The following is a 125,477-nucleotide window of genomic DNA, read 5'->3' as shown; positions in this document are numbered from 1 at the left end:
TGGTTAGAATTTGGTCGAGACGCCATATAACCAGATCACAACCAGATCAAGACGTATTTTTCATGACACCAATTAATAGACACCAGCCTACATAAAACATGTGCATAGTGTTTGACGGGCCATGCACCAGTGGATGTAAGACACTAGAACCATTATAATGATTAAAATGTGAGTGTTTTTTTTCAGCAGGGTTTGCATGACTCAGTTTAGCACAGTTGGCAAACAACAGCTGGCAGAGTGCACCAAAGTGGGTAAGGGTCTCAAGGCATATGGTACCCAATGAACACGCTGTGCTCAGGCCTATTCCGTTTGAGACTCTGCACTACATTTGAGTCATTTAGCAGACACTCTTATCCAGAGTGACTTACAGTTAGTGCATTCATCTTACGATAGCTAGGTGGGACAACACCATATCACAGTCACATTTTTCCTCAATAAAGTAGCTATCAACAAAGTCAGAGCTAGTAAGGGGGGAAAAGTGTGAGTTAATTCACGAAAGGAAAAACATATATATATGGTTTAAATCAGAAGTTTACATACACTTAGGTTGGCGTCATTAAAACTCGACCTCAGAAAAAAATGTAGACCCCCACAAGCCTGGTTCATCTATGGGAGCAATTTCCAAACACCTGAAGGTACCACATTCATCTGTACAAACAATAGTACGCAAGTATAAACACCATGGGACCACGCAGCCGTCATACCGCTCATTTGGTGCAATATCAGAACAGCAGAAAATGACCTTGTGAAGAAGCTGGAGGAAACAGGTACAAAAGTATCTATATCCACAGTAAAACGAGTCCTATATATCGACATAACCTGAAAGACCGCTCAGCAAGGAAGAAGCCACTGCTCCAAAACCGCCATAAAAAAGCCAGACTACAGTTTGCAACTGCACGTGGGGACAAAGATCGTACATGTTGGAGAAATGTCCTCTGGTCTGATGAAACAAAAATAGAACTGTTTGGCCATAATGACCATTGTTATGTTTGGAGGGAAAGGGTCAGGCTTGCAAGCCAAAGAACATCATCCCAACCGTGAAGCATGGGGGTGGCAGCATCATGTTGTGGGGATGCTTTGCTGCAGGAGGGACTAGTGCACTTCACAGAATAGATGGCATCATGAGGAAGTAAAATTATGTGGATATATTGAAGCAACATCTCAAGACATCAGTCAGAAAGTTAAAGCTTGGTCGCAAATGACCCCAAGCATACTTCCAAAGTTGTGGCAAAGTGACTTAAGGACAACAAAGTCAATGTATTGGAGTGGCCATCACAAAGCCCTGACCTCAATCCTATAGAAAATTTGTGGGCAGAACTGAAAAAGCGTGTGCGAGCAAGGACGCCTAAAACCTGATTCAGTTACACCAGCTCTGTCAGGAGGAATGGGCCAAAATTTACCCAACTTATTGTGGGAAGCTTGTGGAAGGCTACCCGAAACGTTTGACCTGAGTTAAATAATGTAAAGGCAATGCTAACAAATACTAATTGAGCGTATGTAAACTTCTGACCCACTGGGAATGTGATGGTGGAAATAAAAGCTGAAATAAATCACTCTCTCCTATTATTCTGACATTTCACATTTTTAAAAAAAAGTAGTGATCCTAACTAACCTAAGACAGGGAATTTGTACTCTGATTAAATGTCAGCAATTGTGAAAAACTGAGTTAAAATGTTTTTGGCTAAGGTGTATGTAAACTTCCGACTTCAACTGTATATATATTTAGCTGTAGCCATTTGTTGTAGCTAGCTTTTTGATATAGGGTTAGGGTTAGGTGTATGTGTGTGTATTCTATCTGTGTGTGTGTGTGTGTGTGAGGGAGAGGTAGGAAGAAAGAGAGATGATCACAATAACTTCAGAAAACATTGTTATGTCAACATTGTGTGTGTGAGAGAGAGGGATGGTTGGTAAATACACAAATATGAAACATTGATTTTGTGTGTGTATGCGTGTGTATCCCAATTTGGATGTGAAGATTTCTTGATTCCCTCTTCAAGAGGGCTCTTGTATTTTTGTGTATTTTGTATTTGACAATACGATACATTTTCAGATACTATGCCTGCTCCCCCTCAACACTCATTCTAACTTCACACCTCTCAACTGCCTTTTTCCATTCATGATTCTCTTTTGTTGCAGGAATCTTCTATCGTGGATGGAAGGATGAAACAAAGGGAAGAAGTACAGAAGTTATTCAGCCTGCTGACAAAGTAATGTAAATAGACAGCAAAACATAGAAAGAGAGCCTATCTGTCTGCCTGTCTCTGTCTGTCTGCCAGATTGCTGAGGGGCAACATAGTCAATGTACTTGCTAGACTAAGTGAAAACTTTAGGTAATGGCTAATCATGATCCATCTCCATCTTTACAGTTCCTAAAACATGTCAATGATCTGATGCATGGCCTCTACAGCAGTTCTTGGCCACCCTCTCAGTTATTAGTGACCTATTCTATTCCTATTCTAATACACGTTTGTAAAGGAAATAATAATAATATATATTTTTTTTGCCACCCTTCTGTCCTGATTCAACAGACACCTCCGCTGGTGGGTCATGTACATATTCTCCCATATCTCTCTTATTCATTCTCCCTGTCGCTCACTAAAACTCATACACACACGTGCACAGTTACAGAGAACAGAAAGAGATTTGACAATTACACCCCTTTCTAACAATGTTTGTTGCCGCAATGATATGAAAGACAACTTGTGAAAAATATAATATTTTATTTTATCTATATCTTCTCTTTAAACATAAAAATTATCATTATCCAACTAGGCTAATTTTGATATCCACTTTCTTGTTTCAGATTGATGATAAATTCATTACTGTCCCACTTCAATATAAAGGCACAGAGGACAAAACATGCCGTTGCTAACATTCCTCCATTCCTCCATTCCATTGAAGTTGGTAAGTTAATGTGGGGTTGCGACCATTGGGGTAGCCTAGTGGTTAGAGCATTGGACTAGTAAGCAAAAGGTTGCAAGTTCAAATCCCACGAGCTGACAAGGTACAAATCTGTCATTCTGCCCCTGAACAGGCAGTTAACCCACTGTTCTCAGGCTGTCATTGAAAATAAGAATTTGTTCTTAACTGACTTGCCTAGTAAAATAAAAATAAAATAAAAAAAATGGACAGTGAGACATTTTTAGTAGAATCTGTTACAAATATTTGATTGTGCGTTACTGTTCTGTCATGTCCTGCATGCCCACATTATGCCAGTTGTTTATGTATTGCTTACTGTAAGGGTCATTGATTGATTGATTTGTTGGTGGAGGAGAATACAAAGTATGTATATGAGCAAGTTGCTCTTTTTTGAAGACATCTCTATGCTATAACTGCCACAAACTTCTTTAATTAGTACCATGGAAATACTTTTAGCCAGCTAAGTCCAAAGTTGTCAGGAATGTCATTTTCTAGTTATTTTACAATCTCAAATTGATGAAGTTGTAATGCGCTGATTCGCTTCACTGCAGATCTGACCCATCACACCACTCTTCAAGAGGGCCACTATGCTCCAGATCGCCTTCTGTGCTCTGAGGTCCAGGATGAGGATCTACTCAATCACACCATTCTAATTAGTACAGCAAAACAATTGGCTTTTTATAGTCTCCTTATTGTTATTTTATTGTGATATTACTTGACTGTATTTAGTAAATATTTTCTTAAAACTGCATTGTTGGTTAAGGGCTTGTAAGTAAGTAAGCAGTTCGCGGTAAGGTCTACCTACACATGTTGTATTCAGCGCATGTGACAGATACATTTAGATTTTATTTGATATATATTCTGTCCCAGTCTCTCTAGGCATGTAATGTCTTTGGGTGAATTATGAAACAATTACTGTATGCAGAATGGGGATGTAGATTTGTTTTTGCCATTGCTTTATCTATATCTAAATGTACGAATATGTTGCAGATTTAAACTTGAATTGATGCCTATGGTAACAAATAGAAATGTAATTATCAATGTTTTCAATATCAAACTTTGTCCTCTGCAATACTTTTTACAGTACGTAATAAACTGTTACCAGGTCATGATGAGGTCTTAACTATGACCAGTGAATAATATAGCACATAATATAGTGGTAAAAATTATGACCAGCTGGTCATATGTTGGTCAGAAAAAAAAGTCACATTACATTTTTGTATTCATTTTCAACCAGTTTGCGACCAGAACAAGACCTATTAAAACACGTTAAACTAACATATTCTGAACCAGTGTTGCCTACTGGGTATTACCTGCTTGATTGACGGTGAAAAGTACCGTGAAACTCCTCCCTTCGCTCGCAGGCAGTTGGGATTGCTTCCTATGCAAACGTGTCTCAGTAGAGTACAGCACAGCCGATTGCAGTAAATACAGTGCTCCAGAGGCGGGGTTTGACCTCGCAGCTCTGAAAACATCACTAATCCAATATTTCAGGTGCGGAAGCCGACCATTGCTCAAACTGCAACAGAAACACACACGACTCTTAAAACCGGTATACTGCAAGTGAATGGGAGGGCTTGTGACAAAAACTGGAATTCTGATTGAAGAAAGAGTCCGTAACCGTAAAGACGATTCTAGCTAAATTATTACACGTGCTATTCTCTTAGTTATTTGGTTTAATTTATAACACGACATCTAATAATTTTAACCACGCGCAACGACTGCTGGAATTGGGACACAAGGCTACGTCAATTTCCACTCTGGTTTCACTGAAACTCCAGCCGTTCCCAGTTCAAGAACTAACAAAAAATACATTTGGAAGATCCTGCCGATTTCCTACCTTGGATTTACCTACTGCTGGAGATATTGGTCATTCTTTAAAAAGGTGAGTGTTAGTGTTATTTTGGTTTATGTTGTTCTTCAAACTTTTCCCTGGTAATTTTTCTGTATCAATTGTGTTTTCAAAACAACTGGGAACCCGGAAAAAACGATGTCAAATCATGACGTCAATGGTCTTGAGGTCGGATCTCCGAGTTCCTAGTTGTTTTGACTGTTGCACAACGCGCATGAGGCGGAAATGTACCTGAATTACAGGTAAACTCATATGAAACGTATGATATCGCCAATTAACTTCCGACGTTATTCAAAACAAAAACGTCAACAATATGGATTAGTGCGGTATCAGTAGTGCTTCTATAACTGCGTGAAATAAAAGCCTACATCTTATTTCTATAGGAACCTATCCTAAATATTGTGAAAGTACCCGGCTTGGCAACAATATTTCATTATTACGCTTGGGACATTGTAGCAACATAACATATGAAAGACTAGTCTAGCTTGTCCCTTACCGGTTTACACTGACAACAATTCCGCAAAGTTTACTTAGGTTATTGAAATTGAGCCTCAAACGTAAGTCCCTCAGGCTATGCGATATTTTGTGAGCCTAGTCAATCGTGTAAAGTTTTAAAATCCGCTACAAGTAGGCCAAAATACTGTTGTAATTGAAACTAATACATGTGACAGGTTATTAAAAATAATCATGCAGATCTACGCTCAAGCATTGCCATTAATTTGCACAAGTTGCATCAGACTGTCAGTTCAACTAGGCCCGCAGCGTTTCCCAACTCCAGTCCGATTACCCACCAACAGCACACATGTTTTGTTGTAGCCTAGATAAACTCACCTGATTCAACTGAGGGCTTGATAATTAGTTGACAAGTTGAATCAGGTGTGCTGGTGATGGGTACTGGAGGACTGGATTTGGGTTAACACTGCACGCCTACTTGGATTGACATAGCCTGATGCAGCCTGTGCAAATGAATGGAAATTCTTGAGCGTAGATCTGCATGATTATTTTAATGCATGATCCAGCAACATTGACTAAGTAACCTGTCAAATCCAAAAGTTTAATTTTGTATAAACTATTGCATTTGTTGGGGGCGCTCAAGGACTGGATTTGCGAAACACTTTTAGGTATCAACCATTTAATTATAGATTTGTGCCATTATCTGATAGAGAAATGTGCTTGTAATAATCCGGAATGAATTGGATAAGAATTTCCTACTTTCAAACTGATTTGACTGTACTAAATTAAAGTAACTGTCCAGTGAAAATCTCACTCTTTAAAGTTCATATTATGATAACTCATACCTAAAAATGTTGTTGACTCGTCCTATACTCGTATGTGGCCAAAGCATAAATTGGAGAAAAAAACACTCATCTCAAACAGACTTTCAAAAATGGTTGCTATTTCCTCATAGAGTATGATGTCATACTCCTGAGAAGGAGTACTTACATTCATATTTTTAATGACCGGTATACTCCCATACCATTCTGTAGTTGGGTAAACGCTCACACTATTCCAACCCAGAAACAACATAGGCCTTCTTAATGACCATTTTTTTGGAAGGATAACTATTTCACTCATATAATTAATGAATTATAGGTCATGTAGAAATCTGGAAACACAAGACAGTTACTTTAGCATACCTTTTTATATTTGTCATGTGGACCAGCACTAGTTTCTCAACACTGCCAATAACAAAGTTGTTTTAACATGATTATAGCATGATTCACTTTTACAGAACATTCAGCAAACTTCTGAGTGATAAGCAGACAGTCAATTAGTCATTTTACCACATAGCGCTGTGCTTTTGAAATACTGTGTCTTTTGTATGACCAGTGAGTACAATTTGTACTCAACTCCCGAGTCCCCAGTGAGTTTCAGTGATATGCATTGTTCTACGACACCTTCTTTTCCCCCGGAAGCCTTGCTAGCAAATGAACACCTCATCCTGTCATCAAACATCAGACACCTCAAGAATATTCCCTTGATTGTGTGATTTTGGCCATTATTAGATAGCTGTCTTTTTATATTCCTCACAGGCATTAAGCTCATTCACACCTTGAGTTGCGTGTAAGGTATTACAAACCGAATGAAAATAATCTTATCAGAAACTAATGGTTTAGAATTGAGTATATTAAATTGTACTTAATATGCATTGTGGGTTTGTCTGATTGTTTGAATTATTTAGATGTGAGAAAGGGTGGTGTTCACGTTAAGAATAAACTCAATTGGAAGGTGTTACGATTAGCCTACTTATCTATTGTGGGACAAAAATAAGCCTAGAGGGTGGCAGGGCAGGAGTGGATCTTCACATTTTACGATGCTCCAATTTCAGTTTAATTGATAGGAAATATACTTTGATTCAGGACAAGGTAGCAGATGTCTTTTCCTCACAATGAATATATTGGAAAGAAGACTTCATTCAGAAATGATGGATTACTCATTCTCTATTTTACATCACATATACACACACTCCTCAAGATAACACATCAACATTTGTATTATCCTGCTGTGACATAATTACCTGTATTGTACACCGCTAGATAATGCTGTGCTGTTTTTAGCCCACAATGTATTTTCATCATACCAAACTTTACTGTGGGATATTTTCATTGGAACCAGTAGATTAGAAGATAATGGCATGCTGAAAAAAACAGCTAATGTTTGTAGCAGCATGGCCCATGTTACATAATTCATTTCCCAGAGTTGTTTCAGAGGACTATGTCAGTTCACTGTTGTTGTCTATGGAAGTTTGCTGGTGTGATATTTATTTACGTACTATCACTGGGATAGTCAAATCGAGTACCAATCGGACGAGAGAAAGTGCTAACTCTCAATGGAGTGCAGTTCACTAGCGAGTTTCCATAGATAATCAGCGCTATTGGAGGTTTGATTGAAGGGTACCTGGCATGGATGATAACTTGTGTCCCATTTGTTGGCCTATGTCAGCAGCTGCATCATCCATTCATTAAAGCCTCACTCTGTAGGATGTAGGACCACCAAGTAAACTGAAAATCCATTCACTTTTTCACTGTAGTGCTAAAACATGCCATTCCATGAGAGCAACATTACTTTTTAAAACATGTTTTGAAGCTATACATATTATGCTTATAAATTACTGAAATCTTAGACTGTGGCATTTAAACAAGGGCTGTGCCAGAGTGCACTTAAACCACCTGACCTCCGCATGCAGCATTTCATTTAGCTGCTGGAACAGAATAAACTCATTCATCTGTTTTAAAAAGGGAGAGAAAGTTTTTGGCCAGCGCTGTCGCGCTGACATTTATTGGCAAGTCATGGGAAGCAGTGAGACATTTAGGAAGTAGTCTGAACAGTCCAAGGGAGGATGTTATATTTCAATCAGAGCCGTAAAAAAAATGCAGGGTCCGGTTTTGGGAACATGTACTTTTGTTCTCTCCCTTTTCCATTGTCGCTGTGACAGAAGGGGGTCGTTCATTGAGTGACTCAGCGAGGTGTGGGTGACCTGTTCAGTTTCACAGGGTTCAAAGTGGCGACCGTGTGCTGGAATGCAGCGAGCTTTTGGCAGGAAGGCCACTCGAGAAACGTCCGCTTGCATTGTTTCCCCCGTCTCCAGTCCCCAGGGAATTTACCAATGTTTTGTATCGTTCTGTTATTTCATGATTTTCAACAGAAAATTGTTTTATTTCCCCATGGCTGAGCAAGGTTTCCTAGTAGTCAGCTTTCATTATTACATGGTCTAAAATGTTTTTGAGGATTTTATTTGTTTCATCCGCAACATCTAGGGATTGTGATATACAAGCGTTTTCGACTGAAACCAATGGAAACCAACATTTGTGTATGAAGCAAAATGAGGCAGATGCTGACTGAGTGTGAGGGACAATGTCAATAAATGTCGGTTTTCTCTTCACTTTCTGACCTCGCTGCTTTTTAGCACCACAGTTACGCCTGGTGGCAGCTTTAAATGAATTATTTAGTGAAGTATTGAGTGCACGTTGGAAATGGTCAGCACAGAGAAGGTCAGCTTGACTGACCGGTGTCAAGTTGCTGAGACAAGTCTCCTATTAAGTGTTTTCATGCTAAATGTAGACCTATGTCACTCCATTTGGGAGTATCAATCCATTTTTCCATTGACGAAGACGACACAAACAAACCGTGATGACAATGTGCAACTGTCAGCCACACGTGGGAGAAATCTCTCCTGTCAACCTTTAAGAAAATGACGCTATTGTCTGTAGGCTTGGGTGGCTTACCGCATACTGGGGTATATGGAGAACACCACGCAAAGATTTCTTTTTCAATACCGTTAAAACTATTTTATTTGAAGATTTAAAAAAAAATACTTTTAACATTTGTAGCTATTTAAAAAATGTTTTTTGTATTTTACTCCCTTTTTCTCCCCAATTTACGGGCTCAGGAGGCGACGGTTGAGTCACGCGTCCTCCGAAACATGACCCTTCAAAATGCTCTTCTTTACACCCGTCTGCTTAATCTGGAAGCCAGCCACACCAATCAATCAATCCAATTTATTTATAAAGCCCTTATTATTTTCAGCTGATGTCAAAGTGCTATACAGAAATCCAGCCTAAAACCCCAAATGGCAAGCAATGCAGTTGTAGAAGCACGGTGGCTAAACTTTTTCAAGAGAGGCTTTATTACTGCACATTTTGTGAGTTTCGTACACATCTGGTGGATGCGGAGCTGTTTATTATGTTCAATATAGGAGGGCCAAGCACAGGAAGCAGCTCTTTCAGTAGTTTAGTTGGAATAGGGTCCCGTATGCAGCTTGAAGGTTTAGAGGCCATGACTATTTTCATTAATGTGTCTAGAGATATAGTATTCAAAAACTTGTCTCCCTTGATCCTAGGTTCTGGCAGTGTTGTGCAGACTCAGGACAACTGAGCTTTGGAGGAATACGCAGATTTAAAGAGGAGTCTGTAATTTGTTTTCTAATGATCATGATCTTTTCATCAAAGAAGTTCATGAATTTATCACTGCTGAAGTGAAAGCCATCCTCTCTTAAGGAATGCTGCTTTTTAGTTAGCTTTGCCATAGTATCAAAAATACATTTAGGATTGTTCTTATTTTCCTCAAGTTGGAAAAGTAGGATGATCGAGCAGCAGTGTGGGCTCTTTGATATGGCACGATACTGTCCTTCCAAGCTAGTCGGAAAACTTCCAGTTTTGGTGTAGCGTCATTTCAGTTCCCATTTTCTGGAAGCTTGCTTCAGGGCTCAGGTACTTTCTGTACACCAGGGAGCTAGTTTCTTATGGCAAATGTTTTTAGGGGTGCAACTGCATCTAGGGTATTACGCAAGGTTGAATTGAGTTCCTCAGTTTGGTGGTTAACTGATTATTGGATTCTGACGTCGTTGGGTAGGTGGAGGGAGTCTGGAAGGGCATCTATGAATCATTGGGTTGTCCGAGAATTTATAGCTTGGTTGGGGTCTGAGCAGATTATTTGTTGTGTTTGCAAATTTAATAAAATGGTGGTCCGATAGTCCAGGATTATGAGGAAAAACATTAAGATCCACAACATTTACTCCACCGTAAAAAACTAGGTCCAGAGTATGACTGTGGCATTGAGTAGGTCCGGAGACATGTTGGACAAAACCCACTGAGTCGATCGATGGCTCCGAAAGCCTTTTGGAGTGGGTCTGTGGACTCTTCCATGTGAATATTAAAGTCACCAAAAATTTGACTATTATCTGCCATGACTACAAGATCCGATAGGAATTCAAGGAACTCCGTGAGGAACGCTGTATGTGGCCCAGGAGGCCTGTAAACAGTAGCTATAAAAAGTGATTGATTGGCTGCATAGATTTCATGACTCGAAGCTCAAAAGATGTACATTTAAATTTGCTATCGTAAATGTTAGCAACACCTCCGCATTTGGGGGATGCGTGGGGGATATGGTCACTAGTGTAACCAGGTGAGGCCTCATTTAACACAGTAAATTCATCAGGCTTAAGCTATGTTTCAGTGAGGTCAATCATATCAATATTGTGATCAGTGATTAGTTAATTGACTATAACTGCCTTGGAAGTGAGGGATCTAACATTAAGTAGCCCTATTTTGAGATGGGAGATATCACAATCTCTTTCAATAATGACAGGAATGGAGGAGGTCTTTATTCCAGTGAGATTGCAATGGCGAACACCACCATGTTTAGTTTTGCCCAACCTAGATCGAGGCACATACTGTAAATGCAACATGTAAAGTGTTGGTCCTAGAGGTCGGCCGATTATGATTTTAACACCGAAACCGATTATTGGAGGACCAAAAAAAGCCGATACCAATTAATCGGACGATTATAATTTTTTTATTACATTTATTTATTTGTAATAATGACAATTACAACAATACTGAATGAACACTTATTTTAACTTGATATAATACATCAATAAAAATCAATTTAGCCTCAAATAAATAATGAAACGTTCAATTTCTTTTAAATAATGCAGAAACAAAGTGTTGGAGAAGTAAAAGTGCAAAAAAAGTGTTGTAGGTAATATAGTATTTTATATGACTATTTCTCTCTAAACCATTTGTATTTCATATACCTTTGACTATTGGATGTTCTTATAGGCACTATATTATTGCCAGTGTAACAATATAGCTCCCGTCCCTCTCTTCACCCCTACCTGGGCTCGAACCAGGAACACATCGACAACAGCCACCCTCGAAGCAGCGTTACCCATCGCTCCACAAATGCCGCGGCCCTTGCGGAGCAAGGGGAATAACTACTCCAAGTCTCAGAGCGAGTGATGTTTGAAACGCTATTAGCGTGCACCCCACTAACTAGCTAGCCATTTCACATCGGTTACACCAGCCATTAGGCTGATAGGCTTGAAGTCATAAACAGCGCTGTGCTTGCGAAGAGCTGCTTGCAAAACGCACAAAAAGTGCAGTTTGAATGAAAGCTTACGAGCCTGCTGCTGCCTACCACAGCTCAGTCAGACTGCTCTATCAAATCAAAATCGTAGACTTAATTATAACATAACACACAGAAATACGAGCCTTTGGTCATTAATATGGTAGAATCCGGAAACTATCATTTAGAAAACAAAACCTTTATTTCAGTGAAATACGGAACTGTTCAGTATTTTATCTAACGGGTGGCATCCCTAAGTCTAAATGTTCTTGTTACATTGCACAACCTTCAATGTTATGTCATAATTACGTAAAATTCTGGCAAATTAGTTTGCAGTAAGCCAGGCGGCCCAAACGGTTGCATGTACCCTGACTCGCCGTTCATTGCACGCAAGAGAAGTGACACAATTTCACCTGGTTAACATTGCCTGCTAACCTGGATTTATTTTAGCTAAATATGCAGGATTAAAAATATATACTTCTGTGTATTGATTTTAATAAAGGCATTGGTGTTTATGGTTAGGTACAGTCGTCCAACGATTGTGCTTTTTTTGCAAATGCGCTTTTGTTAAATCATCCCCCAGCGTTGCATCGATTATAATCAACCATGTGTAGTTATAACTAGTGATTATGGTTGATTGATTGTTTTTTATAAGATAAGTTTAATGCTAGCTAGCAACTTAGCTTGGCTTCTACTGCATTCGCGTATCAGGCAGTCTGCAATGAGAGGCAGGTGGTTATAGCGTTGGACTAGTTAACTGTGAGGTTGTAAGATTGGATCCCCCGATCTGACAAGGTGAAAATCTGTCCTTCTGCCCCTGAACAAGGCAGTTAACCCACCGTTCCTAGGCCGTCATTTCTTGGATAAAATATCTCAGAAATTCGCACAAATTTGTAAACATTAGTGAGCATTTCTCCTTTGCCAAGATATTCCATCCACCTGACAGGTGTGGCATATTATGAAGCTGATTAAACAGCATGATCATTACACAGGTGCACCTTGTGCTGGGAAAAATAAAAGGCCACTCTAAAATGTGCAGTTTTGTCACAACACAATGCAACAGATGTTTCATGTTTTTAGGGAGTATTGCAATTGGCATGCTGACTGCAGGAATGTCCACCAGAGCTGTTGCCAGATAATTGAATGTCAATTTCTCTAACAAAAGCCGCCTTCAACATCTTTTTAAAGAAGTTGGCAGTACGACCAACTGGTCTCACAACCACAGACCACGTGTAACCACGCCAGCCCAGGACCTCCACATCTAGCTTCTTCACCTGCGGGATCATATGAGACCGGACAGCTGATGAAACTGAGGGTTTGCACAACCAAATAATTTCTGTACAAACTGTCAGAAACCATCTCCGAACCTGACTGCAGTTCAGCGTCATAACCGACTTCAGTGGCCAATTGCTCATCTTCGATGGCTGCTGGCGAAGTGCTGGCACGCTGGAGAAGTATGCTTTTCAAGGATGAAATGTGGTTTCAACCATATACCGGGCGAGCAGTTTGCTGATGTCAACATTGTGCCCCATGGTGGGATTATGGTATGGGCAGGCATAAGCTAAGGACAACTAATAAAATCACAGTATCGAATCACAAGACACATCGTGTCGACACCAAGGTCACTTGCAATTCCCAGCCTTATTCCACACTGAATGTTGTCTCCTTTTGGGAAAGTCATCCATCAAGGTTGAGTCAGAGTCGGCGGGTTGCGGGGAGGGACATACTTCAGCCGTCACACAGGTGTGTAATGCGGCAGCTAGATGGGATGATGTATGGATCTGCATTGAGCAAAGGCACACTGCACCACTGTCCAACATCAAGCATTCAGTAGAGAAAGTAGGCCAACCAAGGTTTAAGTTTTGCCTTTGCTTGTCTGTAAAATTAGTTAAATGACAACACGTTTTCTTCCAGCGGCCGCTTCTTTAACGGCAGTGTTTTGTTGTGATCATTCGCCTGACACATGTTAAATGACGACAGATCGACTAGTAAGTTTCAAGTTCATCGGCATACACATCACGGCATACACATCATGGACAAATGGAATTGGTCCACCCACACAGACAGCGTTGTGAAGAAGGCGCAGCAGCGCCTCTTCAACCTCAGGAGGCTGAAGAAATTCGGCTTGTCACCAAAAGCATTTACAAACTTCTACAGATGCACAATCGGGAGCATCCTGTCGGGCTGTATCATCGCCTGGTACGGCAACTGCTCCGCCCACAACCATAAGGCTCTCCAGAGGGTAGTGAGGTCTGCACAAGGCATCACCGGGGGCAAACTACCTGCCCTCCAGGAAGGCCATAAAGACCATCAAGGACAACAACCACCCGAGCCACTGCCTGTTCACCCCGCTATCATCCAGAAGGCAATGTCAGTACAGGTGCATCAAAGCAGGGACCGAAAGACTGAAAAACAGCTTCTGTCTCAAGGCCATCAGACTGTTAAACAGCCACCACTAACATTGAGTGGCTGCTGCCAAAATACTGACTCAACCCCAACTCACTTTAATAATGGAAATTGATGTAAAAAATATATCACTAGCCACTTAAAACAATGCCACTTAATATAATGTTTACATACCCTACATTACTCATCGTATATGTATATACTGTACTCTATCATCTACTGCATCCTGCCATCTTTATGTAATACATGTATCACTAGCCACTTTAAACTATGTCACGTTTATGTTTACATACCTTACATTACTCATCTCATATGTATATACTGTACTCGATACCATCTACTGCATCTTGCCTATGCCGTTCTGTACCATCACTCATTCATATATCTTTATGTACATATTCTTTATCCCTTTACACTTGTGTGTGTATAAGGTAGTAGTTGTGGAATTGTTAGATTACTCGTTTGGTTATTACTGCATTGTCGGAACTAGAAGCACAAGCATTTCGCTACACTCGCATTAACATCTGCTAACCATGTGTATGTGTGAAATAAAATTTGATTTAATTTATTCGAAGGTTCTTGCCATTACCATATAAAAGTTAAACTCCTCTTAATGAGGCCATCCATTACTTCTATCCCACACTGTATCCCAGGTCACGTTTTGCTGTGTTCAAGTCTAACGGACAGCCTTGTCCTGTCAAAGATGCTGATTTACAACAGACACTCTAGCTGATTACTCAAAGGTGCTAGCCTTAGCATTTTCGCTATGTCAAGAAAACATGAGTTTGTGCTTGGAATTTGCAAGACACCATCTAAGCAAGCCTCTCTCTTTACAAAGAGAGTCCCATAACTCCTTCCTGTGCTTTGGTCTATTCTCAAAATCCAGACCAGTGAAATGCCTTTGCTTGGCTACTCCTCAAAAGTGTAGTTCATCCTTACCAGATTTACAAACACACCTGGAAACGGTGGCTTGTCATTTTTGTTTTGTTTTTCTCATTAATAATTGGCATGGCTACATTTTCAGAAAGGCCTATTTTTGTTGAGTGGCTGGGATACAAATGACAGATGTTGTTGAACAAAGATATGGAAAAGGAACTCAATAAATAGACATGAAAAGTGATTCATAAGCCCCTTGAAAGGCCTGCCCACTCAGGTGAATGTACTTTTGAACTGAGATCAGGTGATGTCTATGTTTGTGATAAGTTGTTGGATTTTACATCTGTATATTGATACACTTTCTGTTAGACACAAGGACATGGGCTTCACAAACGATCATTAATACCATCATTAACACTTGACCATAACGAGTCTCTTTTAAATGAGCTAATTTCTGTTCGTCTGTGCAAGCCTGTGACTTTGCGACATGGAATTCCATCCTCTAGTCTAAACCGATCAAATTTCATAATAAACACGGCTTGAGGAAATGTCACCCATGCCTCAGAACTCTAAAGGAAGGGTGTGTCTCGGGTTACGCAAGGACCCATGCCATGACATCACTCGGCTCGGTTGCAGAAGAGTGGCAAATTGGAGAGCATGCTTTCTCCAGACAGGACTGAAAGCAGGAAGCCGAGATATTTCAACACAACTGAACTCTACTCACACTCAAATCACAGGGTATTTAAAGCACCAACATCCATTTGTCTGATTAACATCATATTTGACCTTAAAAGCACAGTGGCTATTGACATGTCCTGTGGTTTTACCTTTGCTACCTGTAACCCTGACCCTGCACAGTCACTCTGTATTATTCCACCCTTGCATCTCTGTCCCAGTTCTCACCTAGCAGGTTAGGTTTGGAATGAAAGACCATGCCTCTCTCCCTGGTGTGATAGTATTCAGCCAATCCAGGTCACAACAATGTCTGTCACTCACGCGTTGCATTGTCACGTCTTTACGGAATGCTGTCACCTGCCCTGATCACATGTGCCATATAGTAAGCACATTGACCGTAGGTCACACAGAAATGTTAATTGGTTTCTTTTCGAAACCAGTGAGAATGTAGTGACTGTAATGACTAATAAAATTAGATGACACTGGTAATAACGTGATGATTGTTAATGGTGATAAATCAGCAGTTAGGTTTTAGAAACCAGAGATGGCTACACGTGATAGCATTGTTTGAAGGCACCGCTGAGCACAGGATTGTCTTCAATGTTGAACAAGGGTAGCATAGAGAGAGACCATTGTCATTCTATAAGGTTGTTGAGACACACGTACATTGGTTCTATATTGTGCTCCAGTTGCAGTCTGTCACACCATTGCCAATTTACCTCAGACTTTGAGATACTAGAAGATAAGAGAGGTTGGCAGATTGAGTACAGTAATGTATTATCTGTGCTGTGATAAGGTAAGCATACATTAGTCATCTTTACTGTTGTTGCTGTGGATGAACTTCTTATGGAAGGGGAGTATGTCTTATGCACTGAACTGAAACCTTAATTATTTTTTTATTTTTTTTTCAGAGTTGGTAGTTGACCTCTAAATATGTGGTCATGATGACATGGACTTATTTTACTGTGGGCCATTTTCTTCATAGGGATTATTTTGTTCATGGTCATCGTCTATGGATGCATACTGGCTGGGCTTGAAGGGCCAACAATATGGAAGAGATTCAGTTAATTTATGTTGAAGTTTATGCTATATGTAAGATTCCAGGCAATCACTTTCTCTAATGGTGGAAATCGAGGATTTATCTTGGTCTTGAGTATCGTTTCAGGGCCGAATGTGTGATTGAATTGTGATGCCGGCCTCCTTGATTTGACCTGGAGGGATGGATACATCAGGGTAATGTTTGTGAGAAGGCGGTATTAGAAATGAAGGAAATTAATCGCCCCTTACAGATGACTTGATCAATCGTTCTCAATCATTCTCCTGGCGTATTGGACATGGTGAGTAATAATTTAGTTTTTGCAACTCACTTCCTTAAATGGATGGGCACATTTGGTCAAATGTGCATTGAGAAAATAGGCTCTAAATGGATGGATGATGTGATATATTGGTGTCTGCAGGAAGCTTTTGTCCCGGTATAGACAGACATGACAAACATGCATGGTTGAATGGAGTCACTCTAGAAGGTTAAGTAGAGTACAGTTTTCCACTTGCCCCTACAGCGTTGCATCTAATCACAAAGACACGAGCTCTTTAGCAACGCCAGGCTTAAGTGATTCCTTTGGAATGCTGTTGCTATGGAGGGTAGTTGCAAATGAGAGCCACAGGGCCTGAGCCTGTTGTTTTCTGTAGAGAAACTTTTTTAAAGAATTTAGTCAATCAGAAACTATTGTGAATGAATGGTCAAATTCTGGTTCCAGCATAAACATACTCTATTGTAGCTGTGTGGTCACATTTCAGGACATGTTGAAAATAGTTTGAATACCAGAGAAGAAATATTGCTCGACTGGTTTTGGCTGACACTTTGTGCCGTCCCACAGTCTGCTCTGCTGTATTCTCAAGAGTTTAAGCTCGAGCTGAAAAAGCTGTGAAAACATCCAAATGATAAAAACAGAATCTATAAACCTTTGCTATCTCCTAGTCAAGAAAATAGCATGGTTCCCAACTTCCTAGCCATAACAATTTCAGTTCTGCATACAAGCACCATCTTCTCGTTTATTTATTTTTTAACCTTTTATTTAACTAGGCAAGTCAGTTAAGAACAAATTCTTATTTTCAATGACGGCCTAGGAACAGTGGGTTAACTTCCTGTTCAGGGGCAGAACGACAGATTTGTACCTTGTCAGCTCGGGGATATGAACTTGCAACCTTTTGGTTACAAGTCCAATGCTCTAACCACTAGGCTACCCTGCCACCCCTTATAGAGAGGTCTCCAGTCTTACAACTTTATCCCTTTATTAAAGCTAATGCTATTGGAGCAGATGCCCATTCATCATACTGTATGTGGAAAGGTTCACCACCAGAGGGAACCAAGTCTCAGTGTACCTTCCACTCTATTGATTATTGATAGTAAATAGACACTGTGTACAAAACATGAACAGCTTGAAAAACTCAGTACTTCAATATTTTGTCTTGCCCATCCACCCTTGGAATGGCACACATACACATACACAATCCATGTCTCACTTTTCTCAAGGCTTAAAAATCATTCTGTAACCCGTCTTCTCCCCTTCATCTACTCTGATTTGAGGTGGATTTAACGGGTGGTATCCAATAAGGTTTCAGAGCTTTCACCTGGTTAATATATGTCCTGGAAAAAGCAGCTGTTCCTAATGTTTTGTACACTCCCGAACTCTGTACTGCCACCTCCTTTCTTTTCAATGAAGACCTAGACAACCAGGTGAGGGGAGATAAGACCTAGACAGTCGGCCCTCCGTGGAACGAGTTTGACATGTGCTCTAGAGAGATTGTAAAAACAGGATATATTCAATACCTGAGATGCATACATCATGCAGGGATGGACTGGGACCAGAAATTGGCCTGGGCTTTTCTATCACAATGGCCAATCCCCCCCCCTCAAGGCACCAACTAGCCCAAACTTTTTTTTTCTTTAAGGTCCTCAGTATTGGACAAATAATTACAATTCTGGCAAAAAATATATACAATTTAAATAGGCCCACCGGGCAACAAATGGACCAGCCCATCTGGTATTTGCCAGGACTGCCCTGTAGCCAGTCAGTATCTGACTGCATGACTTGATATGTCAACCAGGCACAGTACATTACTCATGGAGTGGATCTATTTGTTGATTTGTCAAGTTATGGGTTGCACTCCAAAGCTTTTGAGCTATGGAATAAAATATTTGCGTCATCATGTACTTGGAGGTGCCAAACTTAAAGCAGAAGTCTGAATTGGATGTGAGCTGACAGTGGAAACTGCTGCTCAGTGTCTCATTCTAACATGTATAGCTTCTAGATAAGTGGGATGCTCACAGGAAATGATCTGATAACTTCCCTTAACCACATTCTTTGCAATATGGTAGCACTAATATGAATAGTAATACAGAGGGGTTCCGCCATTTTTATTATGTGCAAAAGACTAGGTATAGAGTCCTTTGTCCCTCAGCCAACATTTTTAGAAGATACAAACAGACTGACATGAACAGCAAAGAAACACTTGGTTTATGAAGCTCATTACTCTTTACCATCAGTATGCACATTCAATTTACTAAAACAACCCTACACCAGCATGTCCAAGGGAACAGATGACACATTGCAGACAACACTGGCAGCATTCTGGGAAAAATCTCTTCTCTGTCGTGGATCGATTGTTGCATTTAAAGTTCAGTGTGTCGATATGACCTGGAGCATTAGGGCTGCACTGGTTCCAGGAATCTCACATATTTAACAACGCACTGGTGTCCTGGTTATGTTTTCGAGAGGCTATTGCAAGCAGCAGGTCAGGCCGGGCCGGGTCATGCATTGTCTGCCATGTTAGCCTAATGCTAAGTCCGCTCCAGGCTAACACTCATAAGTTGAAAGGCTATGAGAACTACTACATGACTGAAAGACTGGTCATTGGCAAGCCGTTGGACCTGAAGGAAGGCGTGCTGCAAGTAGATAATTTGCACTACATTGTTCACTGGGCTGATGATATTACTGTGTAACTTGGCATAGCTCCCTTTCTTATTTAGCCTACAACTCGGTAGCTGGGGCACGACTATTATAAGTGACACGATGACGAACAGCTTAGACTTTAAATAACTTAATATGCACAGTCGACTGTAATGTTTTAGTTTGCTGGACTTTTGGATTTGTGACCTGATTTTTCTAAGACCTAAACAATGTGATATTTGGCAATCTGTAAATGATCAATAATTACTTTGTTTCCCATTCTCCATTAAATGTGTTTAGAAAGAGGGGATAGATTAAATGTATATAATCTTTCAAATGTTTTATTTAGAAACATTGGGTACAGAGGACAGTCATAAAAGTTAATGGATATACTTTGTTGATATATATATATATATATATATATTGTAAAGAGGGTGGGGTCAACTACTGACTTTGAACTAGGTGAAGCCTGCCGTTTACTATTGCCCGAAAAAGATTATTTCCTAAGTGGGAAGATCAAGCATCAATCCTTTTTCTGACTAAATGGTTTTCCATTTACGATACGTAGAATGTTAATCCTGGATGTTCATTTGTATTCATTGAAATTTATTATTTTATGGTGTCAAGTCTTTTTACCTCTTTCTTTTACAGATCAGACCCCATTGACATACAATGGCAAGCGCTGCCTGGATAGATCTTCGCTATGGATGAAGCTTGGAAAGACCGATCAATTCCATTTGACTGCCCTATAACATCCTGGCAATGTGGAGAGCCCCCAGAGGCACTGAATCCCCAGTGCAGAATGATCCAGGCTGGAGAATGCCTAACACCCCTACTTCAGGAGTTAAACAGCTACGCATAAGAACAATCGGACTAGCGATCGGTGACAAAATAATTTTGTCTGGATTCCAGATTTCCTAGCTTGGGACTTTCTGAAACATTTCTCCCGGTTTCTGTGACATTTAAGACCTTTCCAAGTTGTGGACAAGGTAAAATCACCTTTCTCTCAAGCTGCGGAGAGGTGGGAGTAGTCGCCCATGTTTAGCAGGACAGTAACTGCTGCTAGCGGAATAACGTAGCCTCAGACTGTCTGGGGTTCCTCTCAACGGGACGAGGGATCCCACCGCTACCACCAAGCCTCAGTCTGCCTCACCGAGTGACTCCACTCACGTCAAAAGGCAGACCCTCTATCCAATGGCATGGGTCAAGTTCTTCAGGAAGCCGGGGGGCAATCTCGCCAAGTCCTACCAGCCGGGGAGCATGCTGTCTCTAGCCCCCACCAAAGGCCTGCTGAACGAGCCGGGGCAGAACAGCTGCTTTCTCAACAGTGCGGTGCAGGTGAGTCATATCTAAACAATGAATAGTAAATGATTACTGCATGCTTTCAGATAATTGCAATAAATGCTTTGTTTTTCAATGACTATATATCCAGAACAATAGGATGGAAGTAGAGACACTGTTAATATCTGATAAGGGACATGTGCATTAATGCAAATTGTAACAATGCCCAATCCCTTGATTTGAAATACCTGGTAAACCAATACAAAACATGATCTCATTTCCAGGATGCTACATTCCTCATGTTCGCTTTGCTTATTCATAGTAAAGGACGAGACAGCATCTCCCTCCAGACAAAAAAAATATTTACCACCACCAACATTACTTTATAACCTCAAAGGCCAATAGCTTAGTCACTCTCTAAATGCTTCAGTACTTCCCGGCAAGTTACTGGAAGGTTGTTTTTGCCTCGTGGGAAGGCATTTGGCGGACCCTTCCAGGCCGTGACTCAGAGGGCGATACATGGCTGAGCTGGATGAAGACGTCCGCCACCCAGGGCTTTGTTTCCAAGGAACAGAACCCCCCCCCCCCTCTTTCTTTCCTCTCCCTCTTTTTATTTCCCCCCCCCTTTAATTTAACTAGGCAAGTCAGTTAAGAACAAATTCTTATTTTCAATGACGGCCTAGGAACAGTGGGTTAACTGCCTTGTTCAGGGGCAGAACAAAAGAATTTTACCTTGTCAGCTCGGGGATTCGATCTTGAAACTGTTCGGTTACTAGTCCAACCACTAGGCTACCTGCCGCCCCAGGTCATGTTGTCCTCATGGCCTGACACAGCATGACAATACTTTCACAATAATATGTTTTCTTCAATCCCCTGTTCAGGTACTGTGGCATCTGGACATCTTCAGACGCAGTCTGAGGCAGCTTCCTGGACACTTCTGTCTCGGAGACTCATGTATCTTCTGTGCGTTGAAGGTATGCACCCTTCATCAAGTCTTTGTTGTTGCAAGCAATCCCAGATGTAAAAAAAGACATTTGTGGGGCTTTATCGGTGCTTTGATAGCATTACCAATAATTTGATTTGACATTTTGTTGATAACACACATTCAGACTGGGGATATTGAGCTTTGAGGGAGTAGTTAGTTGTCCCTTGAGAACTGCTATAAATAATTATTTGTAAATGTTTTCATTTGCAGAATTTATTGAATGATGAATGAACTCCTTTCGATAACGGCAGCCCCCCGCACCTTGGGTTAAATGCGGAAGACACATTTCAGTTGAAGGCATTCAGTTGTACAACTGACTAGGTATCCCCCTTTCCTGTTCCGCAGGGCATCTTCTCCCAGTTCCAGCACAGTCGGGAGCGCGCCCTGCCCTCAGACAACCTGCGTCACGCCCTGGCCGAGACTTTTAAGGATGAGCACCGCTTTCAGCTGGGCTTCATGGACGATGCTGCCGAGTGCTTCGTAAGTTCCTTTGGTGACTGACCAGACTTTCTGGCAGGTCCCTGGTATCCAGGGGGCCTTTGAGCAGAGGCGAATAGAGTGGAATGTGTGTGTATGTTTGTTTGTGTGAGTGTTTTTGGGGGGGCCTGTAACAAACATTTAAGCGAGGTCATCGTCTGAAAGAGGTATGTCCCTTCTCCCATCAATCCCCTCGACACAGCCTCTAATATATCATGGTGGTGGGTTATGTAAGACAAAACACGATCTTTGGGCCTTCACTGTTTCCTCACTGTATTATGCAACACCACTGAGTGGTTTAAAGTGGTCTTTGAGCTCTCTGACTGAGTCATTTTGACCATAGCTATTCAGTACACTTGTGTTTAGTTTGCTAACTTCCAAACATTTATCCTACTAAAATAACAGTGGTGGACAAAGTACCCAATTGTCATACTTGAGTATAAGTAAAGATACCTTAATAGAAAATGACTCAAGTAAATGTAAAAGTCACCCAGTAAAATACTACTTGAGTAAAAGTATAAAAGTATTTGGTTTTAAATATACTTAAGTATCAAAAGTAAATGTAATTGTTAAAATATAACTAAATATCTAAAGTATAACTCTTTTCAAATTCCTTTATATATTAAGCAAACCAGACAGCATCAAAACATTTTTTTTAGGATAACCGGGGCACACAACAAAACTCAGACCCCATTTACAAATGAAGCCCGTGTGTTTAGTGAGTCCGGCAGATCAGAGGCTGTAGGGATGACCAGGGATGTTCTCTAGATAAGTGTGTAAATTGGACCATTTTCCTGTCCTGATAAGCATTCAAAATGGAATAAGTACTTTTGGGTGTCAGGGAAAATGTATGGAGTAAAAAGTACATCATTTTCTTCAGGATTGTAGTGAAGTGAAAGTTGTCAAAAATATAAATAGTACAGATACCCAAAAAAATGACTTAAGTAGTACTTTTAAAGTATTTTAACTTAAATACTTTACACCACTATGTAATAGTAATGCTTTGTTACCCTGTTCTTTTTAACACGTATTCTAGACCCAACAGAGAAAAGGTCATTACCATCTGAGAGCACAATGTTCAGACGCTTCAACACCAACTAAGAAACATCCAGGATTTTAGGAATTCTACTGTACATTACGTCTAGTTTTAGACTTCATCTTGGCTAATGAATTAGTTAATCTTTAGTCCTTTAGCTATAGGGCTTAGGTGAGGCTACACCACAGTACATTATGTTCTCTGTCTGCATCAGGTTTGTCACTGTAGCGTAATTGCTCTAAACCGAGTCAGCACAGACATATAATCATTTCCTGTTTAGCGCAGCAGGTCTTGAGTGGGGAGGGCATTCACTCAGGAGAGCTCATTATACAGTGGTGGATAAACAGCAGAGAAAACGAAGTCTCTTTCTCTCAAGAACAGAAGGTGATGAGAAAACGAGCGGTCAGCCAAACCGATAAACCAATATGCCCACTCTACGAGCTTTCCGGCTACACAGGGAACCAGTCACACGAGCCGTTTACCTCAGATTCCCTACCCAAGTCTGTTATGAATAAGCAATGATTTTCAAAGAACCACGATCCAATGAAATCCAAAGTGGTGGTTGAAAGGTCAGGTGCCAAACAAAGCAAAAAACTTGCTGTTTGAATTCTTGTTCTGTAAACAATGCCCCTTTTTCAGAGTGGCAACAATGCTGTTTCAGTTACATAGCTAGAATAAAAATGTTCGAACACCTGAGGTGACGTGATATCGGGTAGAATGGTTAAAAGAGCTTCTGCATACTGTGTACAACTTTCTTCCCCCCTCCCTTTTATTTGTATGTGCAGTTTGATCAGATAGTCCTTTGTCAGGCATGTCACCTTAACCATTCTAACATTGTAACAACTGACTTCATTCAGTGTTTATTTCTCCGCGGGCGTGAAGTTGCATGAACGTTCTGCTGTGTGTATGTTAGGATTTGGCAAGGTTATACGGCGACTCTCTCTTCATCTAGATTTTCCCATGGGAATCTTGGGTTGACATGTGTAAAGTAAAGACCGACGCTCTGTAATGAAATGCTTTAGCAGTACGACCTGGATTTATTTATGAGCAGAATTAGCCAGTGTCAGAACAAATGGGCTGTGTGGTTATGGAGGTCTAAAAGCAGCCTGAATGTTTCATAAACCTAGGGGGATTCCATAGCAACAGGAGCGAGTTTCAAGTGCTTGCACACAGACTGGTTCCTTAACTACAGTAGTGAGGCACAGCATAACTCCCTAGCTGTTAAATGTCACAAAACAATACAGGCTCATACCGATGTATCAGGGGGGGGAGTATTTCTTCTTTGTTCTGGTACATTGGGGAGAGAAGCTGATAGCTGAGGGTAAGTTGAGGGTAATACATGCTGGGGATAAAGAATAAGCTGGTGATTCGTAATATTGTAATCGAGGGGGATGATTACTAGTTTCAATTTGGAAATTAGAATGTTCCCATTGATAAGATCGAGCAAACTTTGCTAATGGAATATATTGTGATTTGTTGACGACTATTGTCTCAATCTCTCATGGAAAGACCTACGTAAACCTAACTGGTACTGTCACCATCCTATGGCACTGGTTCTGCCATTTTTGTTTTTGCCTTAGCATTACACAGCTGATTCAAATGATCAACTCATCATCAAGCTTTGATTATTTGAATCAGGTGTGTAGTGCTCAGTCAAAAAAACTAAATTAGCACCCACTTGGGCCCACTGGGCCAGAATTGAGAACCACTGTCCTATGGAATACGTAAGATAACAAGCAGCATTAGTTCCGGATCTTGGGTTTTTGTTTTTATTTAGATGTATAAGTATTGGGTGAGGGCAGTGCTAAAACTGGTGTGCCCACACGAATGATAAACACAAGTGAAATTATCATAAGGTTGGCTTCAGCTAAGATTTTCCTTTTGCGAGGGTGGGGGACTTCGCAAACCAGAAATCTTAATTTCTAACATTCTTAATGTTTTGTATACTCCTTGTATAGGGAATAGTAATCTCGGTTAACCCAGAACTAAAATATTGCGTAATTTGGTCAGATGATTGATTAGGTTATGGGGTTAGGGTTAACCCATAACCTAATCAAGCATCTGACCAAATTACGCAATATTTTAGTTCTGGGTTAACCGAGATTACTATTCCCTATACACGGAGTATACAAAACATTAAGAACATAGCTTCAACCTGGTCAGTCTATGATCCCTTATTAATGCACTTGTTAGTGTAGATGAAGGGCAAGAGACAGGTTAAGAAGGATTTTTAAGCCTTGAGATAATTGAGACATGGATTGTGTATGTGTGCCATTCAGAGGATGATTAAGCAAGATAAATTATTTAAGTGCCTTTGAACAAGGTATGGTTCTACCAACCAAGCGTACCGGTTTGTTTCAAGAACTACAACGCTGATGGGTTTTTCGCACTCAACAATTTCCTGTGTGTATCAACGATGGTCCACCACCAAAAGGACATCCAGCCAACTTGACACAACTGTGGGAAGCATTGAAGTTAACTTGGACGAGCATCCCTGTTGTACGCTTTTGACTTAGAATCCATGCCCCGACTAATTGAGGCTGTTCTGAGGGGAGGGGGTGCAACTCAATACAAGGTAGGTGTTCCTAATGTTTGGTATGCTCAGTGTGTGTATTCTCATTTCTTATCGGCATACTATATTCCCACAGGAGAACATTCTGGAGAGGATCCACCTGCATATTGTGCCTGAGGAGACAGATGCCTGCACCTCCAAGTCCTGCATCACACACCAGAAGTTTGCCATGACACTCTATGAACAGGTTAGAGAAAACCACATCTGGCAGCTCTCTAGCTGGAAGGTTGTTTTGATGGGTAAAAAACAACATGGTCTGCAATACATGATAGATCAGAGGACCTCATATCTGACCCTTGAGGTCACATGTACTGCAGGTTTTGTTTTCTTCTTGGTAGTTTATTAATTGATTTGTAACTAGTGGAAACTTCTCCCCGAAGCTGAAAACCAGCAATGCTTTGGACCTCAAGGCCCGACGTTAAGGGGGCAATAGATTAAGTCTGAAGACCGGACACAAACCACAACCCACCCGCCACTTTTCCTCTCAACTCTGACAAACACTCCACTCTCTCCCATCACAGTTTTCACAAACAGCCCACAGTAGTAATTTCCCCATAACCATCCCCAAACTACTACCCCTCGCGAATTGACACGCTGACTTGATAATTAGTGCTTAGCAGTGGCTAAGCGGCGCCTAGCTAACGGCCATGTGTCTGTATTATGTTCCTGTTCCCTTCTCCTCTGCAGTCTGTCTGCCGTAGCTGTGGGGCATCCTCTGACCCCCTGCCCTTCACTGAGCTAGTGCATTATGTCTCCACCACTGCACTCTGGTAAGCCATGCTTATTGTTTTCAAACTGACGTCACACAGAACACATTTCTCTATGTTCCTCGTAGGGTTACTGAGTGACTTTTGTGCTTTCTAGCTTTGTCTCTCTCTACCTTTCTTTCCTTGTCTCACACTCTCTTTCATTCTCAGTCAACAGGTGTATCAGAGGCGGGATGAGTCATTTGGAGAGCTGCTGCAAGCGGCCAGTACCATCGGGGATTCCCGTAACTGTCCGGTAAGTGGCTGCCCCATCAAGCATTAAGAAGGTGATTCGGAAAATCACTAGCAAGACAACAGAAGATCAACTGTGAAATTGTGTTTATGGTTCTTGTTACGTTGCTTAGTTTAGTTTGTTAAGCTGGTTAGTTAGCTCTGCTCCCCTAGTTAAGTCTCTTCCCTCTCTCTGTCATCAGAGTAATTGTGGCCAGAGGATCAAGATCCGCCGCGTCCTCATGAACTCTCCAGAGATCGTCACCATCGGTTTCGTGTGGGACTCGGACCAGTCGGACCTCACAGAGGACGTCATTCGCTCGCTGGGGCCACACCTCAACCTTTCCGGGGTAAGGACAGCAAGCCAGCAGGGACAAAAAGCACATTACTACGAAGCTCAGTTCAGTAGGGTAGCGCTATGTCAGTCGGTCTACTCTTGTGTTTACATTTTACATTTACATTTAAGTCATTTAGCAGACGCTCTTATCCAGAGTGACTTACAAATTGGTGAATTCACCTTCTTACATCCAGTGGAACAGCCACTTTACAATAGTGCATCTAAATCATTTAAGGGGGGGGGGTGAGAAGGATTACTTATCCTATCCTAGGTATTCCTTGAAGAGGTGGGGTTTCAGGTGTCTCCGGAAGGTGGTGATTGACTCCGCTGTCCTGGTGTCGTGAGGGAGTTTGTTCCACCATTGGGGGGCCAGAGCAGCGAACAGTTTTGACTGGGCTGAGCGGGAACTGTACTTCCTCAGTGGTAGGGAGGCGAGCAGGCCAGAGGTGGATGAACGCAGTGCCCTTGTTTGGGTGTAGGGCCTGATCAGAGCCTGGAGGTACTGCGGTGCCGTTCCCCTCACAGCTCCGTAGGCTCCGTAGGTTTGTTCAATGAAAGTACACCTACAACCATACCCCGTTCAAAGGCTCTTCAATTGTCCCAAGGCATAAATATCCTTCTTTAACCTGTCTCCTCCCCTTCATCTACGCTGATTGAAGTGGATTTAATAAGTGACATCAATAAATGAGTATAGCTTTCACCTGGATTCACCTTGTCAGTCTAGGTCATGGAAAGAGCAGGTGTCCTTTAATGTTTTGGACTCTCAGTGTATGTAAAGTTGGGTAGCGCTTTATAAAAATTCCATGTAACAAAGCATGTATAATGGATTAGTAAATAGTTTATTCATGTATGATTCATTACTCCATTCATTGCTCCATTTAACACTCAGAGCACTGGAATTCCATAACTACTAGAATCGCCCTGATGGCCTTTCTGACGATGATATTTCAATTGTAGAAATAATCCATAATAATTTGCCAAATGAATGCATTATGTTCAAATATAATCAGTCAAATGTATTGATTGATCCAGAAGCGATAGTCTTGCCTACCAAGCTGGCCCTTCCACTCTACATCTAACTACATTTCAAATAATTTTGGATACAAAATAACACATTTTGCCTAAAGACAAGATTAAATTGACAATAGTCTGATGGGTGACAATATTATCAATTGTCAAATCGAGAATAAAGGGACTGATGACCTGCATTTGAGAGTACCAAATAGCACTTGTTCCATATCACCCTATAGAGTCCATGCAGGCCAGACATTATGATGCTATACCCTATCAGAAAGAGCAGATTCCAAGGTTTCTAATGAACTGATTCATGCCAAACAACTCTACAATTTCTGCGGATGGTCTCCGTTTCAAAATGTAACTTTTTCCAAGAATAACCGGGGCGCCGTGCATTCCTCATGTGAGGTTACTGGTCACAATCAGCAATAGCCATTTGGAAAAAAATCCTTTATTTTCTTCTGTTATATTCCATTATTATATATATTCCATATTTTTACTGTAAAATGTTTGTTGACTATGGCAGGGCCTGGGATGTCTGCTAAATGAACAAGTTGATATCATTGGCATGGCACGGGCCATAGATTGGCATGGTGCAGCCATAGCCTTGGCTTCTAAGCACGGATAATAAAACTCAAAGCATGCTATTCTGTTATTTTTAAATAAATTGCTTTGTATCATATTTTCATGACCTTCCTAAATGGAATATGAATGGATTTCTTTGTGATTGTGAAAACACTGAGTATACAAAACATTAACAACACCAGCTCATTCCATGACAGACTAACCAGATGAATCCAGGTTAAAGCTATGATCCCTTATTGATGTCACTTGTTAAATCCACTTCAATCAGGGTAGTTGAAGGGGAGGAGACAGGATAAAGAAGGATTTTTAAGCCTTGAGACAGTTGAGACATGGATTGTGGATGTGTGCCATTCCAATGGTGAAAGTACCTTTGAACAGGGTTTGGTAGTAGGTGCCAGGCGCATCGGTTTGTGTCAAGAACTGCAACGCTGCTGGGTTTTTCACGCTCAACAGTATCAAGAATGGTCCACCACTCAAAGGACATCCAGCTAACTTGACACAACTGTGGAAAGCATTGGCGTCAACATGGGCCAGCATTCCTGTGGAACGCTTTTGACACCTTGTCCATGCCCCGACGAATTGAGGCTGTTCTGAGGGAAAAGGGGGGCAGTGCAACTCAATATTAGGAAGGTGTTCCTAATGTTTGATATACTCAGTGTACATTTAAAACTAGCAAGGCAGAGAGCATCAGAATGACTCAAAATAAATGTAAATGTTTATATACTCTTCCATTTTTAAAGTCATGTCCCCATTGTCCTTGTCTTTTCCTAAATAAGTCTATATAACACACTGTATTTGTATTTATTATTGATCTCTATTAAAAAATGCAGCATTGGTCCAGGTAAATTAAGGCAGTTATATACAATTAAAAACATTTACATTACATTTCATAACAGATTTCACAACACATTAAGTGCGTGCCCTTAGGCCACTACTCTAATACCACATATCTACAACACAGTCCATGTGTGTATAGTGCGTATGTTATTGTGTGTATGCGTGCCTGTGTGTGTGTGTCTTCACAGTCCCTGTTATTCCATAAGGTGTAGTTATAACCCGTTTTAGGAAGGAATGTAATTGTTGGATTGGTTTTCCATCAGCTCCTTCTCTGATAGCTGAAAGTGCCGTGCTCAGTTAATAATAATCCCGATAATTGCCTCAACTGAACCTAGCCTATACCGAAACTAGTTTCACACATATATAACAGCAGATTAAATAAATGAAGGATAGTATGATTTGAAAAATGGGTGAGTTGATGAGCGAGGAGAAACAACTATGCATAATTGTGTTGGCCTAATCACCAATTGTGAATGAAGAATGAGGCGGGCCATTCTATTGATGTATTGTAATTATAATCTGAAAACGGTGTACCCTATATCAATGCACTGGTATTCAAGCGGTTTTATCAATTTACTCTACTCCTACTTGGAGTAGGCTACACAGTGAGAGTGTGCCTCAATTACAATGGTAAGACCAAGATGAATGGAGGCACATGCTGCGTTAGCGTTGCTACAAGATCTGAATGAAAACGACTCTGATGGCTGTGATGAAATGGTTCATGACATTCTGATGATTATTATTCTGATTCATGCTGAATAGCTTTCCATATCTGAGAAAGGATCCATATCGGGCAGCAGGTGAGCGAGTTCCGGATAATGTTTCGGGTTAGATGGCACAGCTGTGCTAGGTGAAAGGAGGAACTCGCCGCTGGCCTGTTGCGGTGTTCTACAACATGCTTGACTTAGCTGCTATCATCACACGTGTTGTTCAAGCTGTGCATGAACACCATGAGCAGGAAAGACTGGCACACACAGTCTGGCACACGGGCTACATGAGCGACATTTCGGGCCAAGGTAGCAGCAAAGATTCAACGGGAGCCATTGCCCGAGACAAATTGCGCACAGCTCCCGGGGAGGAGAAATTGCATGGTGGGCAGATGCACTCGGAACAGAACCCATCACCCGTTTCAACTGCAGCTCCAGCAAGCAACTTATTTGTGGGAAGTGTTGCAATCAAGTGAAAATGAGGAAGATTTGCGCTGACTGTTACAATGGCTTGTGAAAATGTTCCCCCCCCTTGTCATTTTTCCTATTTTGTTGCCAAGTGGATATTTGGAGGGGTAGTATCATTTTGATTTGCACAACATGCCTGCCACTTTGAAGATGTAAAATATTTTTTATTGTGAAACAAACAAGAAATAAGACCAAAAACAACATGAGCGTGCATAACTATTCACCCACCCAAAGTCAACACTTTGTAGAGCCACCTTTTGCAGCAATTACAGCTGGAAGTCTCTTTATAAACTTGGCACATCTAGCCACTGGGATTCTTCAAGACAAATCTGCTCTAGCTCCTTCAAGTTGGATGGGTTCCGCTGGTGTACATAAATCTTTAAGTCGTACCACAGATTCTCAATTGGATTGAGGTCTGGGCTTTGACAAGGCCATTAGAAGACATTTTAAATATTTCCCCTTAAACCACTCGGGTGTTGCTTCAGCAGTATGCTTGGTGTCATTGTCCTGCTGGAAGGTGAACCTCCGTCCCAGTCTCAAATCTCTGGAAGGCTGAAACTGGTTTCCCTTAAGAATTTCCCTGTATTTAGCGCCATCCATCATTCCTTCAATTCTGATCAGTTTCTCAGTCCCTGCCGTTGGGAAAACATCCCCACAGCATGATGCTGCCACCACCATGCTTTACTGTGTGGATAGTGTTCTTGGGGTGATGAGAGGTGTTGGGTTTGTGGCAGAATTAGCATTTCCCTTGATGGCCAAAAAGCCCAATTTTAGTCTCATCTGACCCGTGTACCACTCTTCCGTAAAGCCCAGCTCTGTGGAGTGTGCGGCTTAGTGGTCCCATGAACAGATACTCCAATCTCCGCTGTGGAGCTTTGCAGCTCCTTCAGGGTTATCTTTGGCCTCTTTGTTGCCTCTGATTTAATACCCTCCTTGCCTGGTCTGTTAGTTTAGGTGGGCAGCCCTCTGTTGGCAGGTTTGTTGTGGTGCCATATTTTTTCAATTTAGTTAATGGTTTTAATGGTACATCGTGGGATGTTCAAAGTTTCTGATCTTTTTTTATGGCCCAACCCTGAACTGTACTTCTCAACATCATTGTCCTTGGCCTGTTTGGAGAGCTCCTTGATCTTCATGGTGCCCTTTGCTTGGTTGTGCCCCTTGCTTGGTGGTGCCCCTTGCTTAGTGGTGTTGCAGACTCTGGCATTTCAGAACAGATGTATGTATGTATGTCTGTATGTGTGTATATATACATATCTATCTATCTATCTATCTATCTAAAAAAAATAAAGGGAACACTAAAATAACACATCCTAGATCTGAATGAATTAAACATTCTTATTAAATATTTTTTGTTTACGTAGTTGAATGTGCTGATAACAAAATCACACAAAAATGATCAATGGAAATGTATCAAATGTATCGACCCATGGAGGTCTGGATTTGGAGTCACACTCAAAATTAAAGTGGAAAACCACACTACAGGCTGATCCAACTTTGATTTAATGTCCTTAAAACAAGTCAAAATGAGGTTCAGTAGTGTGTGTGGCCTCCACGTGCCTGTATGACCTCCCTACAATGCCTGGGCATGCTCCTGATGAGGTGGCGGATGGTCTCCTGAGGGATCTCCTTCCAGACATGGACTAAAGCAGCCGCCAACTCCTGGACAGTCTGTGGTGCAACGTGGCGTTGGTGAATGGAGCGAGACATGATGTCCCAGATGTGCTCAATTGGATTCAGGTCTGGGGAACGGGCGGGCCAGTCCATAGCATCAATGCCTTCCTCTTGCAGGAACTGCTGACACACTCCAGCCACATGAAGTCTAGCATTGTCTTGCATTCGGAGGAACCCAGGGCCAACCGCACCAGCATATGGTCTCACAAGGGGTCTGAGGATCTCATCTCGTTACCTAATGGCAGTCAGGCTACCTCTGGCGGGCACATGGAGGGCTGTGCGGCCCCCCCAAAGAAATGCCACCCCACACCATGACTGACCCACCGCCAAACCAGTCATGCTGGAGGATATTGCTGGCAGCAGAAGGTTCTCCACGTCTGTCACGTGTGCTCAGTGTGAACCTGCTTTTATCTGTGTAGAGCACAGGTGGCCAGTGGCGAATTTGCCAATCTTGGTGTTCTCTGGCAAATGCCAAACGTCCTGCACGGTGTTGGGCTGTAAGCACAACCCCCACCTGTGGACGTCGGGCCCTCATACCACCCTGATGGAGTCTGTTTCTGACCGTTTGAGCATACACATGCACATTTGTGGCCTGCTGGAGGTCATTTTGCAGGGCTCTGGCAGTGCTCCTCCTGCTCCTCCTTGCACAAAGGCGGAGGTAGCGGTCCTGCTGCTGGGTTGTTGCCCTCCTACGGCCTCCTCCACGTCTCCTGATGTACTTGCCTGTCTCCTTGTCGCGCCTCCATGCTCTGGACACTACACTGACAGACACAGCAAACCTTCTTGCCACAGCTCGCATTGATGTTCCATCGTGGATGAGCTGCACTACCTGAGCGTGGGTTGTAGACTCCGTCTCATGCTACCACTAGAGTGAAAGCACCGCCAGCATGCAAAAGTGACCAAAACATCAGCCAGGAAGCATAGGAACTGAGAAGTGGTCTGTGGTCCCCACCTGCAGAACCACTCCTTTTTTGTGGGTGTGTTGCTAATTGCCTATAATTTCCACCTGTTGTCTATTGCATTTGCACAACAGCATGTGACATTTATTTTATCAGTGTTGCTTCCTAAGTGGACAGTTTGATTTCACAGAAGTGTGATTGACTTGGATTTACATTGTGTTGTTTAAGTGTTCCCTTTATTTTTTTGAGCAGTGTGTGTATTTATATATACTGAGATCATGTGACACTTAGATTGCACAAAGGTGGACTTTATTTAACTAATTATGTGACTTTTGAAGGTAATTGTTTGCACCCGATCTTATTTAGGGACTTCATAGCAAAGGACATGAATACAAAAGCACAACTTTTACACTTTTATTTTTTTAGACATTTTTGAAACAATTTATTTTTTTGATTTCACTTCACCAATTTGGACTATTTTGTGTATGTCCATTACATGAAATCCAAAATAAAAATCTATTTAAATTACAGGTTGTAATGCAACAAAATAGGAAACACGCTAAGGGGGATGAATACTTTTGCAAGGCACTGTAGGACAAGGGATAACAGCTAAATGAGATCCAATGGTTGCATGAAGACCATACTGTAAGCATGAGCGAGGCCACAAATAATTTGTCCCAATAACTGACAATAGACTATTTTTGACCCCTGTCATATCAACACTTACAGTTGAAGTTTACATACACCGTAGCCAAATACATTTAAACTCAGTTTTTCACAATTCCTGACATTTAATCCTAGCAGAAATTCCCTGTCTTAGGTCAGTTAGGATCACCACTTTATTTTATGAATGTGAAATGTCAGAATAATAGTAGAGAGAATAATTTATTTCAGCTTTTATTTCTTCCCAGTGGGTCAGAAGGTTACATGCACTCAATTAGCATTCGGTAGCATTGCCTTTAAATTGTTTAACTTGGGTCAAATGTTTCGGGTAGCCTTCCACAAGCTTCCCACAATAAGTTGGGTGAAGTTTGGCCCATTCCTCCTGACAGAGCTGGTGTAACTGAGTCAGGTTTGTAGGTCTCCTTGCTCGCACACGCTTTTTCAGTTCTGCCAACAAATGTTCTATAGGATTGAGGTCAGGGCTTTATGATGGCCACTCCAATACCTTTTATTTTGTTCTCCTTAAGCCATTTTGCCACACCTTTGGAAGTATGCTTGGGGTCATTGTCCATTTGGAAGACCCATTTGTGACCAAGCTTTAACTTCCTGACTGATGTCTTGAGATGTTGCTTCAATATATCCAAATAATTTTTCTCCTCATGATGCCATCTACTTTGTGAAGTGCACCAGTCCCTCCTGCAGCAAAGCACCCCCACAACATGATGATGCCACCCCCGTGCTTCATGGTTGGGTTGGTGTTCTTCGGCTTGCAAGCCTTCCCCTTTTTCCTCCAAACATAACGATGGTCATTATGGCCAAAGAGTTTTATTTTTGTTTCATCAGACCAGAGGACATTTCTCCAAAAAGTATGGTCTTTGTCCCCATATGCTGTTGCAAACCATAGTCTGACTTTTTAATGGCGGTTTTGGAGCAGTGGCTTCTTCCTTGCTGAGCGGCCTTTCAGGTTATGTCAATATAGGAATCATTTTACTGTGCATATAGATACTTTTGTACCTGTTTCCTCCAGCATCTTCACAAGGTCCTTTACTGTTGTTCTGGGATTGATTTGCACTTTTCGCATCAAAGTACGTTCATCTCTAGGAGACAGAACGCGTCTCCTTCCTGAGCGGTATGATGGCTGTGTGGTCCCATGGTGTTGATACGTACCTTCAGGCATTTGGAAATTGCTCCCAAGGATGAACCAGACTTGTGGAGGTCTACATTTTTTTTGGGGGGTCTTGGCTGATTTCTTTAGATTTTCCCATGATGTCAAGCAAAGAGGCACGGAATTTGAAGGTAGGCCTTGAAATAGATCCACATGTACCCCTCCAATTGACTCAAATGAAGAAGCTTCTAAAGCCATGACATAATTTTCTGGAATTTTCCAAGCTGTTTAAAGGCACAGCCAACTTAGTGTATGTAAACTTCTGACCCACTAGAATTGTGATAGTGAAATAATCTGTCTTTAAACAATTGTTGGAAAAATTACTTGTGTCATGCAAAGTAATGTCTTAACCGAATTGCCAAAACTATAGTTTGTTAACAAGAAATGTATGGAGTGGTTGAAAAACAAGTTTTAATGACTCCAACCTATGTGAATGTCATCTTCCGACTTCAACTGTATATTCATTATAATTCCATTATTTGTGCAGAATTTCTCCATTCACAACCACGCTTGGCGCATTTACCGATGTTTAGGCTACTGATATTGTCACACATTTTCTTCATAGACTGAGTGATTTATTAGACTGGTGGCTATTGGTACTCCTCGAGGTCCGGCTATTGTACTGTGAAATATTCATAGGGTCATTTTGACCTTCTATGATATCTTTCTGAAAGTACTGCTAGAGTGTAAAGCACACATTTAGGAAAAGTCAGGGACAGGTTGGTTCAAGGTTTTTATTGAAATTAAGTTTTTGAAATTACGTGTTGGTTGTTCTGGTGTAAATATAAATATAGTCATTAGTCTTTTTATATGGCCTCATCTAAAGTGTGGGCTATTTATACTTTATAAATACTTTTTAAAATGTTTTGAGTGACCCAGCGCAATTTCTCACAAAAAGATGGAGATCCAAAGTTGGATCTCTGATGGAGGACAAGCCAAATACCTGTGAAGAAAGTTCGAGGTGGCCAAAAACCTTCACACGAGATTAAAAAATGTCTTATTCCAAGAATCACAATTATCTTCGACTGTCAGCCCGTACTAAAAAAGATTAGTCAAGTAGTCTGATTAAATTGGCCAAGGCACTGATTGCATCAAAACAAAATGTCTGCCTCCGTGCCAAAATTATGTGAATAGGAAAAGCAACAAAAACAATACACTGTTGTGAATTTGTTTTGTAATATGTATGGAATCACTTCATTCTGGTTTTACTCAATTTGTTTTCTGTCTTGTGTTTTTGTGTGTATGTTTGTTTTTTGGAGCCTCCACAGCTACCATTCTTTGCCCTGATTTTGTTGGTCTGTTTATTTTGGTGCCGTGGAGCATATGTGGGAAATAAAGTGGGTCTTTATCCCTCTGTAAGTCTGAGAGTTGCGTAAGCAGTGTGCGGTGTGATGCCCAGTTGGCCCACGTCGCAGATCAAAAAGCCTCTGCTGCACAGGCCAGCTCGTGTCAACGCTTCCTCCGTGCCACGATGGAACGGCACAGTGTTTGTGTGTGAGAGCGAGTCAGAGAAAGGTGTGTGTGTGTGTGTGTGTGTGTGTGTGTGTGTGGTATGTGTAAGAGAACATAGCATGTGTGGAAGATGTGGCGTGTGTTTTCTGTACATGTGTGAGTTTGGGACTGTGTTGGAGTACAGAGTGTCCTTGGCGTGGGCATGCAGTTGGTTTAATTTGTAACACTCTACTCTGGCTGACACTTCCTGTTCCTTCAAGATGTTTGTTTTTTCAGAAACAGAATGAGCTTCGGTTAAACCTACTACAAATTTAGAACAAACTCTTATAGGCCAGGCCCAACATACTGCGCAACTCCATCTCCCTTGAAGACTACAGGCACAGAATGAGCTTCTGTGAGCCCTGTGTCAAACCTAGGCCAAACTCTCCCAAAACAGGCCCAACGTATTACACAACAGCCCCCTTAGACTACAGGCACAGATTCCTCTTTGCCCCTCTCCTTGTTTTGAGTGCATTCCAGAACTGGATTAGTCTAGCAGAAGCCCCACCAAGTACCACAAAGGTCTTGATTCATACTGTTCATGTGACTGTGCTGGGTGTCGGAGAAAACCTCCCCTTTCCTAGGAATCCATTGTCTCCCATAGCCAAAGAGAACTGGCAATTCAGGAAATACGGGTTATTTCACAAACTCTTAATCCAGTGGTCTTTTCAAACGGGTGGGAGGCTGTGGTTACACTGATAATTGCCTGAACTAGGTTGATGGAAACTGTTCGATTTGTGGAAATGTACAATGCAAATGAGTCCAACAGTCCAAGTTGAAGGGCAATTATGCTGTCCAAATGCCAACATGATAGTTTTGGCCAAAGGGCTGTATATGTGACTAAGAATGTTCGAACACGGGTCTACTGCATAATGCAAGACTGTGTTGGTCCATTGAACTAAAGCCTAGGCATTAGTTCGGGCAGCTAACGTAAGTCATCAGGCAAGGTTACTCATGGACAGCATGGGATTGTTTTTGTGTATTTTGGTCATTTCTATCTCATTTGATCCAAATAACGTAATTGAGATGTGTGTATGTGTCCGCAGCTCTTCTACCGGGTGACAGACGAGCACGCTAAAAAGGGAGAGTTGCTCTTGGTGGGGATGATTTGTTACTCCAGCCGCCACTACTGTGCCTTTGCCTTCCACACCAAATCCGCCAAATGGGTCTTCTTCGACGACGCCACCGTCAAAGAGGTGAGAGCTCGCTGCTGCGTCTTGAACACCAAAATACACACTCACCAAGCAAGTAAGCAAACACACACACATACCTCACCCAATGCCCTCATAACCTCTTGAGTCTTTTGCTGTGGTGCAATATGAAGCTCGGACCACACACACACATGCACTAGCGTGCACATACGTTTTATGACAAGACTAACTAAAGTAATCTTACGTTGGTAACTGGCTTGAATAGTTCTTTGACTATTTAAATAATATAGAAACACAATCTGATATCAATGGAACGGTTTCCATGAACTGATTTAGATACTATAGGCTACCTGCAGTCAACAGGGAGCTAAACTGTCCCCAGGCAGCAACTCAATGCGCAGTGCATAAATGTACTTGTCTGAACCGATAAAAGCAGGCAGTTTTAAGAGAGAGCAAGGAGCGCCCCGCTCCACCTCTTATCTCCATCACCACCGTCTTTATCGTCTAAGGGCCCCATCGACCGCCCTTCACCACCCCCGGGGTTGAAAAGTCTGCTATAATCACTACCACCACTACCACCCACACAGACACGCACACACACATACACGCATGAACGCAAGGAGGCTCGCTCACACACACACACTCACTGGGCAAAATCTGGTTGAATCAAGGCGGTAACGTTGAATCAACATGGAAAACTAATTGGTGTTGGAAAAAGTAATCAACGTAAGGGTATTTCTTCTTTGCTTTCATCAAACTCAACCAAATGTATACTGAACAAAAATATAAACCCAACATGCACCAATTTCATTGATTTTACTGTGTACAGTTCGTTTGAGGAAATCAGTCAATTTAAATAAATTGGTTAGGCCCTAATCTATGGATTTCACATGACTGGGAATACAGATTTTTGTATTTTTTATTTATTAGTATCCCATTAGTCGACGCCAATATACATCTGTTGGTCACAGATACCTTAAAAAATGGGCCTCACAATGGGCCTTAGGATCTCATTACGGTATTTTTGTGCATTCAAATTGCCATTGTTCGTTGTCCGTAGCTTATGCCTGCCCATACCATAACCCCATCACCACCATGGGGCACTCATACCACACCTGTCAGGTGGATGGATTATCTTGGCAAAGAAGAAATGCTCACCATCAGGGATGTAAACAAATTTGTGCACAAAATTTTAGAAAAATAATATTTTTGTGCATATGGAACATTTCTGGGTTCTTTTTATTTCAGTTCATGAAACATGGGACCAACACTTAACATACGTTTATATTTTTGTGTTTATGTTTTTGTTCAGTGTAAATTTGCGGTTATATTTTTGTTCAGTGTAAATCAAAACTAGACTGAACTGACGTCTGTGCCCAGTGGGACACCTTTTTTCCCCCATCATTTTAGTCGTTTAGCAGACACTTTTGTCCAGAGTGACTTACAAATAGTGCATTCATGTTAAGATCGCTAGGTGAGACAACCATGCATCACAGTCGTAGTTAGTACATTTTTCCTCAAAGTAGCTATGAACAAAGTCAGAGCTAGTAAGAATTGAAAAGTGTTATTTCAAGAAAGGCAAGGGTGTTATTTTTAATAACAATTTTTTTGTGCAGGGGAGAGACGTACACACTCGTACACACACAAAAGTGTACGCACACACACAGCAGCAGCACCTGTACAGTAGTAGTGTACTAGGGTTTCCCAATGGAAACTATTAAAGCAGTTAATTGCGTCATCAGTCATCCACAGTTGAGATATACTGTTTAGTGGACTTTTTGGATATATTGAAATGACTCGTGGTTGAAATTGGACTTTTGCGTGCGCATGACTGTGTGTGTGCGCATGCATAAGTGAGTGTGCTAATGAACGGCATGGTGTGTGTGTGTGTCCAGTGCATTTGACTGGACTGCGGTGCAGGGGCTGGCTGGCTCCGAGTCAATCCATCAGCAGCTTATGCAGTGTGTGCACTTCGGCCCTACTGGGACGGACGGCTACAGTACAGCACTCTTAGCCAGCTAAATAACATTCCATATACCTGCTGTATTGCTCCTCATTCTCTCACTGCCTCACACCAAGTAATGAGCAGACATGCCCTACAGTTTATGGATAGCTTTTAAAACTTCCACTATATTTATATTTTACAGGTTGTGTTTTGTTCACTATCATTCTTGTCATTCATTCTTTTTTTGTTGTATTGTTGCAGTAGTGGTTCAGTGTTTCTCCTATATATATATGTTTTGTGTTTTGTCCCGGGCAAAGATAAGTGTTCACCATCAAAATGCCAACTCAAAGCAACCTCTTCCAACCTTTGTTTCTCCATCCTTTTTTCTTTTCCCTCATTTTGCTTTCCTTGTTCTTTCTCTTCCCTCTTTGTTCTCTCTCCTCCTCTTTCACTGTGTCTTACCTTCTGCTTCTCTTTCCCCCTTCGTTCATTTGGTTAATTAGGGAGCACACTAGCATCTGTTAGCCTCCAGTCTGCCTCTGTGGCATTTGCTAGCGAGGCACACACCTAGCCCAGCTCAGCTAATGTGATTGTGAGACTCCGCTTCAGTGCATATTTTTCACTTAAGATCCAGGACAAAGGGAAAATGAGCATTTGCAGTGTACAACAATGCCTCCTTGGCCAATCAGAGTTTTGTGTGGAATTAGAAAAGTAAAATTAATCTCTGAACAGTTTGCAATAAGCTTGGATCCAATTGCGCTTCTTCTGGTTTATGGTCAGCGCATGTTTTGGGGTAGCGGTACAAAGAACAGGAAGCATTGTGTCAAAATCATCCCTCCAAGGTTTTTGTTTGTGCACTATCCATGCGTCTCAACAATGCATTTAACAATGCATTCGACATTACTTGCAGCGGAGTATTGTGTCAACCATTTTGAACGGGTCAGTGTTTTCTGAAAGGTGTACACAGATCAGAGCTAGGGTTTGGGGACCTTCTTTAAATGTAGATTTTGGCAACTGGTGCTCATCAAATACAGGGGCTTCAAAAGTAGTAATGTATATTGTCACTAAAGAACAAATCTTCTGAAAAGACCTCTCAGGGTAATGAGATGAGGAAACTGGTTGCTGCCAGTAAGACAAAGGTGACTTCTTGTCACATTGGGAAAATGCCAGTTCGTGTGTGTGTGTGTGGTAGACAGACAAACAGCCTTCCAGACGTGTGCCCACACACCCCACACACACACACACAATATTGACCTCTATATCTCTTCTCCTCTATCCTAGATTGGGACCCGGTGGAAAGACGTGGCCACCAAATGCATCAAAGGCCACTTCCAGCCCCTCCTCCTATTCTACTCCAATCCAGACGGCAGTGCCATCTCCGTAGACGACGCCTCGCGCCAGAACTGCGAACATTCCCGCTACAAGACCCCCGTCAACGGAGACGTCCAAGGTATACAAGACATCGGACAAAGAGACATTCTCTTTTCGTTCCTTTTATGGGAAGAACTACAAAACTAACCCTAGAGTCATGGGAACATTCCAGCACGTTGAGGGGAATAACTGCTTTCAATTTACAATTCAAAATCATGTAGAAAATGTTTTTTTTCTCCAGAATGTCAAGTCAAAACCAAGATGTGCTTTTGCGATGCAGATGCAGTCTATCTAATGATCTTTGACTTGAGACAACTTGAGACCAAAATTTGTTCTTGGTCTAGGTCTTTTGGAGACCAGATTAAAATGGTCCCCCTTTCCAAATTGGTTAAACCACCGTTCCTCAGCTTCTTCTGTACCAATTCCAAGGAACCACATACCACGTTTATAAAACATAGTTTCTTTTAATTCATGCTTAACAAGGGGGTGCTATATTTAAGTCATGCAGTAAATTCGCAGCCAATACGTTCTTCTAAGAGTAGAGTTCTGCATCACCAGCCATTTGGAAGTAATGTCAGCAAGAGTTGCCAATGGTGTGACTGTGGTTAACTTTTTTTTTTCGATGGCGTGTGTTGAAATGCACACTTAACCAAATGACTGCCACTGCCACAGAGCAGTGGTTCTTAAAAGTTTTGACAAGAACATCCTTGAAATATTTTGGTCAAACCGTGAGCCCCCTGCCAGATGCACATGAATAGCTTTTTATTAAGTGTCAGCCCCACCACATTCAGTCTGAGCGAGAATCGTAAAAACAAAAGTTGCGCTACAGTACACGTTGCAGTGTGGACATAAAAGTGATGGGGTCAATTGGGGATACAATTTTGGTGTCTTTTGAAGACATTCATGTCAAGTGTCTAGACTGTGGATGACCAGAAAAGACGTGCTATTTATTTTATTTTACCTTTATTTAACTAGGCAAGTCAGTTAAGAACAAATTCTTATTTTCAATGACGGCCTAGGAACAGTGGGTTAACTGCCTGTTCAGGGGCTAATGGCATTGCATTACCTTGTCAGTTCGGGGGTTTGAACTTGCAACCTTCCGGTTACTAGTTACTAGTCCAACGCTCTAACCACGAGGCTATTAACCGAAGTGACTATAACTCTACAAATACGTGCTGCACTTTAAAACAAGTTTGTGTGCCATCTTTGTGTGCCATCACTTGCAAAATGTCCTGCTTATTGCCTCCTGTTTACAGGAATATTCCACTGGGATTTCTGGAAAAGCTGTGAATCTTGGGATAGCTGTCGGAATTCAGCAATTCAAGTTGGATGTTTAAGTGTATTAGCTAACGGTGTTCCAACCAATCAATACTTGATTTGAAACCGAACGACGAAAGTTCCTGAGCCGAAGGCCTTTTTTTATTTAGTATTGTTAACCTTTTATTTAACTAGGCAAGTCAGTTGAGAACAAATTCTTATTTACAATTACGGCCTCCATCCGCAAAACCCGGGCCAATTGTGCGCCGTTCTATGGGACTCCCAATCACGGCCGGTTGTGTTACAGCCTGGATTCGAACCAGGGTGAATGTAGCGACGCCTCTAGCACTGAGATGCAGTGCCTTAGATCGTGGCGCCACTCGGGTGCCCACTTCTTTTTTCGTATGATTTATTTATTTATTTCTGACGTCAACCTCAACCATAATACTCATTGCTGTTGGCAATGGCAGGAAGTTGTTGATGACAACAGCTGAACATTTCTTTGTGGGGATTAAAAACATTTGGATATGTTTGGGGTGGGATTTATCCCCCTTAATGATCCTCCCTCTAACTCGCTGAGCTGGCCTCGCCTCAGGTCGTCACGTTGCCATGTTGCCTTCAGAGGCAACAGACAAGCTTAAGAAGAAAGAGCGACCATTTAAATTTTTTATTGTCATCAATTTCAATTATCACACATTTTGTTAACTGGGTAGCGCTCCACTTTTTTGTATTTATTTTTAATTATTGGGGATATTTGGGGAATTTACTGAAAAGCTAATGGCATTGCATTTCAAAATACCTAAGAATTGCTTTTTGGGATTGATAAAATTTATCCCAACCCTGATTTTTCTCATTCTCTTCTCCTTTCCGACCACCCAGCACCTGAGTCTACAGTTCCAGGCCCCAAGAAGCTGGACCTGACCAGGGAGAACCTGAATGCCCTGCTGGGCCTTGGCGGCTTGAAACAGAAGAGCCAGAACCCCTCTATCCATAGTTCCACCTTTACCAGGGGCAGCGGCCAGACTAGCGGGGGCCGAGGACCAGGTACGACGGTTGGGGGGTGGGAGAGAGAGAGGTATTTTTACATACAGGCTCTGGTCGAAAGTAGAGCACAATATAGGAAATAGGGTGCCATTTGCGATTCAGCCTTAGTTATTATTGCACATTCCTTTGTTATTGTGGAGCATGGCGTAATGTCTGCCCTTGTTTTGGTCCCCCTTTGTTGTTACTCCCTGCTTAAAGCCAGCAGCTCAACTGTACAATGTGTTTTGACTGTTTTCTATCCCCCAGCAATGGAAAATGTTACTAGTAGTTCAGGGCTTTTGAGAACAGCAAATCCACTCTGAATGACTGACAACAATAGCAGTCAAGTACCTTGTGGGAAAAGTGATGAATTGTCCTCACAACACTTAATTCAGGCATTTGAGTGACTGCAATGTGCATGCCGTAAGACCAAATTCTCTTATCATGAATTGAATTGTAGGCCTATATCTTGGAGAGCTGGGAGTGATCATAGCTCATATTCACGGAGAACCTGATCTAGCACATTCTTTGTGCTCCAGAGGGTGGGTCTGAAATGACCGCAGTGCATAGTTCTAGTTCTCTCTGTTGTCTCTGACTTTCTCCTACATGGCGAGAGATAACACTCGGAAGGAGAAGGAAATGGTTTCCGCAGCTCCACGGGTTCCACCTCGGTGCATTTCCCCTCACCCAGCAGACAAGCCCACCGTATACATTAGCACATTGGTCGGCCCTAAAGTTCCCCCCACTCTCCCTCCTTTACACACTCCGCACTGTTCAATGCGTCCAGGGGTCTAGTCGGTATAGATGGGAGTGGGGAAGAGGAGGGATTGAGGGTGTGGAAGATGGAGAGGGAGTTGGGGTGGCCTAAGTTACTGTAGTTTTGTCTCTCTTCTTGTATTTGGCTTTAGAAGGAGAAAGTTCCCACTTGCTACACATTCTTTTTGCTGTGTTTCTGCCCCTTGTATTGTCTATTGGAATTTAAGTCACTCTGTATCAGTTTCTCAAAATGACTGAAATGGAATGTGTTACATAATGTTTCTTTCTCCCCGTCTTGCAGTGACACTGGGCACCAGTGATCCTAAGAGCCGTCTGAAGGACATATCCAGAGAAGTGGCCCAGAAGGCAGTGGAAGTCCGGGGGATGCACCCCTCCAGGAGAGACCAGGACAAGATGGAGAGGAGGAGACAGGATGCCCACTACAGAGGTGTGGAACTACACACAGGCACACACTCTCTCACACACATACACACACACACACATAAAGAGAGAAATAAAATTAAGATATGATAACCCTTGACACAACGGTGTACACAATGCACATGCAACCCACCATTATCAGCATACATACCATCAAATCACCTGACCAACACAGACGACTAGCATTTGACTGTACTGGCCCTTACATAATCAACCAGACAGGGTGGTTTGGGAGCATTGTGTCAGGATAAGGATTAGAATTCTGACATCTGTTCAAGCCTGCCCTCATCACCCCCCCCCAAATTTGAAACTCTAACCCGCTGTCATGTTTCTCTCACCTATCCTGTCATTTAATTTCTCTGAACACCAAAGGGGTAGAAACTAGGCGCAAGGTGCTAGGAACTGAAAATGAACTAGCCCCCAAATCCACCATGCAACCACAAGAGTCCCTGTTAGCACCAGGCTCACGTCCCTTTGTGATTGAATGCACCAAGCTAACAGACGCTAGCGTCTTGCCCGTGATGAATGGCGAGACTGGAAGTGACACTATAGTTGATGTAAGTGAAATAAATCCATCTCTAGTGCTGCTCGTGAACAGGCTAGCGCTCCACTAAAAAGCTGACCTCAAAGCTACTGGACATACTTGGAAAAAGAGAAGCATAAGAAAGTTAGCATTCGGGTCAGATAGGAAGTGTTGACGTCAATGGCTTCATCATAAATGGCATTGGCTTCATCATAAATGGCACCCTGTTCTCGATATAGTGCAATATATATACACAGGTTTTTGGTCAAATGTAGTGCACTATGTAGGAAATATAGGAGTTAGTGTTACCAGAACACATTGCCCAGTGTTCCTCTAGCATAGTGTAACTGTGTTGATTTTTAGCTTCCAACCCTAAAAGACAAATGTGCTGTGTTTTCATCACAGCCATAGTTAAACCATCTGTCGACACACACACACACAGCTAACAGAAACGCTTACACAAATCCACTCACAGGCGCACACACACACACACACAAGTCTCACACACACGCCATGTGAACAGTTATGTTCGAGGTGATTTAACTCTCGCACGCCCCGTCAGCAGAATCCATCTCTGTAGCGACTCTCTCTCTCTCAGGAGAGGTTACATCTAAGGCGCTGTGGAATATAACCTCTCATAACTTTCTCTGTACACCTGAGACTCAGTGCAGGCCTCAATCCAAGATCACACACCCTGTCATGTTATTAATGAATATTAATATGGTGTTTTAGGAGACACTTTTACCCAAAGGGATTTCCAGTTATAAAACATACACCCAGACGTGTACGTGTGTGTGCACGTGTGTGTGTGTGTGGGGGGGGGGCTCAAACCCACAACCATGATGTTGAAAGAACAATGCTCCATCCAACAGAGCCATTGGAATCATGAGAAGGCCAGTTGTTAGTCAAAATCACACAAATGTTAAATACTGGTCCCTTAGTGCATCTCCTGTTACTCTTTGTTCAAGTGCTCCATCAGTTAATAGAGTTGGACGGTAATTAGAAGAGCATATTTTTGACAAGTAAAGCTTTAACAGTGTCTCTTTTTCTCATTTGACATATGTGGCCCAAAATGTGTTACATGGACCCAGCTGGTCCACGATTACACCAATTATACCACGGGCTATTGCATACTGCACACCTTGTTTTGTGATACAAACACTTTTTGTCCCCTGTAATGGTTTTAGGGCTAAAAAATGTTTCATCCTCTTCCATTAAAAAATGCTAGTCAATTGTTTCTATTTAGATTTTATTTTTATATTCCCAAGCGAAAGAAAATTTGATAGAGGTAGTACTGTATGTATAGTAGCTTCATGCTCTGCTAGTTGTGGATACAGCGAGGGTACAAGTGTCATCCAGTATAGAAATATCGAGTTTGTGTGTGTGTGTGCGTGTGCCCCCCGGTCATATCTTTCGAAAGTGGCGGGCATGACTGGGTGTCCTTGAAAGACAACCACACACGCATACAAACACTTTGTCCTCTCAATCATGCACATCTCCAGGCCACAGACTCATCAGTTCAAGGAGTCATGGACAGCCAGCAGGGAATATATATATATATATACACACACACACACACACACACACACACACACACACCATTCATCAATAATATCTTCACAGACGTCACAACGTTAGGTCACTTCCCCTACTGCTACACCACAGAGACACATACGGCCTCCCGGCGTCCATTATTTACACCTTCCTCTTGTCTACAGACGTACAGTACCAGTCAAAAGTTTGGACACACCTACTCATTCAAGGGTTTTTCTTTATTTTTCACTATTGTCTACATTGTAGAATAATAGTAAAGACATCAAAACTATAAAATAACACATGGAATCATGTAGGAACCCAAAAACAAAGCAAAATCTATTTTATATTTGAGATTCTTCAAAGTAGCCACTCTTTGCCTTGATGACAGCTTTGCACACTCTTGGCATTCTCTCAACCAGCTTCACCTGGAATGGTTTTCCAACAATTTTGACGGAGTTTCCAAATATGCTGAGCACTTGTAGGCTGCTTTTCCTTCACTCTGCGATCCAACTCATCCCAAACCATCTTAATTGGGTTGAGGTCAGGTGATTGTGTAGGCCAGGTCATCTCATGCAGCACTCTAATCAAATCAAACTTTGTTTCTCACATGCGCTGAATATTTCAAGTGTAGACTTTACCGTGAAATGCTTACTTACAAGCACTTAAACAACAATGCAGTTCAAGAAGAGTTAAGAAAATATTTCCTAAATAAACTAAAGTAAAAAATAATAAAAAGTAACACAATAACGAGGCTATATATAGGGGGTACCAGTACCAAGTCAGTGTGCGGGGGTACAGGTTAGAGGTCATTTGTACATGTAGGTAGGGGTGAAGTGACTATGCAGAGATAATAAACAGCGAGTAGCAGCAGTGTACAAAACAAATGGAGGGGGTCAATATAATGGTCTGGTGGCCATTTGATTAGTTGTTCAGCAGTCTTATGGCTTGGGGGTAGAAGCTGTTAAGGAGCTTTTTGGTCCTAGACTTGGCGCTCCGTTACCGCTTGCCGTGCGGTAGCAGAGAACATTCTATGACTTGGGTGAGTCTCTGATCATTTTATGGGCCTTCCTCTGACACCGCCTATTATATAGGTCCCGGATTGCAAGAAGCTTGGCCCCAGTGATGTACTAGGCCTTAGCACTACCCTCTGTAGTGCCTTACGGTCAGATGCCGAGCACTTGCCATACCAGACGGTGTTGCAACCGATCAGGATGCTCTCGATGGTGTAGCTGAATAACTTGTTGAGGATCTGGGGAACAATGCCAAATCTTTTCTGTCTCTTGAGGGGGAAAATGTGTTGTCGTGCCCTCTTCATGACTGTCTTGGTGTTTTTGGACCATGATAGATTGTTGGTGATGTGGACACCAAGGAACTTAACTCTTGACCCGCTCCACTACAGCCTTGTTGATGTTAATGGGGGCCTGATCGGCTTGTAGTCCACGATCAGCTCCTTTTATCTTGTTCACATTGAGGGAGAGGTTGTTGTCCTTGCACCACACTGACAGTTCTCTGACCTCCCTATAGGCTGTCTCATCGTTGCCGATAATCAGGCCGACCACTGTCAGCAAACACAATGACCTAACCTTTGTAAGAGTTGTGTTTGGCCACACAGACGTGGGTGAACAGGGAGTACAGGAGGGAACTAAGTACACACCCCTGAGGGGCCCCAGTGTTGAGGATCAGTGTGGCAGACGTGTTGCTGCCTACCCTTACCACCTGAGGGCAGCCTGTCTGGAAGTACAGGATCCCGTTGCAGAGGTAGGAGTTTAGTCCCAGGATCCATAGCTTAGTGATGGGCTTCGTGGGCACTATGGTGTTGAACACTGAGCTGTAGTCAATGAACAGCATTCTCAAATAAGTATTCCTTTTGTCCAGGTGGGAAAGGGTAGTGTGGAGGGCGATTGAGATTGCGTCATCTGTGGATCTGTTAGGGCGGTATGCGAATTGGAGTGGGTCTATTGTATCCGGTAGGATGCTGTTGATGGGAGCCATGATCAGCCTTTCAAAGCAATTCATGGCTACCGACGTGAGTGCTACTGGGCGGTAATCATTTAGGCAGGTTGGTTACTTTCGCTTCCTTGGGCACAGACTATGTTGGCCTGCTTGAAACATGCAGGTATTACAGACTCCGTCGGGGAGAGGTTGAAAATGTCAGTGAAGACACTTGCACTTGGTCCGCGTATGCTTTGAGTACACGTCCTGGTAATCGATCTGGCCCCACGGCTTTGTGAATGTTGACCTGTTTTAAGGTCTTGCTCACCTTGGCTACCGACAGCGTTATCACACAGTCATCCAGAACAGCTGGTGCTCTCGTGCTTGCTTCAGTGTTGCTTGCCTCGAAGTGAGCATAAAAGGCATTTAGCTTGTCTGGTAGACTCGCGTCACTGAGCAGCTTGCATCTGTGTTTCCATTTGTAGTCCATAATAGTTTTCAAGCCCTGCCACATCCGACAAGCTTCAATCTTGTTCCTTTATTGACACTTTCCTTGTTTGATGGTTCGTCTGAGGGCATAGCGGGATTTCTTATAGGCGTCCGGATTAGTGTCCTGCTCCTTGAAGGCGGCAGCTCTAGCCTTTTGCTTGATGCAGATGTTGCCTGTAATCCATGGCTTCTGGTTGGGATATGTATGTACGGTCACTATGGGGATGAATTCGCTGATGCACTTATTGATGAAGCCGATGACTGAGGTGGAATACTGCTCAATGCCATTGAATAAATCCCGGAATATATTCCAGTCTGTGCTAGCAAAACTCCTGTAGCGTAGCATCCGCGTCATCTTGACCACTTTCATATTGAGCGAGTCACTGGTACTTCCTGCTTTATTTTTTGCTTGTAAGCAGGAGTCCGGAGAATATAATAATTGTCAGATTTTCCAAATGGAGGGCGGGGGAGAGCTTTGTATGCATCTTTGTGTGTGAAGTAAAGGTGGTCTAGAGTTTTTTTGTTTTCTCCTCTGGTTGCACGTGACATGCTGGTAAAAATTTAGCAAAACTGATTTAAGTTTGCCTGCGTTAAAGTCTCCGGCCACTAGGAGCGCCGCTTCTGGGTGAGCGTTTTTTCGTTTGCTTATGGCCTTACAGAGTTAGTTGAGTGTGGTCTTAATATAGATGAGAACTCTCTTGGTAGATAGTGTGGCCTACAGCTTATCATAAGATACTCTACCTCAGGCGAGCAATACCTCGAGACTTCTTTAATTTTAGACATCACGCACCAGCTGTTATTTACAAAAAGACACACACCCACCCCTCGTATTGCCAGACGGAGCTTCTCTGTTCTGCCGGTGCATTGAAAATCCCTCCAGCTCTGTTATCCGTTCCGTTGCTCATCCACGACTCGGTGAAACCTAAGATATTACAGTTTTTAATGTCCCGTTGGTAGGATAATCTTAGATCATCAATTTTATTTTCCAATGATTGCATGATTGCAAGTAGAAGTGGGAGTTAACTCGCTCGCCTACGGATTCTCAAAAGGCAGCCTGATCTGCGTCCTCTTTTCCTCCGTCTTTTCTTCACGTAAATGAATCTGGACGTGTTCGCGGGAGAGCAGTATATATTTCTCGTCGGACTCGTTAAAGGAAAAAGCTTCTTCCAGTTCGTGGTGAGTAATCCCAGTTCAGAAGTTATTTTTGGTCATAAGAGACAGTAGCAGCAACATTATGTACAAAATAAGTTTAAAAAATAAGTTACAAACAATGCAAAAAAACTATCAAAATAGCACAATTGGTTACAGGCATGTAAACCGTCAGCCATCCTCTTCGGGCGCCATCTTACTAAACCATCACTCTCCTTCTTGGTCAAATAGCCCTTACACAGCCTGCAGGTGTGTTTGGTCATTGTCCTGTTGAAAAACAAATGATAGTCCCACTAAGTGCAAACCAGGTGGGATGGCGTATCGCTGCAGAATGCTGTGGTAGCCATGCTAGTTAAGTGTGCCTTGAATTCTAAATAAATTGCTGACAGTATCACCAGCAAAGCACCATCACACCACCTCCATGCTTCGCGGTGGGAACCACACACATGCGGAGATCATCTGTTCATCTACTCTACGTCTCACAAAGACACGGCGTTTGAAACCAAAAATCTCAAATTTGGACTCATCAGACCAAAGGACAGATTTCTAGCGTTCTAATGTCCATTGCTCATGTTTTTTGGCCCAAGCAAGTCTCTTCTTCTTGTTGGTGTTCTTAGTGGTTTCTTTTCAGCAATTCCATCATGAAGGCCTGATTCATGCAGTCTCCTCTGAACAGTTGATGTTGTGTCTGTTAGTTGAACTCTGAAGCATTTACTTGGGCTGCAATCTGAGGCTGGCAACTCTAATGAACTTGTCCTCTGCAGCAGAGGTAACTCAGGGTCTTCCTTTCCTGATGCGGTCCTAATTAGAGCCAGTTTCATCATAGCGCTTGATGGTTTTTGCGACTGCACTTGAAGAAACTTTTTTATAGTTCTTGACATTTTCACATTGACTGACTTTCATGTCTCAAAGTAATAATGGACTGTCATTTCTCTTTACTTGTTTGAGCTGTTATTGCCAAAATATGGACTTGGCCTTTTAACAAATAGGGCTGTATTCTACCCCTACCTTGTCACAACACAACTGATTGGCTCAAACGCATTAACGAAAGAAATTCCAAATAATTTACTTTTTACAACGTACTCCTGTTAATTGAAATGCATTCCAGGTGACTACCTCATGAAGCTGGTTGAAAGAATGCCGAGAGCGTGCAAAGCTATCATCATGGCAAAGGGTGGCTACTTTGAAGAATCTCAAATATAAAATAGATTTGGATTTGTTTAACACTTTAAAAAAAAGTTTTTTCATTTTTTGATGTGTTCACTATTCTATAATGTAGAAAATAGTAAAAAAAAAAGAAAACCCATTGAATGAGTAAGTGTGTCCAAAGTTTTGACTGGTACTCTATGTCTCTACAGTAAACTTCACCACGACCCCATTGTTCACATCCCACACTACGCCCCTGCTGTCTTCCTTGGCAAACCCTGTGTCTTGGGTTGGAATGGCATTGAAAGTCAGTTGCTGCACTTGGCAACGTGTCACAATCTACTGGCATTTGGCATTACAGGCAGCAGTTTGGATACTATGCCAGCTTGAGTGCAATGTTGGAATCAGAATTAGCCCTGCAAAAAAGTGACTTTTTCCTAGCGACCTCAACCAGAAAAGGTTATCTGGACCATTAAACCACCCACTTCTCTCCTACCACCCTACTTTGGCCTCAGATTAATTGATGGGATTTTGTTTGCATCTTTTCTGTCAAGCCTTGGCGTAATGTCGCCAAACATGTTTATTTTTTATCTTGATCGTTTTTTCCTTCATATTTATTCCTTCATGTACAACAAAACCTGTAGAAAAATATTTTCCACATCCTTTTAAGTAGCAGACACACCTCTAGGACAATGTCCTTACAAAACATGTACCCACACACTGCACCTATAAACCACTTGAACATAAAATCCTTTCATTCAGATCCAATCCCAGAGAGGTACTCACGCTCCACCTCCCCACCGGAGAATGGCTTCAAGCAGTACCTGGATACGCACCTGTACGCCAGCCAGGGCAAAGGGCCCACCAAGACAGAGAGGACCCCCCACTTTGGCGGCAGGTCCTCCTCACACGAGGGGCCTCCTCGCTCCCACTCCAGGGTCCATGTACATCCAGCCCCTCCCAGCAGTAGGGGCTATGGTGGTGGCCATTACAGCCGGAGACTGGAGCAGCTCTCCAATGGCTATGACACAGACAGCAGCCGGGAGGGCAGCCGTAATGACAGCTCCAGCAGTAGCAGTAGTAGCAGCAGGCCCAGTCGGCCATGGAAGCCCATGCGTGAGGTGCTAAATGTGGATAGTGTGATTAGCGGTGGTGGTGGTAGTAGTGGTGGAGGGGGTCACGAGCACCGGCAGCACAGCCCCCACCGGAGACCTTCCAGCCAGGAGAGGACGCCACCCCCCAACGAAAAAGACATGGACAGGGACTTCACATGGGGTGGGCATGAAGAGCACAAGCCCAAGAGCCTGATGACCATCTATGAGGATGAGCAGCGTCCTGAAACGGGCGGCAGCCGCAGTTCGGTGGAGTCGGAGGGAAAGGACAGGTCAAAGGGCACCACTGTGATGGCGAACACACTAACGGTGCGCAGCGACAACTGGAGGATCCAGCGCACAGAGTCAGGATACGAGAGCAGCGACCGGCTTAGCAACGGCTCGGCCAACCTGGACTCACCCGTGGTGGAGAACTTTATGTCCAAAGAGCTGAGGCCCATACCTGAGGTTCACCTGACAAGGTAAACAGGAGTGTTATTTTTTGCCTCATGTTGTTGTTTCTCTAAGATCATATATCCAACTTCATTCAGTACTAGTTTGTTATAGACACACCTTGTATTCACTCACTCAAACAGTTCCAAGTCCAATGCTGTCGCTGCCTTCCTCCAGCTATAATCTCTTTGTCACTCGTGTTATGATTCGACTGAGAGTCAAAATCGCTGCCATTTCTGAATAATTAAATGGTAAAAACAACTCATTCTAAAAATACAGTAATATATTTTTTGCGTAAGTGCACATGGAGCAGAATCTACCAATGTTATTGTACTAGGGTCGTCATTTGTCTCGGCAGGGTGTCTTGTTTGGCGATGATCCCACAGTGGTGTTTCCATTATAACAACATAGTTAAATATGTTAATTCATCCCGATGTATATAACAAACATTAGTATACAATATAAATATATTGTTCAATATGTTGGAGTGAATAATCTGTTTTTTGATGAGTCAGTGTTAAGACTATATGAGTCATGAAATGACTAGTATTAAATTAGACATTCTATTGCACTCTTGGAGCTAGTAACATAAGCATTTTCCTGCACTTGCTATGACAAATGCAAATCTGTGTACACCAGCAATAAACTTTGATTTGATAATGACTATATAGAAATCCATGTACAAATCTGTAAGTGAAATCTCACTAAGGCTTTAATATAGATCATCTCAGAGGCGATCGTGAAACGGTATCTAAACACTGTAGCTATTGTATTGGCATCCTACGATTCAGTGCTCCACTGCTGTTGGGGCACAATAAGTATTGACTTTTCTCAGTCTCCCGAATTCATCAATGCACCAGCTGAGAAGAGCAATGGATGTGAGCCATACATTTACCAAAAGAAAAAAGCTGTTTTTGTGGATCAGTATCGTATTACTCCACAATAAATCAGATATAGAACAAAGTAGTGTGGAGTAAAGTGGATTTCCGTGTTTACGCTAGCAGTTTAGATCCAACTTAATCTCTTTAAAAGGTCAGTTGGGGGGAAACCTGCATGCGGAGAGACACCATACAAAGGAACATGCATAGAAAGGCCTTTGTCATGTTGCGTCAGCGTTTGACCCTACTCAATTTGTGTATTTCAGGGACCCTTTCTCTCACCGGAGAGGAGTCTACTCCAAGGCCCACATCTTGCACTCCTCCTTCTCCTATGGTAAGTACTACAGGGTAAAGTTTCCCCAAGGTACAGATCTAGGATCAGCTTCACCTCCCCCCAATCCAAACCTTAACCATTAGTGGAGCAAATGCAACACACTCCCAATATCATTATCTAGGGGAAGCTTCATCCCACTCCATGGTGGTAAGTAACTTATGCTGCTTTTTGACTGACACTGACGTTAGACTGGTGTATAACACACTGATGTTATACTAAGGGAATTGTGTTAAACATTGGGGTTAATCCTTTGTGGAAATTCGCCATTAGTTGTCCTGCCTCCCATGATGTTTTGTGCCAGTTACCTTTCGGCCATCACTCCTTATTTGTTTTGCTTGTTTGTAAGTTCTCAGAAAAGCCAAAGCATCTGGCAAAATCCTCACGTTACACTGAGTCAATATTTTGGCTACCTGGATGAGATCTCATCTAGACTAAATGTATTATTGTGTAGACGATGGGGGGGGAATGAGCAGCTGAAACTTTCAGATGGTAGGAAATATACTTTTCTGTCAGTCGCTTAACCCAATGTGTCTGATATAGAGGTAAAATAGACTCTGGTGCGGTCATTATCAGAGAATGATAATCTTTGTCATTACGTGCTTCAGAAGTTAAATTGTTTTGCCCCCGAGATGTTTATTGTGCAGTATAAAGTCTAGAGATATTAAGAAACACCACTCTGTAATTTCCTTGATTTATAGTCCCATCAGTTGTGCTAAGGTTAGAGCCCAATGGTGGCGATTTCTTATGCAAGTACACATGGGATTGGTTTCTCATTTGCTGGACCGGTCCTTTTCCAGAGCAAAGTATTGTGTGCTTTGCAGTGCACAGAGAGTAATATGATGTGTTGTGCCCTGAACAATGCATGTATGAGCCTGAAAAGTGGTAAGGAGAAGGGTGAATATCAATGTATCCGGTATTTTAACACTTAAAAATTACATTGCAAATTAAGGGTTAAGTGTTAAAAATGACATTGCAAATTAAGGGTTAACTCTTAACACCTAGGCACCCAGTTTCAAAGAGAAGTGGAACAAATCTTACAAACTAATCAATAACTCCTGTGTCTGATTGAAGGCAACAAGCTTTTAGTACAAAAAATGAGTAAATACAAGTCAGGTTTTTTTTTACTAGTTATAATAGCTATTTTAGCCCCCAGAAGAGATGGAGGGAGATTAGTTGATATGAATAGCAGCAGGGAGGGCTCACTGCTCGGCCACCCCTCACATACTGTATCTGTTTTTCATCACATTCCCACTGTCTGAACCATCCATTCCAAAAGAGAAATAGATTTGTTTTGTAATGCTCCAATCTACGGCAGCCCTTTTAAACACCCGTCACCAATTCTCAGAATTGTCCGTGGAGTTTGTCCTTACAGAGCAGGAATGATGAGCGAGCTCACGGGGGCCTCCCAGCTGTGCCCAGCCAGGCAGAAAATGCCATGACCCGGCCTGTCAGAAGGTGGCATTCACACACACATAAATAAACTGGCATTTTCTGTGGCACCACACTTTTCCCCCTCCCCTCCTTTTATTTTGTCCTTTCTTCTCAATAACAACAAATGGGGTGAATGCGAGGTCTCAAACATCAGTGTTTAGAACAGCGGGATAGTGGGTTAGTTTTACGTAAGTCTGGTGAGCTGACTAATCGAAGCGGAAAAGGGTTGTGTTTTATGTCTGGCCTGTGAGCGTCTGTGTGTGCAGAGCAGAGCAATCCATGTGGAAACACTCCCTGGCAAGGAAACACACACTTTTGAAGCCTTGATGTATTTATCACCGCTGCGATTTCTGATCCCCCTTAGGTCTTTTTTTCTTCTGGATCTGTCATTTTTTGCAGTTTGATTTAAAACAGCGGGGATCAATTAAATCATATTTTAATGCCTTCACAATTGTATTAGCTTATTGCAAACACAGTAGGCCTACAAGAGAATCCATTTATTTCATTGTTCGGGCACCACTTTGATTGCTGTGTTCTTGGCTTCCGGTAATATATAATCTGTAACAAAATGTTTCCAATTTTCCAACTATTTCTTTCCAATTTTCCAACTATTTATATGCCAACTTTTTAAGAAGGCTGACTTGTTGATAACCTGAGTGTTCGGTATTTGAGTCACCCTACTTGAGCCAGGGCTGTTGCCTCTACTCCCCGCCATTTGCAAATTGTATTGACAAGCTCCAGCAAATGTTTTTGAATTAAATTTGGCAGGAGTTCAGCTGTGAGCCCGGGCTGCGCTGCAGATTCCATAGGTCCATTAGAGGCTAAAATACTTTTTAAGATCGAAGCTGGCCAGGATTCAGTACAGACGTAAATAGTAAACACCATTTTATAAACAACAAACCTTTGTTTTGTCTGGATATTATGTTACGTCTACAAAAGTAGAGTAGTCATAAAAGTAGAGAATATGGATGTTATGTCTAGATCACTTCTGGAACAGCCGTCCAGACTTTGCCTACCTAAATGACAGCGTTACATTGTGTTTTTGTTTCCGAGATGGCAGCCTAACCACAGGATGCTAATATGGATAGAATGCCTTTAGAGAAGTCATTCTGTCTGTGTGAGGGTTTCGAAAGGTCAAGGCTGCTGGGAGATGGGTGGAAAGTCCAGCGACTTCAAACGGCTGTATCGAAGCAGTAAATCATGCCCTCGCTTGATTTACTCCGATTGGCTCATGTGGTTCCCCAGACACTCGTCTGGAGGCCGAGACACACACTCTGTCGTGCTAATTTCTTGTTTTGCTATCGTGTTAGCACAACATCGCTAACACTTCCTGAATATGGTGCCCCTTCTCCTTCCTCAGAATATCAACCTGTTTCATTCACAATGAAAGCCATATTGTGCAGTGTCAAACTACCCCAACTGAACACCTACATGCACCAACCTCTGTCACCAAGACACAAACTGTCTCTATTTATCAAGGCTGACAAATTATTTCTATGTAGGTGTTAATTTGTCTGTGAAAGACAGAATGTATTGAGCAAACAACAATTTTAAAATATTAAAGGGGGATACCTAGTCAGTTGTACAACTGAATGCATTCAGCTGAAATGTGTCTTCCGCGTTTAACCCAACCCCTCTGAGTGAAGTTAACGTTGTTGTGTTCAAGCATTTGTGGTGGCGTGTATTAGTGTGTCTAAGACTTAAGGCATGCCTTTGTGTATGCGCGCCCACTGCTTTTGAGAGCACGCCTTGGCTCTTCTACCTCAGCCTGTTTAGATGAAAAGAGTGCCTTTGGCTCCCAATGGGTAACCAAGCACAACCAAAGCATTTCCATGTTCAACAAAAACTTAATAGGACTCTTCTGCATATTAATTTCAAACAATTATCCAGTCATGTAAGCTACCAAATCTCTCTCTTTTTTAATACTCACATTTTAATGAAGATAGTAAATAGACAAATCTATATTTAATTAATGGAAATTATTAACATAAAGCAGTTTCCGAGAAGGATTTCTTTCTCAGTCCTGTGTTGTGTTACTGTACTTTGGTCTATTGCGCATCCAAAATTACACCCTGTTTCCTATACTGTGCACTACTTTTGACCAGAGCTCTATAGGCCCCGTTCAAATATAGTGGAATATTTAGGTAATAGGGTGGCATTTGGGACGAAACCTATGACTCAGCAAGTTGGGAGCTGGGTTGTAATGCTCCCAGGCTTAGAAAGCCCATTGACACCACTTAACAAGCCTGTGACTGATGTGTTAAACTTCGTGTTAATGCCCTGGGATAGAGTCCAAATGTATATTGCACCTTTCTGCTTGATGTTCTCAGACTGGGATCTTATCAGCACTCCCATAAGCCATACCGAGTGGGTGGATTATGTTGAGTGATGAGACAATTTAATAAAAAAAGTGTCAATATTCAACAATATGAACATGCATTGGGGTAAATAACTATTGTATTTATGAAATTCATAATGACTTTGAAATTAATAAATGGTTAAATTGTCAGCATTTTAACAAACTGTCTGCCTAAGTAAATGTGGAGTTGACACCCCTAGAGAACTGATCGATTAATTTAAAAGTGTGAATTTAAGCAACGTGAAAGGTCAGTCACTTGTGAGATCTGATATCTTTGATATCCCTGCCATCCACACCGGCTTGAGTTAGATCCCTCTGATCAGTGTCTCATCGTGTTTCAAGCTGGAAAAGGAACTATTTTTAGGTGTCAATAAATACTCTCGACAGCTTTTGGGTCCTTTGATTACTCAGATGTACCGTCAGATCGAGTTTAAACTTGTCAAAAGGCTTTACATTTTTTTGCCATGGTTTTCTTTTTCTCCTCCCCATAATTGATTCGCACGAAAACTGAATAGGTAGTGTGAATGCAAGTATGATTGATGTCAAGGAATTTGAAGGACTGCAGATCAGCAGAAAACCCTGAGCTCTACAAATCTTGACTCGGCAATCTTGAAATTGAAACATCTGAAGTTGTTTCATTTAGTTGCTTCAACACAGCTATTTTAGACGTTCAAAAAGCTCTTAAATTCTGGTTTTATAATTTTTCATAACTGGGAGAGGTTGGAGTTTGTGACACCACGTGAGATATTTGGTAAGTAACCTGAGGCTCCTATATAGATGCTGAGCTAGGTTCATAGAGTTCTGAAACAATGTGATTAGTAAGATGTTGATTTGATTGACAGGTGTCCTTTCTGCTGCTCAGGATAGTCCCATTCACTGAAATGGGATCAGTGGCATCAGTGATTTTGGTCCACAGAAACAGTATCTTCGTATAAAAATCACCACTGGAAAACTAAATATTATGTACACAAACACCAGAGGCCATATTCTATCAAAGACAGTAAAGCTGGGTGTACACTACATGATTTTGGCCCTGATTTGGCTGTCCCAAACAGATTATTGAGATTGGAGACGATGTCGTTGCCTACTCTCGAGCAAGAGCGACAACTACTACTAGTATGCGTTCACAAACACTGTTATTCAGTTAAAAATGTTGGCTAGATATTTAAACTTTGTATGGCAAGCGTGAATGTCTGACTGAAAACATTTGAGGCTGCTTTTGAGCCACAGCTCGTTTTTATTTTTATTTTACATTTAAAAATATATATTATTCATAATACAAAAATCAACTTACATTGCTACATCAAACATGTCTAACTAAACACAGGTATTAACAAGAAAATACTCAAACATACAAAAAATATCGATAAAATAATACAAAAAATAAATAAACAATTTTAGTGCAATTGTATTCACTCTGAAAAAAATAGAATTATAATAATTCAGGAAGATGTTATTCATGTTATTGTTCACTAGGGCCACAGCTCGTTCTAGCTACGTTAAGAATCTAATGACATCATCACATTGTTTTCGCAAGAGAGCATGGTATGGAGAATCCTCACGACCAAGTGAAGAATCTTGGAGTGTGTGACACTCATTTGTACCAGATCGTTTAGTGTGGGCACCACTACGTTGGCAAGACCAAAAAAAAAACTACAGGAAAGACGGTCGTTAAATGTGAGCGGCTCAGCAATGTTAGGATTTTGAAAGTAGTGTACACCTGGCATAACTGGGTTTCAAAGTGTGCTCTTTTGGATTCATCCAGTGAAACACATTTATTTTTACAGTGTTGAACCAAAGAAGCATATTCAAAATATGCATTCTCGTTGTGTGGAAATATGTATTTTTCCATAGGGACACAAGCTTATCCATGTTCTTTCTTATGGCAGCGTTAGCCACACAGTTTCTGAACTATACTGTTGAAGTTGTGCCCGTAAGTGCGAAGAGATGGAACAATACCACATTACTTTATTAATGCACCGTATTACAGAGGTATGCATCACCTAAGTTTTTGGTCTCTAATGCTTATAGTTTTACAACTATCAGAGTGACCGTTAATAACCACTTAAGAGATTATTCAACCATTGATTTGATGGTAATCGAATTGCCGGTGTCTGAACCATTTTGGGATCTGGTTAGAGGCATTTCTCTAACCGGAGAGCCGCAGCTGCCTTGCTCTTTGTTACACAACAGCTATGCTCCCCAGTCCCTCTGGTTCTCTCAGCAACAGCCGACACGGCTGTAAAGAAGAGAGGATTTGCTACAGTAAGAAGCAATGTAGTGGAGGGCTGTAAACTGCAACCCACTTTGTTTTTGTATTGATATTGTTATGGTTGCTTGCCAAAATTTCAAATGACGGACTTAGCGACATAAAAGCACGCAGTGCTGAAAGGGAGAGAAAAAAAGTCAGATCCCAGCGTAATAAATGCATGCCAGCTGAAGGGTATTAGCCAGCTATGCTCCTGCGGAGAGCACCAAATAAAGGTAAAGGTGAGAGGGTGAAAGCCGAGTATGTTTACACATCACAGACAGTCTAAGCCTTATAAAATGATGCACATTTTTCAACCATAAACTTTTAGCCACACTTCCTGTGAGAGTCCAAGGGCCTATTGACGCACGTCTCTTTGCATTGACATGAAAGGTAAACATGACACGTCCTGACTTTTTTGCCCTAGTTTATTTTTTTCGTGGTCATGCCCTTCTCTGCAACTGTCCCACTACCACTGATGGCTCCCTATTTAATCTGCTTGTCACTTGCTTTGTTGACATAGCTCACTGGGTCAGGCTCTGCCACTGGGGCCTAAATCTGCAAGGTGCAGAAAGTCCAGATGCTGGACACCCTCTGCCTGTCACATCCCCACCCCCCTTGGTTCAGGGTACGACCCTTTCCCCCTGTCCCCCTCTCCCCACTGGGTTGAAGTCCTCACTTTGCATTAGCAAGTATTAGCATCATTAGCCTAAAGGCCAGCAGATTGGCCTGGGCTTTGGACTTTAGCTTTCTCTGAGGGGCCTTGGCCTCGCTCATGCCGGATCAGACAGTGGTACATAGGGCCCGAAGGCACTCTACCAGACTGCCTCTCTACTTTGATGTGTCCTCCCCCAGCACCGGGCTAGGCCCACAACCAAGTTAGATAGGATGTCTGTGCTAGAGACAGGCAGGAAAATACTGTGAGTCTGTTCAAACATGGGATCAGAGGAGAGTCACACGATTTTTGGGGGTTGTGTCAGTGAGGTTAAGGGTTAAAAATGTATTTTGAAAAGTCATTTTGAGTACTTGTTTTTCGGAAAAGGGCAGTCTTGTTTGTGTAGCTGTAGCAAATTAGTAGCACTCTACAAAATCAAATGAACTTATTATTATCTTCCAGGTGAACACCCAACAAAGTCTCCGGACCTGCAAGATGCACATCTCCTCAAATTGAGTCCAAGATTACAAAGGTAAAGCATGGTTATTGTATTACTTACAGTTGAGTGAAAGGGTTGTTTCTTTTGATGATTTGATCTGTAAACTGGATATAGAGTAAAGATTCCGAAGATTGGTCTCTGCTATTCACCCATTTTGAAGTACAGGTACTGATGCTAGTGACAAAGTATGCAATCTTATTCTGGATAGACTGTTTAATTGATGTGTGTTTTTTTTCTCTCCCTGCAACAGAAGACGAGCCTTCCGATATACGCCTGGAATTCTGGAGAGGAGGGACGGTATGGATGACGAGCAGGAGGATAATGTCGATGGCAGCCCCAGCATGGTCAGCCCCTTTCCCCCATACCTGGCCAAGACCAGCTCAGAGTGGAACAGCTCCGACAACTTCACCGGTCCCTTCTCCGAACAGGAAGAGACCAGGCCACTGGTCCCCAGAGAACCCTCCCCCCAACTCCATTACCAAAACCTAGCCCCGCCTCTCCCCCCAAAGACGTACGCCCACCGATCGACAGACCAGTCGGGCTTCCGCTCTTACCAGCTCCAAGAGCCGTCCCGGACGAGCCCCCGGAACGAGAGCAAAAATGGTCCGATCCCGTCCCTCTCCCACACCACCCTCCACAGGTGGATCGAGACGCCCGCCGAGCACAAGCTCTCGTCTGATGCAAGCTCCAAGTCAGGCTCGTCGGACCAGGACCGGAACGATCTGTCGGCCAGTGAGAGTGGAGAGGAGAGGTTTCCCAGCCCAAGGCCAGGGGATGACATAGATGGCCTAGACTCCCTGATCACACGGGGGATGGTTCTCCCCATGGTCCTCCCCACCACATACTTCTCTGTGGACAACTGTATGACGGACACATACCGGGCCAAGTACCACCAGAGGTCCACCTTATACACAGACACTAAAGGTGGGGAACAGCACGCGTTGTCTGGTGAGAGCGACCTGGGAGATGGGTGGCTCCCCATCCCTGAGGCCCAACCTGCAGAGCTCCCCAAGAACCGGCCTGAATCAGGTAAATGGAATTGTCTGTAGATAATTTGCCACAGGACGTGGAAAACACTTTGAGCCATAATTGTTTGTGGTCATACCCACTTCACCATTTGTTTATTATGACCAAAGTAAAAGCATGTTCCTGCTATAGATTTGTTTGTCATCAATAAATGTTACCAAAAGGACCAGAACTTTCATTAGTCTATTAGTGTGGTGGATACTGTTTTCTTTGTGTGTTCTAATCTATGTCTCTGGTCTTTTGCAGGTTACTCCACCAGTAAACATACTGCAAAATGGAATCCTGTAACACCCAAAGGACTTGATGAACATGGGTTTCTATGATATAAACTCCTGTTGAAGGGCCTGGTACGAAAGCCACAGTTAAAACAATCATCTCCTCCTACAAGTTTTGAAACCTTCTTATGGTGATGCTTATTTGTACAGATCTCATATCAGAAGTCCAACATGAATCTGGAACGCCAAAGAGATTGGTAACTCCCAAAGGCAGTAACAACTAGTCTGAAGAGTACTTTTCAGTTCAGCAGTAGTCACAGGAGTCTTGCGCCACCCCGCAGAACAGTCTTTCTGCAGAACAATCTTAGTACCATTGTGATTGTGGCCCCTAGATGGCAACAGCAGTAATTGTGGATTTGCACAGTAGAAAGCCCCCAAAACTACCGAAAGAGGATCTAAACCTAGGATGGTTATTGGTCAATGCAGGGACCTCCTCGAACTTACTTCCAAGGTCATCCACTGAGTTGAATCACAGAATGTCTCCCACGAAGCCACTTTTTCCCCTTAAGAGATTATCAAATAAAATACCCTTAACAGTGATAATAACCCATCTCTAACCCATTTACAATTTACGCAGATAATTGATGAAATGCTTGTATTTCTTTCTGGAATTATGCTAATTTCAGGGTTACACGGTTACTGTGAGTTGAATCAACAAATCACAACACATATTGATGGGTACTCTAGGTTGAAGATAATATATAATATATATATCTTTACTTCCTACTTTGCGCAAAGATTGTGGATGAATGAAGATCGTTCACTTGGGCCTTTTACCATAGATTTTTTTTCTCAGTTCCTGTCTACTTAAGGGGGTGGCTCTCCCATAGACACCAATGCAATAGCATCTGGGTCTCGTCTACTTAGTTCATTGACTTCCATTTAAAACAAAACATGTGAAAGTGGGATTTCTCACTTCATCTTCCTTCTCTATGTGTACACTCGCCTCCAGTCCACCCATTATGCGATAATTGACTTGAATGGAGACACCTGTTCTATGCATTTTATGTATATGGCAGCACATGCAGTCAGGAGCGGAGAAAATGTGCATCTAAAAAATACATGATTATTTTTGCTGTTCTAATGTTATTACAGAGACTGCGGTTATTTGGCTGGCCAATTGCCGTCATCGAAAATTCCATGATCGTCACAGCCCTAGTGTACACTCATCCATTGTTTTCGTAAGAGCCAGTTGAGGAAGACGAGAAGCCCTAAGGATTCCTAAAGATTTATAAAATGATTTATTATTTTGTGTTTTAAAAATGATTATAAATTATATTTTCTATAATTTAAATGATATTCTGATTTCATCTCTTCAGTTTGTGTTGGAAAGGGAACGTTTAACAATGAAGAGAAAAAAATACTAAATGTGGATATTTTTTTGTGGTGGTCTCTGAGGAGAAATATTTTGCTAGCTAAGCCAGCCATGGTTAGGCCCTCAGAAACTAGACATCTGCCATTCAACAGTGACAGAGAAGACAACTAATCACATTTTGACTGGGTAGGACCGTTTTTACATTATTGTTTTAAACTTCCGCTTTTTCAAAGGCCTAGACACTTCACTCCTGATAGTATGAGCAGTAGCCTAGTTCTCCCACGGTCTAGCTAGCTTTTGTTGCCGTGTGCAGCGGCTGCAGCCACAACTGTTATCGAGGAGGATGTTTTTGCTCATTTTTTAACATCACCCTTCAATATGGACTTTTTAACAAGATGTTAAGTTTCACATTTTCATAGTTTGGTGAGTGTCACTTTTTGCAGCACGCGTGTTGTTAGCTATATCACTTTGAAAATATGCGTGTGAAACATTGTTGCATTTAAACTTTAGATCACTGGTTACTTTGTGTGCTTAACGTGATAAAATGTTTGCAATAGGAAGTAATAGTTGTACATTTAATGGTTGTGTTTTTGGTTATGATTGGGGGCTTCTGACACCTTTTGATGTGTCACTTATCGCTAGGCTATTGCTGACAGTGATGGTGTTAGGCTACCACAGATTGTTTAAACTGTTGTTGTTGGTCGCATTATTCCGTGCCGGGCGTGACAGCCTGATGCGTGGCTCAGGTCGGTTTGATTAAGTAATGATGTCATCAAAAAACATTGCTACTCTTGCATTAGAGTTAGTGTAAATGTTAACTTTTTTTGGGGGGGGGGTGTTTTAACCCCAATAAAGTCCAACAGTCACGGTTCGTAGGAGCACTACTTTAAAATGGATCCCAAGGGTCCCCTTATGTGGCCACAGAGGTGTTGGGTGAATATGTTCTAGTCCAAGGTTGAATGCGAGTATAGTGATTGTTAGGAGAGAAACGTCTCAATTCATTGGCATTGGCACAGTATGTTATCTGCCATTCAACTGTGTATTCACGAGGAAGCAAATTGCCGAAGTGGGGAGGGACTAACCAGACTTGTCCAATAAGAATCGCTAATTTTCATAAACATTCGCTGCTGTGTTTTATACATTTTTCTATCCCTAGTTCGGATCGCAATACATTCTCTCTCACTCCTTTCTAGATATAAGCTTCTTTGCTCTTTTTAATGTTGCTCCTGTCCATACTGGGTAGTATGTTAAAGGTATGTTAGGTCAAACCATGCTTTTATATATTTGTCTTCTACTCCTGCGTCAAATACATGTGTCAAATACTTTAGGTGTGTTTCATTTAGTTTTCCCCATACAATTGAACTAATAGAATTTGTTCCAAAAGTCCAAACTCCAAGCTAAATCAAGCCCACCTCAAACTGGTAAGTATTTGACATATGAATTTGACCGAGGTCTGTTGGTTTATCTAATCTTAAGCCTAAACCTCAAGGATGGATTGAGTAATGGATTTTAAGAGTGTCTTAATGAGATAGAAAAGGCCTGCTTTTCCACAGGTATTGTGCTTGACCCCCAGAGATGATCACATTGGCTAGTGATGCTGTAAAAAGTTATATTTATGATTATTTCTGTTGTCAAAAATGTTTTATATATTGCTCGGCAGACTTCACTGCACAGTGCCTTTTCTATTTTTCTATGTCGAGAAGAGTTGAAATAGGAGCCATTATTTGTACAAAACTGCTTTTATAACATTTGATTTAATTTTTGATTAAAAATTGTTTAATAAACCATTTTATTTAACCATAGCATTGTCTACATGTTTTATTTTAAACCATGAAATACCCACTATTTTAAGTTATTCTCATTACATCATTAATGTAAATAAAAAGCCTACTTGGGGTAAATGTGATCTCTGAAAAACAAAATCTTACTAACTATTGTATTTTATGGAACATCTGTCCATGAGAGATTAGGGTAAATGCAATTGAACACCCTATATGAAGTTATACATTGTATTGTAAGAGTAAAAGGGAAGCTGAGTTTTGATATATGGAGCACAAAAGGTTTAGCAATGGAGGCTTGGAAACCCAAAGCTCTGCTGCCATCTACTGCATGGAGGAGATGTGGACAACATGTAAACAAAGGGTGTGTACCAATAATGTCTCCTTTCTCCAGAGGGGTACACTACGAAGAAAGTTAATCTATTCAGGATTTTCTAAAACTAGCCAGCTAGCTTTCCTTCCAGCTCAGGCTTCATCTGTGGTGGATATTGCTTGTCTGCCTTCCACTAACTCCAGCAGGCTTGTAAATGCGCATGCATGTCGCACGTGGCTAGTTGAACGCCGAACTCTTCATTGAGATGATGAAGCATCAATCAATGGGCAAGTCAGTGCCGCATTTTCATTTGTGTTGAAATTAAAATGAAAGAAAAGTTAATTTCCAAATTCAGCAGGGTACTACGGCAGTCCAAAGAGGACATAGTACGTTCGAAAAGTATTCAGACCCCTTGACTTTTTCCACATTTTGTTACGTTACAGCCTTGTTCTAAAATTGATTAAAGAGTTCCCCATCCCCTTCAATGTACACTTTTTTTTTTTATACATTTTTGCAAATGTGTATATATATATATAAAAAGGAAATATTACATTTACATAAGTATTCAGACCCTTTCCTCTACTTTTTTGAGGCACGATTTAGGCAGCGATTTACAGCCTCAAATCTTGGGTATGACACTACAAGCTTGGCCCACCTGTATTTGGGAAGATTCTCCCATTCTCTGCAGATCCTCTAAAGCTCTGTCAGGTTGAGTGGGGTGTGTCACTGCACAACTATTTTCAGGTCTCTTCAGAGATCGGGTTCAAGTCCTTGTTCTGGCTGGGCAACTCAAGGACATTGAGACTTGTCCCGAAGCCACTCCTGCATTGTCTTGACTGCGTGCATAGGGTTGTTGTCCTGTTGGAAGGTGAACCGTCACCCCCAGTCTGAGGTCCTGGGTGCTCTGGAGCAGGTTTTCATCAAGGAGCTCTCTGTACTTTGCTCAGAATATATTTCCCTCTATCCTGACTACTCTCCCAGTCCCTGCTGCTGAAAAACATCCCCACAGCATGATGCTGCCACCACTATGCTTCACCATAGGGATTGTGCAATGTTTCCTCCAGACATGAAGCTTGGCATTCAGGCCAAAGAGTTCAATCTTGGTTTCATCAGACCAGAGAATCTAGGTTCTCATGGTCTTGAGTCTTTAGGTGCCTTTTGGAAAACTCCAAGCTGGCTTGAGGAGTGGCTTCCGTCTGGCCACTCTACCATAAAGGCCTGATTGTTTTGGCTGCTGCAGAGATGGTTGTCCTTCTGGAAGGTTCTCCCATCTCCACAGAACTCTGGAGCTCTGTCAGAGTGACCATCGGGTTCTTGGTCACCTCCCTGACCAAGGCCCTTCTCCCCCGATTGCGGAATTTGGCCGGGCAGCCAGCTCTAGGAAGAGTCTTGGTGGTTTCAAACTTCTTCCATTTAAGAATGATGGAGGCCACTGTGTTCTTGGGGACTTTCAATGCTGCAGAAATGTTTGGTACCCTTCCCCAGATCTGTGCCTCGACACAATCCTGTCTAGGAGCTCTACAGACAATTCCTTTGACCTCATGGCTTGGTTTTTTCTCTGACATGCACTGTCAACTCTGGGACCTTAAATAGACAGGTGTGTGCCTTTCCAAATCATGTCCAATCAATTGAATTTACCACAGGTGGACTCCAAGTTGTAGAAACATCTCAAGGATGATCAATGGAAACAGGATGCACCTGAGCTCAATTTCGAGTATCATAGCAAGGGTCTGAATACTTATGTAAATAACATTTAAGTTGTTTTATATTTTTATACATTTGCAAACATGAAAAACCTGTTTGTGCTTCGTCATTATGGGGTATTGTGTGTAGATTGATGAGGATTTGTTTGAATTTAATTAATTTTAGAATAAGTCTGTAACGTAACAAAATGTGGGAAAAGGGAAGGGATCTGAATACTGTATGAATAAAATAAATAATTTCCTTATGTTGATCACAGCTTACTTATTTCATGATCACTATATAAAAAAAATGTTTTTGTCAAGATCACAAAATTAACTCTATAAGAGTGCACGTATTGATAGTATGTCTGAGGCAGCAGAGCCCACTGTGGATCAGTGCGTACTTTATTGATTGATTGCTACACTAAAGGATGGTACATTATATGCTAACATCATGCTTTCATTTGTATTTGGAGCTCATTATCAGTTTATAAATTAGAACCTTAGCAAGCTAAATGACCCTTACCTTGAGCTAAGAGCTTGTGGGGGAAGCTAAGCCCTCGTGGGGCATTTAAACCCTGAATGATGTCTGACAGGCAGCCCTGTCTCCCAGGCTGTCTTCCACCCCCAAAACCACAGCCAAGGGCATGCAAGAAACAACACCCCTAACTGGGCTAGTCTTGTGAGCGAGCTATCTAGCTAATTAGTTCTGTTATCAATGCTGGTTGTTAGCTTGCAAAACTAATGTGTATAATTGTAAGGGATGCTTCATGTTTTACATTTACAGAGTGGATGAGCTCCATTCCTGACAGGCTGATCAGATTCAGTAGCAGCATCAGAGGCTGATAAGTCCGGATCCTGCCTTGTAGGCTGTCTGCAAGGAGCTGTACACATGAAACAGCCTACAAGGCAGCATCTTGATTTATCAACCTCTGAGGCTAAAATTTAATCTGATCAGCCTGTCAGGAATGGACCTTACCCACTGTAAATGTAAATATCCACAAAACATTAAGTGTTCTCTATAATTATACACATCTGTTATGCAAGCTAACAACCAGCATAGCTAGCTATCTCACAATACTAACCAATTTAGCTGCGTTGTTCCTTGCAGTTTGTGGCAGCCTGGGAGACAGAACGGCCAGTCAGGCATCGTTCAGGGATTAAATGCCCCACGAGTGCATTGCAGTCAAAACAACTTTTGTTATGTCGCGATCACAAGACTATTATCTTGTGATCTCGACGAAACAACTTTTCTTATGTAGTGATCATGAGATACATGAGTTGTGATCTCAACATTATGAGAATCATTTTTTTATTCATACAGTTGAGGTCGGAAGTTTACATACACCTTAGCCAAATACATTTCAACTTAGTTTTTCACAATTCCTGACATTTAATCCTAGTAAAAATTCTTAGGTCAGTTAGGATTACCACTTTATTTTAAGAATGTGAAATGTCAGAACAATAGTAGAGAGTGATTTATTTCAGCTTTTATTTCTTTCATCACATTCCCAGTGGGTCAGAAGTTGACATACACTCAATTAGTATTTGGTAGCATTGCCTTTAAATTGTTTAACTTGGTTAAAATGTTTCGGGTAGCCTTCCACAAGCTTCCCACAATAAGTTGGGTGAATTTTGGCCCATTCCTCTTGACAGAGCTGGTATAACTGAGTCAGATTTGTAGGCCTCCTTGCTCACACACTCTTTTTCAGTTATACCCACAAATTTTCTATAGGATTGAGGTCAGAGCTTTGCGGTCCTTAGGCCATTTTGCCACAACTTTGGAAGTATGCTTGCTGTCCATGTCCATTTGGAAGACCATTTGCGACCAAGCTTTAACTTCCTGACTGATCTCTTGAGATGTTGCTTCAATATATCCACATAATTTTACTTCCTCATGATGCCATCTATTTTGTGAAGTGCACCAGTCCCTCCTGCAGCAAAGCACCCCCACAACATGATGCTGCAAACCCTGTGCTTCATGGTTGGGATGGTGTTCTTCGGCTTGCATGCCTCCCCCTTTTTTCCTACAAACATAACGATGGTCATTATGGCCAAACAGTTTTATTTTTGTTTCATCAGACCAGAGGACATTTCTCCAAAAAGTATGATCTTTGTCCCCATGTGCAGTTGCAAACCGTAGTCTGTTTTTTGATGACAGTTTTGGAGCAGTGGCTTCTTCCTGGCTGAGCGGCCTTTCAGGTTATGTCGATATAGGACTCATTTTACTGTGGATATAGATATGTTTGTACCTGTTTCCTCCAGCATCTTCACAAGGTCCTTTGCTGTTGTTCTTGGATTGATTTGCACTTTTCGCACCAAAGTACGTACACCTCTAGGAGACAGAATGCGTCTCCTTCCTGAGCGGTATGACGGCTGCGTGGTCCCATGGTGTTTATACTTGCGTACTATAGTTTGTACAGATGAACGTGGTACCTTCAGCCATTTGGAAATTGCTCCCAAGGATGAGCCAGAGTTGTGGAGGTCTACAAGTTTTTTTCTGAAATCTTGGCTGATTTCTTTTGATTCTTCCATGGTGTCAAACAAAGAGGCACTGAGTTTGAAGGTAGGCCTTGAAATACATCCAGAGATCAAATTATGTCAACTATCCTATCAGAAGCTTCTAAAGCCATGACATCATTTTCTGGAATTTTCCAAGCTGTTTAAAGGCACAGTCAACTTAGTGCACGTAAACTTCTGACCCACTGGAATTGTGATACAGTGAATAAGTGAAATAATCTGTCTGCAAACAATTGCTGGAAAAATGACTTGTGTCATGCACAAAGTAGATGTCCTAACCGACTTCCCAAAGCTATAGTTAACAAGAAATATGTGGAGTGGTTGAAAAACGAGTTTATGTAAACTTCCGACTTCAACTGTAGGTCCTCTCTGGACCTCCATATTTGACACAAGGGTTGTGATACAACTGATATTTTTGTGATACAATGGAGAGTTGGTCCACACAAATGTTAACACAACCATTGTGCTGTGTCTTCTACATACTTGTGCTATTATTTATGTGGATAAAAACTGTTTTAGCACGTGTTATACATCACAGGGCCCATGAGAGATGAAAAATTATGAATACACACAACAACTTGGTTTAGACCATCGTGGTGACATGTGCAGTACAACAAATGTTGCCAGTGTGCACTCTCGACTTCTACTGACATTCCACCATCTTGTGGTCTTACTGGGGCTGACAGTGTTTTCTGAGTTCAGCAGTCAGAATTTACCTAAACTGTTAACTGCAGCTGCACGTTTTCCAATGAAACCTGCCCATCAAACCACTGTTATTAGGTTCATGACTCACAACTAAGCACTACTTGGAGGAATCATGTCAGGAATTAAGATCCATGTACTGAGATTCTTTGTTTGGCTGATCCTACTGTAACATTGTAGCCTCCTGTACCATATTACTAATTCAATCCAACTCTTTCAGATGGATGAGGGATCATCAAACATGTAAAGGAATTAAGGGTTGTTTTGTCTATACCTCAATTGCATACACTATTCAACCAGCTTTGTGGTTTTTAGCATGACCTTGACAGCTGACTACAAAGCAACTACAACATTTGATTAATACCCATATTTCTAGAGTCCTACATAAAGGTTGGTTTTTCATTGTACTCATGATTCTCTTGGAAGGTGTTGCATGTTCCAACACAGGTGCTAGTGTCATGCTCACCAATTACCCTATCTAAAAGTCACTGTGTTGGCCCCAAACCCCTGCAGGGAAACAGGCAGGCAAATGATATGCTTATTGGTCACCATATGGACTGGTCCCTCAGGTAATTAACTGACTAAACACTTGACAAAGGAAGGTCCACACTGATGAAGAGCTCACTCAAGGCTTTGTTCATTTATGGGAAGAGATGGAGTCCCCAGACGGTGCACTACCGAGACGGAACGTGGTCTGGAGAGCAAGAGGGCCACCACTCGTTTAGCAGGTATGACAGCTCCCCCGACCCGCTGGGTTACATTAACTTGACGTTTGGCATCCCCAAAGAGACTTGACTGAATAGTGTCTCACTTCAGATATTTTAAAGTTTCCTGCTTAAAGGTAGGCCCAGTAAGATGACATCATTATCATCAAGGTAGACCTAGCAAGATGACATCATCGTACACAAAGTTTCCCAGGGCAACTTCCTGCTTACTAGCATTAAAATCAGACAAGACTGACATTATTGGCACAAATTGGTGTATATTAATCTTTTAACTCAAGATGTCTGATACAAACTGATACTGTACTTCACAATGTATTGTGCTATATACCATTGTGTTATAGTTTCTTGATGAAAAATACCCATATTTTTGGGCTCTCACATAAAAAAATGCAGACAGACCACAATATACGCTGTACTATCTATAGCCTAGGGGCTGGATTCAATCCATATTGCCAAAGATTTGAGTTCAAATTGAAATGTAATTTCCGATTGAGCAGACATGCAGCATTTACAGTGAATGCATTCTCTGCGAACATGGGAACATTGCTTTTCAATTTCAATTGAGCTATAACGCGGATCTTCCACCCTACTTCTGCATTACGGATTGAATCCTGCCCTAGGTTCCCAACACATAACCTTAAAAATAAAACCCTTTTTGACCAACAGCATTGCATAGAGACAGCCAACACTGTGTGGCATATCCCCAGTCTGTCTTATTGACTAACTAAAAGGCGGCGGAGGCCGAGATGTCACAGGAACTGCGCAGCTCTTGACGCTCTGTCACAGATAAGCATCACCTTTTCCCCTCAAAGGCCCCTGGAATATTGAACACCTGGAAACGAATGGTGAAAGCATTTGAACTGCTTTCTAGCCAAGCTAGATAAACCCATGCTAAGCCGCGATTGCCTTAATGTGATTCTGGGGCAGTTTAATACCATATGTAATGTTATTGGCACCATGGAACAAAATCCAGATTAAAGGAATAATCCACTCAAAGACAATCTTTAAAAAAAAAAATATTAGTCCACAGTTGATACAGTTCCAAAATGTTTTGCATGTCAACAATCATGTTTTCAAGATTTAGACTTTCAAAAGGCAAATTGTAGTTTGCCACATGATGATACATTTGGTTACATATGATGCATTTTGCATCATCGTGATGATGGGGCAAGTTACAATTTGTTTTTTCAAAGTCCTAAATCATGAAAACTTGATTACTGACATACAAAACATTTTGGGACTGTATCAACAGTGGACTAATGAAAAAAATACCAAAATATGTTTTTTGAGTGAATTATTCCTTTAAGGGTACTGCTTATTATTAAATATTGTCCGGGTTATCAGATTGGGAGGTGTAGTTATTGTGTTTCACAAGCATGCTTTTGAACTGTTCCAGCCGACATGTATCACATCCTTTCTCGAAGCCAATCTAGCATTCTTTGCTTTGTCTTCACTCTTGTATTTCTTTCTTTCTATCTTCCATCCCTCCATCCATCTCTACATCCTACATCAGGGAAGATAATCAAGGACAACAACCACCCGGGCCACTGCCTGTTCAACCTGCTATCATCCAGAAGGCGAGGTGAGTACATGTGCATCAAAGCTGGGACAGAGAGACTGAAAAACAGCTTCAATCTCAAGGCCATCAGACTGCTAAATAGCCATCACTAGCACATTAGAGGCTGCTGCCTTATATACAGTACACTACCGTTCAAAAGTTTGGGGTCACTTAGAAATGTCCTTGTTTTTGAAAGAAAAGCACATTTTTGGCCATTAAAATAACATCAAAATTATCAGAAATACAGTGTAGACATTGCCAATGTTTTAAATGACTATTGTAGCTGGAAATTGAAAATCTACATAGGCTTACAGAGGCCCATTATCAGCAATCATCACTCCTGTGTCCCAATGGCATGTTGTGTTAGCTAATCCATCATTTTATCATTTTAAAAGGCTAATTGATCATTAGAAAACCCTTTTGCAATTATGTTAGCACAGCTGAAAACTGTTGTTCTGATTAAAGAAGCAATAAAACGGGCCTTATTTAGACTAGTTGAGTATCTGGAGCATCAGCATTTGTGGGTTCGATGCCTAGAAGGCCAGCATCCCGGAGTCACCTCTTTACTGTTGACGTTGAGACTGGTGGTTTGCGGGTACTATTTCATGAAGCTGCCAGTTGAGGTCTTGTGAGGCGTCTGTTTCTCAAACTAGACACTCTTATAAACTTGTCCTCTTGCTCAATTGTGCACCGGGGCCTCCCATTCCTCTTTCTATTCTGGTTTGAGCCAGTTTACGCTGTTCTGTGAAGGGAGTAGTACACAGCGTTGTACGAGTTCTGGAATAGCCTTAATTTCTCAGAACAAGAATAGACTGATGAGGTTCAGTAGAAAGATCTTTGTTTATGGACATTTAGAGCCTGTAATCAAACCCCCAAATGCTGATGCTCCAGATACACAACTAGTCTAAAGAAGGACAGTTTTATTGCTTCTTTAATCAGAATAAAGGTTTTCAGTTGTGCTAACATAATTGCAAAAGGATTTTCCAAAGATCAATTAACCTTTTTAAAATGATAAACTTAGATTAGCTAACACAATGTGCCATTGGAACACAGGAGTGATGGTTGCTGATAATGGGCCTCTGCACGCCTATGTAGCTATTCCATTAACAATCAGCCGTTTCCAGCTACAATAGTCATTTACAACATGAACAATGTCTACACTGTATTTCCGATGAATTTGATGTTATTTTAATGGACAAAATATTTTGCTTTTCTTTCAAAAACCAGGACATTTCTAAGTGCCCCCAAATGTTTGAACAGTAGTGTGCATAGGCTGGAAATCACTGGCCATTTTAATAATGGAACACTAGTCACTTTAATAATGTTTACATATTTTGCATTTCTCATCTCGTACATATATACTGTATTCTATCCTATTCTACTGTATCTTAGTCTATGCTGCTCTGACATTGCTCATCCAAATATTTCTATATTCTTAATTTCATTCCATTACTTTAGATTGTGTGTATTTTTAGATATTACTTGTTAGATATTACCACACTGTTGGAGCTAGAAACACAAGCATTTCGCTACACCCGCAATAACATCTGCTAAACACGTGTGTGACAAATAAAATTTGATTTGATTTAGAAGAAGCTACTTTATTCACCTCCTCGACCCTTAGAGGGCAGCAGAGGACAACGAAAACTAACGCCCTTGCACATCTCTTAAGCAGTCACCTGTCTCTCCAAAATTATAACAGAATCCATAATAAGCAGGTTAAAGATATTTCTCACAAAAATACATTTCATCTACAAAATAAGGACCCCTAATCTCAATAATCCCTGCATGCAATCAGCCTAGAATTGTATTTATAGTTTGTTATTTGCTGTAGTAATTGCGATGTCTCGACCGCAGCCCATTTTGTTAATCATAGCTAATTGGCCTACCCTCCCTGCACAATTTCTATGCACAAATAGTGTATTGATCTCAGGACTGTCTCCATTCGCGTCTAGGAGAGAACCAGGCTGAATGGAAATTGTACGGCTCACTTCTTCTCCAATCTAAGTTCCTATTTTCAGGTTGGCGTTGCGAGGCAGTCGACCGTGTTTTGACTAAAAACAAACTGACGTGCCAGCTGACTATTTGAGAAGGAGAAGAGGGGAAGGAAATAATGAAAGACTGATAGAGATGTGATGATGCCTTTGTAAAGTTCCTATGAGACTAGTGATTCGTTGTCATATCAAGTCTGTCAACGGTATGGTTGCAATCGAGGTATACGAGTGTACTAGACACCACAATTCATTGATTAGGTGTCAGGCTTGTGATTAATTGAGGGGTTACTATTTTCTTTAACTCCAAGGGTGAGTAAACTCCCCTAGATGATCACAAAACCCCTATTGATGAGACGTAACGTAGAAAACTAAAAGGAAGTAAGGTGTCCATCTCTATCTTTCCTGCCATTTGGGTAGAAGTCTCCTCCTGATTGCATGGGTTGTCTGTCAAAGACAGAGTTTGGGTGTTTGAGTCTTGGCTGACTCAGAGAGTTGTGTATGTGTGTGTTTCCTCTTCTGACTCGCTGCCTGTCAGGCGGCTCCTCCTCTGCAGCTGACTTACTTCATTAGGAGCCATCATCCAGGCTGAGAACACTGTCAGAGGCAGGCTTCTGCTTTTTCATTTCCCCCTCTCTCTCTCACTTCTCTCTCTCTTTTCCCCTCTCCCTCTCTCGCTACACTTCATCTCCATGTAATTTTTTACTCTGTCAACCTCCCTCAATCTCTTTCCCCTTGCTAAATTTACCCCTTCCCTCACTCTGCCCCCTACTCCCTCCTGTCCTCATCCTTCCATCACATCCTCCTCCTCTAGATCATCTTTATTTATTTGTTCCTTTCCTTTCCAACCTTGTTGTTTCTCCTGGTGTTATTCCTCCTCTTTCTGTGTCTCAATTTCTCTTCCCCTCCAGAACTCTCTTTCTGAACCATATCCGTTTCTGTCTATATCCTTTCCCTTTCTGTATTTCTCTCAGATTTTTTGGTCTTTTTCTTAATCTGTTAAGACTCATAGACTGTAAAAAAAAAGATGGACGAAGTCAACTCGTTATTTCCTATGAGAATGCTCAGTGGTGCATTTGATGATCAGAAAGTGTCCTTTCAGCGTGTGTTTTTTACATGTAGGAGTTTTTGGAAACATTGCATGTGCAGTTTGAGCTATTCTACGAAGTGAAGTTGCAGGCTAGCAGAATTCTGCCCACTCTCATGGAGTATCTCAAGTTGCCATTAGCAACTAAATTATCTGGATAACTTTGCCTGTGTGTGATTTTTAAAGTATCGGTTCAATGACATTCATCTGGTGAAATAAAAGCAATTATTGGTACCATGATTGTGTTGGGAAATGCTTTTGTTATCCAAGAATATTGAACACGAAGATGGCCATTTCCCCATTCACTATAATGGGGGATTCCGTTTTCTGGAAACAATATCTGCAGTAGTGTCGACAGCTTTCAACTTGAAATCCTCAATGTGAGGGGGAAGTCGTTCTCCCCTGGTTAGACCACCCTCCCCCATGTGAACTTGTGTGGAGACACATGCACACTCAAGCCGCCAGGCCTCTGTTCACCTTCATCCTGACGCGTTGTAGGAACCGGATTATAAGAAAAAGTCTAACTTGGGCTAGTACATTATAGGAAGAAGACACTAATTTGGGTCAGTAGAAAGTGTGAAATCTGATTGCTTTGGAAGATGTAAAAAAATTGGGAGCCTGAGAGTTGTGTGGAAACCTAAATATGAGCTGGCTGGAGAAGTAAAACGGTATGGGTGTAGTTCGTTCTGGGTATTTGCCAAATGTTGAATTTGACAGGGTGGCTTAATGAAGTCCCAAGAGAGAGCAGACTGGAGGCTAGGCTAAATATATGATACCACACTGAAGAGGCTCTCGCCAGCAACCTTCCCCAGGTTGTATGATGAGATGCTGTAGATTCTGATACATGCTTGTTTTATTTGTTGTTTATATCTGACTTGGGTCAGATCTTTATCTTGTTACTTGCCCTCTGAAATTTGAGTTGGCTGATATCATACCATATTACGATATGTAATAAGATCAGCATTTATTTTACCTTAGGAAATCACTTTCAAGTCTCATAATAAAGAGGAAGCTCTCTGTGTTATGTTAGGACATGTTAGGGCATGTCAAGACAAAGTCCTTGCTGTAGTTCAACACTAGGGGGCAGTGAGATTTCACATGTCCCTTCCATCCTAAGGCTATCTGGCAGAGAAGACACAAGTACCTCTCCCACTTGCTGCATGAAACGAGACCAATGTAATGACTATGTGACACAGACACATTGGCAAGTAAAAGTGTCTCCGAGGGAGAGAGAAGAAAATTACAATCATGGTGGCAACATGTTGGCTTTTCCCATAAAGCCAAGCTGCCAGGTCCACTTTCAGATTAGTCGCAGTAAAACACTAATGCCTTACAGTGAAGCTTCCTGAAGGTGATGGCAAACCTCCGGTCAGGCCACCCCGATTTCCATTGGCAGGTTAATTGACATTTTGCAGAAAAAGTTCAAAAGAAGTTCAAAGCTCAGACGCTAGCGGACCTTTAAGGAAAATACGCAGATTAGAGAGAGAAAGGAAGGAAGCAAGAGAGAAGACAAAACAAGCAAAACTTGCTTTTAAAGGAATATTCCACCCAAAACCACAAATTCCTATAATTTACACTTATTTTTTGTGAACCAAATGTTAAATTTTGTCTTTATAGTACGGTTGGAAACAACATTCAAGTCGTGGAAATCGGTTGCAGTATAAATCGACTACAAAACCCAATGTAATGCTCCCTCTATGGGCTGGCTGGCTAGCAAGCAAACAAAGCTACACACCATAATACCAAATTCAATATCAGCATGTTAAGTACCTATTTAGCTTTAAAAATTGCCTAAACTTTATCAATTTAGGGGTCTTCAATCTCAGCATGTTTAACCTGCAGATCAATGTGCCTCGCAGAGTGGACTCTGACATGCGCAACGGCCAAGCAATGCACCCTGGACTGAAGAGGCAGACAAATAGGAGAAATTTGTTGGACCCTCTGTTAAATTACACATTTCTTGAGGTAGAAATATTGCAAAAATATGATCAATAGTTCATTCGAGAGAAGGCAACCTCTGACTTTATGATATCGCACAGTATTCAAATCTGACATGTATGATAGACATTTTTGCGTGCGAAACATTGTATTCCTATTAACTTCTAGTGTAGAGAGAGTGGCTTTATCGCAATGATGCATCATATGGATAAATTTCTGCCTGCTTGACAACAATAGCTCAGATAGACAACATTAAACCCGGGAATCGATAGAACATCACTCAGAGACACACACAAAAAAACATAACACTCAAAATGGGTGAATCTTTCCTTTAACTTTTTCTCTCTGGGACTGGTGAAGCAATGTTTGATCCTCTCTCGACCGTTAATCATTCCCCCCCCCCCTTTTCTCTCAAAGAGGTCAGACAGTGTTTGCGTATTAGCACTTTGACCCTGGTAGACAGTCTTTTGACAAACCACTTGCAAAAATGTTCACCCGACTGAGCTCTGTTGACATTGCTCAGCCCAGCACATTCTCGCTTTAACCTACAGAGCTCTGTATCTTTGAGTCCCAATAGAAGGAACATTGACTGCCCCACCCGTATCCACCAGTCATCTAAAAAAGAAAGAGAGGAACATATTTAAAATATATTTCTAGATGCAAAGTGTCAGATTCGCTGAATATTGCACGGATTATATTCCTGCCACTGTACCACAGGTTGTCCTTAAAGTACATTCTGTGTTGTGCTATTCCAAGGTTCTATCGAATTTGGTGTGGCTTCAGCTTTAATTGTGCTTACCATCTACCCTGTCCTTGTAGTCAAGGCTTGAATTTCTATTTACTTGCTTCCTCTAGCTTATCTGACTGTAAAAGAGAAGCAGGTGCAGGTGAAACATTTCATAAAACAACAAACCTGAAACGAGACAGTATAACAGTGGCAATAAGGCATGGACAATACCAACTGAGGAAGGAACCAAAGGGAGTGACAGGTAAAAGGGAGGTAATCAGGATGGTAATGGAGTACAGGTGAGTATCCTAATGACCCTGCAGGTGTGCGTAATGATGAGTCCCAGGACAGGTGGTTAGTATACTGGCAACATCGAGCACCGGAGGGGAGTAGACTTGAAGGTAACCCCCATCTGGCGTGTGGCTCCCGCCGCATGATGACACCAACGAAAGGGACAACCCCAAGGATGAGGAGCGGGCCGGTCCTCAAAGGTGGAAATCACAGATGATGTTGGGATCCAGAATGTCCTCCACCGGAACCCAACACTGCTCCTCTGGGCCATACCTCTCCAAGTCTACCAGGTACTGGAGCTGACCACCACAATTCCGGGAGTCCAGTAGGGATCTGATAGCGTATGCTGGACTCCCCTCGATATCCGGGGGGGCTGTTGTAGGGGACAGCATCAGCTAGGGGACCAGGAACCATTGGCCTGAGAAGGGAGACATGAAAAGAAGGTGAGATACGATAGTGACTAGGAATCCACAACCTATGTCACCTCGTTGACCCTCCGGAGAACCTTGAACGGCTCCACAAATGGGGGCTCAGTTTCTTGCAGGGCAGGCGGAGAGAGAGGTTCCTGGGAGAAAGCCAGATACGATCCCCAGGTGGAACACAGGGGGTTGCACTGCAGTGGCGGTCTGCCTGCTCCTTTTGCCAGTGGATGGCGTGTGGGAGTCTCACGTGAGCGTTGCTCCACACCTCTTCTGTGCGCCGGAACCACTTATCCACCGCAGGAGCTTCAGTCTGGCCCGGAGTCCACAGGGCCAAGGCTGCCTGAAAACCTTGAGTTAAGGAGATCAGAAACAGGGATTAATCGACATGACTTGAAAATATATCCACAACCACCAAAATGGTGGTGAAACCATCAGAGGAGGGGAGATCAGTTACAAAGTCATTGGATAGATGTGACTAGGGTCGCTGAAGCACAGGAATGGGGAGGAGCTTCCCTGCTGGAGCATTTTGGGGGGGATTTAGTTTGGGCATATACAAAACAGGAGTTGACATAGCGAGTGACATCCTGTGCTAAGGTAGGCCACCAGTTTTTCCCAGAGATGGATTGGGTAGTGCGAGAAATACATGGGTGTTCAGTGACGACCAGTGCAACCAGGTCAGCAGCTGGTCCCTTATCCCTGTGGGAACGTAAATGCACTCGGGAGGACAGTGGGTGCGGGCTCCCTCTCTAGAGCCTGGTAGATGTCCGCATCTACGTTCCAGACCACAGGAGCTACAGCTCAGCAGGATGGGATTATAGGCGCATTCTGGACAGGACCTTCTCCAGAATCTTAGAGACGGGACATCGCCCTTGGTGTTCTTTGAACCTGGGCGATAGGCCAGTGTGAAGTCAAACCTTGTGAGGAAAAGGGACCACTTCACTTGGTGTACTACAGGTTCCAATGGTCGGTGAGAATGATGAATGGCTCCTTGGCGCCCTCCAGCCAGTGTCTCCACTGCTCAACTTCACCGCCAGGAGCTTACGATCCCCGACGTCTTAATTCCTCTCTGAAGTTTTAGAGTAAAAGCACAGGGGTACTATTTCTGCGGATTACCCTGTCATTGAGCCAAACTGCCCCCACGCCTACCTCTGAAGCGTCCACCTCCACCACAAAGTATGTTGTGGGATCTGGATGTTTGAGCGATGGGGCGGAGGTGAAACGTCCCTGCTTCTTAAAGCTAGAATATGCATATGATTAGTAGATTTGGTTAGAAAACACTCAAGTTTCTAAAACGGTTTGCATGATGTCTGTCAGTATAAAATAACTCATATGGCAGGCAAAAACTTGAGAAAAAATCCAACCAGGAAGTGGAAAATCTGAGGTTTGTAGTTTTTCAAGTCATTGCCTATCAAATATACAGTGTCTATGGGGTCATATTGCACTTCCTAAGGCTTCCACTAGATGTCAACAGTCTTTAGAACCTTGTTTGATGCTTCTACTGTGAAGGAGGGGGGAATGGGAGCTGAATGAGTCAGAGGTCTGTGGGATGAGCTGCTCACGCGCTCATGTGAGAGCAACCTGCGTTCCATCGCATTTCTACAGACAAAGGAATTCTCCGGTTGAAACATTATTGAATATTTATGTAAAAACATCCTAAAGATTGATTCTATACTTCGTTTGAGATGTTTCTACGAGCTGTAATATGACTTTTCGTCTGAACTTTCGCCTGGACCTGCCTACGCTTCGTGAGTTTGGATTTGTTTACCAAACACGCTAACAAAAGGAGGTATTTGGACATAAATGATGGACTTTATCGAACAAATCAATCATTTATTGTGGAACTGAGATTCCTGGGAGTGCATTTCGATGAAGATCAAAGGTAACTGAATATTTATAATGCTCTTTCTGAGTTCTGTTGACTCCACAACACGGCGGGTATCTGTATGGCTTGTTTTGTTGTCTGAGCGCTGTACTCAGATTATTTCATGATGTGCTTTTTTGGTAAAGCTTTTTTGAAATCTGACACAGCGGTTGCATTAAGGAGAAGTGGATCTAAAATTCCATGCATAACACTTGTATTTTTTAGCAATGTTTATTATGAGTATTTCTGGAAATTGATGTGGCTCTCTGCAAAATCACTGGATATTTTGGAACTACTGAACATAACGCACCAATGTAAACTGAGATTTTTTTATATAAATATGAACTTTATCGAACAAAACATACATGTATTGTGTAACATGAAGTCCTATGAGTGTCATCTGAGGAAGATCATCAAAGGCTAGTGACTAATTTTATCTCTATTTGTGCTTTTTGTGACTCCTCTCTTTGGCTGGAATAATGGCTGTGTTTTTCTGTGACTAGGTACTGACCAAACATAATCGTTTGGTGTGCTTTTGTCGTAAAAGCCTTTTGAAATTGGACACTGTGGCTGGATTTACAACAAGTTTATCTCTAAAATGATGTAAAATACATGTTTGAGGAATTTTAATTCTGGGATTTCTGTTGTTTTGAATTTGGCCCCCTGCAAATTCACTGACTGTTGTTGAGGTGGGATGCTTGAGTCCCGAATATCCCAGAGAGGTTAAGGAGATAGAAGGCCTCATCGGCTTTTGGGCTCCATACCAACCTACGGGGCTCACCCTTGAGGAGAGAGGTGAGAGGAGCGGAGATAGAGCTGAAGTTCCTGATGAAGTGGAGGTAGAATTTGGCAAAACCCCAAAAACAACCCCTTTAACAACCCCTTTAACCCCTTTATGGTGGTTGGGACTGGCCATGACCTGACTGCATCTACCTTTTAATCATCCATCCTCACACCCTGTGGGCAGATTTGGTAACCTAAGCTAACAGCCCTCTGGTGAAATTGGCACTTCTCACCTTTGACAAACAGGTGGTTAGTCAGGAGGCATTCTAGGACTGCACGAACGTGAGTGATGTGATCCTCCAGGGTAGCTGAATAGATTAGGATGTCATCAACATACATGACCACCTGGCATCCGAGTATGTCCCTGAACACCTCGTTAACGAACGCCTGGAACACTGACGGAGCATTGGCTAAGGCAAATGGCAATTTTTATTTATTTAACTAGGCAAGTCAGTTAATAACAAATTCTTATTTACAATGACGGCCTAGGAACAGTGGGTTAACTGCCTTGTTCAGGGGCAAAACGGCAGATTTTTATCTTGTCAGCTCGGGGTTTCGATCTAGCAACCTTTCGGTTGCTGGCCCAACGCTCTAAACACAAGGCTACCTGCCGCCCCATCATTTGGCATCACCGAGTAGCCATAGTGACCAGACATAGTGCTAAATGCTGTATTCCACTCATCCCCCTCCCAGATGAGACTGTACGCTCTCCGCAGGTCCAGTTTGGTTAAACTTGTGGTGAACGATTACCACTATCCTTTCAATGCACAAGTCTACATTTTACATCACACTCTTTACATTACCATGCTAGAATGCCATTTAAATCATTACAGTGTGTTACACTGTCATCATGCAGTTGACATAAAGCCAGTACATCCACAGGTGCTGCTTTCGCCATCTCCTAGGAAACCATTCCCCGGCTGCTGCCACTTGCAGCCACTCTGTCACGGTTGTAGGTGAAACACAGGGGTACATGAGTGAAAAGTAACATTGAGAAAAAATAAAGAATGAGTTTTTGCAAATGGCTCTGAAGGCTGCAAGCTTTAAAGACTTAATAACCAGGGATGAACATTTCCAGTCTTCCCCCTCAAGTAACTTTGCTTTGTGTGTGGTCTGTGAGTGTGTTTGTGTGTGTTTTGTTTTAAGCATGAGCAAGTGACTATGAGGGAAAAGCGCAATGACACACAGCTCTCCTTCTGCGTCCTCTTTCATTCAACATTAATTTGCATAATTTGCATAATTTGCAGCAGCACCACAACAAAAGGAGGTTATATTCTGGAACATGCACAATCATCCCTCTAATAATCTACCCTTCAATCATCCTCGAGTTGGGCTCAACTTTTTCCAGCGGTGACATTTGATACTCTTGCAAAGAATGTAACCTTATCTTTGACACTTGTATTAAAAGACCATGGCAGTGAGCTTGTATGTTAGGGGCTGGCGTAATCCCCCCCACACACTGCCTGCATGCGTGTAAACAGCTTTTTAGCAGCTTCCTCCATTTTTCGCTAGATGATTGTTGACTGATGTGTTGTGAGCAGTAGAGAGGCAAGGAGGCTTCTTAACGGGACGGTTGTGAGTATTCTACTGTTTCCCTCCAAAATGTAGGTTATTGTATTCTCCTCTGGAATGGTAACAACAAGAATTAATAACTTTTGTGATTATTTTACATTTGATTACGAGTAGCCATGACTTGTTTCTTAGTCAATTGATCAGGCTTACATCACACTAATCTTTCCAAACAGTGTATTTTAGAAATTGTGATAGTCTTTAAAAAATGTCTAATATACTAGCCACAAAGTGGGATTAAAATTGATTTAATTGTGATTTTTTTTGTGAACAATATGCAAAACATTCTATATGTTTTTTTTTTGATTAATACAAATTGAATAACTAAAATATAAGTATATTCAGCTCCCCGAGTCATTACATGTTAGAAACACCTTTGGCATCGATTACTGCTGTGCGTCTTGTTGGGTATGTCTGTAAGAGTTTTACACACCTAGATTGTGCAATATTTGCCCATTAATCTTTTCAGAATTCTTCAAGCTCTTGCCATAGATTTTCAAGCTAATATAAGTCACAACTAACTTGGCTACTCAGGAACATTCACTGTCTTCTTGGTAAGCAACTCCAGCGTAGATTTGGCCTTGTGTTTTAGGTTATTGTCCTGCTGAAAGGTGAATTCCTCTTACAGTCCCTGGTGTAAAGCACACTGATGCAGGTTCTCCTCTAGGATTTTGATTGTGCTTAGCTCCATCCCGTTTCTTTTCATCCTGAAAACCACTGAATTTGCCAATGTCAAGCATACCCATACCATGATGCAGCCACCATCATGCTTGAAAATAAAGAGAGTCACTCAGTGAGAGGCAGTGACAGTGTTGTGTTGGATTTGCCCCAAACACAAGGCTTTGCATTTAGGCCAAAAAGTATATTCCTTTACTGTCTGTTTTGTTTGCAGTATTACTTTAGTGCCTTGTTGCATCCAAGATGCAAGTTCTTTTAGTTTGTATTCTTCTTTTCACTCTGTCATTGAAGTCATTATTGTGGAGTAACTACAATGTTGTTGATTCATCCTAAAATTTCGACCATCACAGACATTGAACTGTTAGCTGTTTTAAAATCCCCAATGGTTCAGAAGGACGGCTGAATCTTTGATGTGTCTGGGTGGTTTTATATTTATTCCACAGCATCATTATTAACTTGACCATGCTTAAAGAGATATTCAATGTCTGATTTGTTATTGTTACCCATCAACCAATCCCTGCCCTCCTTTATGAGCCTTTCGAAAAGCTCCTTGGTCTTTGTAGTTAAATCTGTGCTTGAAATTCAATACTTGACTGAGGGACCTTACACTACCGTTCAAAAGTTTGGGGTCACATTTGTGTCCATTAAAATAACATCAAATTGATCAGATATACAGTGTAGACATTGTTAATGTTGTAAATGACTATTGTGGCTGGAAACGGCTAATTTCTAATGGAATGTCTACATAGGTGTACAGAGGCCCATTATCAGCAACCATCACTCCTGTGTTCCAATGGCACGTTGTTTTCGCTAATCCAAGTTTAAAATTTTAAAAGGCGAATTAATCATTAGAAAACCCTTTTGCAAATATGTTAGCCCAGCTGAAAACCTCTGTTCTGATTAAACTGGCCTTCTTTAGACTAGTTGTGTATCTGGAGCATCAGCATTTGTGGGTTTGATTACAAGCTCAAAATGGCCATACACAAAGACCTTTCTTCTGAAACTTGTCAGTCTATTCTTGTTCTGAGACATGAAGGCTATTCCACACAAGAAATTGCCAAGAAACTGAAGATCTCATAAAACCCTGTGTACTATTCCCTTCACAGAGTAGCGCGGACTCTAACCAGAATAGAAAGAGGAGTGGGTGGACCTGGTGCACAACTGAGCAAGAGTGTCTAGTTTGAGAAACAGATGCCTCACAAATCCTCAACTGGCAGCTTCATTAAATAGTACCCGCAAACCACCAGTATCAACGTCAACAGTAAAGAGGCAACTCTGGGATGCTGACCTTCTAGCCAGAGTTGCAAAGAAAAAGCCATATCTCAGACTGACCAATAAAAAGAAAAGATTTAGATGGACAAAAGAACACAGACACTGGACAGAGGAACTCTGCCTAGAAGGTTGAGCTTCGATATTTATTATACCAAAAGGGTTAGGCAAAAGGCAGGTCGGGGACAGACGAGAGTTCATAAACCAGGTCAGAGTCCAAACAGTACCAGGGGATAGGCAGGTTCGAGGTCACGACAGGCAGGGTTTCAGTGAACAGGTCCGACTCCGAACAGTACAAGGGGATAGGCAGGCTTGAGTTCAGAACAGACAGTGGTCAGGCAGGCGGATTCAGCGTCAGGATAGGCAAGGGTCAAAACCAGGAGGGCTAGGAAAAAACAGAGACTGGGAAAAATAGGAGCAAGGAGAAACACTGGTTGTATAGGAGGAGAAACGCAGGAGCCTTGTGTGTCTTGCATTTGGGTCTCGCCTTGTGCCCTTATAGTACGAACTGGCCATGACAGACCCAGCAGAACGGGACCAGCTCCGTCACGCTGTCTTCCTGCAGGGAGCCACCATTGGGAGGCATGAGGAACTACTGCTGGACCTTTTGGAAGGGCTTCGTTCCCTGACAGAACACCACGACCAAGGGTTCAAAGCTATAATTGAGAAAATCAGTGAGTTAGCTCATAGACAGCCCAGCACCTCTGAGACCTCCCAACCAGCCAGTAACCTTTCTACTACTAGTGGATTTGTTCAACCAGCTCCTCAAGAACACCGCTTACCTCCTCCGGAGCGTTATGCAGGCAATCCTGGTACCTGCTGGGCGTTCCTTTCCCAGTGCTCCCTCATTTTTGAAATCCAGCCCCTCTTCATTCCTGTCAGACCAATTGAAGATAGAGTATTTAATCACGCTAATGTCCGGAAGTGCGCTTTCCTGGGCAACAGCTGTGTGGGAGCAGCAGTCTGCTGTGTGCCATAGCCTGGAGGAATTCATGGCAGAAGTGAGGGGCTACAGCACCCTGTCGGCCCCCCTCTCTGCACTCACCTCTCCCAAGGTATCGTTCACATGGTCTCCAACGACCGACAGAACCTTTGCGGACCTGAAGCATCGGTTCACCACAGCACCTATCCTCGTACATCCAGATCCGTCCCATCAATTTGTGGTTGAGGTTGATGCTTCTGATGTTGGACTGGGGGCCATCCTGTCCCAGCGATCTGCCCAGGATCAGAAGCTCCATCTCTGTGCCTTCCTGTCCCATCTTCTCAATCCTGCAGAGAGGAACTACGACATATGCAACCAAGAACTCCTGGCGGTCAAGATGGAGCTGGAAGAGTGGAGGCACTGGCTGGAGGGAGCAAAACAGCCATTCTTGGTTTGGACCGGCCATAAACATTTGAAATATCTCCGTACAGCCAAGCGCCTTAACTCCAGGCAGGCCCTATGGACTTTATTGTTTACAAGATTCAACTTCACCATTTCCTACCGCCCAGGGTCCAAAAATGTGAAGCCTGTTGCCCTCTCCCACCTATACAGTTCCTCTGCCACACCTTTGGTCTCAGAAATCATTCTCCCTACCTCATGTTGATTGGGGTATTGAAACATTGATCCGCAAGGCACAACATTTCCAGCCTGAACCTGAAGTGGGCCCAGCTAACTGTTTTTTATTTGTCCCTAACTCAGTTTGGTCCCACGTCCTGGAATAGGCTCATTCCTCCAGGCTGTCCTGTCATCCAGGTTCCCGTCATACTCTAGCCTTCCTCCGACAACGTTTCTGGTGGCCCACAATGGTTTCTGACATCTCTGCCTTCTTCGTCACCTGCACAGTGTGTGCTCAGAACAAGACTCCACGGCAAGCTCCTTCTGGCCTCCTTCAGCCACTACCTGTCCCTCATCGTCCCTGGTCCCATATCTCTCTGGACTTTGTCACTGGGCTACCTGCGTCTGATGGCAACACTGTCATTCTGATGGTAGTGGACCAGTTCTCCAAGGCCGCCTATTTCATCCCTCTCCCCAAACTACCCTCTGCCAAGGAGACAGCCAGCTTATGGTCCAGCATGTCAGCATGGACTCCCGGTGAACATTGTCTCCCACCGGGGTCTTCAGTTCTCATCTCAGTCCTGGAAGGCATTCTACACCCTTATTGGGTCATTGGCCAGTCTGTCCTCTGGATTCCATCCCAAATCCAACGGCCAGTCGGAGCGAGCTAACCAGGACCTAGAGACCACCCTAAGATGCCTGGTCTCAACCAACCCTACTACCTGGAGCCGACAAGTAGTCTGGGTGAAGCATGCCCGGAACACCCTTCCCTGTTCAGCCACGAGATTCTCCCCTTTTGAGTGTTCTATGGGGTATCAATCTACACTCTTCCCAGAACAAGAGCAGGAGGTCAACGTACCCTCGGCTCAGATGTTTGTCCACCGCTGTCGATGTACCTGGAGAAAAGCTCGAGCAGCACTTCAAGACCAACTCCAAGTATCGTCGACAAGAGGACCGCCACCGGACTCCAGCTCCTCGCTACCGCATTGGGCAGAGGGTATAGCTTTCCACACAGGACCTGCCCTTTGGGTGGAGTCCCGCAAACTGTTCCCCCGTTTCATTGGTCATTTTTCCATCTCTAGGGTCCTTAGTTCCACTGCTGTCCATCTTGTGTTACCCCTTTACCATCCGTATTCACCCGACTTTCCATGTGTCTAGGATTAAGCCCGTGTCTCACAGCCCTTTGTCTTCTGTTCCCAGTCTCTGTTTTTTCCTAGACCTCCTGGTTTTGACCCTTGCCTGTCCTGACACCGAATCCGCCTGCCTGACCACTCTACCTGGTCTGACCTCAAGCCTGCCTATCCCCTTGTACTGTTTGGACTCTGACCTGGTTTATGAACTCTCGTCTGTCCCAGACCTGCCTTTTGCCTACCCCTTTTGGTATAATAAATATCGGAGCTCAACCATCTGCCTCCTGTGTGAAATTGGGTCTCGCCTTGTGCCCTTATAGAAATTGTGCAATTTGAGATGACTAAACTACTTGGAGTAACCCTAGATTGTACTGTCATGGTTAAAACATATCGATGCAGTAGTAGCTAAGATGGGGATAAGAAATAAATCGATGCTATAATAAATCGACGCTCTGCCTTCTTAACAACACTATCAACAAGGCAGGTCCTACAGGCCCTAGTTTTGTCGCACTTTGACTACTGTTCAGTCGTGTGGTCAGGTGCCACAAAAAAGGACTTGCAAAACAATTGCAATTGGCTCAGAACAGGGCGGCACGGAGAGCTAATATTAATAATATATTAATAATATGCATGTCAATCTCTCCTGGCTGAAAGTGGAGGAGATATTGACTTCATCACTACTTTTATTTATGAGGGGTATTGACATGTTGACTGTCATAAACCTACCTCTTCCTCTGCGCTGGTGCCCAGTCCATGCATGGCTTCCAGTCCCGATCCAAGGCCGGAGCCTTCCTCTGCGCCGGTGTCCAGTCCAGGCACGGCGACCAACCCACCTCAATGGCCGGAGCCTTCCTCTGTGCCGGTACCCAGTCCAGTCACGGCATCCAGCTCAGCTCCACGGCCGGAGCCCTCCCCTGTGCCGGTGCCCAGTCCAGGCACGGTGTCCAGACACGGTGTCCAGGCACGGCCTACAACCCACCTCCATAGCTGGAGCCTTCCTCTGTGCCAGTACCCAGTCCAGGCACGGCAGCCAGCTCAGCTCCACGGCCGGAGTCCTCCTCTGCGCCGGTGCCCATTTCGGGTGCGGCGTCCAACCCAGCTCCAAGGCCGGGGACCTCTGCGCCGATGCCTAGTCCAGGCACGGCATTCAGCCCGGCGCCATGGCCGGATCCGGGGTCTGGGCGGGGGCTACGACCAGCACAGGCGCTGCCACCAACACTAGTCACCCCCCCCCTGCCCTCTCCATTTGGTTTCAGGTTTTGCGGCTGGAGTCCACACCTTTGGGGAGGGGAGGGGTACTGTCATGCCCTGACCATAGAGAGCCCTTGGTTCTCTATGGTGTTGTAGGTCAGGGCGTGACAAGGGGGGTGTTCTAGTTTTCCTATTTCTATGTTGGTGTACTTGGTATGGTTCTCAATTAGAGGCAGCTGATTATCGTTGTCTCCAATTGGGGATCATACTTAAGTTCTTCATTGTTCCCACCTGGGTTGTGGGATATTGTTTGTACCACATAAGTCACGTTTTGTTGCTTGTTTATTGTTTTTGTTTGAAAGTTTCACTTAAATAAAAGCCTTGGTCCAACCTTTTCAACAACCGTGACAATGACACATTTTCAACAAGTCAGTTCGTCAAATTTCTGCCCAGCTAGAGCTGCAAGGATTTTTGCGAGGATCAGGCGACGAGTGGCTAATCTGACCTTGCTTTCCGTCCTGCTAGCTAATGTTCAATCTCTGGAAAATAAATGGGACTAGCTGAAAGCACGTATATACTACCAACGGGACATTAAAATCAATATATAAAAACAATATCTTATGTTTCACCGAGTCGTTGCAGAACAACAACATTAAGAACATACAGCTGGCGGGATATACACTCCATCGGCAGGCCAGAACAGCAGGCTCTGGTAAGACATGGGGCGGGGGCCTATGCATGTATGTGAACAACAGCTGATGCACAATATCTAAGGAAGTCTCAAGGTTTTGCTCGCCTGAGGTAGAGTATATCATGATAAGCTGTAAACCACACTATCTACCTAGAGAGTTTATCTGTATTTTTTGTAGCTGTCAACATACCACCACAGACCGATGCTGGCACTAAAACCACGAGCTGGCAACCTTGGTTAGCGTGAAATGGGTTTCCATGGCCAAGCAGCTGCACACATGCCAAAGATCACCATGCGCAATGCAAAGCGTCGGCTGGAGTGGTGTAAAGCTCGCCGCCATTGGACTCTGTGCCAACTGTAAAGTTTGGTGGAGGAGCAATAATGGACTGGGGCTGTTTTTCATGGTCCGGGCTCCTTAGTTCCAGTGAAGTGAAATCTTAACATTACAGCATAGAAGAGTCTCCCTTCACAGAACAGCACAAACTGTCTCTAACCAGAATAGAAAGAGGAGTGGGAGGCCCCGGTGCACAACTGAGCAAGAGGACAAGTACATTAGTGTCCAGTTTGAGACACAGACACCTCACAAGTCTTCAACTGGCAGCTTAATTAAATAGTACCTGCAAACCACCAGTCTCAATGTCTTTAGTGAAGAGGCGACTCTGAGATGCTGGCCTTCTAGGCAGAGTTCCTCTGTCCAGTGTCAGTTGTGCACCGGTGCCACCCACTCTTTCTTTTCTGGTTTGAGCCAGTTTGCACTGTTCTGTGAAGGGAGTAGTACACAGTGTTCTACGAGATCTTCAGTTTCTTGGCAATTTCTCGCATGGAATAGCCTTCATTTCTCAGAATAAGAATAGACTGACGAGATTCAGAAGAAAGTTATTTGTTTCTGGCCATTTTGAGTCTGTAATCAAACCCACAAATGCTGATGCTCCAGATACTCAACTAGTCTAAAGAAGGCCAGTTTTATTGCTTATTTAATCAGGACAACAGTTTTCAGCCATGCTAACATAATTGCAAAAGGGTTTTCTAATGATCAATACGCCTATGTAGATATTCCGTTTCCAGCTATAAGTCATTTACAACATTAACAATGTCTACACTATTTCTGATCGATTTGATATTTTAATGGACAAAAAGAAGGAAATTTCTTAGTGACCCCAATCTTTTGAACGGTAGTGTATATACTGTATCTATTTATCATTGGGGAATATGTTTCATCCTGCTCAAAATCAATATGCATAATATTGCTTGAGTGCTGTTTGGGCATCTGCGGTGTGTACGATTATGTGTGTACCCCATTGCTCATCTCAAGTATGTACATTAAACATTAAACCCTCGTAATCAAGCACATCATAAACAACTTAATTTTCATTAAGCCCAATAACGACACATTTTCATTATAGACTACACAGATTAAATGCCCACAGCTTGCTACACTTGAGAGGGATGCTGGGGATAATGGTTTTTCTTATTATTAAAAAGGACAGGTTGCACTTTATATTTCCACAACTCTAACAACGTAGATTGCTGTTAATCCATCTAAACAGTCTTTATGCAAAAGTGTAAACAAACAAATATACACTTGTACTTTCGCAATTGGAATTACATTCATCAAAAACTCCTATACCAACAATACATTGCAGCATTGACGCCAAGAGAGGAACGGCTTGGTGGTGGTGGTAATCATGGTGGCCAATGTTTGTGTTAGCCATTGTTTGGATTTACTGCTGCTAGTAGTAGCACTCAGATTAGCAACTGGCATGATATAGCTACCATCAGTCAACAACAGAGTATTAGCCAGTTTGGTTATAGATGTTTAATGTCTACTATACTGAACAAAAATATAAACACAACATGTAAAGTGTTGGTCCCATGTTTCATGAGCTGAAATAAAAGATCCCAGAAATGTTCCATACGCACAAAAAGCTTATTTTTCTCAAATGTTGTGAACAAATTTGTTCACATCCCTGTTTATGAGCATTTCTCCTTTGCTAAAATAATCCATCCACCTGACAGAAGTGGCATATCAAGAAGCTGATTAAACAGCATGATCATTACACAGGTGCACCTTGTGCTGGGGACAATAAAAGGCCACTCGAAAATGTGCCCTTTTGTCACACAAGACAATGCCACAGAAGTTTTGAGGGAGCGTGCAATAGGCCTGCTGACTGCAGGAATGTCCACCAGAGCTGCTGCCAGATAATGTGATGTCCTGAAGCCACTCCTGTGTTGTCTTGGCTAAGTGCTTAGGGTCGTTGTCCTGTTGGAAGGTGAACATCCACCCCAGTTTGAGGTCCAGAGCGCTCTGGAGCAGGTTTTCATCAAGGATATCTTTGTACTTTGCTCCGTTCGTCTTTCCCTCAATCCAGACTAGTCTCCCAGTCCCTGTCCCTGACAAACATCCCCACAGCATGATGCTGCCACCACTATGCTTTACCGTAGGGATGGTGCCAGGTTTCCTCTAGATGTGACGCTTGGCATTCAGGTCATAGAGTACAATCTTGTTTTCATCAGACCAGAGAATCTTGTTTCTCATAATCTGAGAGTTCTTAATGTTCCCTTTGGCAAACTCCAAGAGGGCTGTTGGACCTTTAACTGAGGAGTCGCTTCTCTGGCCACTCTACCATAAAGGCCTGATTGGTGGAGTGCTGCAGAGATGGTTGTCCTTCTGGAAGGTTCTCCCATCACCATAGAGAAATGCTGGAGTTCTGTCAGAGTGACCATCGGGTTCTTGGTCACCTCCCTGACCAAGGCCCTTCTCCCTTGATTTGTCCATTTTGCCGGGTGACGAGCTCTAGGAAGATGTGGTTCAAACTTATTCCACTTTAGAATGATGGAGGCCACTGTGTTCTTAAGGACCTTCAATGCTGCACATTTCTTTTTGGTACCCTTCCCCAGATCTGTGTCTCGACACAATCCTGTCTCAGAGCTCTAAGGACAATTCCTTCAACCTCATGGCTAAGATTTTTCTCTAACATGCACTGTCAACTGTGGGGCTTTATATAGACAGGTGTGTATCTTTCTAAATCAGGTCCAATATATTGAATTTACCACACGTGGACTATAATCAATTTGTAGAAAGATCTGAAGGATGATTAATGGAAACACGATGTGCCTGAGCTCAATTCCGAGTCTCATATCAAAAGGCTCTGAATACTTATGTAAATACGTTTTGAATTATTTTTTTGACATTTACAACAATTTCTAAAAACTTGTTTTTGCTTTGTTATGATGGGGTATTGTGTCGATTGATTAGGAAAATGTTTTATTTAACCAATTTTAGAATAAGAATGTAACATAACAAAATGTGAAAAAAGTCAAGGGGTCTGAATACTTTCTGAATGCACTGTACATAACACATAAGCTTGTATGGACACATGTTCTCACACATGCACTCACAATCACACGTGTGCCAATACACGCAAACACACACATAAATGAACAAACACCCTCTCTCTATCTCTCTCTCTCACACACACACACACACACACCCCACTGTCATATTCATTCATTTTGGTCTTCACAAATATTACCTGTGATTGCCGGTTGTCGGATGTCAGTCAGCAGTTAATACAGGAAATGGTTGGGAGAGCAAGACGCGTTCCCATTATCTTGTCCCTTGCATTGTAATTATCGCTCCTGCTCCTTCTGCGCCGCTGCTCTCGTCTCCCATCGCCATTGTAATTGTGATTGACTGGTGCAGCGGCCAAAACAGAGCGTCTGAAAAGGCATCAGACACCCATATCATAACTGCTCCGACGCCTGATCTCTTCCTTCACACAGACTGACTCTCCATCCGATCCTATCCTTCTATCTTCTTATCTCTCTTTGAGTTGAAATGGCAGCTAACATGTTTTGACCAGCACATACATTTGCTGCTCTAACAAGTTATTGTGATTAATACATGCATTAACTGATTGTACAAAGTCAATAAGTCATCTGTTTATAAGAAATAATGTGAACATGTTGCAGTGTGTCCGCTACACTGAAAATCATCAAGCTTCAATAACCCTTCTTCCCTCACTTTTGTTCTATGCAAAAGAATAATGGCAACACATTTGTTACCGGTGCTCGCTTTAGGGTATTATGAGGACAATATGTGCATGTGGCATCACCAACTTACAGACATCACCGAAATACTCTCCACCTACACTCTAAAAAAAAGTGTTCCCAGAAGGTTCTTTAGCTGTCCCCATAGACTGGTTGGCTGACAACGTCATGGAAATTATGTGCAATCATGGATTAGGCAGAAGACAGTGTGGTGTTATGATTCTGAACGGTCAGATAGCCAGCAAGCAACAGTGTTAGGGAATCTACGAGGTTACCAAGCTACCAATTACTTCACACTGAAAGAAGTTCAGCTACCCTTAAGAAAAGTATAGTTTACTGAACAAAAGTTACTTTGAAAAAAATACTTCACTTCATCCAAACTACTTAGTGAAAAATTATCCTCTGAAATGCCAGACAACAAATTGAAAAAACGGATCACTTTGACATCATACACGTTAATAGAATGTGTAATTTAGGATATTAAACACAAAAACAAATGTTTCAAGTGAGAACTATACCGAAACAGAAAGACAATTATTGCCTACTTCACCCCTTTTTTTATAAAAAAAAGAAAAAGAGTTGTGTAATTCGTTGTTAGCTACACCACTACATGGCAAACAAAGTAATTAACTACTGAAAACACTAAATTTAGATTAATTAGTAGTTGAACTACTGTAAAACTTCAATTAATAGCCTTGGCATTTATTTGCTGAATTCACTGAACACAAGAGATGCCTATTAGAAACAGGTTTCTATATGAGCCATGTGTCTATTTCTTTCATGCACACTCACTTGCATAGTTAATTGTTTAATTCCAGCCTTCATTTACAGCATATAAATACATTTATTAATTTCCTGCTTGAATGTGTTATCCTTTACACACCGTGTCATGCTTCTTTTCTCTTAGTATGTCTATTTTGGGGGGGAAAACACTTCCTTGACAGAATAATTATTCTCCTCTTTGACTGTTCTTACATTCGCCACTAGAGGGTGATCGGCCAATTTATGGGAGTCTGTACTAGACGTATTCACGGGTCCAAAAACTTGGACCTGTTCTGAAATTGACCTGGAGCTTTCACACCCGGGCCAGATATGCATAAATACATTTTTCTTCTAAAACTCGTCAGTCTATTCTTGTTCTGAGAAATTAAGGCTATTCCATGCGAGAAATTGCCAAGAAACTGAAGATCTTGTACAATGCTACGTACTACTCCCTTCGCAGAACAGCGCAAACTGGCTCTAACCAGAATAGAAAGAGGAGTGGATCGCAACGTCAACAGTGAAGAGGTGACTCCGGGATGCTGGCCTTGTAGGCAGAGTTCCTCTGTCCAATGTCTGTGTTCTTTTGCCCATCTTAATCTTTTCTTTTTATTGGCCAGTTTGAGATGTCTTTTTCTTTGCAACTCTGCCTAGAAGGCCAGCATCCCGGAGTCGCCTCTTCACTGTTGACGTTGATACTGGTGGTTTACGGGTACTATTTAATGAAGCTGCCAGTTGAGGACTTGTGAGGTGTCTGTTTCTCAAACTAGACACTAATGTACTTGTCCTCTTGCTCAGTTGTGCACCGGGGCCTCCCACTCCTCTTTCTATTCTGGTTAGAGCCAGTCTGTGCTGTTCTGTGAATGGAGTAGTACATAGCATTGTATGAAGACCAACAAAATACAACTTATCACATGGAACGTGCACAGTCTCCATGATGGGTAATAAAAGCATATGGTTCTCGAACACTTAAAGAGGTTGTCAGCAGATGTGGTTTTCTTGTCAGAGTTACATTTAAAAAAAAGAAATGTAACACTTAAAGAGGAGCTTGGTTGGAGAGGCCTATGCTGCCACCTACTTTAGTAACATTGGAGGTGTAGGCATCCAGAAAATTATTTTTTTAAGCTACTATATCAACCAGAGCTGATAAAGCTCGAGTTAGAGGAGGGAGTGAGAGGTGCCGCTCTAGCAGGTGGGGAAGGCGCCGTACTGAGTGACACAGGAAGGAGGGAGAGACGAGAGACAGGAACCAACCAAGGCGACTCGCTCTATAGTAGACTATTAGCTATCGTAGACTATTAGCTATCGTACCTAGATATATAAAATCAAATATGATTACGTAGTACCTGTCTTGACTGCATCAAACTGGGAGAAACTAGTTAAGCTAGCTAACGTTAGCTAGCTAGGCTAATTGAGGCTGCAGTGGTATTTTGGTATTTTATTAGGATCCCCATTAACTGTTGCAAAATGCAGCAGATACTCTTCCTGTGGTCCACACAAAACATGAAACATAATACAGAATGACACAATATAGAACATCAATAGAAAATAACAGCTCAAGGAAAGAAATACAAACATTGTTAAAAAGGCACACGTAGCCTACATATCAATGCATACACAAACTATCTAGGTCAAATAGGGGAGAGGCATTGTGCCGTGAGGTGTTGCTTTATCTGTTTTTTGAAACCAGGTTTGCTGTTTATTTGAGCAATACGAGATGGAATGAAGTTCCATGCAATAAGGTCTCTATACAATACTGTAAGCTTTCTTGAATTTGTTCTGGATTTGGAGACTGAAAAGACCCCTGGTGGCATGTCATTTTTTTGATTCATAACCCAAATTATTTAATGTAACAAATCAAACATTAAACCTCAAACAATTCATTGTAATCCATGGTAACCTCGTAAACAATTAATTTAGACACACCGTTTATTTGAATCAGGCATTTATTTGCTGAAATGTGTGCCGTTGACCAGTTAAGTTTTACGGTACATGTAGTTCACTACTCCCCAACACTGGCTAGCAATAATGACAAGAAGCTGCCATGTGGGGATTTGTAGGTGGCCCATTGTACGTTGCTCGTCAGCTTGTTGTATCTTGTCATGTTTCGAGGTGATTTAACTCATGTCGTGTCTATGCTACTATTTCAAAAAATGGCTTGCTAGCTAACCAACAACTGTAACGATGAGAGACAAGTGGTCATTGTGCAAATGTATTTATGTTTTCAATAAACATTTGGAGACGAAATATAGTTTACATGTTGTCAACAATCTAAGCCAGGGTTTCCCAAACTCGGTCCTGGGGCCCCCCTGTGTGCACATTTTGTTTTTTGCCCTAGCACTACACAGCTGATTCAAGTAACCAACTCATCATCAAGCTTTGATCATTTGAATCAGCTGTGTAGTGCTAGGACAAAAACAAATGTGCACCCGGGGGGCCACAGGACCGAGTTCGGGAAACCCTGATCTAAGCCAACCCAGTCTGTTTTGCCCCATAGTTACGCACACGTTGGTTTTGTTGCTAAACAACAAAACCAACGTGTGCGTTTGTTGTTGGTTTTGTTGCTAAACAACCAAACCGTCTATTGGAGAACCCTTTGTGATTCCAGGTAGAACCCAAAAGAGTTCTACCTGGAACCAAAAGTGTGCTTGATAGGGCTATCCTATGGGGACTGCTGATGAACCCTTTTCAGTTCTAAAGAGCACCTTCTTTTCTAAGAGTGTAGTGTTCTTCAACCCTGTGGATGTACCATATTTTGTTCCAGTCCAGTACTGACACACGTCAGCTAATCATCAAGCACTTTATTATGTACATTAAGTGATCTGTCATGTGTGTTGGTACTAGGCTGGAACAAAACCCTGAACATTCTGTACGTCCCTACTCCATAGGACCAGGATTGGAAAAGACACTGTCTGGTCCCATATGCTGGATATGTATTTTAAATGCAAGACAGAGCCCTGGTTGACGACAGGTCTGATTGATACACCTTTTCAGAGAGGGAAGTTCATCAGCAACAACGGAAAATGTCATCGATCGAGCTGCTCTGAGCCTCGCCAGGTAACCGATTGGATTTACCCTGCTCTGGATAAGGCTCCCTCCTTACTCTGACACACAGACACAAAACACACATGCACACTCACACACACACTCCACTGTGACAGCCAGGCTGTCTGGAAACTTATGTGACATTTAGCAGACAGTGGGGACAGTTGGGATTAAACGCGCTGATGGATCGGCAGCGGATTCACAGACAAAAAACAAGGCTAGGTAATGGGCCTCCGATATATATCGAAACATTTGTCATGCATCCGTCTAGGCTTATTTTAGCAGCGAGAGATGGGAAGCATGGAATCAATCTTTGGGGGGAAAAACTCGAAGTGAGTGATGGAAGATGTCCTCAAAGTTGAGGGTGTCAATGTCAGCATGTGAGCTTGACTTCTTTCTTCAATGTTCCGTCGCCTATACCATTCTCATTTGGGTGCAAAACAAATATTTAGCAGGAGGACATCATTCATAACGTGTGGCAAGAGCCATTTCAGCATTTCAGCAACCATTATGGCAATGAGAGTAAACAGATTGGGAGATGGAAAACACTATTAAAGTGGCATTCCGCTTGCTACTCAAGCATCAAAGAGGCAATGCATCACAAATAATGTACAACCAAATATGAGCAAAGTTATAATTAGACAACTAATCTTTTAGCCTGGAGCTTTACCTATAATGGCTATAATCTATGGACTCTAATATGTTTGAGATGGTACTTAGTGGCAATTCATCTTCTGACACGCCTCAAGGCAATGGGAGAAAGATAAAAAAAAAACAGAAATGGAAAATCTCATAACAGATGCATCAGTCTTTTTTCCATTTGGATCATCTCTCCATTTGGCTATTTTCAGTGCAATATTCTATGGATGCCCTCCTCACTGAGCACTGACAATGGAGTGGCAGGAGATGATAAAACATGACAGATTTTGGTAACACTAATAAGGCAGACAGACAAAAGTCAAGTGGCGGGGTTGCCGTTTGGCAATTTTTTTTCAAGAATCGAGAATTTGTAGCTTTAATGCTGAAAATTGTGTTCATTTTCAAACAAGCAAGATATATTGGATCAGTCCTCTGTGGGTCAGTTGTTAAGAGCATGATACTGGTAACGCCAATGTTATAGGTTCAATTACCTACGGGTTCACATTCCACTGGGCACAAACTGGTTGAATCAAGGTTGTTTCCATGTCCTTTAAAAACAAAAAAACATTCAATGTGATGATGAATCAATGTGGAAAAGGGATTGCATTTACAAAAAATCATTAATGTAAAGGAATTTGGGGATTGTTTGTAACCTTAATCAAAATGACATGGTTAAATATTTTGTTGATTTCACATTTAATTCACATTAGTTGACAACTCAACCCAACTAACAATTATGGAGAGAGATAACGTTTTTGTAATGTTACCTGTAATATTTCCTGTTTTTTTGACTGTCCAGTTTTCCATTAGTTAGGGGAACATTCTGTGTATGTTTGCAAAAACCTCCTGAGAACCGTTTTAGCATGTTTTGGTGTTAAATTTAGGAGAACATTCCCTAATGTCAAACACAACTTACCCAGAATGTGGTTGCCATGTTCTCAGAATATAAAATATTTCATTGGACCGGAAGAACATTCTTGTATCCAGTTTTCTGAGGGTTAGGACAATATTCATCCAACGTCTCTCCTAACATATAAAAAACTGTTACGTTCCTCAGTTTCTGTGTTGTGGTTTGGGTATTTGCTTGTGTGTAATTCAGGAAATGGCTTCCTGAAATTCTCCCCAAGCAGCTGATTGGTCAGCCCCATTGATGATTGGAGAGCTGACCCCGCCCTCTCGTCAGAGAATGCAGCTGTTGTCAATTACCAACACTTTTTACAGCTGCATATAAACCAGTGTCCTGTTGCTCAGAAGGGAGATGATTGCTATATCATATTTTGGTTGTTGCTGAGAGTGAGACAGGCAGCTTTGGTATGTACTCTGTCAGTTGTTGCTAGGCACAGCTTTGGTATGGTCTGTGTGAGTTGTTGCTCAGTCAAATAGAGCTTATTTGCTGTCCTATGTTTCTCATTTTGTTTGTGAAATTGTTTCTAATATTCTGTTTCATTTGTTCGCAGGGGGGGAGGGAAGGCACCTCGGGGGTGCTTCGGCAAGAGGCCTGCCTGCGGGCATACATAACCCGTAGTATTCACTGTCTAGGCACACTAGGTAAGACCTGGTGGACCACCCCCTGTATTTTGGTTAGCGCACCAGGTGGTGATAAGTTAGATAAGTAGTGGGTAGGCAGGTAAGATGGGAGAGTGGGCTTTGACATTTTCTTTCTTTGCTTTGGTTCCATCCAGCCCCTTGTCACCATATTACCGTGTGAAGAAATAAATTCCTAGTAAATGGTAAATTCTCTGCCTTTTGTCATCCTTACTCACACCTAGAGTCCCATACATCTTTCACACTATGTTGAGTTGTTGCATGGTGTTGCTTTCCCTCTTCCGAGAGGCGAGCGTAACAAGAACATGGTTGCCTTGTTCTCAGACTATAAGATATTAATTTTCAATGGTTATCACACATCTGTTCCAACTCATGGTGTCAATACTCGGGTCCCCAACATAAATATATTTTCACATGACTCTCTTGTACTGTAAAATAAATTGAACACCTTCCTCCCTCATAGAATTAACTCAAAATAAGGTTCATGACCACAAATAACTATAGTGACCTTTTGTGGCACAGTCGATGCTACGGACCAGAAGGTTGAGGGTTTCTGTGCCAATGAACCACACAACCAATAAAAACATAACATCATGGTTTGCGATTTCAACACTATGTCAATCTCGAATAAATAAAACGCATCGCCATACCTTGTAGGCTTACCCCGACAATCTCAATGCTATTGAACTTTTTAATGTTGTGTAACGTCTCTTTCCATTCATCAAATTACTTCTGCACTGTTGGGATTCATTTTTATGTCAGTTAAAAAAATAAACAATATTTGAAAAAGTGACACGGCTTACACAGTGACTTATTTCCATTGTGGCACTTAAATTTCATATTTACTACTGAATGCACAGCTAATTTACACATCTGTCTGGCTTTCGGGGGTCACCTTAACATAGCTACATCTGAGTTTTTAAAATGTTTTTCTGTAAGGTGCGGTAAACTATATCATAGGCATATTGGATATTGGCGTAATTGTTTGGTCTTTCTGGGCTAGTGCTCATAAAACGTTTTTAATGTATGGCTCATCAGGGTTGGATTTTGATGCAGATTTATATTGTTACATTATAGGAGTAACTCTGGTCGGCCTGAAATTCTTCCTCACCTCAAGCTCAACTGTCTGAGTCAGTTGGAGCACTGGTACACACTACCTTCATATCATATGCTTTCAGTAGCTAAAGTTTAATAATAGCCATATCAAACCTTCACAAACGTTTCTAAACTTTATTCGGGTAATACCATACTCAACAAATTGCAGTAGGTTTTTATAGGTTTTAATGTTATTTATTGTACAAAAGACAAACTAAATATGGAGCCCCCAATTAAAAAGACAGATCAGATTTAAATTTAGCCAATGAAGATATCTCAAGAGTATTAAACAAAAGTAAATATTAGCACACAGAGAAGTGTAGTGCATAAGGGAAGTACCAAAACACCTTCAATATACAGTAGGTCAGGCGCATGCTAGGATGGAAGAAATGCCATAGTAAACCAGGGGAGAAAAAAATTCACGAATCTCCACTGTGCCCAATAAAAAAATCTAACAACCCCTCCCCTATTTTGGACCACCATTACCCCCAGTAAATTGTCTGTCCCTTAAGGTTTGCTTCTGGACCGGGCGTAACTATACTGGCCCAATAAGCACATGTCCTAAGGATATCCCTTAGGGTGTTCATCATTGGTGCTGGTGACCTGGGTTCAAGACCAGGTGGGAGAGTCACACTACTCTCACATTCTTAGAAAAACTATATATGTTCATGTCATTATTTGGCAAAGTTACAAGACCCTTTACTGATCTAATTCAAATGAACTTCTCATTGAAAGATGGTAATCTGTAGGACTACCCTTGAGCACACATTATGACCACATTTCCACTACCTCTCATATTTAGTATTTATTAATTCTACAGTCGTCTTCTTGAAATCCTCACTACATTCTGTATACCATGGGTATACTGTACTGTAAGTTATTTTGGATAAATACATCTGCTAAGTGTCATATAGCACAGAAAACAATCAAATCAAAATGTGTATTGGACATGTACTACACCAACGTCCTTGCTACTGTAGGTTAGTTACCTTTGAAATGTAATATTTCTATTTGTTTATTTCATTAATATGATATCACAAGCTCACTACAAAAACTAACGTTTGACAGAAAGAGAAGACTAGAAACACATTTCATTTCATGATTTTATATATTTTTATTCAGAGAAAATCATCATTATGTATAAAACCAAATAGTGATAGTTTTGCCATGAGACTTCTGTTGTAGTGCCTTCAGAATGTATTCATACCCCTTGACGTATTCCACATTTTATTGTGTTACAGCCAGAATACAAAATTGATTAAATTGATTTTTTTCTACACACAATACCCCATAATGACAAAGTGAAAACATGTTTTTAGACATTGTTGCAAATTTATTGAAAATGCAATACAGAAATGACATGCAAAGGTTCACACACCTTTGCAATGACATTCCAAATTGAGCTCAGGTGCATCCAATTTTCTTGCAATGTCAAAACAACTTGATTTGAGTCATCCTGTGGCCAATTCAAATGTTTGGACATGATTTAGAAAGGAATACCGGTCTATACAAGGTCCCACATTTGACAGTGCATGTCAGAGCAGAAACTATACCATAAAGTCCAAGGAACTGTCTGTAGATCTCCCAGATATAATGGTGATGAGGCATATGTCTGTAGATCTCCCAGATATAATGGTGATGAGGCATATGTCTGTAGATCTCCCAGATATAATGGTGATGAGGCATATGTCTGTAGATCTCCCAGATATAATGGTGATGAGGCATATGTCTGTAGATCTCCCAGATATAATGGTGATGAGGCATATGTCTGTAGATCTCCCAGATATAATGGTGATGAGGCATATGTCTGTAGATCTCCCTGATATAATGGTGATGAGGCATATGTCTGTAGATCTCCCAGATATAATGGTGATGAGGCATATGTCTGTAGGTCTCCCAGATATAATGGTGATGAGGCATATGTCTGTAGATCTCCCAGATATAATGGTGATGAGGCATATGTCTGTAGAACTCCCAGATATAATGGTGATGAGGCATATGTCTGTAGATCTCCCAGTTATAATGGTGATGAGGCATATGTCTGTAGATCTCCCAGATATAATGGTGATGAGGCATATGTCTGTAGATCTCCTAGATATAACGGTGATGAGGCATATATCTGGGGAAGGGCATAAAACAATTTCTAAAGTGTTGAAAGTTTCCAAGAGCACAGTGGTCTCCATCATTGAACAAATATGGAACTACCCAGACTCTGCCAAGAGCTGGCCATCTAAGCAAACTGAACAACCGGGCAAGAAGGGCCTTGGTCAGGGAGGTGACCAAAAACCCAATGACCACTCTGACAGAAAAGCATAGTTCCTTGGCTGAGATGGGAGATCCTGCCAGAAGGACAACAGTCTCTACAGCACTTCACCAATCTGGGCTTTATGGGAGAGAGGATAGATGGAAGCCGCTCCTGAGAAAAAGGCACATGACAGCATATCTGAAGCATGTGAAAGACCGAGCACAAAGCAAAAGATTCTGTCGTCTGATGAGACAATTTTTTCCTCTGAATGCAAAGTGCTATGTCTGGAGAAAACCAGCCACAGCTCATCGCCCATCTAACACCATCCTTACTGTGAGGCATGGTGGTGGCAGCATCATACTATGGGGATGCTTTTCTTCGGCAGAGACTCTGAGACCGGTAAGGATAGAGGGAACAATGCATGGAGCCAAATATATAGGCAAATCCTAGGTGAGAAACTGCTTCAGACCTTAGACTGGGGCGAAGATTTGCGTTCCAACAGGACAATGACCCTAAGCATACAGCCGAAGCAATGCTGGAATGGCTTCAGAACAACAATATGAAACATTAGGAACATCTGCTCTTTCCATGACAGACTGACCAGGTGAGTCCAGGTGAAAGCTATGATCCCTTATTGATGTCACTTGTTAAATCCACTTCAATCAGTGTAGATGAAGGGGAGAAGACGAGTTAAAGAAGGATTTTTAAGCCTTGAGACCATTTCGACATGGCTTGTGTATGTGTGCCATTCAGATGGTGAAAAGACAAAATAGTTAAGTGCCTGTGAATGTGGCATGGCAGTAGGTGCCAGGAGCACCGATTTGTGTTATCAATGAGTTATTTATTGTGTAGGCTGCTATCTTACTTTAAATAAAATGGCCACATTAGTTATCACCAACAACACGACTGTGATACCCAGTAGGAAGTACCTCATGGCAGCAGGCACGTCGATACAACACCTGTGCACTGGTTGCTGGCTTATCGACTCGTCCTGCACCCCAATCAGCCACGCAAAATGGTCTTGAGTGACAACAAATCTGCCCAATTAGTTGATTCGCTTTCCATACACCCACTCCTTTCGACACACCGACTTGCCCATACTCCGGTCGCCATTTTGGGCTGAAACTACACATATAATTGTTCAATTTAGATTTTGAAGGCCATTTTCAAGGGGTCAAAGGTCAAATCTGGTGAAAATCGGCATAATGGAAATAGTGTATTATCAAACATAAACACTTACACTATGAAATTGATGTATTAATAGTACATTTTCAGCTACAGTTGTGGTCTGTAACGCCACCCAGGGACATTGTCTGATGATGTAGACCCTCTGTGTTTGTTTCAATTCAAATGGTTAAAAATAAACAAAAATAGCTTCTTCACAAGAGCAATTTCTGAAGCAAGACTTTAGTTTAGACTCAGTGTTCAGAGTGGAGTGGGGGAAACTGAAAACTAGCTGTGATTGGCAGAAAGGTTTGGAACTCTTTCTTATTGGTCTATTAACTAATTTACCACCTGGTTATTTCACCAGACAGGCCAAAACTCTGCCCTACCAAAACAGGCTGACATTTCAGGCAGCTCTTACACTAAAAGGGCATTAACATTTTCACAAGTTCACAGTATTATTCCAACCTCAATGTGAAAATATATAAATGTAAAACACAGGAGATCTCGTTTTTGACTGCAGTGGTCCTTTAAGGGGTAAAATATCATACTGGAGTAAAAGTAAAGATACCTTAACAGAAAATGACTAAAGTGAAAGTCACCCAGTAAAATTCTACTTGAGTAGAAGTCTAAAATGATCTGGTTTAAATGTACTTTAGTACAGTGTTGGAATATATTCTCAATTGTCATACTTGAGTAAAAGTAAAGTAAATGCTATACATTAAATTACACAAACCAGGCTGCACAATATTCTCGTTTTTATTTAGTTATGGACAGCCAGGGGCAAACTCCAACCCTCAAATAATTTACAAATGCCGTATTTGTGTTTAGTCAGTTCAACAGATCAGAGGCTATTTTTCTTTCACTGGTCCAGTGGCCCTCATAAATAACTAATAATTTGAGTAAATCCTCTCAAGGTAATTTTGACCCCTACCTTTTTGATTAAAAACAATAGTTTTTGATAAACAGTCTCTTTATCTGAGCAATTTTATTAGTATAATATAATTTACCCATCTGTTTGAATTATTTTATACAGTCATTTTTGCTCAACTTTATCAAGGGTGTATGTATGTACAGTGGGGTCCGAAAATGGCAACTTCCATCACAACTATTTATTCATTTTTTTTTTACGTATGTACGGGATACACATGGTATACACCGTCCAATTAAATACTTGCTTGCAGGTTCCTTCTCGACAATGCAACAACAATAATTATAATACAGGAAGGCAACATTTATTGTCCAATATTTACATGTTTTGGAGAACAAGGAAGTGTTTAAATTGTGCGGTATTTAGCAATCGTAATAAGAGTCTGGTAGCAGCAGTTGTGACGTGTGAATGTGTGCTAAGGTGTGGAGAAGAAGATCAGGTGGTCAGTCCAGTTCAAGTGTTCAGCAGTCTGATGGCTTGTAGATTGAAACTGTCTCTGTGTCTGTTGGAATCAGATCTCATGCTCTGATACAGTCTGCCCGACGGTAAGGAAGTCAACAGCTCGTGGCTTGGGTGTGTGGGGTCCTTGATGACCGTGGGTCTTCCTCGAATAGATGTCGTCTTTGGGGGAGAGTCATTTTCACCACCCGCTGGAGGATCTTGCGGTCGTGGACGGAGCAATTCCTGAACCAGGCTTTGATGCAACTGGTCAGGCCGCTCTCGATGATGCAGCGGTAGTATTTGGATAGGACCGGAGTGGCATGCCAAATTTCTTCTCTCCTTCCTGAAGTCAAAAATCAACTCCTTTATTTTGCTGACATTGAGGGAGAGATTGTTGTCCTGAAACCACAATGCCAGTTCACTTACCTCCTCTCTATAGGCTAACTCGTTGTTATTGGTTATCAGACCTACAACCGTGGTGTCGTCAGCAACCTTGATTATGGAGTTGGTGTCGTTCAAAGACACGCAGTTGTGGGTGAACAGGGAGTACAGCAGAGGGCTGAGGACACACACCTGGGGGGCCCCTGTGTTATAAGTCAGTGTGGGGGAGGTGTTGTTGCCAATCCTCACAGCCTGTGGTCTGCCTGTCAGGTGGTTCAGGATCCAGTTGCAGAGGGTGGTGTCCAGACCCAGGGCTCTGAGCTTGGTGTCGTGCTTGGAAGGAAGAACATTGTTGAATGCTGAGCTGTAGTCAATGAATAGCATTCTCACATAGGTGTTCCTTTTGTCCAGATGTGTTACGGACGTGTAAATAAAATGCACAGAATACAACAGGTGTAGTCCTTCCAGTGAAATGCTTACTTACAAGCCCTTGTCACGACTAGCCCTGCTGGGTGAGGATCATAGGCACCAGATCCCCCCCTTTGCTCTCTCTCCACAGTGGGACTTATATGATTAACTATTTATGAGAAGATGAAATGTGATGTTAGCGTTATAAATGAGAGAATTGATTTTCATATGGTCTTAACCAGTCAGTGAGCACAGACATTATGTAAGCGTCATGGAACGCCCCCTTTTCCCAGAGTGCATAAAAGTCACTTGTAACTACATTAACATTAGTCCAGAAAAGGGAAGGACGGGAGTCCCCACGTTGAAATGGCTACCACTCTATAGGCAAATGAGACTGGCAGCGTGAGCTGAAAGGTACGGAATGGCTAGAAACTCTGAAATATTCAACAGAGAAGAAAATCTCTACAAGACCGAGCAGGCGTACAAGACCGAGCAGGCGTGTGAACCGGACTTCATGAATAGTTAGACTCTCTAGAGCAGCTATGTGCAGCGCCAGCTGAATATGTTACAAATGGTTAAGAAATCTACAAAACTAAAGACTACACATTCACAGTCTGCAGCTATATATGTAAAATAGTCTTGGAAACTCGACCGAAGACGAGAGACAAAGAACAATTCCTTCTCAACACTCTATTCTAAGGAACAGAGCCACTGAACAAGCTACGACTACAAAGGACATAGTGACCTCTGGTGGACAACAACAGACTCACACAACCAGAGACTTTGTCGACTGACTACAGAAAATGGACTGGCAATTTGAACAGAGACAAAGGCATACACTTGTACACTTAGTGGCCGTTCATGTGCAAAGTATTAGCATTGCCATGAGCATAGTTATCAGCTGCATGTACGACAGTGATGTGCTTTGTCTTTTCTCCCGCTCTTTCTTACATGCCCCTCCCTTTTCATTTTGTGAAGCAAGCCATCATATCGGTTTAGTCTGCTAGGGACTTTTCATTGCATTATGTAGTAATCAATGTGTAAGCTATTCTGTTTGTTCATGTATTTCTGTGTGATTTAGTTAGTAAATAAATAATTAAACCAATTTGTATATCGCCGATTCCTCATTTATGCTAGGGTTCGTGCAGATATCCAAGGATTTTGAGACATTCAGAATGAGACTGATAGAAGACAACAATTATTAATGACTGACTGAAATGTAAGATCTTTATATCTTTAAGAGTTAATTCGGGAAAACAGTAACTCGTTAAATAAACTTTTTCCGTGGTGCCCCAAGAATGCTAATGAGTTAATTATTACAGGATTAATTTAATCATTGTCAGGCATAGGTGTATAGGTGGCAGGGAAGTCAGGCGCAGGAGAGTCAAAAGGAGTGTAAAATGGAGTCTTTTAATAAAGTCCACGTAGTATTGCTCCATCACACTAAAATGTACACAAGCAAACAAACATGGGTACGAGGACCCGACGCGCACCTATACAACAGTCAAACTACACTGACAATAAAACAATCTCTGACAAAGACATGAGGGGAAACAGAGGGTTAAATACACAACAAGTAATGAATGGGATTGAAAACAGGTGTGTGGGAAGACAAGACAAAACCAATGGAAAATGAAAAATGGATCAATGATGGCTAGAAGACCGGTGACGTCGAACGCCGAGCACCGCCCAAACAAGGAGAGGCAAAGACTTCGGCAGAAGTCGTGACAATCATCGTAATAATTAAACATTTAAATCGATTTGATAAAACAATCATCACATTGATGATAGTTAAAAAATATTACAAATACAAAACAGAAATACCTTTATTTACATAAGTATTCAGACCCTTTGCTATGAGACTTGAAATTGAGCTCAGGTGCATCCTTTTTGCATTGATCATCCTTGAGATGTTTCTACAACTTGATTGGTGTCCACTCAATTCAATTGATTGGACGTGATTTGGAAAGGCACACACCTGTCTATATAAGGTCCTACAGTTGACAGTGCATGTCAGAGCAAATACCAAGGCATGATGTCAAAAGAATTGTCTGTATAGCTCCTAGACAGGATTATGTCTAGGCACAGATCTGGGGAAGGGTACCAAAACATTTCTGCAGCATTGAAGGTCCCCAAGAACACAGTGGCCTCCATCATTCTTAAATGGAAGACGTTGTGAACCACCAAGACTTGTACTAGAGCAAAACTAAGCAATCGAGGGATAAGGGTCTTTGTCAGGGAGGTGACCAAGAACCCGAAGGTCACTCTGACAGCTCCAAAGTTCCTCTGTGGAGATGGTTGTCCATCTGGAAGGTTCTCCCATCTCTGCAGCACTCCACCAATCAGACGGAAGCCACTCTTCAGTAAAAGGCACGACAGCCCGCTTGGAGTTTGTCAAAAGGCAGCTAAAGGACTCAGACGATGAGAAACAAGATTCTCTGGTTTGATGAAACTAAGATTGAACTCTTTGGCCTGAATGCCAAGCGTCACGTCTGGAGGAATCCGTTCAGCTTTCCCTTCGATCCAGACTAGTCTCCCAGTCCCTGCCACTGACCGTAGAGAAAATGAGCAGCGTGAGCTGGGAGACTAGTCCGGATCGAAGGGAAAGCTGAACGGAGCAAAGTACAGAGAGATCCTTGATGAAAACCTGCTTCAGAGTGCTCAGAACCTCAGAATGGGGACAAGGTTCACCTTCCAACAGGACAATGACCCTGGACGTGAACCCGAATGGAACATCACTGGAGAGACCTGGAAATAGCTGTGCAGCGACGCTCCTCATCCAACTTCAGAGCTTGATAGGATCTGCAGAGAACAATGGGAGAAACTCCCCAAATACAGGTGTTCCAAGCTTGTAGCGTCATACCCAAGAAAACTCAATGCTGTAATCGCTGCCAAAGGTGCTTCAACAAAGTAATGAGCAAAAGGTCTGAAAAACTTATGCGAATGTGATATTTCCTTTTTGTATTTTTATACATTTGCAAAAATTCTAAAAACCCTGTTTTTGCTTTGTCATTATGGGGTATTGTGTGTAGAATGATGGGGGAAAAACAATGTAAATCAATTTTAGAATAAAGCTGTAATGTAACAAACTAGAAAAAGTCAAGGGGTGTGAATACTTTCCGAATAAACTGTATATTTGCATGTCTTAAAGCATAACTGTATGAAAAGTAACTAATGCATCCATTCCATAGTGTTCGTTTGATAATCCACTCAGTTTTTGATGATTTCAGGATATTTGACGTAAGTATTACTATTTCCATTATGCCCATTTTCACCAGATTTTCCACATTTAACCCCTTGAAAATGGCATTCAAAACAGCAGGGAGGATAGAACACAAAATAATTACACAATATAACAAAAGCAGGGTCCAGTGCCGGTGGTGGGAAAGCACTAAAACTAACTTTAACATTTCATCAAATTAATATTTCTCTTCGCAAAACCAGGGCTTCCAAAGGCCCTCTGCCAAAGCTTCCAACAACGCAGCTTCCCTCACACCTGCACCTTTTTCCTGGGCAGCTACGGATCAAACAGAAGAAATAAAGGTTATAAACAGAGTCAATAACATTGGGAGCCAATCACAGTGCGAGGCAATGAAATTGCTCAATGAAGCAATCAATTCTGGAACACATTTTTAGGAGCATATGGGCAAAAACAGTCATTATTGGCATTTCTCACACCTGTGACAGTCATTAGTTACTTTTTTTCATGATTTCTTTAAATCCTTAAGTGTCTACTGACTCACCCGTGCGTCAATCAGAGTAACATGTTTAAAAATCCCAGCAAAAATCTTCAGGAAGGCAGTGAGTTGCTGCGCAACAGCCTTTTCTAAATTTTTGAGAGGAATGGAAGATTCGATATAGGCCGATAGTTTTTTATATTTTCCGGGTCAAGGTTTGGCTTTTCAAGAGAGGCTTTATTACTGCCACTTTTAGTGAGTTTGGTACACATCCGGTGGATAGAGAGCCGTTTATTATGTTCAACATAGGAGGGCCAAGCACAGGAAGCAGCTCTTTCAGTAGTTTAGTTGGAATAGGGTCCAGTATGCAGCTTGAAGGTTTAGAGGCCATTATTATTTTCATTATTGTGTCAAGAGATATAGTACTAAAACACTTTTGTGACCCTCTTGATCCTAGATCCTGGAAGAGTTGTGCAGACTCAGGACAACTGAGCTTTGAAGGAATACGCAGATTTAAAGAGGAGTCTGTAATTTGCTTTCTAATAATCATGATCTTTTCCTCAAAGAAGTTCATGAATTTATTACTGCAGAAGTGAAAGCCATCCTCACTTGGGGAATTGTAACAATCCGGGTGTCGTGGGTGTGGAGTCAAAGGCAGGCGACAGAGAGTACAATGCTGTGCTCTTTAATGCACTAAACGCACCTCAGGGTGCTAACAATGATCACGGCCCCAAAACACAGGGAATGTCAAAATGACGATTCAAAAAGGCACAACTAGGAACTAACACGTTCCTCTGATACAGAGCAGAAGGTTACAAAGAATAATCCCGCACAACAACCAGGCGGGCCGGCTGTCTAATAAAGACAAACTAATCATACACACAGGTGCTACCAATAAACATACAAGGAGGGGGAGAAAAGACAATCAGTGGAAGCTAATAGGCCGGTGACGACGACCGCCGAGCGCCACCCGACCGGGAAGGGAAACCACCCTCAGTCGGACTCGTGACAGGAATGCTGCTTTTTAGTTAGCTTTGCGACAGTATCAAAAAGACATTTCGGATTGTTCTTATTTTCCTCAATTAAGTTGGAAAAATAGGATGATTGAGCAGTAAGGGCTCTTCGATACTGCACGGTACTGTCTTCCAAGCTAGTTGGAAGACTTCCAGTTTGTGGCGTCATTTCCGTTCCAATAGGTAGGCAGAGGGAGTCTGGAAGGGCATCAATGAATCTTTGTGTTGTCTGTGAATTTATAGCACGACTTTTGATGCTCCTTGGTTGGGGTCTGAGCAGATTATTTGTTGCAATTGCAAACGTAATAAAATGGTGGTCCGATAGTCCAGGATTATGAGGAAAAACATTAAGATCCACAACATGTATTCCATGGGACAAAACTAGACCCAGATTATGACTGTGACAGTGAGTAGGTCCAGAGACATGTTGGACAAAATCCACTGAGTCGATGATGGCTCCGAAAGCCTTTTGGAGTGTCACGCCTTGGTCTTAGTATTTTGTGTTTTAGTTAATTAGTTGGTCAGGCCAGGGTGTGACATGGGTTTATTGTTTGTTGTATTCTTAGTGGGGTTTTCTAGTTATTGGGATTGTAGCCGATTAGGGGTGTGTGTTACATAGGTTTGGCTGCCTGAGGCGGTTCTCAATCAGAGTCAGGTGATTCTCGTTGTCTCTGATTGGGAACCGTATTTTGTTAGCCTGGGTTTCGCTTTGTATTTCGTGGGTGATTGTTCCTGTCTCTGTGTTAGTGTTCACCAGTCAGGCTGTAATAGGTTTCACGTTCCGTTTTGTTGTTTTGTATTTATTAGTTATTTCATGTATAGTTTCGTTATTTGTTTCACTAATAAACATGAGTAACCAACACGCTGCATTTCGGTCCGACTTTCTTTCGACAAACAAAGAACGTCGTTACATGGAGTGGGTCTGTGAACTTTTCCATGTGAATATTAAAGTCACCAAAAATTAGAATATTATCTGCTATGACTACAAGGTCCAATAGGAATTCAGGGAACTCAATGAGGAACGCTGTATGTGGCACACAAGGCCTGTAAACAGTCGCTATAAAAAGTGAGTAGGCTGCATAGATTTCATGACTTGAAGCTCAAAAGACAAAAACATCTTTTTTTTTGTAAATTAAAATTTGCTATCGTAAATGTTAGCAACACTTCCGCCTTTGCGGGATGCACGGGGGATATGGTCACTAGTGTAACCAGGAGGTGAGGCCTCATTTAACACAGTAAATTCATCAGGCTTAAGCCATGTTTCAGTCAGGCCAATCACATCAAGATTATAATCAATGATTAGTTAATTGACTATAATTGCCTTTGAAGTAAGGGATCTAACATTAAGTAGCCCTATTTTGAGATGTGAGACATCACAACCTCTTTCAATAATGACAGGAATGGAGGAGGTCTTTATCCTAGTGAGATTGCTAAGGAGAACACCGCCATGTTTAGTTTTGCCCAACCCAGGTCTAGGCACAGACACGGCCTCAATGGGGATAGCTGGCTAACAGCCTGCTGCCTGGCCTGCACCCTATTTCATTGTGGAGCTAGAGGAGTTAGAGCCCTGTCTACGTTGGTAGAGAAGATGAGAGCACCCCTCCAGCTAGGATGGAGTCCGTCATTCCTCAGCAGGCCAGGCTTGGTCCTGTATGTGGGTGAGTCCCAGAAAGAGGGCCAATTATCTACAAATTCTATCTTTGGGGAGGGGCAGAAAACAGTTTTCAACCAGCGATTGTGAGACTCTGCTGTAGAGCTCATCACTCCCCATAACTGGGAGGGGGCCAGAGACAATTACTCGATGCCGACACATCTTTCTAGCTGATTTACACACTGAAGCTATGTTGCACTTGGTGACCTCTGACTGTTTCATCCTAACATCGTTGGTGCCGACGTGGATAACAATATCTCTATACTCTCTACACTCGACAGTTTTAGCTTTAGCCAGCACCATCTTCAGATTAGCCTTAACGTCGGTAGCCCTGCCCCCTGGTAAACAGTGTATGCTCGATGGGTGATTCGTTTTAAGTCTAATACTGCGTGTAATGGAGTCGCCAATGACTAGGGTTTTTAATTTGTCAGAGTTAACGTTGGCAAACTTCGGCGTCTCAGACGCCGTAACGGGAGGAGTAGAGACAAGAGAAGGCTCAGCTTCAGACTCCGACTTGCTGCTTACTGGGGAAAACCGGTTGATGCTTAATGGGGAAAACCGGTTGAAAGTTTCTGTCGGCTGAATGAGCGACACCGGTTGAGCATTCCTACAGCATTTCCCTCCAGAAACCATGAGAAACTGTGCGCGGGGATTTATACTAACATTACTATCTGTACTTACTGGTGGCACAGACGCAGTTTTATCCTTTCCTACAGTGAAATTACCGTTTCCTAACGATTGCGTCTGAAGCTGGGCTTGCAACACAGCTATCTTCGCCGTAAGGCAATCATTCTCCTGTATATTATGAGCACAGCAACTGCAATTAGAAGGCATCATGTTAATGTTACTATTTAGATTCGGCTGTTGGAGGTCCTGACAAACCACGTCCAGATAAAGCATCCGGAGTGAAAAAGTTGAATGAAAAAAAGTTGAGTGAGGGAAAAACCCAAAATATAAACGATAATTAAAAAGTAAAAACCGTAAAGTTGTCAGGTAGCAAAGTAAAGTTGACAACAAAACGCACAAAACGCACAGCAACACGTAAACAAGTCTGCAAGTTGTGACCGGAAATGGCGTCAATCAGTTCACTGGGGGTGAACTCCCAATCATCCAGGACATCTATACCAGGTGACCCCAGCCACCCCAGTCATGGACTGTTCTCTCCACTACCATCTGGCAGGCGGAATCGGAGCATCAGGGCTCGGACCAACAGGCTCAGAAACAGTTACTACCTCCAGGTCATCCGAACAGCTAACCCCTGCACACCCATATTTTTAGAAATCATGTTTTGAGACATTTTTACAAATTAATTAAAAATTAAAAGCTGACAAGAATCAAAATGGTCAGCGGGACAACAGTAACAACAATGACCAGGGGACAAAATAACCATACATTGAACAATAAGCATAGAGGACATGTGCAGGTCAGTTGGTCTGTCAGACACTGTCCCTCATCTTATGACATGCAGCAATGTAGTGCGCTGCCAAGCTATAGCTCTCTGCGTTCTCACCCAACAGGATGGATAGTCTATTCTCATCAGAAAGGTCTTTGAAACCTTGAATAATGGTTTCACATTCGGGGAAATCACACTCTAATTGTTTTATATTTTCCACATTTTGTCAGGAAATGCAGCTCTGTCTCAGGTTCTGCTGCTGTGCAGTGGTTGCACAGCCTTTCCTACAGGGAGCCATGTTTTCCTGTGTCTACCCTTCTCAATGGCAAGGCTGTGCTCACTGAGCCTGTACTTTGTCAAGGTTTTGATCAGTAACCAAGGTCAAATAGTTAGCCACAGCGTACTGTCGATTTAGGGCCAGATAGCACTGCATTTTGCTTTGTGCTTGCATTTCCCAAAAAGCAATGTAGTTTTGTTTTGACTGTGTTGTCATTTGTTTTATTCTGATTGATTGGATGTTCTGATCCTGAGGCTTCAGTGTGTTTAGTAGAACAGGTTTGTGAACTCAGCCCCAGGACCAGCTGTATAAGGGGACTTTTCTTTGCTCAGGGCTTGGTAATGATATGAGAGGGGGTCACTTCATTTTAGATGTTTCAAAAACTTAATTGCTCTTTTTTTAAAGTTTTTATTATAGGTGGATATTGGCCTAATTCTGCCATGCATGCAGGATTTCAATGGGGTGTTTGTCCCATTTGGTGAAATCTTGTTTTGCATGTGGACCCCACACCTCGCTGCCATAAAGTGAAATTGGTTCATTGACACATTCAAATAGTTTTAACCAAATTTTAGCTATTTCAATTTGATTTTTTTTAATGGCATAGAATGCCCTGTGTGCTTTCTCTCTCAGTTCATTCACTGCATCATTGTGTTCAATTGAGCTTATTTTTAAACCTAAGTAATTGTAGTGTGTGCAGTACTCTGTTGTAAAAAGTGAGAATTTTGGTCTAATTCCCTGAAATCTGGATCTTCTCTGGAAAATCATTATTTCAGTATTTTTGGAGTTTACTGCCAGTGTTCAGGTCTGGCAGTACTGCTCTAGCAGGTCCATGCTCTGCTGTTGGCCATGTGCATGTGCAGGCACAGGTCATCTGTGAAGAGTAGACATTTAACCTCTGAATTGTGGAGACTAACACCAGGGGCTGAGGATTTTTCTAGAATAGTGGTGTAATATTGATGTAAATATTGAAGAGTGCAGGGCTCAGATTCCAACCCTGGCGAAGGCCCCTCCCCTGGTTAATTTTGTTTTGACTTTCTTGCTAAGTTTGATGCTGCACGTATTGCCAGTATACATTCATTTAATTATGTCATATGTTTTACCCCCTACACCACTTTCAATAACTTTAGAACAGTCCTGTATGCCGAATAGAATCAAATGCATTTTGGAAGTCGATAAAGCAAGCGTACATTTTGGTATTATTTTGGTGGATATGTCTATCTATCAGTGTGTATAGGGTGTAAATATAATCGGTCATGCAATGTTTTGGTATAAATCCAATTTAGCTTTTACTCAAGAGGTGCTTATTAAGGAAGTTTAGGACTCTAATATTTCAGAAAACCTTTCCCAGGTTACTGTTCACGCAAATGCCTCTGTAATTGTGAGGGTCAAATTTGTCTCTGTTCTCAAAGATTGGGGTTATGAGTCCTTGATTCCAGATGTCAGTGAAATAACCTACACTCAGGTTCAAATTAAAGTTTCAATTTTGCACTAGTGAGTTTGAGCATCTTATTTAGGATGCCATCAGGTCCGCATGCTTTTTAAAATTTGAGGGCCTGAAGTTTCTTATAGAGCTCCTGGTCAGTAATTGGAGAGTCCAATGGATTTTGAGTGTCCTTTATAACTTTTTGTAATCCATTCAACTTCTCATAAATTTGGCATTATTCTGTGTTTGTGTCAATTTGAATGGTATTGTAGAGTGTTTTAAATGGGTTGTCCACATGTCACCATTTTGTATTGCTATTTTCCCATTTTCCCAATTTTGCCAGAAGCTGTTTGTTTATGGACTCCTCAATTTGTGTCGTACTGTGCTTTTTTGGTTGTGAGTGTACGTTTATAGAGTTTTAAAGTCTCACAGTAATGAAGGTGTAATTCACCATTATTTGGACCTCTATGCTTTTGGTTGGATAGTGTTCTAAGTTTGTTTTCTTATAATTTTACCATCTGCATCAAACCAGATGTCATCTGTGGTCTTTTTTGTTTTGTTTTTATCGATTTTGTTGCGCTTCTTTTGCCGTTTGCCTGAATATATAATTTGTTTTTTTACTGCTAGATCGATGCCTTCTTTACTGTGCGTTAATGTGGTATCCAGAAAGTTATCTAAGAGTGTTTGAATATTTTGGTTACTGGTTGCTTTCTGGTATTCTTCTGTGCTGTTTTGGGCCCATCTGTGTGAATTTCTGATGTTGTACAACTTACTTGGCTGTGAATGTGTGGTTGTTTCCATGTCTGTTATTTTGAGAAACAACGTAATTTGGCTGTGATTAGACAGAGGTGTTAGTGGCTTGACAATGAATGAGCTGAGCGAGAAAGGGTCAATGTCTGTAATCATATTCATATAGTCTACTGTGCTGTGGCCAATAGGTGAGCAATAGGTGAATCTCCCCCCGTAACCCCGTAATGCTTCGACAGAGCTGCAACAGATCCCTTCTGTTCAGATCCCTTCCGTGTTGATGGTGCTGTCACTGTTGTTTCTATGCGGAAGATTAAGACAGTTAGAAACAGTATGGCCTGTAATAAAGCTGTCCCCTCTTGGGGTCATTAGATCAGGTAGTGTTCCTGTGCGTGCATTTATGTCCCCACAGATGAGTACATTTTCCTGGACCTGGAAATGGCACGTCTCTTCATCAAGGGTTGGGAAGATCTCCTCTGACTGCCTGTGGGACAGTGAGTGACAATGTCTGCCTTACACCGTGTTTCCTGTAGAATGATGACGTCAACACCTTTAAGATTTTTGTTGAACTCCAGTGCCAAACTCTTAAGTACAAAGGTTGATGAGTTTAGGCCCTGAATGTTTCACATGCTAACTGATTTCATGTTGCAAAAAGAAAGAATAGCACAGTCAGAAATACAGTAACTCCTACCTATTAAGTTGTTAAGAGTGAGATAAACAGGATAACACTTAAATGTCCTTGTTTTTGAAGGAAAAGCAATTATTTTTGTACATTCTTGAAATAACATCAAATTGATCAGAAATATAGTGTAGACATTGTTAATGTTGTAAATGACTTGTACCTGGAAATGGCTGATTCTTTTATGGAATATCTACATAGATGTACAGAGGCCCATTATCAGCAACCATCACTCCTGTGTTCCAATGGCATGTTGTGTTACCTAATCCAAGTTTATCATTTTAAAAGGCTAATTGATCATTAGAAAACCATTTTGCAATTATGTTAGCACAGCTGAAAACCGTTGTTCTGATTATAGAAGCAATACAACTGTCTTTCTTTAGACTAGTTGAGTATCTGGAGCATCAGCATTTGTGGGTTCGATTACAGGCTCAAAATGGCCAGAAACAAAGAATTTTCTTCTGAAACTCGTCAGTCTATTATTGTTCTGAGGAATGAAGGCTATTCCATGCGAGAAATGGCCAAGAAAATTCAGATCTTGTACAACACTGTGTACTACTCCCTTCACAGAACAGTGCAAACTGGCTCTAACCAGAATAGAAAGAGGAGTGGGAGGCACCGGTGAACAACTGGGAAAGAGGACAAATACATTTAGTGTCTAGTTAGAGAAACAGACAAGTCACAAGTCCTCAAATGGCAGCTTCATTAAATAGTACCCGCAAAATACCAGTCTCAACGTCAATAGTGAAGAGGCAACTCCGGGATGCTGGCTTTGTAGGCAGAGTTGCAAAGAAAAAGCCATATCTCAGACTGGCCAATAAAAATAACATTTTAAGATGGGCAAAAGCACACAGACACTGGACAGAGAATCTCTGCCTAGAAGGCCAGAATCCCGGATTGCAGGCAATCTCAACACTGCATTACAGGGAAGACATCCTCCTCCCTCATGTGGTACCCTTCCTGCAGGCTCATCCTGACATGACCCTCCAGCATGACAACGCCACCAGCCATACTGATCATTCTGTGCGTGATTTCCTGCAAGACAGGAATGTCAGTGTTCTGCCATGGCCAGTGAAGAGCCTGGATCTCAATCCCATTGAGCAGGTCTGGACGTGTTGGATAGGAGAAATGTCCGGGAACTTGCAGGTGCCTTGGTGGAAAAGTGGGGTAACATCTCACTTCAAGAACTGGCAAGTCTGGTGCAGTCCATTAGGAGGAAACAGACAACTCCTGACCCCTCCTGTCTCAGCCTCCAGTATTTATGCTGCAGAAGTTTATGTGTCGGGGGGTGGGGTCAGTTTGTTATATCTGGAGTACTTCTCCTGTCCAATTCGGTGTCCTGTGTGAATCTAAGTGTGCATTCTCTAATTCTCTCCTTCTCTCTTGCTTTCTCTCTCTCGGAGGACCTGAGCCCTAGGACCATGCCCCAGGACTACCTGACATGATGACTCCTTGCTGTCACCAGTCCACCTGGCCGTGCTGCTGCTCCAATTTCAACTGACCTGAGCCCTAGGACCATGCCCCAGGACTACCTGACATGATGACTCCTTGCTGTCCCCAGTCCACCTGGCCGTGCTGCTGCTCCAGTTTCAACTGTTCTGCCTTATTATTATTCGACCATGCTGGTCATTTATGAACATTTGAACATCTTGGCCATGTTCTGTTATAATCTCTACCCGGCACAGCCAGAAGAGGACTGGCCACCCCACATAGCCTGGTTCCTCTCTAGGTTTCTTCCTAGGTTTGGCCTTTCTAGGGAGTTTTTCCTAACCACCGTGCTTCTACACCTGCATTGCTTGCTGTTTGGGGTTTTAGGCTGGGTTTCTGTACAGCACTTTGAGATATCAGCTGATGTACGAAGGGCTATATAAATACATTTGATTTGATTTTGATTTGAGGAGATGCGCTGCAGTACTTAATGCAGCTGGTGACCACACCAGATACTGACTGTTACTTTTGATTTTGACCTCCCCCCTTTGTTCAGGGACACATTATTCCATTTCTGTTAGTCACATGTCTGTTGAACTTCTTCAGTTTATGTCTCAGTTGTTGAATCTTGTTATGTTCATATAAAATTTTACACGTTAAGTTTGCTGAAAATAAACGCAGTTAAGAGTGAGAGGATCTTCCTTTTTTTGCTATGTATATTCGTTGAACAAGTAAACCTTTAGTACTGTGTGTGTGTGTGTGTGCGTTTAGTGCATGTCATGCCCTGACCATAGAGAGCCCCGGGTTCTCTATGGTCAGGGCCTGACTAGTGGGGTGTTCTAGTTTTCCTATTTCTATGTTGGTGTGCTTGCTATGGTTCCCAATTAGAGGCAGCTGATTATTGTTGTCTCTAATTGGGGATCATGCTTAAGTTCTCCATTGTTCCCACCTGGGTTGTGGTGGTGGGGGGGGGGGCTGCATTGCAGGCGGGCTGAAGGGCGGATTATCAGTCTGGTGCCATCTGTGCCGGCTCCACGCACCAGTTCTCCAGTGCGCCTCCCCAGCCCGGTACGTCCTGTGCCGGTTCCCCGCACTCACCCTGAAGAGCCTGAGACCAGTCCGGTGCCACCTCTGCCGGCTTCACACATCAGGCCTTCAGTGTGCCTCCCCAGTCCGGTACGTCCTGTGCCAGCTCTCCACATGCTCCCTAATGTGCGTGTCACCAGTCCGGTGCCACCTGTGCCGGCTCCACGCACCAGGCCGCCAGTGCCCCGCCCCAGTCCGGTACGTCCTGTGCCTGCTCCCTGCACTCGCCATGAAGAGCGTGTCACCAGTCCAGTGCCACCTGTGCCAGCTTCACGCTTCAGGCCTCCAGTGCGCCTCCCCAGTCCGATACGTCCTATGCCTCCTCGCACTCGCCATGTAAAGCGTGTCACCAGTCCGGTGCAACCTGTGCCGGCTCCACGCACCAGGCCTCCAGTGCCTCTCCCCAGTCCGGTACGTCCGGTGCCAGCTCCCCGCAACCGGCCTCCAGTGCGCCTCCCCAGTCCCGCTCCTAGGCAGGAGCCTTCCTCTGCGCCAGTTCCCAGTCCAGGCACGGAGCTGTTCAAGCACACTCAATCCTACAGGGTTCTCCTGTCCTCTGATGACCTCAGCGTAGCTGCGCTGGTCCTGCTGTTGGGACCTGTGGAGTGGAGGGGGGCCAGGTCTGGGTCGGGGGATTCCTATCTGGTCTGGTAGAGGTGGTGGTCTGGTATGGGGTAGTAGGCTGGGCCCGGTCCAGTCTGGCTAAGCCGATTGAAGTGATGATTCTTTGGTGGTGGGTGGGGCCTGTGGGGTGTGCTGGGTCTGGCGTTGAGGGGAACTGGGGCTCCTTGGTGGTGCAGTAGTCTGGTAGGGGTCTCTGGATGGTCATCTGTCCAGTGCGGCATGGGGTGTTTGTCTACCAATTGAAACGTTCTTTAGATGCCTCACCAGACCCAGGTCACCCCACAACCCATACGCACCACCAGAGCATCACCACTTCCATCGGCTCAGCCAGCTTACGTTATTAATTACACTATGGATGGGGTATCAAGACACCCAGTCACTATACACACTGCTCAACACTAAAATAACACATCCTAGATCTGAATGAGTGAAATATTCTTATTAAATACTTTTGTCTTTACATAGTTGAATGTGCTGACAACAAAATCACACAAAAATTATCAATGGAAATCAAATTTATCAACCCATAGAGGTCTGGATTTGGAGTCCCGCTCTGGACACTACGCTGACAGACACAGCAAACCTTCTTGCCACAGCTCGCATTGATGTGCCATTCTGGATGAGTAGCAAGAGTGAGCCACTTGTGTGGGTTGTAGACTCCGTCTCATGCTACTACTAGAGTGAAAGCACCACCAGCATTCAAAAGTGACCAAAAGATCAGCCAGGAATCATAGGAACTGAGAAGTGGTCTGTGGTCACCACCTGCAGAACCACTCCTTTATTGGGGGTGTCTTGCTAATTGCCTATAATTTCCACCTGTTGTCTATTCCATTTGTACAACAGCATGTGAAATTTATTGTCAATCAGTGTTGCTTCCTAAGTGGACAGTTTGATTTCACAGAAGTGTGATTGATTTGGAGTTATATTGTGTTGTTCAAGTGTTCCATTTATTTTTTTGAGCAGTGTGTATTCGGCCTTGTATTTTAGGTTATTATCCTGCAGAAAGCGGAAATTGTCTCCCAGTGTTTGTTGGAAAGCAGACAGAGGAAAACATGATTCTATTATTTTGTATGTACTTAGGTCTATTCTGCTTCTTTTTATCCTCAAAATGACAGTACCTGAGTTGCTTACCAAGACAACATTGAATGTTCCTGAATTACTTAGACCGGCTTGTAAATCTATGGCAGGGCATGTTAATGGCTCCAGCAATGATTAACAATCATCTTGACAAAACTTGAAGAATTAAAAAATAATAATGTGCAAATATTGTAGAAACCTGATGTGCAAATGGAGTTAGCCAGAAAGGATATTCTGACATATTGACTCTGTAATGTGAATGCATATGTAAATGAGAAATGTATGTATTTCATTTACAATACATTTAGAAAAATGTATAAACATGTTTACACTCATTATTGCGTGTAGATGGGTGAGACAATTTATTTTGTTCAGGCTTTAACAACAAAATATGGAATAAGTCAAGGGGTATGAATACTTTCTGAAGGCACTGTAGGACAGGAAACAGTTAAATCAAAATGTGTATTAGAAGTCCATGCTACTGTTAGTTACAGTTGCCTTTGAAACGTAATATTCGTAGTCTTTTTCATTAATAAAATAAAACTCACTGCAAAAACTGACGTTTGGCCAAAAGAATACTTTTTAAAAACATTTAAATGTAGGATTTTTTTCTGTCAGAGTTGTGTAAAGCTAATATATAGCATTTTGTCAATTCACGTAAGTGGATGCAAGTCATTCTTTTCTTTTTTTCTTCTTTTTCGTGGTATCCAATTGGTAGTTACAGTCTTGTCCCATCACTGCAAATCCCGTACTGACTCGGGAGAGGCGAAGGTCGAGAGCGGTGCGTCCTCCGAAACACCGTACACCTGGCAACCGTTTCAGCGTGCATTGCACCCGGCCTACCACAGGAGTCGCTAGTGCACGATGGGACAAGAACATCCCTGCCGGCCAAACTCTCCCCTAACCCAGACCACGCTGGGCCAATTGTGCGCCACTCCATGGGGCGACAGAGCCTGGGCTCAAACCAGGATCTCTCGTGATGCAGTGCTTTACACCACTGCACCACTCGGGAAGCCGAGTGCGCCACTCGGGAGGGCCCTCACCTTTGCAACCATGAAAAACAGTAATTACAAATACACCACATGACCAATAGTATGTGGACACCTGCTCGTCGAACATCTCATTCCAAAATCATGGGCATTAATATGGAGGTGATGCGGGGACTTGCTTCCATTCAGCTGCAAGAGTAGTAGTGAGGTCGGCACTGATGTTGCGCGGTTAGGCCTGGCTTGCAGTCGGCATTCTAATTTATTCCAAAGGTGTGCAATGGGGTTGAGGTCAGGGCTCTGTCCACGTCAGTCAAGTTCTTCTACACCGATCTCGAAAAACCATTTCTGTATGGACCTCGCTCTGTGAAAATACATTTCCACAGCTCCAGAGTCCAATGGCAGTGAGCTTTACACCACTCCAGCCGACTCTTGACATTGTGTTATTGTGCTGACATTCCTGAGACAGCTTGGAACTCGGTAGTGAGTGTTGCAACGGAGGACAGACTATTTTTACGCATTCCCGTTCTATGAGCTTGTGTCACGTACCACCTTGCAGCTGAGTTGTTGTTGCTCTGAGATGATTCCATATCACAATAAAAGCACTAACAGTTGACCGGGCAGCTCTAGCAGGGCAGAAATTTGACAAAATGACTTGTTGGAAAGGTGACATCCTATGACGGTGCCATGTTGAAAGTCACTGAGCTCTTTAGTAAGGCCATTTTACTGCCACTCTTTGTCTATGGAGATTGCATGGCTGTGTGCTCGATTTTATACACTCGTCAGCAACGGGTGTGGCTGAAATGGGGAAATCCATTGATTTGAAGGGGTGTCCACATACTTTTATATATATTGTGTAGTTACACATCATACTATTTATTAATGATAAAACAAAATGCAAGACATTATGTTCATGCATTGTTTAAAGTACTTAGGGTAAGCAAATGAGCTTTTCCAGTAGTAACCCAGTAGAATTGTAGTGACATGTTTTGGGGATTGTTACGGTAACGCCAATGATACATCAAATCACATTTCATTTGTCATAAATGCGTGTTTAGCAGATGTTATTGCAGACAAGCACCCACAATAACATCTGATAAACATGTGTATGTGACCAATACTATTTTATTTGATTGTATGTATCATTGACGTGACCGTCAATTCAGTAGGTCTACTACAGTACGTATCTGACTAAATCACTCTAGGTTAAGACCAAGAGTATAGGGAGCTCTGCATTGCACTTTTAGTTTTTTATTTTGGGATTGAGTGGAAGAGTATGAAAGAAGGCAAGTCAGAAGTCAATAAAAAAATGTAGTTGACATAAACCAGGTGAGCATTAATTTTAGCTCAGCACAAAACAGGAGCGAGGATAAAAAACAGAAACATTAACACATTCAAAACAACATCTTAATCTAACAAAAGCAGGGTCCAGTGTAACTTTATCTGTAGCCCATTCTTGCAGTCAATGACCAAAAGTGCCCTCTTGCCTCATGGGTGCAATGTTATTAGCATTTTTCATGATGAATAAAGATTCATAAAAAAATACAGACAAAATCCTGTTTCTTTGTGAAACAGTTTTGTTATATTTCAAGCTACTTTGATATAGAGTAGCAGTCAAAAGTTTGGACACACCTACTCATTCAAGGGTTTTTTCTACATTGTAGAATAATAGTGAAGACATCAAAACTATGAAATAACACATATGGAATCATGTAGTAACCAGAAAAGTGTTAAACAACCCAAAATAAATTTGAGATTCTTCAAAGTAACTACCCTTTGCCTTGATGACAGCTTTGCACACTCATGGCATTCTCTCAACCAGCTTCACCTGGAATGCTTTTCCAACAGTCTTGAAGGAGTTCTCACATATGCTGAGCACTTGTTGACTTCTTTTCCATCACTCTGCGGTCCAACTCATTCTAAACCATCTCAATTGGGTTGAGGTCGGGTGATTGTGGAGGCCAGGTCATCTGATGCAGCACTCGATCACTCTCATTCTTGGTCAAATAGCCCTTACACAGCCTGGAGGTGTGTTGGGTCATTGTCCTGTTTAAAAACAAATGATAATCCCACTAATCGCGAATCAGATGGGATGTCGTATCATTGCAGAATGCTGTGGTGGCCATACTGGTAAAGTGTGCCTTGAATTCTAAATAAATCACTGACAGTGTCACCAGCAAAGCACCATCACACCACCTCCTCCGTGCTTTCGCAGTGGGAACCACACACACAGAGATCATCCGTTCACCTACTCTACGTCTCACAAAGACACGGAGGTTGAAGCAGAAAATCTCAAAT

General features: G+C 42.3%; 1 protein-coding gene across 1 annotated transcript; it reads left to right on the top strand.

Annotated features, from left to right (window-relative positions):
- The first annotated feature begins 4,310 nt into the window (after nucleotides 1-4,310).
- Nucleotides 4,311-65,774, top strand: LOC135510608 (inactive ubiquitin carboxyl-terminal hydrolase 53-like). The gene is made up of 17 exons (XM_064931665.1): nucleotides 4,311-4,804; nucleotides 20,176-20,862; nucleotides 21,687-21,779; nucleotides 22,136-22,270; nucleotides 25,952-26,062; nucleotides 26,563-26,645; nucleotides 26,793-26,877; nucleotides 27,056-27,202; nucleotides 37,736-37,885; nucleotides 41,067-41,235; nucleotides 43,293-43,457; nucleotides 44,494-44,640; nucleotides 52,171-52,981; nucleotides 54,097-54,164; nucleotides 61,320-61,389; nucleotides 61,607-62,385; nucleotides 62,629-65,774. Exons 2-17 carry the CDS (start codon nucleotides 20,719-20,721, stop codon nucleotides 62,703-62,705), a joined length of 3,234 nt encoding a protein of 1,077 aa, XP_064787737.1. The 5' UTR covers nucleotides 4,311-4,804; nucleotides 20,176-20,718; the 3' UTR covers nucleotides 62,706-65,774.
- Nucleotides 65,775-125,477: the final 59,703 nt, after the last annotated feature.

Source organism: Oncorhynchus masou, chromosome 23, assembly GCF_036934945.1.
Source record: "Oncorhynchus masou masou isolate Uvic2021 chromosome 23, UVic_Omas_1.1, whole genome shotgun sequence".
Lineage (NCBI taxonomy): Eukaryota > Metazoa > Chordata > Actinopteri > Salmoniformes > Salmonidae > Oncorhynchus > Oncorhynchus masou.
Note: the sequence above shows the minus strand (reverse complement) of the source record. Positions and strands in the feature narration are given on the sequence as shown.

Excerpts from the sequence above, each read along its gene's own strand:
- LOC135510608 (XM_064931665.1), top strand. The coding sequence starts at position 20,719 with ATGGCATGGGTCAAGTTCTTCAGGAAGCCGGGGGGCAATCTCGCCAAG. Across the intron at positions 26,063-26,562 it reads CCATGACACTCTATGAACAG|TCTGTCTGCCGTAGCTGTGG; the intron begins GTTAGAGAAAAC and ends TCTCCTCTGCAG. Across the intron at positions 26,878-27,055 it reads GGGATTCCCGTAACTGTCCG|AGTAATTGTGGCCAGAGGAT; the intron begins GTAAGTGGCTGC and ends CTCTGTCATCAG.